We start from the raw sequence: 143129 nt of genomic DNA, 5'->3' as shown, positions 1-143129 counted from the left end.
CTGACAGCTCCATGTCCTTGGCATATGTATGAATCCCTAATGATGAGCCTTGTTCTATATGCTCAGTAGATCTCTGCTGGTGTGTGATGGAGGGTGAGGGAGACTGAGCAGGTATTGATGCCAGGCCAGAGGAGACATGAATCAGGAAGGAGGGCAATTGGAAGAGCTGAGTTACTGCTAGCTTAGACCCAGATCCTCAAAGGTGCTTAGACTCCTAACTTCTGTCTAGGTCTGGAGCTTGGCTGAGCTCAAAGCCATGAGCAAGGGGAAATGCATAAGCAGCATCACCCCAGGAGTAGCGCCAGGAGAGATTGTGCTTCAGCGACAAGGCACATCCCTTCTATCCTTCCTCCTTGCTGGGCAAGGGGATTGTAATGTGATGCTGGCCATGGGAGCAGAGCCAAAGCTCTCCCCTATCTTTGCTCCCCCATGCCCAACTCTTCAAGGTACAGTAGTGGTTACGAACCTGCACCCACTCCCAAAGTCTTGGTATCTCCCTCAGGGGCTAAGAGTGGGGGCACCCTTTACTCCTGTGCCCGGCATATAGTCCAGGTCCCAATCTATAGCTGGTTTAAATTTTTGAATGAAAAGCTCATTCAAGGCAAAATGGCTTTTTAAAAAATGGATTATTTTGCAAAAAATTGTCAAAAACGTGATTTTTATGTGTGAGTGTGAAAAATGTTGTACTCTTTTGGGGGATATTTTTTTCAAAAAAAAAAAAAAAAAAAGTCAATGACCATTTCCATAACATCTTGTATACTGTTTTTGATACAAACTTTGATTATTTTTTTTTAAATTCATTAATAATTTGTGGAAAACTATACAGGCCTGCTTCTCTGAAAACTCAGATTTTTTCACCAAAAAGAATAATTTCTTATTTTTTGACCAGCTCTGTCATAATCTAATTTATAGAAGGGAAGCCTGGTTTATTGGCTCACAAGAGCCTGGATACAACAAAATTGAAGAGGGTGCAGAGAAAAGCCACAAAAACTATTCAGGACCTGTAGATAATGCCTTACAGTGAGACATTTAAGGCCTTTGATTTGTTTAGTTTATCAACAAAAAGATCAAGAGTGTACAAGTACCTTCATGGGGAGGAAATACTAGGTGGTAAAGGCCTGTTTAATTTATCCGAGAAAGGCAGAAAAAGATCCAGTGGTTGGAAGTTAAAGCCAGACAAAGTCAAATTAGAAATAAGACATTTTTAACAGTGTGGGTGATTAACCACTGGAGCAAACTGCCAGGAGAAGAGGTGGATTCTCTATCACTTGGCATCTTCAAGTCAAGGCCAGAGGCCTTTCTGGAAGATCTGCTTCAGTCAAACATAAACAGTTGGCCTTAATACATGGGTAACTGGGTGAAATTCCATGGTCTGTTATGCAGGAGGTCACATTAGATCACCCAATGGTCCCTTCTGGACTTAAAAATCTATCAATCTATGAATTTAGAAGCCCGGGGCATTAACTTTGTGTGACCTCAGACAAGTCACTTCCCATCTCTATGCCTCAGCTTCCCCTTCAGTAAAATGAGCTTAATGTAGTTCTCTTTAGAGTCATGGTCTTGAGGAAGCCAGCAGCTTCTCACCCCCTGCTCCCCTCTTTTGTCTTTTAGGCAGCTATGTGCCAAGGGCTGTGTCCCATACAAACAGGATTTGGCCTCCGTCTGATAGTCAACTTATACTAATCAGTTTACTTTAGGATCTGTGAAAAGAGAGAATTCCATTTCTTGACAGCACTCTAAGGCTCCAGCACTTTTGTCTTCAAAGTCCTAGGACTTACCACATGCCTTGCAGCGGCACCCTTGACCTAGATGTGAGGAGGATTGTTACTGATGGAATCAGTTGATTTCATACAGGCCTTGTGCCATCTGTCAGGTGTACCATGCGACTGGAGTGATATGAGAAGGATCACAGGAGAGTTGGATGTGTTAGGAACATTCAGAAACTGGGTGATTTTAAATGTACCAGTTGTGAGGAGAACTATCCAGTTATCCGAAGGGGAATGAGTATGAAGCTGGAGATGCTCGGGAGGCCAGCACTTTGGAACAGTCAAAGAGACCACGGGTAAAATTTTCAAAATCGCATAAGTGTCTTTCATAGAGGCCAGAAGGAACCACTGTGATAATCTACTCTGATGTCCTTTAAAACACAGGCCAGAGAACTTCCCCAAAATAATTCCCAGAGCAGATCTTTTACAAAAATACCCAGTCTTGATTTTAAAATTGTCTGCGATGGAGACTCTATTATGAACCTCAGTAAGTTGTTTCAATGGTTAATTACTCTGACACTTTAAAATTTACACCCTATTTCCAGTCTGAATTTGTCTAGATTCGATTTCCAGCCATTGTTTGTGTTAGACCAGGGGTCGGCAACGTTTGGCACGCGGCTTGCCAGGGTAAGCACCCTGGCGGGCCGGGCCAGTTTATTTACCTGCTGACACGGCAGGTTCGGCCGAACACGGCCCCCAGCGGCCGCGGTTCGCCGTCCCGGGCCAATGGGAGTGGCGGGAAGCCGCGGTCAGCACATCGCTCGCCCGCGCCGCTTCTCGCCACCCCCATTGGCACGGGACAGCGAACCGCGGCAAGTGGGGGCTGCGATCGGCCGAACCTGCCGCGTCAGCAAGTAAATAAACTGGCCCGGCCCGCCAGGGTGCTTACCCTGGCAAGCCGTGTGCCAAACGTTGCCGACCCCTGTGTTAGACCTTTCATTATTGGATTGAAGAGCTCATTATTAAATATTATTCCCCAAGTAGATATTTATAGACTGTAATCCAGTCATCCCTTACCCTTCTCTTTGTTAAGCTAAACAGATTGCGCTCTTTGAGTCTATCCCTATAAGGGATGTTTTCTAATCCTCTAATCGTTGTTGTAGTTCTTCTCTGAACCAGTTTATCAACATTCTCTTCAAATGATGGGCACCCGCACTGGACACAGGATTCCAGCAGGGGTCACACCAGCACCAAGCCTAAATCCTATTTTCAAAAATGGCTTAAGCACTTAGGAGCCTAAGGTGCTTTTGAAAATGTTGAGCTATATTCCAAAGAATCCGTCCCAGCCTTTACATCAGGCCCAGTCCATGCTGGGCAGAACTTTGGGAGTTTAGTTCATGCTATGTAAATACCCATGTTGTGCAGATGTGATCAGTAAAGCTGAGAAATTACTGTACTTGAACACTGAGTCTGCCAAGTCTTGGGGTATTAATTCAGGCAGCTCCCACTAATTTGGGGCTGTAAACAACACTGCTGACTGATATCCCCATGGTCCTGGAAATCCATGAAAAGTGAAGAAACAAACTATGCTGATACGGACCAATGCAACCCCAATCTGCTAGCCAATTTTACTGCTAATGCTGTCTCATTCTGTGGGTTCTCCCCACCTAGCAACATTGTGTTTGCTATTCAGTGCCAGAGGCATTGCTTCTGAGAGCCTTTGATTTGTGATGGCAAGGCTGACACTATTAATATTGCTATGGACTGATTTCTTAGAAACAGCCAGAGACCCCATTAATGGCATTGCTCATCCATTGGACACATGCACACAGCACAGCTACTGGCACTGGAGTGTATCTTCCCAGGGGAAAATTACATATGGTGGAGAAAGTTCCTGCACATCTGACCAAAATTACTGCCTGGAAATGGGCAAAACCAGAAGTGGAGAACTGACCTGCCCAATTCAGAGCTTTGGTGCTTTAGAGAAAGTAGAAACTGAATCTCAAGCTGTTTCAAAATCTGATGGACAAGCCTTTGCCAAACCAAAAGCCTAACCTAGGCTCTCTGCTCTGTGTCCAGTTATTATTATGTGGCTGGATTGATGTGATCTGTGTTTACGGAAAATGAGAAGTACAAATACGAGAGCTGGTTTGGCATTTTTCAAATTTTAAAAGATTTTTTTTTTAATCAGGACATTTTTAATGTCTTTCTCATGATTCCCTCCTCCCCCCCCCCCCGTCTTTTGACAAAAACCTTGAAAATTCAACTAAAAAGTATATTTATTCTTTGCAAGTCACCCCCACATTATTGTACCAGCTCTAACAAATATGCCACTATAATAACTACAGGCCTAATTCTTTCACACCAGGATTGGTATTAGATGCCTGTGAGAAATAGACTTTAACTGCAGCACCAAAAATTTTCTCTTGTGGAATTCAATAAAGACAATACACATCAGTAGCTGAATTGCAGTGTTTATTTAATTGGCATGGGCTGAGGTGATTTGAACAGGGATAGAGAGTCAAAAGACTTTGCTTCTGCCTCTGTGTCTCTGTCTAACATTTCATCAATGTGTCTAGGTTTCTCTATCAGTGTAATGGGGACAGTGATATCTACTGCACAAAGTAGCTTGAGTTTAGGGTGCTCAGCCATTCTCATGGTTGAGCCAACATTTTCTGGGCCTCGGTTTCCTCATCTGGGCAAGGGGCAAAATAATACCCATCTTTGTAAGGGGCTTTGAAATCCTCAGATGCTAGGCCCTGTATAGGTGCCGAACATCCTGCAGAGTGGCCCAGATCTTAGCCTGGAACAATTTAAATGCAGCTAACTCCACAGCCTGAAGCTATGTGCAATATAATAGGGTTGGGTGTTTTCAGCCAGGCTGGGAAGCTGATTGGCTGTGCGTCTCTGAGTGCTCTCAGAAACTGGGCCAGTGCATTCTATTCCCATGTCCCGCAGACACGCCGTATGTGCGCAAAATATTTTAATACAACATGACATGTAAATGGAAATCTTCCACCTGGAGAGAGTTACTGCCAGAAACACCCCTCCTTTCCCTTTCTTCTCTTGCCAACAGCACGTCCCCTGGGACAGATGTGGGGTGCCTGAAAAACCTCATCTGCCCTGAATGGGGACTGTATTCCCCTGGGTTGCCTGGTGAGGGCTAGATTGTAACCACTGAAGCTCGGCTGTCCTATTGTGTATTGTCCTGCTACACGAAATTGCTCGGTAATAGAAAATCCTGCATCCTAAAGGGTCTGCTGGAATCCAGTGGCCCTGCACTGTCCAAGCGTCAAGAGTTTGTCCATTCCAATTCCTGCGGGAAATAAAAGTAGCGAAGAGAGCGAATAACACTGCACGTGCTGCCCTTCCTCCCCCTCTCTCTAGCTGTACAGGATGCAGCTCTTGCAATATGCTGGCAGGGAGTGAAGCGAGTGTGTCGTAAAAGGGGAGGAGGAGGGTTCGCTCAGCTTCCTAGCAATAAAAAGGTAAGCAGTGTGAGAGAGAGAGAGCAGGACAGGGAGGAAGAGAGGCTTGGAGCAGGGGAGGGCAGCCACAATACAGAGGCGCTAGGAGGGCATACTGCACTGGTTACAGTGAAAGATTAAAAGGTAACTGATCTCCTAATCTCTCTGCCTTCCCTTTTGAGTGCATTGCTTCCCTAATGCTAAGTAGCTGCTGCAGTCAGAGAGGAAGGCGCTCGCTGGTTTCATTTCCAGGACAGCTTGCCAGTGGATGTTGATGTACAGCACCCTCAGGGGCTAGCGTTTTGAAGGCGGCAGGTTGCCCTTTCCCCGGCACGTCGGTTTTGTGTGCGCGTGGGTGTCTTTCCTCTTGTCTCTCTCGCCTGGGAATGGATGGTTGTTTTTTGGAGGGCAGACCAAGGCTGCCGTGCTAGGCTCGCTTGAGGGACCCGCTGGCGAGGAGGGATTGTCTGTCCCCGGAGGAATGAAAGACACGTAACAGGAGAAATACTAAAGAGCCCGAAGACATTGTCATTGCTTCTGCCCTTTGCCAGCTTTGGCTGGGTCCTTGGCCACTGTCGCTTTGAAAGGGAGCAGCTGGAAAGGTGGGGATCAAGTTCTGTGTTGTCATTTGTAATGCATGAGTGTCTCGCTATCCCGAGCTTAATTTGTAATGAAAGAGGTGCCGGGGCTCAAGCAATTTTTTTACTTTCATAACTGACGCAGCAAGCCCAGGGCTGCTGGGGCCCTGAACTGCCAAGCCCAGAGGTGCCGGAGTTCAGCTCTGGCAAGCCCCAGCACAAGCAAAGCACGTTATCTATCCATCTATCTATCTATCCTACAAACAAAGGGAGAGTGTTGCTTTAGCAGGGAATCGCTCCCCCGTTAGCTTAATTGGTCATTTGTAAGCCGCCTGATCGCCTTAAAAATACTTATTAAATAATTGAAAGCCCTGGCAGCCAGCCGCTTTATAAAAAGACCCCGAGCTGGGACCGCATGTCCTCGCTAATCAGGGTCTTTCACGCTCCACAGCACCGAAGTTACTTTGCATCTGTGTAAAGGGAAACGTTCCGCCACTGAACAGAGCCTGGTTGTCAAAGCAGCGTTGTCCCTTCTTCTTCGGGGCGCCACCTCTCCCTGCTGCCATTGTGGCAGGTGAGCATGGGGCTCAGGACAGGGTGGCCTGGACTTGGCTGGAGTCGCAGCCAGCCTCACTGGAGCAGAGCTAAGGAAGGTGTATTGCTGCTGGCGGGCCTGATCCTACTCAGAAGATTTTGCTGTTGAGTTCAGTGGGAGCAGAATAGGGGGCCCAGGGCAAGAGTGTTTTGAAGTGTTCTTATGGGGGAAGGGAAAGATTCCATAGATTCCAGCGGTGCATGCGTTCCTCTCCAGACATGTATGTATTGCACAAACTAGTAAAGGCATTAACTAATGCTCTCCTCTCTCCCTGGCAAAAAGAGGAACTGGAGTGACCTGGCCAGGGCTAGAAGCCTGCGGGTCAAGTTTCTGATTAGGCTGGAAAGCAGCTATTAAAGGGATTTCTCACTTGTGATTAAAGGAGCTTTTTTTTTTTTTTTTTTTTTTTCTTCCCCCTTCCCCTGTTTTCCAAACATCTCGATCCTGGAGTGGGGCTGGGATGCTCTGGATTTTGTACTTGTCTGACCGCTTCTAATTGAAAAGCATCTTCTTAAGGCTTGCTCCTAAGCCGATTGAAGTCAGTGGGGGCCAAACCCTCAGGTGGTGTAAATCAGTGTAGTTCCATTGACTTCAGGGAGCTTGGGATCAAACTGTTACAGTGTGGTTGCAATCAGCAAAGTGACTGTAAAAAGGGCCAAACTCTGCTTTCTACCACAGCCGTGTTAATGCAGAGGAGCTCCATTGCCTCACAGGATTTACATTGGTCTGAGAGCAGGATTTGGCCCCTAAAGTCTCTGTAACTTCCATAGCAAATGTGCTCACTTTACAAATCAAAAGTGTATTATTTTGGCATGCCATCGCTGCAAGCTCCAGCTGTGCAGTAGGAATCCAGCTGTGCTCCTTCTGCCGCTGCTGCCATCGCCTGTAATAAAGAGTCTTTAATTGGCACTCCGCTGGCAGGGTTTGTTTTTGTTGCTGAATGAAATGCGAGGCAGACTCCTGCTTACTCTCTCGTAGCTCCATTGGCTGTGCGAGGCTAAGAGGAGTAACTTTTGGTGGGTGTTAGTAAAGTCAGCAGCTGTCACTCAAAGTCACGAGGGGCACAGATCTGGAAAGTAAAAGGGGGCCGGTTGTTTTTACCTGGTCACCTTTCTCACCGTAGCTAGGTGTTATTGCAGAGGTCCCCTTGCCCGTCGGAGAGCAGGCTAAGAGCTGTGGCTCTGGGCTCCGCACTATGGAGGAGCCAAAGGAACTTTAAACAATTTTTTGGCATAATTTTATTAGAAAACAATTAGAGACTGGAGCACGCTGCCAATCTCAGAGCTTGATTTGGATTCCCAAAGTGAGGGGGCCCACAGAGCGAGGGGTTTTCTTTGGCCCATTTCAGAGAGGGGAGGATCCAACTGTCTATTGCATTATAATCCTTTTGCAGCATTCTTGGAGCCATTCAGACAGCAGAAGTAGCCACTGGGAATTATACCCAACACAGGGTAATTCCAGGGGTAGCATAAGACCAGAGTGACAGCTGTCTGTCACACCCCCTTGCAGCCCCTGTAGTTGGGGGGTGTGAGTAAGGGCAAGGCACTGCTAGAGTGCTGCTGAGCTATGTCTATTCTTGACTGCCACAATGGCTCTTTCGGACTCATGAATCGGCTGCTATTGGTTAGAGCATCCCTCTTAATTTACCCCAGGGCCTGGGCAGAGCCTAAGGCCAGTCCCAGAATATAGAGAGGCACAAAGGTTGTGCTCTCCACAAGCTCATGTAATGAGTATAGTTCAGCCAGAGCTGATCATCAGATCTCTAAGGTCTGCTGGTAAATTTCGGTCTAGACTTAGATTTCACCACCCCCACCCCCACCCCGCAACATTCCAGGGTATTTGGATGCTGCGTTTTGGTGCCAGGACTTTTAAAAAAAAGTCATCCAGTTTGATATGGAAATCCACTTAAATCTTTACAGCTTTAGCGGCTGGCCGGAGTGCCGCGGGGAGGGCAGCAAGCCCGGCTGGGGCCCCGCTCTCCCCGACCGGCTGGAGCGCCGGGAGGAGGGCAGAGAGCCTGGCCGCGGCCCTGCTCTCCCTGACCAGCCGGAGTGCCGGGAGGAGGGCAGCTCTGCTCTCCCCGGCCGGCCAGAGCGCCGGGGGGAGGGCGGCAAGCCCACCGCGGCTCTACTCTCCCCGGCAGCCGGAGTGCCGTGGGGAGGGTGGCGAGCCCAGCCAGGGCCCTGCTCTCCCCGACCGGCTGGAGCGCCGGGAGGAAGGCGGAGAGCCCAGCCGCGGCCCTGCTCTCCCCGACCGGCCGGAGCGCCGGGAGGAGGGCGGAGAGCCCGGCCGCGGCCCCGCTCTCCCCGACCAGCCGGAGCACCGGGAGCAGGGCCGGCCTTAGCAAGAGCGGGGCCCGATTCCTGGGGGCGGGGCTTGCCGATCGGGCTGGGGTCGCGGGGCTTGGGTCCAGGCCGGAGCCGCTGGGGCCGGGGCCTGGCCGGAGTCGCCGGGGCCTGGCCAGAGTCGCTCAGCCCGGGCCCGAGCCAGAGCCGCCGGGGCCCGAGGGGCTCGGGCCGGGGCCGCTCGGGCCAGCGCCCCAGGGCCCGAGCTGGGCCGGGGCTGCTCGGCCGGGGCCGGAGCCGTGGGAGCCGGGCCGGGGGTGCTCGGCCGGCACCGCTCGGCTGGGGCCGGGGCCGGCGCCCCGGGACCTGAGCCAGAGCCGCCGGGGACGGGGCCTGAGGTGTTCGGGCCGGGGCCGGGCCGGCGCCCCGGGGCCCAAGCCAGGGCCGGGGGTGCTCGGCCGGGGCCAGAGCCATGGGGTTGTGCTGGGGGTGCTCGGCCGGAACTGGGGCCGCTGCCCCGGGGCCCGAGCTGGGCCAGAGCCAGAGCCGCTCGGGCCGGGGCCGGGGGTGCTCGGTCAGCGCCGGGGCCGGGCCGGCGCGCTCGGCCGGGGCCGGTGCCCCGGGGCCCGTGCCGGGCTGGAGCCAGAGCCGCCGGGGCCGGGGCCACTCGGCCAGGGCCGGACAGGGCCACGCCGCGCCTCCCAGGAGCCCTCCTCGCGTCCCCCCTTACCTGTTGCTGCCGCCACCTGCCCCTTTTCAGACTTCCCGCGAACATCTGATTCGCGGGAAGCGGGGGAGAGGGAGGAACAGGGGGCGGAGCATTCAGGGGATGGGAGGAGGAGGAAGTGAGCTGGGGGTGGAGTGGACAGCTGCAGGGCCCTCTTAGGCGCGGGGCCCAATTCAGCCGAATCGGCTGAATTGGCTTAAAGCCGGCCCTGGCCGGGAGGAGGGCGGAGAGCCCAGCCGCGGCCCTGCTCTCCCCGAAAAAAACCCTGAGCGCCGCCCCACTCCAGGTGCTGCCCCAAGCACATGCTTGGTAGGCTGGTGCCTGGAGCCGGCCCTGGCAGGAACTTCAGTGGAGTTGTGCTATCTTCCACCCAGTCTGAATTTGGTCATCATGTCTCCATCATATCCTCTTTGGGCCCAGAGCAGAATGAGGAGTCCAAAAGGACTGGCTATTTCTACGAGCCCAAGGCACATCAGCAGCAGTTACACTGCTTGGGATAAATATCTATAAGGAACACCACCAGCCCTCCTGCATTAGGGCACAAACCAACCACTCATTGCCTGATGCTGTGGGGAACCCTACCCCGTGGGTATATTATTGCACCCTTATAGGTGTTTCACGGCTTCCTCTGAAGCAGCTGGCATTTTCCACTGCCTGGTGCTGGGCCAAATGGGCCATAGATCAGATGCAGCGTGTGGCAACTCCTATTGTTCCTGTTATTTAAACAATACAGAATTTAATTCACTAATGTTAGCAAAAATGCTAAACTCCCTGCCCATGGAGTAAACCGCAATAACCCCTGGAGCTGGAGGAACTAGACGGACTTAGAATATGTCTTGAAGGTCAACAGGTTGGGCCCCCTAACCTGTCAGACCATGGAAGGGAAGCCAAGATGTCCCACCTATCGTGCCCCAGATGCTGTGATCCAGGGACTGTAGTAAATTGCCCAGCTGACCTCAGGGTCCCAGAGGCAAAGGGAAAAGAGGTGGAGTTCAGGCAGCCAGGACCTTAAGCATGTTCCTGATCCTGCAGTGCTTAATCACCTGAGCTACCCCATTGAAGTAGCTCAGCTGGGTGAGGACTGCAGGCCTTGGTGTTGATAAGAGAACTGTGTTGCGTTGCCTGGTGAGTTTAACATCACTGTGGACTGTTGCTTGCTTTTGCAGGTGGGAAGGAGGAGGTGGCTCACCATGGCCTTGGCGGACAATGCGAGCTGTGCCAAACCCAGTGATGACTTCCTTTTCCCAGAGATCATTGAGCTCAATGTGGGTGGGCAGGTCTACATCACACGCCATCCCACCTTGGTCAGTGTGCCCGGCTCACTGCTCTGGGAAATGTTCACTCAGAAGAACATCCGCTCCTTGGCCCGGGACAGCAAGGGCCGCTTCTTCGTGGACCGAGATGGTTTCCTCTTCCGCTACATCTTGGATTACATGAGGGACCAGCAGCTGGTGCTACCCGAGCACTTCCCGGAGAGGAACCGCCTGCAGCGGGAAGCCGAGTACTTCAAGCTACCGGAGCTGGTCAAGATGCTGTCTCCAAAGCTCAGCAAGCAGAACTCCATCGGGGATGACCCATGCCAAAGTGACCCAGAGGAGCTGTCTCCCAATGCGGACACGGCCCGCAACCTTGCCTCTGCCAGTGCTGCCCTGACTAATGCCCCCGCGGGCTCCTTTGCCTCCAGCGGGGGCGGCGCTGGCCCAGACATTCGAAGGTCAGGTTTCATCACCATCGGCTATCGGGGCACCTACACCCTGGGCAGGGACAGCCAGACGGATGCCAAGTTCCGCAGGGTAGCGCGGATCATGGTGTGCGGCAAGACCTCGCTGGCCAAAGAAGTCTTTGGGGACACCTTGAACGAGAGCAGGGACCCTGACCGGCCTCCGGAGAGGTACACCTCCAGGTACTACCTCAAATTCACCTTCCTGGAGCAAGCTTTTGACAAACTGGCCGACGCCGGCTTCCACATGGTGGCGTGCAACTCCACGGGCACCTGCGCCTTTGCCCATGACCAGACAGACGACAAGATCTGGACCTCTTACACCGAATATGTTTTCTACCGTGAGTGACAGTTACCAAAAAACAAACACCAAATGCCAACTCTCCCTCCCCACCTGCTGTGCTGGCTGTTTTCTGTAGAACTTAGACATCAGACCCTTGAACCTTGGTATTTTTCCTCCTTCCTTTACATTTGTTTTTCCAAGTCGAACCTTCTCTGGCTCCCTCTTGTACTGGTTATTGAATAACACCAACCCTCTTCTCCAACTTCCAACAGTAGCTCCCAACCCTCTCCGGATCCTGGACTTGGCTGTTCTTGTACAGGGGAAGGCGGGGGGGAAATATCTTTGTGTTGGGGGAGAACTGCTTGGGGATTTTTGCTGCTGGATAAGCTCACCAGAATTAACAAGTGAAGAGACGCTGAGCAGAGCTCCAGCCAGGTTGTAATCGGAACCAATTCCCAGCCTCACAATGTGTATACCCGGGAATGTGCTGTGTATGCTATACCAGATTTGCTGGGTAACTCATGCAAGGGGAATCTCGGTTCCATGTTATGGCTGGTGGAGGGAGCAAAGGGGAAAGAGATCCTGATACTGTAGATATATTGCCAATAGCCTATGTAAGCAGCTTAGCATTTAGACTGCCAGTGCTTGGAAAGGTTAGAGAGATAGAGACGTGCCGCACATGTTTGCAGCTCTGGATTCAAAACATTTTCGCTATCCTAACTGAGATGCTTCTTGATTCTTTGATATGGGCTAATAGAGAGAGACACACACACCCCTGTGTATATACCTGGGGTAGGACGGGGTGGGGGGGAAGGCCTATCTGGTATTTTCACACAATGGGGTGTATAATAGACCTTTAGGACTGTTTGATGTCAGTGTCAAATTTACCTTCATCATTCTGTCACTTAGAGTAGGAAGAAGGTAATCAGACTCCAGGAGGACCGGCTTTGATTGCTACAGTGAATGACATTCTGGTTTGCCCACAGCTACGAGTATATATTTATAGATTAAAGAGAATCTTAACTAAAAAGGAGCGGGGGGGGGGGGAATCTTTGCCACTTCATTGGTAACCTCTCGCTAGGTCTCTTTCTAATTGTGGCACTCCGTTCTCTGTTCGCGGGCCTGAGGCTGGCTGGCTGCTGCTTTACCATGCCTGGGCCACATGTAATAAAGGAACAAAAAAGACCTGCTTTTGTGTTAATGGGCTGAGGTGAAAGGCAGAAAAGCCAGTGCCCCTTTTTGACTGAAAGCACATGGAGCTGGGAACGATTCTTGTCTAGAGTGCAGGGATTTTAGAGTAAAAGAATCAGCCACGCAAAAGGCATTTGATGGAGGTCTGTTTTCTGGGGCATTTTTTTTTCTCCTTTGAATGCAGATATTGAAGATCTCTGCAATTAGAGAGTTCCCTTCCTACCTGGCCTCTTCCCTTAAGTTTTGCTCCAACCCCATTCTCCTCCTCTTTGAACCTCCCCCTCTCTGCAACTGCACTTGTTAAACTATTACCAGGAATGAGTGTTACTGCTCTTGTTAAACTATTACCAGGAATGAGTGTTACTGCTCATGAGAGAGATACCAATGGCTCTGGACTGAGGCATTCAGTCAATGGAAATTCTCCCACTGACTGCCAGAAAACAGGCTATGGATCCAACCTTGTGCAGGCAGGCACTGTGCAAGCTTCTGCTAATGTGCTTAATGCCTGAAGCACCCGTTGTGATTGCAGTCCTCACGCGGCTCTGCCAGAGCACCTCAGTCCTGAAGTTCAGTCCTGGCTTTCCCCAGGCAGCTCTACCACTGCCCTTCAATCCTGATCCACAGTCCCTGTTCCTTGCTAGTCCAGTCCTGGGCTCCCACACAACTCTGCCAAGACACCAGACCTGCAGTCCACCCTGCTATTCAGGGCAGCTGCTGCTAGTTGAATTTATGTGGTGTATGGGTCAGATAATCACACTACATGGATACTGGTGTGGGTGCAGATCTTGGGGGACTACTAGTACTTTCTTAAGAGTCGGGGGGCGGGGGGACGACTGAGAAATGTTCTAGAAAGAAGAAAAAGAGTAGGGATTTGGGGCAAAAATAACAACAAAATCTTCTCCCTCCTGAAAACTCATTGAAGAAGGGGAGCTATGAGAATTGTTTTTAAAATGGTGAGCGCTTCATGATTCCAGAATTGTGCTTAGGGGAACACAGTCATCTACTTTTAAGCTCTGTTTGTTTAGAAAAAAATCTCAGAATCAAAAGGGTTTGTGTGCGGTGTGGGGAAGGGAGGGATGGGGCCATGTGCAGGGGTGGGGGCACAAGATCAAAATTAATAGAGATATGTCATGTTTGTTTGCTTTTGTAATATTTTAACATTCTTCTAGAGCACTGGTGACGGGAGCTGATCAGAAAATGGAATTTCCATCCCGTGGGAAATACCAACATAGTTGGTGTTTGTTTTTGTCCCCCAAAAGTCAAAATCTCCAATTTTTTCATGGAAAGAATATTCCATAATATTTCAGCCTGGAAGCATTGAAATGACTGCATTAAAATGAAACATTTCAACAATGGTGAAACATTATTCTATAATGAAATATTGAATGTGTCATATTAAAATTAATATTACAACATACTAGACCAAGTGAGAATGTCAAAACAAAATAAAAGACTCCATTTGGAATCATTTTGCAACTTTTATGTCAAAAATTTCCTCAGAATTGACAAGTTCCCATGAAACATTTTGATTTCAACAAAGTAGCATTTTCCAATGGAAAAACTGCGCCACTGAAAATATTTCAATTCAAACAGTAGAATCTTACTAGTGCAGAGAACCGTAAGGTGGAACTGGCTAATCTAACCCTTATGTAGACTTCCCACAGAATTTCATGGGGATGAAGAGTGAGACTTTCAACAGGAGATGGGCATGTTTGAAAACCCATAAGGTTGATAAAAATGGCTCTACATACAAGCCTATAGGATGTAACACAGAATGGGATCCTTCTATAGGCTTTTTGAATGATACTACAGAAAGTAAGTAGCTCTCTGTTAAATTCCAGAGCAGAATTCAGAAAATCCATTGCAACATTCTCATCTTTCATTAAATTCTTAGTGAGCAAATTCAGTTGGCTAAGCTCAGCAAAGTGCAAAGACTTAACAGCAAAGTAAAAGATGAAAGTAAGATGTGAAGATGCGTTCAGTATTCATCAGCTAAGGAGAAAAGACATAGAGGCAAGAGGTAATTAAAAAAAAACACACAGAATGAATGTTTTATTGACAATTCTGCTTTAACAGGGTTTGTGCCTGCATTTCGGTGCAGTGTTTTAAATATTTAGTGGATGGCCTGGCAAAGCCAGCTGTTTCAGAGGAACCTGGAAAAACTCATCTAGACATGTTTGCTTATTTTTTTCATGTGCTTTCCCCTCCCCTGCCCAATAAGGTCTTTTGGAGCCAAAGCAAAATGAATTCTGGTCTCCTGATAGTTCCACCAACCAGGAAGTGAAATACCAGGAGAAGGACATAGCTTCATAGGAAGGCAGCATGTTAACAGAGCCTTGGAGACCTGGGTTCATAGAGTATACGGACAGAAGGGACCATGTCTGTGATCATATAGACTGACTTGTTGCCTAGCACAGGCCATGGGCCTTCTTTATATTAATTCCTGTTTGAACTAGAGCAGATATTTTAGAAAAACCTCCAATCTTGATTTTAAAACAGCCAGTGATGGAGAATCCACCACTCGAGCTAGCTGGGAAACAGCAGTTCCATTTTGTGTAAAATTATGACATTTGTTGACATTTGTTTTCATGCACACCAAAACTGAGACCTTTTGAAATGTTTTGCCAAAAATGAGAGTGAAAGCGAGCTCTATCCTCCAATAGCCTAGTGATTAGGGTATTCAGCTTGGATGTGGGACACCCAAGTTCAAGTTCTTGGGTCTCCCACATCCCAGGTGAGAGCCCTAAGCACCAGGTTATTCTGGAGTGGGTCTTTCTCTCTTGTTTTGACCTGTAATTCCAACCTGAACCTGAGATATCTTCCCGACTAAATATTTGTTGACACTGATATGTTTCTGTGAAAGACTTCAGTGTCAATGGAAAAAAGTTTTCTGACCAGCTCTGTTCGCCCTTGGTATGTTGTTCCATTGGTTCATTATTCTTGCTGTTAAAAATGTGTGCCTTTATTGGTTCAAACTGGATTCTATTTCTGGCTTTGCCATTGTTTTGCTGGGTGGCCTTCGGAAAGTCACGTCACCACTCTGTGCCTCGGTTTCCCCCCCCCCGTGTAAAATGAGGTCAATGATACTGACCTCCTTTATAAAGTACTTTGAGATCTACCGAGGACAAGATCGAGGTAGTATTATTATCTCTTGTCATTTTGAACCCCATCTCTCTCAATGACTCCCTGAGCCATTAATGCAGCATGTAAAGAACTCAGATACAAATACCCATGCTCACCCCTTGTTAGTACTGTTGTCTCATTGGCTTATGGGAACATAATGAGTGCAAGAAGCTTTAATAATTGCAAGGTGAGCCTTTCCCCATTAGAGCGTGACCTGTGCAAGGTGGAAAGTGGCCTGGTGATAAAGACTAATGCACACTTGATGCAGACAGACCCAGAATGATGCTTTCCTAGCCTACGAGTGGAGGGGAGAGTGTGGACATAGAGCTCAGATATTTTGCTGAGAAGGCTCCTGCGATGACAGACAGGGGAGGTGTTCGGTGCCTGAGGACTAAGGGCAGCTAGAGATCCAACTTCCGCAGGAGGGGCCAGTCATTTTAATTGGGTGACAATGAAAAAAATAACAATCAAAGGGTTATTTTCCTAAACCAGCACCTCCCTTCCCCCTCCCTTCCGGGGCACCCCCCCGTGGTGCTAGTCTCCAGAGAGAGCTCTGCTCATGGCAGCAGGATCCCCTTCTGAACTTGGTCATGAGATTTGAAACATAGAGACACACCTGGGAAGTGGGCGATGTCCTGAATTTTAGGGCAGCCAGAGGGGGCACTGTGGTAGGAGGTCTCTGAGCATAGTAAGGCAGGGTTGGGTTTCAATCCCAGGCACACCCTGCTTGGCCTCTCCTAACCTCCCCTGCCTCCCCCGCCAGTTCCTGACTCCTCCCTCAGCTCAGAAGCCAGTGAGAGGAGACAGGTCAAGGCCAGGGGAGGGGAGGATCAAGCAGGGAGATCGAGCTTTTGGCAGAGAGCTTGCAGACAGGGAGTAGGAGGCTAGAGATGGGTTTGGGCTGTGAGAGGGGAGGTGGCAGTAGGTCTGGTACAGCTTGAAGGAGGTAGAAGTAGGAGCTGCGGGGGAGGAGGTGCTAAACAGTCATACTTGTTCTCAGTCTTCTAACGCTTGCATGCCTCTCTGTCTACTTGCTGGGTGTTATCATAGTAATTGCTGCAGCACCTCACATCCCAAAGGATCTGTAGGGCTTTGCAATCCCTCTACATACCAGGCAGGCACCTCCGGGTGGGAAGTGGTGCCCTATCTCCCTTCCCACAGTGACAGACTGGATTGAAGCTTGCCCAAGACCACAAGGATCTATCATCCTACCATCCTCCTCCTAGATGCTCAGTAGCAGTTCCTCCCCTGCGTATCTTAGGTGTCTGCAGGAGAGAAATGTTCCTCCGTTGCACCTGGATATGTACATGTGGGGAGCTCCTCAGTGTGAGTTTCTAGGAGCCTGGTACCATAGAAAATGCTATGTGACCAGGCCATAAAGCTCTTCTACAGACTCCTGGCATTTTGGCACTATAGAAAACCTTATGCGTTAAGGGCCTGATACAAAGCCCATTGATTTAAATGGAATGACTATGAGAACATAAGAATGGCCATACAGGGTCAGACCAAAAGTCCATCTAGCCCAGTATCCTGTCGTCTGACAGTGGCCCGGGCACAATGCTTCAGAGGGAATGAACAGAACAGGGCAATTATCGAGTGATAAATCCCCGTCATCCAGTCCCAGCTTCTGGCAGTGACAGGTTTAGGGACACCCAGAGCATGGTGTGGTGTCCCTGAACATCTTAGCTATTGATGAACCTATCTTCCATGAACTCTATTCACTGCAATGGGCTTTCAATCAAGTACCTATAGATGTATAAATATTTTAGTGATAAAGACATACACATAAAACTTCTAATGCTCCGCTCTCTCTTTTCAGCATATAAACCTCTACCGGCATATATGTGGATGTAGGAGATTGACATTATTAATGCAGTGCATGAGATTTATCATTTCTTACAACAACAAAAAAAGTTTGGACATTCCTGACAAAATCTTTGTTGATTTAAAATTAAGGTTGCTGCATGACAAAATGGAGCCATTTACAAAGCCAACAACCCCCTCTAAGTATAGTAATGGTCATATTTATGTACATTATCATAACTAGTTCTTTCCGTGTGTTCTAGTGCTTAGATTTTTATCAATTGTTTTTCTATAAGGGTTACATCGTTCGCTACAGTTATAGTCATTATGCTGGAAATGCAGCTCCAGGGCAATGATGTCTGACCTTCCCACCTCAGGGATGAACGTATTATCTCAGAAATGTCAAGGGGCCACAATCAACGCTTTCACTGTTTCCCTAGCTGCAGGCACAGCCAGTCGAGCTCCAACCCATACCCTACCTGGGGCTCCCACAGCCAGCCAGTGAAACAGGCAATGGACCAACCAGAGCAGCTTTCTCCTCCCTCTGCCGTGAGACAGCAGGCAGCCAGCGGGGGCGCTGCTGAGTAGCTGCAGGAGGGAAGTCACAGCAACTGCTCAGCACAAAAAGGCCTAATGAGATCCTTGGATGTATAAACAGGAGGAGGGAGGTTCAAAAGGATGTTGAAAAATTGGAGAGGGCACAGAGAAGAGCCACAGAAATTATTCAAGGGCTGGAGAAAATGTCTTGCAGTGAGAAACTAAACTTCAATCTGGTTAGCTTATCAAAACGAAGGTCAAGAGAGGCCTTGATTACAGTGTATAAGTTCCTTAATGGGGGAAAAATTTGCAGAACCAAAAACACTTTAGTGGGGCCAGAAGAGAAAGGCAGAACAAGAACCAATGGCTGGAAGCTGACTCCAGCCAAATTCAAATGAGAAATATGGCACAAATTTGTAACGGTGAGGGTGACTGACTGCCCATTGGGATAAACTACCCAGGGGAGTGCTGGATTCTCCATCTCTTGATGTCTTCAGATCAAGCCAGATGTGGTTTTGGAAGATGCTTTAGCCAAACATGAGTCACCGAGCTCAGTGCAGAAGTAACTGGGTGAAATGGACAGGTCAGTGCTATACAGGAGGTCAGCCTCAATGATCTAATGGTCCTGTCTGGCCTTAAAGTCTATGGATCTGGGACTCTATGAACACTCCTTACTCCCAGGAGAGCTGCTCTTGGGGGTGCAGGGGAAGCAGGGGGGCAGTTGGGGAAGTGGTGCCCCATCTCCCTTCCCATGGTGACAGACCGGATTGAAACATGCCAGTTTAAAACCCCCGGAAAGGGGGGGTGGGGAAGGAGGGCAGTTCAAGGACACAGTTTCAGTTCATCATCAAACACACTTTGTGTTCCTCACAGTCACCTTCAAGGGCCACAGTTTAGAACCTTAGTGGCCACAGGTGGCCTCCTGGGCACCCCTGTGATAGCGCGTGTGTGTTTCTAGGCACTGCACATGCAGCCTGTAGGGCCGTAATGATTGTAAGAGTGAACTCGGGTGATTAGATAACCGGAGAAGAAGAAATAGGCCTCTCAGAAGCCCTGATCACCACCGAGTGCCTTACAGGCTGCATGTGCAGTGCCTAGAAACACACACGCGCTATTGTCCAGGAAATATGATGCATTCTCCCCAGGGCTGTGCAGCAGAGGTATCTTCTGAGCAACGGAATGGACAAATGGACATTAATAATAGGCAGAAATGTGTTATAAACTGTGAGGGCCATTTTCAAAGGGAGCTCGAGGGTTTCCAAAGCGACTAGTGAGTCTGAATGTCTCCATTTTCAGGTGCCCAACTTGAGAGATGCCTTAAAGGAGCCGGGACAGGTGCCGAGAAGGGTCCTAAGATGAGGAGGGGCATGGAGGGCCTGTCTTACAAGAGAAGAGTGAAAGAGCTGGGCTTGTTTACCCTAGCCAAATGAAGGCTCAGAGGGCATGTGATTGCGCTCCATAAATACGTCAGGGGGGGGAGAAGAGCTGTGGAGGCTAAAGGACAATGTTGACACGAGAACAAGTGGGGATCAACTGGCCAGGAATAAATGTAGGCAGCAGATGAGAAGGTTTCTAGCCATCAGAGGAGGGAGTTTCTGCAACAGCTGCCCAGCAGAAGGAGTGGGGCAAACAACCTAACTAGTGTTAAGATGGAGCTTGATAAGCTCCTGGCCAGGAGTCTGTCTGCTGGAGCTGGGGGTGATGACTCAGGAAGGCCCTTTCAGTCTCACAGACACATAGACTGTAAGGCCAGAAGGGGCCATCATGATCATCTAGTCTGACCTCCTGCACCTTGCAGGCTACAGAACTTCACCCAGCCACTCCTGTAATAGACCCCATAACCTCAGGCTGAGTTACCGAAGTCCTCACATCATGGTTTAAAGACTTCAAATTACAGGTGTTGGGTATGTGATAGGAGAGCGACATCATCTACGAAGTCCAGGTCTTTAAGGGATGAGAAGAGTATCCATTTAATGTCTCTTGGCATGTCTTCTGTTGTACGCCGCATTACCCAGTCAATGACAATGTTGAAGATGATTGCAGACATGACACACCCCTAACGTACTCCTGTACTGAGCTCACTGTGATCAACACTGTATGTAAAGTTGAAATAGAAGCTTTTGATGACGTTGATTATACAGAAAGGAATTCCATATGCCCACAGAATGCGCCATAGGCTCGTCCTGTGAATGCTATCTAAAGCCTTCTCAAAGTCTATGAAATTTAGAATGGCAATGGCAACTCTACATAAACACTGTTCTATTATGTTTCATAGAGTCTGGTCTGTCCATCCACGCCCTTTCCGAAAACCAGCTTGCTCTTTTCTGAGAACACTATCAACTGCCTCTGATATACGCTGGACTATGATCTTACACAATGCTTTGCTTGGCACAGATAAAAGTGTGATACCACGCCAGTTATTACTATCACTGAGAGTTCCTTTCTTTGATATCTTCACTATAACCCCATTGGTCCACTCATGTGACACTTTTTCCCTTTCCCCAACTGATGTGAATAGAGGGGCCAGGATAGACGCTGCTAATTTAGGATTTACTTTGAACAATTCTGCATTCAAGTTATGCTTCCCAGAAGCTTTCCCATTTTTTAAGCAGTTGATGGCTTGAATGATCTCTTCCTTAGTTGGGATGTCTGTGTTGATATCAAGATCTTCTTCTGCTTCCTGGATGTTTGCTTCCTCTTTAGGTGGAATCCCTGTTCAACAATTCTTTTAAATGCTCTGTCCAGCGCATTTCTTGTTCTTTTTCCTGGTGAGAGTGTTTGTTGGTGTCTGCCGTTTACCACTGATAAACCATCTACAACAGGGGTCGGCAACCTTTCAGAAGTGGTGTGCCGAGTCTTCATTTATTCACTCTGATTTAAGGTTTCGCATGCCAGTAATACATTTTAACGTTTTTAGAAGGTCTCTTTTTATAAGTCTGTAATATATAACTAAACTATTGTTGTATGTAAAGTAAATAAGGTTTTTAAAATGTTTAAGAAGCTTCATTTAAAATTAAATTAAAATGCAGAGCCCCCCGGACCAGTGGCCAGGACCCAGGCAGTGTGAGTGCCACTGAAAATCAGCTCGCATGCCACCTTCGGCACATGGGCCATAGGTTGCCTACCTCTGGTCTACAAAATGATGCTTAATATAAGAGGGGCAATAAATGACCTAGGAAGAGAGGAAGGCTGCAGCATGGAATTGTGCAGTTTGAAGAGGTAGGTTGGCTGCCTGTACTGCGCATTCCATTGTTATTTTTCTCTTTGTAGTTTTAGTGGCTCTGCCTTTCCTAAAGATCTGGGGTGGAGGGTTGCATCTGGGGTTCTGGATCAGACCCATTTCTGGGTGCACACTGTCACATTATCTGGGCTAGCTGCACCTTGCACCCCTTCTCACTTAGCATGGAAACAAAGCATAGTCTAAGAGGGAAAGGATTTTAAAATACCTACATGCCTGTCTTTTACATAGTCTAACCATCCTCCTGAGGGGGCCCTGGTAGGTTGTTTCCCCAGCCCCTGGCCCCCAGCAGGCTCTGGGGTCTCCTTAGCTCAAAACCTTGTCTTCTAAATCTTCCTGACTCCTTTGATTTCCCCTCCCTACAATCCCTCCTTGTCAGGTCCAGCAGGTAGCTCTTGCATTGTATCTCAAGTGTTTGCTGAGATGGGTAGATCTGGCTCCACCTCCTCCTTCCTTGGTGCCTTTCCTGACAATCCTGCCATTGGATTAACTCAGTGCACGCGCACACTAAATATCACAATGACCCAGGGCCATACAGGTGGTGTGTATATGTTGTGTGGATGTGGTCCACATAACACACAGACAGTCACATATGCTGCCCACAATGGTAAATAGGTTGAGAACAACTGGCCTAGTGAATGCAGCCCACCCAGCAAGCCAATCATGGGTCTCAGTGAGGCCCTAGGCTCTAACTTGCACAGCACGACTGACTGAAGAAAAGAAACTGGAGCAGATAGAAGTAACACAGTTCCTCTTTTCATATCTGTGTCCAGCAGGGCTAGTGACTCTGCCACTGACTCACTGTGTGACCTTGGGCAAGTTCCTGCCCATCTCTGTGCCTCCACTCCCCCCTCTGTTCACCAGCTTTGGGGAAGGTAGGAATTTTCCCCTGGGTTACATTGGCAGGGGCCTTGGGAGTTCTTCCACTTTCTTCTGCAGCACAGGACTGCAGGGTATGGATCGCCAGCAGGATCATATTTCAATGTGGGCATTGGTGGTACCACAGTCTCTCCTGTTTGCCAGTATCACACATCAGTTTAGTCTCCTGAGGACTGAAATGTTTAACTGCAGTTGCTGAGCTCAGCACAGGTGTATTTGGTGAAATTCTGTGGTGCCGGAGGTCAGAGTAGATTATCTAATTGTCCTCTCTGGCCTTAAATGCTATGAAACTGAGATCTGTGGCATAGGGATAATGATTCTTTCCCACTGTGCAGGGCTGCCCTGAACCCTAATTAATGAGTATTTATAAAAGTGCTTTGACATCTGTGGATGGCTCTGCAGCCAATCGGGGCCAAGTGCTGCTGGTTAAGATGAAACAGGAAAAAAGAAAAAAAGAGGGGAGGGGGGCAGGGAACCTGTAGCCTTTAACCAAATGCCAGACCCAGCATGGGCAGGCCTGTGACCTATTTGTGACTTTCTCTTCTCCTGGAAGAGCGATGAGGTGAGCATGGAAATGTGCTAGAAATGCCACCTACCTTAAAATAGGCTAGATCCTCAGCAGCTATCAACCCACGGACTTCCACCAAACTATACAATTTTACACCATCCGAGGATCTGACCCTGTAAGGCACTCACTCACCCTTAAACATACAATTACACAATCTCTTAATCCTTCCTTTTGCATCTGAACAATGGATTACAGCTCATTAGTAAAGTATGGCTTTCCGTGCATTTATTGTCTGTGTGTCTATTAGATCCCCATTACATTCAGGGGCTCTGATATACTGTATTAATCAACTCAAAGGGATTAAAATCCTTTAACGGCCCCCTAGACTGCAACAGCCTCCTCCCCTTACCTCAAACTGGGAGAGAGATTCATAGATCCTAAGGTCAGAAGGGACAACCGGGAGCTAGTCTGACCTGCTGTATCACACAAGCTACAGGACTTCTTGAAATGATCAGGGGGCTGTAAAGGCAAGCCCATGTGTCATCCACCTGTGGGTAGATCTTGTGTTGGGAGGGGGTGTTCTCTGAGTTTTTGCAAACAGTTTCCCAAAGCGTCCTCTGTAAAAGGAGCATTTTGCTGCCCAGAGTTCTTCATTAACAGAGGAAGAATTGCATGTCAACAGGAAATTCTTTCACAACCCTCCTCTCACAGGGCTGCCTGCCCTACGCCACGCTCAGCTGACTTTTTATTGCCATTTGTGCTCTGATCAAACCCATGCACTATTCTTGCAAACAAGGGCTTGATCCCAAGGCCATTAAAGTCATGGGAGTTTTTGTAATGACCTCGCTTGGCCCAAAGTGCACTAGTTTGTATAGTCTGAGAAGGTGCTGCACAGGGTTACCCTGAAGAGAGCTCTGCAGACTAGAGCTCCCAGATGAGAGCAGGCACCCACCATGCCAGGCCCTGTACAAACAGTAGGAGGCAGCCTTTTCCCCAAAGATCTTACTATCTGAATAGACAACAAAGGCACTGGGTAGGAGGGGAAGCAGCAAGACAGAGAAGGCCCAAAAACTAGGGTTACCATATTTCAACAATCAAAAAAGAGGACGGGAGGAGCCCTGCCCTAGCCCCGCCCCTGTCCTGCCCTAGCCCCGCCCCTGCCCCTTCCACTCCCTCCCACTTCCCGCCCCCTCAGAACCCCCAACCCTCCCCCCCACTCCTTGTCCCCTGACTGCCCCCTCCTGGGACCCCTGCCCCTAACTGCCCCCCAGGACTCCACCCCCTACCTAAGCCTCCCTGCTCCTTGTCCCCTGACTGCCCCCTCCTGAGACCTTCCCCCCATCCTAACTGGCCCCCTAGGACCCTACCCCCTACCTGTCCCCTGACTGCCCCAACCCTTATCCACACCCCCACACCCAGACAGACACCAGGGACTCCCACGCCCCATCCAACCACTCCCCACCCCCTGACAGCCCCCCCCCAGAACTCCTGACCCATCTAAACCCCTCTGCTCCCTGTCCCCTGACTGCCCCCTCCTGGGACCCCTGCTCCTAACTGCCCTCCAGAACCCCACCCCCTACCTAAGCCTCCCTGTGCCTTGTCCCCTAACTGTCCCCTCCTGAGACCCCCCCACGTGTACTCTGACTGCCCAAAACCTTACACCCCCAGACAGCCCCCCCCAAACTCCTGACCCATCCAACCCTCCCCCTGCTCCCTTTCTCTTGACTACCTCCTCCAGAACCTCCCTGCCGCTTCTCTGACCCCCTGGCCCCCTTACCGTGCCGCTCAGAACAGAGTGCTGCAGAGCAGCACGCTCGGCAGCAGGGGGAGGGGAGCAGGGGGCAGAGCTCCAGACTGCTGGAGGCCCGAGGCGAATGGCCGGCCGGCAATCTGCGAATGCAGGGAGGGAGAGAGAGGAGGGGAGTGATCTCAAGTTGCAGGGGAGAGGAGGGGGAAGTGGAGGAGGGGCTCTGGCTGCCGGAGCCCCGTGCGAGTGGCATGATCCGGCCGGCTGCCCTGTCAGCCGCGCGCGCTCTGTATGGGGGGGAAATCCGGACATTTACAAATTCCCCCCGGACGCTATTTTTAACTCAAAAAAGCCAGACATGTCCGGACGAATAGTAACCCTACAAAAACACACCACTGGGCTCTCTGTTACTTCTGTGACCCTCCCCACCCCTCCCCCACACACACCCATTGCCGAGATATCTACATGCATCACAACTCTGCTACAGCACCTTAACTCTGCCTAGCAGTAACCCCTCAGTCCTCAGCTCTCTTCTTACAGCTCTGCTCATGCACCTCAACCCTACCCTGCACTGCATCTCTTCATCCACTCCCCAAAGCCACCAGCTACCCCACTGAAAATACACTACCACCCACTCAGTTTCCTCCTGGAACCTCTTACACACATGGAATGGGGGGATTTTCCTTCCACCCTAAGATCATGAGAACTATTAGTTGCCTATCTCCGCTTTCCTTGCTCCTGGGATTCCCAGCCTTTTACCGAGAGCTGTGTTTCAAAAGTAACGTACCAGGACAAACCATCTGTTGTGTAAACCATGTATCTGGGATGTAATCTAGCTGCCTTTGGCTCAGGAGCAAAGGAAATTTTAATTAATTTACAGTCCCTGATCCTGTGCCCAGTCAGGGACTAGGCCAAGCCCCAGAATCATTTAGAATAGCCTCAGGGCTGTCCTAGCTTGTGCTGGCCTGGCCACAGCCCCAGAGAGCTGTTGTGAAAGCCAGGGATATCTTGCCTTTGCTTCGGAGGCACCTGCCCCTTTTGATTCAGACACCCCCACCCCACCCCTTGCACTAGGGACCAGGCCACAGGTTGGCATTGCATGAACCACATTACAGCTCTGTCCCACCTGAGGAATCTTCTGCATAGCAAGAGAAGCTGGCTTTCCAGTTATTCTGGGCAGGGAGAACAGGAACGGGCTGTAAGTTTGTAATTGTCTTGCAAAACCCTGTTATGTTTCTAGCTCTTCAAACAACATAGTTCTGATTTTAGCCTTAAGGGATCAAACTCAGCTGCTGTAAATGGATGTTGGTCTGACTCTAGTTACATCAGTTTAGCCTCTCCAATTTGCACCAACTGAGCATCTGGCCTTATATTTTTCTTAATGGCTTTTCCACAATATTCCTGCTGCTCTCCCTTAAATTCCTGGATTTGACTTAACGCAGAATTGCAAAGGAATGGAAAACAACAAGAAGACTCCAAGCTGCAACTCTTGAAATATATGCTTTTTTCCCCTTCAGTGGAACTAAAGTATTCCCCAAGTCCTAATTTGGAAGAATTCCCAGCCTTGTAGAGAAGTCACAGCAAAACCATTCTCAAAATGGCAGAAAACTGAAGACATACCAACCCAATGCATCAGCATTACAATCAGCATTTGTTTGTTTTTATGTCAAATACCTCCAGCCCCACTTAACCAGAGTCTCTGGAATCGTTCTTACCCTGTATTTAGTATTGTTGCTACTGCCACATTCCATCAAAATATGGCTTTTACAGACATTGGAAAGCAGAGTTTTCCTTATGGAGGAGAACATTATAGTAGCTGACTTACAAAAACGGTGAGCTCCTGGCAATGGAGAAATGCTCAAGCATACACGTCTTTCTCCATCTTTCTTACCGCTTCTCTGCTTGCATGAGTCTAGTTCATATTTTAGTTTATACACATGACTGATACATAACTCTGTCCTGAGTCGGACTGAGGGTGGCAAAAGTTGAGAAAGCTTCAACCTCTACCACCTCTGCAAATGTAACTCGCTCCTAGCATGCATATTACAGTCCTGGCACTCATAACCAAGCTCTGCTTATGCACGTTGGTCTTGGCTTGCTCCATTTACTTGCAATATCTGTCTTAGTCTCTGCACAGTGCCCCTCATTCCTGATCAAAATCATCCCCTGCTTTTCCAGTCCTGGACACTTAGAGTTCTGTTGATGCTCCTCACTCTACACTGCAGCACCATTCCCCTTCCTGTTTCAGTCCTGGCCATCTTGTGAGCGGGAATCACTGATTGTGATTGACAGATAATGCCAAATTACCTGATCCTTTAAGGATGCAGCACACCTGCACAGAAGACTCCTCCAATTTGTTTCATGCAACATACTGAAACAAGCTCTAAAACTCCATTGTGTAGGAGAAAGAGAGCTGGGAGTCCCTCTTCTTCTTCTCCGCCCTCTCCGCCAATGAATTGTTAGAGCATAACCCTTCCCGGAGCCCCAAGTAAAGCCTACAAATGAAAGTTGCAGGGCAGGAAATTAGATCATTGCCTCCCATGCTCATCCCCTTACAGTGCTGGCATTGAATTCAGGAAATGGGAGAAACATGCATTAGATAAGAGAATGCACTGCACACAGGAGGTCCCCACAAGGAGTAGGGTGGGGTCTCCAAGAACTGCCCAGTGCTTCAGCCATATGCTGAAGTACATTTGCAATAGGGGGGCAATTCAGGGGTAGATCTACAGTAAGGTAGCTGTCTTCCAGTCTTTGTCTCCTCTGCCCTACATCCCTTCTGGCCTAGTCTACCAGTCCCACAGAGTGGGAAAAACTTGCTGAGGACTAGAACTTGTTGGAAAATGCTAATTTTTCACAGGACTTTTTTTAATTTCCAAAATTTCTATGAAACTTTTTTAATGGAAAACCAAAATGGAGAACTTTCCAAAAACTGCTTTCAATAAAAATGGCTTTTTTTTAAGAGGGGAAAAAATGGAATATTTCACTCTAAACTGAAAATTTGTAGGTCGCAAAATTCGTTTTGTTTTTTTGCGATGTCTGGCTCATCATCAAAACTCCAGAAAACTTCAACCAAAAAGAAAGTATTATGGAAGAAATGTCCTTTTGGTCAGAAAAAATTCCAGCCAGCTCTACTGGTGACTTCAAGGGGTCTCACAGCACTCTCGGGGCAACGAGGTAACAGAGATTATAGCATTAAAGTCAGGTGTTTCAAGAGACAACAGATGGACACAGTCAAAGGGAACACAATGAGACAATGTTGGGCAGCATGCTGGGCTGTGATCTCGGCACACCAGCAGACTAACGACTGGCAAGTTTTTTGAAAGCCTCTCGGCGAAGGGGAGTTTTGAGGAGGGACTTGATGGGATAACGAGGTAGTTTTGCCGAGGTTTATGGGGAGCAGCTCTCCTGGGTGAGGGGCAGCGGGGAGACAGCAGGAAGGTGCTTGTTTGAAGATGTAAGAAGTGGGCAATGGAGGTTGGCATAATGGCCAATCAGAATCTCTTGAGCCCCAGCTGAAGCCCTCCTCAGTGGACTGTGCTGCCTCCCAACCTAAATCAAAGAGATGCAAAGGGATAGCGCCACTGGATGTCATGGGATCTACAGCAGAGAGTCCCACAGGAGTCAGTCAAGGCATTATCCCCCATGCTGCATCCCCAACATGGGAACCATTAAACCACAGGTACAGTTTCTGCTCAGGGCCTCCTGAATTACACCCCCCTCCATCTGCTCTTCCGAAGGCCTGGCAAAGGAACAGCTGTTTCCATATACACCCCTCCTTTCTGGGTGCTTGCAATGGGCCAGGTGTAGAGGAGAGAAAGAGACTCACAGCTGGGGAGCCTCCCATATCCTCATCCAGCCCTGGCCACAGTGTGATCCCTGACAGCCCACCATGACTTGGCAACCCTAGGCAGGCTCATCCCACAGGCTGCAGAGGAAAGGGACCCGTCCTAGCACAGTCTGGTGTATTCCAGTCCCCCCTGCACTACATACACAGCTCAGACTGGAGCTTTGTCCAAAATCCCCTGGGTTCTTCTCTGCCTGGTGAAAGAAAACAGAAGCATTCCAAGGGAGCCACGTTCCTGCCTACCGGAGGCTCTGAGTTAATTACTACCCCCCTCACTCCTCTTCCGTTGTTTCCAAGCAGAGAGTGAGACGGGCTGTGCAGTGCCATGTGGTAGTGGAGGATGAGACACTGGAATTGTACAAGATCCACTATGGTCACTCATTGACCGGTTGCTCTCCATTTGCTCTGCCTGCCTGGTTCCCTCATGTCCCCCTGTTTTAGGGGATCTTGGTTGCTGCTCATCCGTCATAGGAAAGTGGCCTGTTGGGAGCCCAGGGACATCCCAGAATGCTTTGAGCTAACAGACACCACTGTGGCCAATGCAAAGGATGCTGGGAATTACCTTCCCACTGCTGAAAACTAAGCGACTCGGAGAGCCTTTTTGGAGGAGGAGATGAGACAGGTTGGGGAGGACTGCTGGGAGGCAGGGGTCAGCTGTGAGAGATTCGGAGCCAAAGACCCCACCTTGGGGGACCTGCCTTTAACATTTTAATATAGCCATACAGCTGTGCATGGTGCAGTACAGAGGTTAAAGACATGATCCTGGCATGAGGAACTTGTGTACCCCATGGGAACCTGTGTGGCTATATGTCCCCCACTAGTGGCAGGCCTACATATAGATATTTGAGTCAGCTAGTTTCCCCTTGCTAAAGCATCTGATCTTTTCACTCAAGCGGTAAAGATCCATGTATTTGGGTTCCAAGGACCCCAGTTTGATCCCTGCCCAGGCCGCCAATGGCAGCTCATATGGGGATTTGAACAGTTGCTGGTGAGTTTGCACCCACGAGCAAGACCGTGCAACATGGCAGTAAATGATATTGGGAGGGAAATTGATGCAAACGGAGGGGAGGGGGAAGCAGGAGACGCAAAACACACATTAAGTTTGCTCTTTTTTGTGAGAAGGAGGGGGGTGAAGATGGCTGCTGGCAGGGTTGGGAGTTTGTAGGAGTCAGGCATGGGATGAGGGAGGTAATTTATATCTAATCACCTCACCTTGCCACTGACTGTCCTGCATCAACTCAATGCCTCCAATGCGCCACACCCTAAATACCACCAGGCTTCTAAATGGCCCACGGGACGTGAGCCAACCCCACCAAACCACCTCATGTGGCCAAACTGCCATAGCCTTCAGGAAGCAAGTCTCCAGTGGGACTAATAGGCTTTAATTGAACTGTTATATCAATAGCCCGAGGGGTGGGACCAGATTCAACGTCTCATTCAGAGAGGGCCTCAAGCGCATCTCTCCAGCCTCCGCACTTCCTCTGAAACATGTACTGTGTATGGCACCATGCCACTCAGGAACCAACCCATGCAACAAACCTCGATGGCAACTCTGCCCACATATCTACACCAGCAACACCATCACAGGACCTAACCAGATCAGCTACAACATCACCGGCTCATTCACCTGCATGTCCACCAATGTTATATATGCCATCATGTGCCAGCAAAGCCCCTCTGCTATGTACATTGGCCAAACTGGACAGTCACTACACAAGAGGATAAATGGACACAAGTCAGATATCAGGAATGGCAATATACAAAAACCTGGAGGAGAACACTTCAACCTCCCTGACCACACAATAGCAGATGTAAAGGTAGCCATCTTACAGCAAAAAAACTTCAGGACCAGACTCCAAAGAGAAACTGCTGAGCTCCAGTTCATTTGCAAATTTGACACCATCAGATCAGGATTAAACAAAAACTGTGAATGGCTATCCAACTACAGAAGCAGTTTCTCCTCCCTTGGTGTTCACACCTCAACTGCTAGCAGAGCACCTCAGCCTTCCTAATTAAACTAACCTCGTTATCTCCATACTGATTTATACCTGCCTCTGGAAATTTCCATTACTTGCATCTGAAGAAGTGAGGTTCTTATCCACAAAAGCTTATGCTCCCAATACTTCTGTTAGTCTTAAAGGTGCCACAGGACCCTCTGTTGCTTTTTACAATCATTATGGGATGCAACTAAGCAAGGGGCAACATAGGCTGGAGATCAGGAGACAGCTCTGAGCAGTGAGAGCGGTTGGATCATGGGACAGTCTCCCCAGGGAAATGATAGTGATCTTATTGCTCCAGTCACTTCAAAGCAGCCAGGAGAAAGTCATGTAGAACTTACTCATGGGACCAAGCCTACCTCAGCCCCAGTGGATAGACTGGATCACCTAGGAGGACGTTTCCATCTCTAACTTCTAGGTCACTATCAATCCTTTTAATGAAGGATGCGACCTCCTCATCCTCTGAGTCCCTCCTCGAGACCTGCTAGAGGAATAGCCTGCCATGCTAGCAGAAGAACTCTTCCCTTTTGTCCCCTGGAGCCAAACTTGCTCAAGGGAGATTGAAATAGAAATATGTCCTGTTCGTGGAGGCTGCAATTTTCCAACTCCGTGGTCTAGGAGGATGGGCCTGGGATCTCATTATGGTTCTACCACTGATTTCTTGTGTGATGTTGGATAAGCCACTCATTGGCTCTAAGCCTCAGTTTCCCCACTTCTTTCATGAGAATAATCATACATTTCTACCCACACAGCCATGAGGAGATAGTCAATGAGCATCTGCAAAGTGCAGCTGGAGGGTGCTGTAGCAACACAAAGTGGTCTCAGCTTTAGTGCCACACCAGGGGAGATACAAAGAGAACCATTAAATTAACAAAAATTTTCGGTGCCAGACCAGAATAGCAGAGCGCTCTGAGAAGAGCCCTGATCGGAAGGATAAAATATTGGTGCATCATAGCAAGCTGTTCATAGGGTTTCCCTTGTAATTATAACTGATTGTCTTTCTTTTAACAAAACTGATCAGAAAATCGGGGTTAATGATCCATTTTGTGAACTCATCAGTCGCAGAATGAGATGATGCAGAGGACAGAGCTCCAACACAGCTCACATATAGCTGCTGAATTATTGCATACAATGATGACTGCACCTGACAAGTTTTATTTGACTATCATGGTTTAGATGCTCAAAACACTGAATAGTTGAAGGTTTAACACAATTTTTTTTGTTTCAGTCCATTTCCCAGTGGTCATCACAAGACCCACCACCATTGGCCGTAACAGGTCCATTATTAGCAATCTCAGCATGGAGGGCAAGTATTGACTGGGCATTGGAGACGGCACTCCCTCTGCTCTCTTGAGGTGGCCTGTTCCACAGCAGGGTTGTGTCATACTCATGGTTTGGAAGAAGTTGGCATGGCTGCTGCCTGTGCTGACAACTTTGCATGTGGCAGACTGAAGCAGCGACCACCAGAACTTCCTAGAGCAATCCAGGTTGATGCTCAAACAGAGAAGAGCTTGCAGCTGTCCCCTTCGTGGATGCTGACAGCTCATTCTGAATGGGAGGGGTCTTAGCTGAAAGCTCCCCACAACAGCTGAAACTCAGCTATGCTACCAGTGTAGACAGCCAGGTCTCGCAAAGCATCCACCACCAAGAACAGGTCCACCTCCCCTTGGGACTACATGGAAACAAACTGACCTTTCTTTGCTTCCTGCACAATCATGGTATAAGATTTAAACCCGCTTTCTGCTGCAGGGGTTTGGACTCAGCGTGGGTCTTTCACCACTTGTACTCCAACTGTCTTTCCTCTGTCTCGGGTGGCTGTGTGTATACCAAGAGGACCTGTCAGGACGAAGCCAGAGAAGTGGGAACTTGAGGGCCTCTGTGTTGGCAGTTATGAGCAAATCATAGTGAGCAACCAGGCTACCTAGCTAACCTCTCCCACTCACCGGGATCCGTCTATCTAATTGCCATCAGTGTACTCCCTTTAGCTCAGCTACCCCAGCTCAACGTCTTCTACATCCACTTTCCCTTCCTAAGGCTACAGAAATCACTCCTGTGTCATGGCCCAAGCTGCCTGTCAGCAGCAGAGCACGCAGCTATTTGACAGAGCCTCCTTTTTAAAGGAAGTGGGAGGCCCTGAGTTGTTTGCCTCCCGGCTGGGGGGCTTGGGCCAAGCAGAGAGCATCTCTGTTTTTTGTCTCCCTTAGCTACATGCAGCATGGGCTTCTTACCAGACTGCCCTGAGATAGGAGTTAAGCTGCGTGGACCCTAGCAGAGATGTTAACCAGAGCTCTGCTGACAGGAGTGCAGGCTGCCCTGCAGAGGCATTAAACTGTGTTGCATTCTCCACTCAACCAATCCCTGCTTTTTTCAAACTAGTGTGATGGGCGTGCATGTCACTCCATACGCTAGTGCAAGGCCTTGAGAAATGCAGTTCCTCAGCTGTAACCTCTAAGGCCCTGTTCTAGCCTCAAGAGGCGCTCCCTGCGATGTACCGTAATGCTTGTGCTTGCGCTTGCACCCTCTGAGAGCAATCGGGGAAGGATAGATGCCTCCTTTCCAAGTTACAAACGTCCCAAAGTGAATGAATGCCCCTAGTCAAGGCTGGGGCATGGGGGTAAAACGGTGTCAACATCTAGAACATTCTCCGTCCCGAAAAGCATCACAAATTAGAAACTAGGCAACTATTGCTGTTCTAATGACCATGTCCAAAGTTGGAAAGGGGGGCAAACCAAGGTCTGGGATGGGGGGCAACTGTAAATGATGCCTCTTGTCAAGACCCTATGTTCACTGTGCAATGTTGCCCCAAAATACTGTGGCGAAGGCCCTCCTGGGGCAACAGACTGGGACATCTAAGGCAGCTGCATTTAATGGAATAAATGAAGGGTTTAATTGAAAGATTGAGCTGACTAATACTGCCTAGCACTTACATAGGGTCCTTCATCAGTGGATCTCAAAGGGCTTCCCAATGGAAGGCAGGAGCGTTATCCCTGTTTTACACATAGGGAAACTGAGGCGCAAATGGACTTGCAGAATAGAACCCACCTCCCCTGAGCCCCAGTCCCGGGCTTTCTCCACTAGGTCACATTGCTTTTCCTAGTCCTAATGCTCAGAACAGCAGCCCCTGTAATATTTCATTTGCTGTTTTATGCTAATTCAGCATTGCCAGCTCTCTCTCTCTGTATTTCCTGCTCAAAGTCCCAGGTCCTGGAGTCATCAGAATCTCAGATTTTGTTTAAAAAGAGGGGGAAAAAAGAGGGGTGGGGAGAGTTTCTGATGCTTGCTGTTGCAGAGCGAAACTTGAAAATACGAATCCTAAAGATTCAGCTACCAGAATGCAAATAAAAGAATCCCAAACTTCTCATTCTTCAAAATCTCATGGTTTTGGCGGGGAGGGGGAGCAAGCTAGTGGTTGAATGCTGGGCGTTGGCAGTTATGGGCTAGTCACATTTGTAGTTTTGCATGTGTCGCTTCCTTTTTGCAACGACTGTGTAAAACTGCGGAATCTAAGTTGTGTTGGGTGGGGGGAGGGAAGGTGGTCGAAGGCTTTGGTGGATAGCTTTTTGGCACCTGGGGTGGGGGGTGAGGTGGCAGTTTGGGATGGAGATATTTCTACTACAACAATAAGCAGTGAAATAGTTGGCAGCATGCCCATTTCAGTCTTCCTACCCCACTGAGATGCATGGAGCTGTTAAGCCGCTTTCAGAGCTGTTGTTTCAGGCTGGCTGCAGGCTGAGGTAGGTATCATTGCATCAGTTATGCTGCTGCCACATTTGAAGGCATTCTTTGCTGCCAGCATTTGAACACTGTTTTAAAGGTAGGTTTAGGTTCTAAAGCAAAGTTCTGTGACAAGGGGGGAATAATGTGGCAATGTCCATAGTGCAGAAGCACCAAATATCCAGAGCTCTGTCACATTCCCCTGTGATATTATAATTATTATAGTATTGCCTAGTGCAGTGGTTCTCAATCTGTGGTCCACGGACAATGTCTAAGGTGTCTGCAATAGATTAGTCTGCAAACTGACTGAACAGAATGCAATTATATACACAGACAATAGATTTCCAAAGGGGTCTGCACCTGCATTTGAAATTTTGTAGAGGTCCACAAATGAAAAAAGGTTGAGAACTAGGGGCCTGAGTTAGGGATAGTGTGATCCATAGCGCTAGGTGCTGTACAAACATATAAACAAAAGGATGGTCACTAGAACTGGGTGACATTTTTCATCCAATTTTTTTTTTTGCATCAAAAATGTAGATTTGAGGCAACAAAGACTATTCATGAATTCAGGTCCATTATGGTGAATAGTTTCAGTAAATTAAAAATATACACTTTTCAGAAACATTGAAGTAGTTTGACTTTTCAGAAAGATGTTTCATTTCAGAATTTCCCTAATGGTTTTTTTTTTCCAGTAAACCCCCCTGCAACTGCAATGAAACATTTCAATGTGGGTTAAACTAAACACTTAATTCCACCCAAAACTATTTTTTTTTTTACTTCTTTGCTTTACCAAGAAATTTAGAAAAAATAATAATTTTGGTTTGATCCAGAACACTTCTTCCCCCACCCCCCCAACCCACTTTTTATCAGAGCGGTGGCCAAATTGAAAAATCAGCTATTCACCTACCTCTAATAGTCACTACTCTAAAGCATTTACAACCTGCGTCTATCATGAGAAACGCAGCAGAGGTGGATATACCACAGAGATGAGGGAACACAAGGTGCCCATGAGCCATAAAATGTGGCTGCTGCTTATTACAGGCATTAGCTGCTAAGCCATTGTCAGGATATCACTGCAGGAGTTCACCCTGCACCACAATGCATCTTAGAAGGACAAAAGCATCAAGTCCTACGTGTGCACAACGCTATTGCACATTCAGAGAGTACTCACAAGTAAAGAGGTGTAGAATCCTGATTAAGCCTGACAATGTTCCATGCTCATAGGCAAAAGGAACTGAAGGCTTGGCTTGACCACAACCAGTCATGAGTGTGTTAGATTGCAAGACAGAGGGACACATGTGACAAGTGGGTCCATACTTGGCTGGATTTTTTTGCAAGGTTGTTAAATGAACTGGCCAGGAAGCTCTTCAGAATGTGAGCCAGGGTGCAGATCACGGATTGCCATGAGAAAGTGAAGAGGCCTGTTTGAAACCCCACAGTGCTAGGAGGCCCTTTTTGCCTGGGTCCTGTTGCCAGAGGGCATTCACTATGGCTAGATTTCTTGCCTTCTTGCTTTATTTATTGAGTAAGCCATATTGGTTTGAGAAGCTGAAATCTCTGGATTCCAGAAGATTGTTGGTGCACAGCTCAAATCCGAGTCTCTAGGCAGACTGCTGCGCTGTGTGTAGTTCATACAGTGCACAGGTGCCATGTGTGAGTATGTGCCTGTGTCTGTGTCACATCAGTTTGTGTGTGAGAGAGAAGGAGAGCATGTTTCTGTGTGCCATTTACCATGTTTCAATAGCTGAGCATGCCTTTGCCTCACAGGCCGCATGGTCTAGGACTGGGACTCCAGAAGCTGTGGCTCTACTGTAACAGAAATGCTTTGTACAAGTTACAGAAGGGGGAGATAGATCTACAGCCTCATCCTGCACACAGGCTGTGGGGGCTAGCCTCCCCATCACCCCCAAGCTCTGTGTTGTGGATTCAAGCTCTCACCTGGCACTCGGAAGCTAGGGGACATCTCATGGAATTTTGCCCCAAAGTCACCATATCCCTCACTCCACACCCTCCCCTAAGAGCAATCCATTCACCAGCCCCTCCTCCCCCACCAGCTCACCTCCTGAAACTGCCCACCACCCAACCCCCCTCTCCTCTCCCCACCCTGGTGTGTGGCTCTCTCTAGCATCCAGAGGCCCCAGCTGAGATCAGGGCTTCATTGCACTAGGCCCTGCCCCAGGGAGCTCACAAGCCACCCAGACAAAGGAAGGGTTAGTGTCCCCTTGTGCCGGTGTAGAACTGAGGCCCAGAGAGATTAAATCACGGGAAGGCTGAAGCAGAGCCAGGATTCATAGAGGTGGATATAAGGCAGAAGGGACCAGTAGATCATGCAGCGGGACCTCTTCTATAGTTGAGGAGGCCACCACCACAACCCAGCACCGGCCCCTGAAATCAAACCACAGAAAGGAGACCAGCCCCAGGAGACCAGACTGTTCTGTGCCACAGGCAGAGCAAAGGAGGGACTGAGAGATACCAGTGCCTGAGACCCCTGCAAGGCATGGAAAAAATTAAGTGAGAGAGACCCAGATAATCCTGGCAAGTTACTCACACCCCACACTGCAGAGGAAGGTGAAAACTCCCAAGGTTACTGCCAATCTGCCCTGGGGGGAAACTCCTTCTGGGCCCCCCACATGGCATGTGAGCAAGAACGAGGCAACCAAGCACCTGAGACAATAGTAGGTGCAATGCAGAGGACTGGCCTGCCTCGTCCAATAACCCATCTCCAGCTGTAGTTATCCCTGGTGCTTCAAATGAAGGAGATTTTTCCAAAAGACCCTCTCAGAATACATTGGGGGTAGGCAAAATCCCTTCCTGACCCCCTGCAGGTGGCTGGCTGAAGCCCTGAAGCATGAACTTTAGGAACATAACACTTAAATGGGAAGTAAGCCCACCATCACAAGCAGCCCCCTCATACAATTGACTCCGTGTTCTGGGTCTCAGTCCAAAGGCGTCCTTCATGATGAAGGGACCTAGCATGGGTGGAGGGGCATAGGGACTCTAAGATACATGCCCTGGTCCATAACAGAGTCTATCACTCTAGATACTTCTGCGGCTCTCATTAGGGTAGTATCTGGGCACCTCACAGTCAGTCCTGGACGTTCTCACAACTGCCTGATGAGGGAGGGAAGGATGGTCCTATTTACAGATGTGGGAACTGAAGCCCATAGTCAATTCAATGACCCGGCCAAGGTCACGTGTGACATTTGGGGCTGAGATGGGAATTGAACCCAGCTTCCCTGCATCCTAGCCCAATGGATGGGCCTCGTTATAATGCAGAGGGCTGGAGTCAAGCCTGCCAGGGAGTGGATGGCAGCACTGGCAGCTTCAGCAGAAGTTTGTGCCATGTGACAGCTCCTCTCTGCTCTGCTGAGGGACCACCCAGCCTAGCTTCTACCCTTCAGCTTCCCCCTCCAGGCAGCTGCAGGCCTTGGTTCCTATGCTGGTTATGCTGGGACAGCGCTGGGCGCCTGCGGCTGATTTATTCCTTTGCAAAGTCGGTTCATTCCTCCTCCTCGCCAGGTATTTGTCTGCGTCTGTTCCAAGGTAAACCTTGGGAACTGGCGGTCTGTTCTGCATCAACAAAACTTGGCCACGGCGGGGTCAGAGAGAGTTCAGCTGCAGCCTGACTTGCTTTCCCAACCGTATTTCCCAGACAATGTTGCGCACCAGGAAATAAATCTACACGAGCAGAGTTATTGCCAGCAGTAGGGCCGGGGAGCTCTGGGTCCAGTCCAGAGCAATACTGCGCCCCCTGCAAAACAGCCTCTCTGTCTCTGCCCCCAGCACAGTGACATTATCGCGGGAGGAGACATTCTTATCAATGGTGGCACTGAACCTGGTCTGAGATTGGAGGGAGGGACATATCCATTTATCAGAAGGATTTAAAGGGCTCAGACAGCCACTAAGATAACATCTGTACCCTGTGTTTTAACCTTTGGAAAACACAATGAGCCCTGTTGTCTCTGGCTTCTGCGTTCCAGACAGCAATCATGAAATTGCAGGCTGTCATTCTTGTTGGCCAGGAAGGTTTATTTTGAGAGAAGCCAAGTGTTCCAAGAAGGCACAATCCAAGAAAGCTGCTTTTCCTAGCAGGTTTCAGTGCTAGCTGAGCCCTTTGTAATCTAATGGCCTGAGTGCAAAGGTTGTCACAGATGGAATGGATTTTGTGGGTCTGCATATAATCCCCAGGAGTCTGGTCACGCATTGCAATGCTGACTGCTGACCTCCATGCCATTGGGAGTCTCTGTTTAGAGACAGAGTCCTGCGGGGTGGGTGGTTGCAGGTGAGGACTAAGGGGTATCAGCAGAGCCTGGTAGTGGAAAAGCAGAGGGCTGCACATCAGGACAAGGTGTACTGGCAGAGCTTTGGGGGCCCAGCACAGGAGAGCAGGGAGGAGATGCTGCAGAAGCGGCCCTAGCCATTTTGCTGGCCAGGGCAGAAAATGTTTCTCCCATCCCACCCATCCCAAGTGGCCAAGGAGCAGGGGAGCCAAGTGGCACAGCAGGTTGGCACCCAGGGTGACCACCCTGCTTGCCTGTCCCCTAGAACGAGCCCCCGGGTGCTGTGACTGAGGACTGAGCAGTGCCAGGTTTACAATGGCACCAGTGGCTCCATGGAGCTGAGCCCATGCTCAGAAGGGGCCCTGGCCTGCTCCGCTTGCACTGTGCCCCAAGACTCCGCTGGCTCCCACCACTTGCTCCTCTCGGCCTGCCCACCAGCTGGCCGAGGGCTCCTCTCCACCCCTGGCCCCACCCCCTGCTACTCTCAACCCCCTGGCCGGACCCCAATGCACCTCCACCTCCGCCTCTGGGCAGTCTCTACTTCCCACCACCTGTGGGGCCCCACCTGTCTCCCCGGAGCTGTGCCACCTGGGATTGGTGCAGAAGCCTGGCCAGTCTCAGCCAGGTGTGTGGGTGGGGCAACAATGTGGAGGGCTTGGCTGGGCCCCTCTAGGCAAGTGCGTCTTGAGGGACCCCAGCCAGGGCATGTCCTGGCCTGGCTAATCACGCCACTCCCAAGGGACTGGAGCGATTCCTGGCCCTGGGACCAGCCATGGCTGCGTGTCCGGCTCAGCCCGGCTCAGCCCGGCAGACACAGTCACCTCCCAGGTGAGTGCGGCTGGGAAGCAGGGCTTAGGAGAGTATGGGGCGGGGGGTGCTGGGCTGTGAGGGGGCAGGGAAGATCAGTGTGTGTTGGGGCACTAGGGAGTGGGGGTTCTGTGTGGGGTGCTGGGCAGTTGTGGTGGGGCTTTGGGTAGGGGTGGTGGTGTGTAGGGTACTGTGCATTTGTGGGTGGGTCTGGGGGGACACTGGGAATAGTGGGTCCAGGGGGCCTTTGGGTGTTGGGCAGGGGGGGCTGTGTGGTGTGGCATGGACCTGCCCCTAAGGGGAAGGGGCATGCTGGCAGAACAGGGCCGGGCAGGCCACTGTGTGTCTGGCAACTGCCAGTTTGTAAATAGTGCCCTCGCACTGGGTGGAGCGATGCTTCCCTTGCTATGCCATGCCCTGTTGCCTCTGGCTGGCCCCTCGGTCCGGGGACTGACCTGCCTGCACCATGCTCCATTGCCTACATGGGGGCCCACAAATATGTTTGCTGCCAGGCCCACAAAAGGTTAATCTGGCCCTGGGACTGAGGGGTATGGGCAGAGCTGTATTGGAAGCCTGGTAGTGGAGTAGTAGTGCGGGCTGACCTCAGGATGAGGAGCATTGTGGAACACCAGGCAATGTTGTAGGTTAGTACTGAAGTGCATTGGCAGAGCTGTCTGAGGTCCTAGGAGCGAAATGATAGATGTTGGAGGATGCAGATAAGACCTGAGGTGCATTCACAGTTCTGCCAACCCTGAGTGTTCAAAATCGCAAGTCAGCTCCCCCAAAATACAAGATTGGCTTAAAAATCATGAGCTTTCAAAAGATATATTGGGTATGTTTTCTTTGCCTTCCGATTCTGAGCTTTGAAATTTACTGGGGTCATATTTTCATGCCTTTCTCTGAAACCTTGAGAGCTAGAAACTTCCTTATTTTTCAGAAGGAAAGCTGAGATTCCCTATCTATTCCCATGACTCCAGCAGCTGGGGATTTAAACACCAATTATTGCAAGATTCACAATAAAATCATGAGAGCGGGGGTTGTATGTGGCTGCTGATACTGGCTTCTCAGGGTATGCTGAAAGCCGGGACTATCATGAATTGGCAGAGCTGTGTGGGGGAGGCTGCTTGCATCCTTTGGCCCTGGCCCCTGCTGCTTGTCTGCATCACCTCGCTGGTTTGTGGCTCAGATCTAGATAAGGAGGTTAAAGGAGAGAAGTGCCTGCCAAAGTGATGTTTCAGTTTCTGGAATACACTCATCATGTGTGAGAATGGGAGTAACAAAGGAAAGCTGTTGGTTGGGACCCAATCTGGGAGGTGGAAGGTTTTTCTCTGGATCAGTGCTAGATAAATGTATATTTTTGGAAGGGAAATGTCAAAGGGAAGTGAGTTCTGATGGCAGCTAGACACGAATCAGAAAAGGGGAAGAGGACAAGGTTACGTCAGTGGTGAAAGGATACAGCGATCAGAGGGGCTGGGTGCTCAGAAGTTTCTCTATCCTGCTCAGCCTACTTCTTATGAAAAGCTCCGCTGTTTCTTTCTCACCCCTGAAATTCCTGTTGCTCCTAACACAACAGCCTTTTGTCCTGTGCCCTGTACGACTCCCCGTCTTGTCTGATCAGTCCATGAGGGGGCTTAGCTTGGAAATCCTAGGAGAGAACGCTCAACCAAACCATACCTGCAACTGCGCACAGATGGAGAAATCTGAAGGCAGATCTGATTTGATAACTCTTCTGTGGGCCTCAGAAGGATACAGTGGTGTTAAATTGCACACAGCTGGTGATGGATATCTATGTAGGGTCTGTTTAACTGGACAAGAATTGTGCCCCCTTAAAACAGGCAGGGGTTAAACAGGGACCACCCCCTCTTGCTCGGTTAACTTTGCTTCATCTCTTTCCCTTGGGGTGGCACTTATATCTCAGCAGGAGGGAGTTAGTTTGCAGAGCTCCAAGGTGCTCCAGGCCCTGGAACTGGGGAGCCCTGCTGGTGTCCGTATTGATATTGCCAGCATTACTGAATAAATGTAGGGTTACCATTCGTCCGGATTTACCCGGACATGTCCTCCTTTTTGTGTTAAAAATAGCGTCCGGGGGGGAATTTGTAAATCACTCAAAATGTCCGGGATTTCCCCCCCCAGGCAGAGCAGAGCGAGCGGCTGGGAGGGCTGCAGGAAAGTCAGACGCTCACATGGGGCTCTGGCAGCTAGAGCCCTTCCCCCTGCAGCTTGCCGGGCTGGACTCCGGAGCAGCTGTAGAGCTCCTCCTCCCCGCCCCCCTCCCTGCATTCTGAGCCGGCCGGGCCGTTTGCATCGGCCTCGGCAGCTCCTCCTCCTCTGCAGCCCAGCGCCCCGCTCCGGCAGCACTGTGCAGGGGCAGGGACCCGGTTGTGTGTTGCGCTGGGGAGCGCAGCCACGTGTCCAGCTCCGCACAGAGCCCAACACCCTGTTTTGAGCGGCGGGGTAAGGGGGCCAGCGGGCAGGAGAAGGGGCAGGGAGATTTTGGAGGGGGCAGTCAAGAGACGGGGGGGCTTTTGGGGGCGGATGGAGAAGGTTTTGAGCAGTCAGGCTACAGGTAGGGGGTAGGGTCCTGGGGGGCAGTTTGGGGGGGGTCTTAGGAGGGGGCAGTCAGGGGACAAGGAACAGGGAGGCTTAGGTAGGGGGTGGGGTTCTGGAGGGCAGTTAGGAGCAGGGGTCCCAGGAGGGGGCAGTCAGGGGGACAAGGAGCGGGGGGGGGGTTGGGAGTTCTGGGGGGGCTGTCAGGGGGCAGGGGTGGGGAGAGGGATTGGAGCAGTCAGGGGACAGGGAGCAGAGGGGTTTAGATGGGTTGGTAGTTCTGGGGTGGGGCTGTCAGGGGACAAGGAGCGGGGGAGAGGGTTGGGAGTTTTGGGGGGGGCTGTCAGGGGGTGGGGAGTGGTTGGATGGGGCGTGGAGTCCCCGGGGTCTGTCTGGGGGTGGGGGTGTGGATAAGCGTTGGGGCAATCAGGCTACAGGTAGGAGTAGGCTCCTAGGGGGCCAGTTAGGATGTGGGGAGGGTCTCAGGAGGGGGCAGTCAAGGGACAAGAGGCAGGGAGGCTTAGGTAGGGGGTGGAGTCCTGGGAGGCAGTTAGGGGCAGGGGTCCCAGGAGGGGGCAGTCAGGGGACAAGGAACGGGGGAGGGTTGGGGGTTCTGAGGGGGGTGGGAAGTGGGAGGGACAGGGGCGGGGCTAGGGCAGTACGGGGGCGGGGCTCCTGCCGTCCTCTTTTTTGCTTGCTGAAATATGGTAACCCTAAATAAATGGTGCTGCACGGCCCACGGCCCCCTCTTTCTGCAATGCATCACGCCAGGGTTTTTTTTGCTTAGGGTGATGTTTTCCATTCATCTTTCCTCTTTGTCAGACAGTCTGCGGTTTTCATGGCAGTGGGTCGGGAGGGAGGGAGGAAAGGGGAGAGAGAACTGCTGAAGTTGGCAGGGAGCCCTCCTGTTCTGCGGCGCTATGTGAAAAATGCCCTTTTGGCTCAGCAAGGCCTGGCTGGGCCTTTCCTGTCTCCGAGGAAACGGACGTGGCTGACTGTGGGTGCTCCGTCCCTAAGCGGGCGGGGAGGAGGGGGACAATAGGAATCGTAGTAGTTACCTCCCTTTCTAAAGCACTTTCAGATCTGCTGCTGAAAAGCACAATATGAGAGCTAGGTTTTATTACAGAGTCCTTTCCAAAATGTCCCAAGGAAAAGCTTTCATATGGAGGCAACTTTCCCCCTCCATTTGTATTTCCAGTGCTGCTAACTCTCATGACTTAATGATGAGACTGGTACTATCTGTTGTATTTCTGAAAGTCCCAGCTCCTGGAGTCATGTGAATTCATGCAAAACTTAGCTTTTTTTTTTTTTTTTTTTTCTAATGTATGTTTCTAGCCCTCGTGGTCCTGGATAAAAGCTTAGAAATGTGACTCCAGTGTGACCTAAAAGGTAAAAAAAAAAAAAAAAAAAAAAAAAAAAAAAATGACAGCAATTAAATAAAAGGAACCCAAATGGGGTGTGTATTTAAATCTCAAGATTCTTAAGCCAGTCCTGTGACTTTTGAATTCTTGGGGTTGGCAATACTTTATTTTTAAAAACTTACGCTTATTTAGCTCTGGATTTGCCATCCTGAGCTTTCCCCTTTTTATTCCCAGAACGGAGCCCAGGGAGCGTGCAAGGTATAGGAATTGGGAAGTATCCCTTTAAATAGTTTGGGAGCCCTTTAGTGGGCCTCACTGTGTGTTCTATTGCAGAAGTCTCCAGAGCCAAACAGAGCAACAGTGTGCATATGGGGCTAGGCCACATGTGTTTGTCTGCTGCTAAACACAGGCTGTTTAGGGCATGGGATTCTCCAGAGCTTGGAGCCCACCAGGCGTGTAGATCAACAGCCCTTCCCAGGCTGCTTCAGCCAGGCGAGGCAATAAGGCTCCCTGAGTGATGAGCTAACCCAGTGGTGAGTGTGTTACAGGTCCCCCTCTGTGCTGATCCACAGAGGGTATGAGTTGTTGCAGTGCCAGTTCTGGCACTAATTCACACTGTAGCAGTTCATGTGGAGGTGCCCACTCCAATCCCACAGTCCCAGCCCAAAGGGTGGCAGCAGCGGCTGTATGAATCTATCAGGGGGCGAGAGAGAACCTCAAAGTTATTTTGTGTCCAGCAGCCTCCTTAAAGAATTCCTTTTATATTCATTGCAGCCAATCCCCATCCCATGTCCACCATGAGGGACACTGCAACACCAGCAGGGTAGCAGGGCCTGGAGAGTCTATGGGGCAAGTGGGGGCGGGAGGGCAGGAGAAGGGCCTAAAGAATTCTCTGCACCTCCCTCGACTGCCCCATGTCTGTCTCTTGCTAGCTTGGTGTCACTAGCCCTTCCTGTAACTAACTGATGCTGATCAGTGCAAACCGTCTCAGTTTCCTGTAACGTGCCTGTGACAGGTCCCCCCGAGGTGCAGCCTGGAACTGGGGTACCACTGAGCCCTCTGACCCACCAGCCTGGGCTCCTTCTCACACGTGCTGCTGTGACAAGTTGCAAAGCCCTCCAACCTTACACTTTCACCAGCATTCACACAGGTAGGGACACACCCAGCTGCAGTCACATGCAGGCTTTCTAACCGCCAGCCTCTCAGCCTAGGACCCCAGAGTAGTACTGTCCTGCCTGGTGAAAATTTGGCCAGTATATGGGTTTAACACCTGGTCCGCCTCTCCCTCAATGTGAAGAGGACTATGTACACTTGTGGTAACCAAGCTGAGATTTTCCCCAGGGACCATAGGCAAATGCACACTGTTTTGGATTAAAACATAAAATAAGTTTATTAACTAGAAAGGGATAGATTTTGAGTAATAGCAAACAGCGCAAAGTAGATTACCTTTTAAAAAACAAAACCACAAACTGAGTTTAACATACTAGATAGGCAGGATATGAATTAGCAAATTCTCACCCTGAGTGATAAACAGGCTGGCAGATTCTTAAGGCACAAGCTGCCTTGGCTTTGCAGCTTGGATTTCTCAGATTTTCATACACAGGCTAGAAATCTCTTTGGCCTGGGACCATCACTTTCCCCCAGTTCAGTCCTTGTTCCTCAGGTGTCTCCAGGTGTGTTGTTGTAGGGAGAATGAGGTACCCACATGATGTCATTTTCCCCCTTTTATATCTTCTTCCCACTTGCTGGAAAGCTCTTTTGCTGTGACCTGGGTCAAACAGTTCCCATTGTGTAGTGCTATCTCTGAAAGGTTTCTGTTGTACACAGTTCCTGGGGTAATCCTTGTGCTTGTCTGCAGTTCCTCAATAAGCCACTAACATTGTTTGGCCTTTTTACTGTTGTATCTGAAAGGCTGCTTGTGGGTGTTTTTCAGCCTCATAACATGTTTCAATAACACATACATAGCCAAACTTCATAACTTCACATACAATGAAAGCATATACAATCCAACCAGATATTAATGTCTAGCAGATCAAGACTTTTAAAATGATATCTCACAAGGCATACTTTGTACAAAACATATCCTAATTACATGACAGTGGTGAATATTGGAGTGCCAGGGTGTCACAGTGCCCACCCATGTTTGCTTGCCCACAATGAGGTTTTACACATTCCACGTAGCCTGACTGGTGAAGGAGATTCCCAATGAGGTGTGGGGCTATCCCTGCTAGGACTTCAGCCCTACCCCAGCATAGCAATCAGAAGTTGCTCCCACCCAGCACCAGGTGGGAAGGTGAGTCAGAAGCCTCCGTCCAGCACTCAGGAAGTCGCTACTCCGAAAAAAGGCCATGGATGGAGGCTCTCGAGGAAGCAGCAGGCACAGATTCTAAATGGGGAAAACAGATTCGTAAACTGTCTACCTCTCCTGGTGTGGAGCAGAATGACCCTGACCCAGCACAATAAAGGGCCAGGGAGCAGGACAAGGGAGGGGCAGGATGGTACGGGAGCTTGCAAGGCGCCCCCAGCTAGCATCTCCCTGCTTCTCTCCATGCTGATGGGTTATGTGGCACAGGGGTGTGGAGCCAGGGGGCAGAGCTGTGTGGGGAGCTGCTGTCTGGCGCGTTCTCCTCTCAGGGCTGTGGAACTAATAACTCCTGCTGCCCTGAGCAGCAATAACTCCCGCTTGCTTGGCTGTGGGAAACCAAGAGGTGTGTGCTGGGGAGGACTGCTTAGCAAGCTCTCAGTGAGCGGCAGCACGGCACCTCTGCTGGGCAGTGCAGAGGCTGAGGGAGGACCTTGCAGACAGCCACCATGGCCTTCCCTGTGTGTCCCCACCCATCTCAGTCCAGTGCCTCGAAGCCTGGTCTCTGCACAGCTGTTAGTGCAGAGGGACAGTGGTTCCCTGTGTGGCCTATTTGGAGCACACAGGGGAACAGGATGCCCTGCCTGGGCACAGAGGCTGAATTACCTCCTTAAGGCAGAGTCCCGCCAGGGCATGGCTCATGTTCACTGGCAGGGCAGCTTGTGCTGTATGTGTCTCCTGAGTCCGTCAGCCTGGCACCTTATCCAGCACCCAGAGTTAACTCCCCTTAAAAAGTGATTCAGTTCCTTCCTCCCCACAAATAACCTCAGTCTGGCTCCAGGCAGCTCCAGGATGGGAGCAGGCTCCAGCCTGCTGCCTGGGGAAGGTGTTTCTTGTAGCTTGATGTGCTATTCCCCGGGTGGTTCCACAAGGCCTGGGCTCCCTGCCAGTCTGCTGACAGCCAAATTGAATTACACCGGGTAGGATGTAAAGCAGGGCTAAATTTATACATTAAATGCTGAAGTTACACAAAGGCCCTGTCGGAAAGGTTCAGCTCCCCAGGGCAAGTCATGCAGAAGGATCTGCAGCATCCCTCCTCCCTGCCCCTGAAGGCTTGGAGCCTTCCCTATATGATACTTAAAACTGAAAGCCAGCCGGGCCTGTGGTTTGGAGCTATTCAGACACCTGCCGCATCATTTTGCAGGGATATTTTAAAAACTGAGGTCAGGAACTAACCACACCAGGCCCCACCCAGTTTGAGTGCATGAGCCACCCCCATGACTGTTCTGGATGCTCCCTAGCACAATATGTGGAATTGCTGATCTTATTGAACAGGAGGCATTTGTTAAACAAAACAACCTCGGCTACAGACTCAGGGCACGTCTCCACTGCAGCAGCTGTGCTGGTATAGCTCAGGCGCTTCCCACCTTGTCAGTAGGAGGTTTTTCCATCAATGTAGTTAATCTATCTCGCTGAGAGGCAGTAACTAGGTTGATCTAATTGTGAAGTGCAGACCAGGCATTATAGAAGTTTCCACATCATTTGGGTCCCCCCTTTGTCTCTCTTGTTGACCAGAGACCATACCATGCATGGAATGCTACGCTGAACAGGGAGACAGCTAGGACTAGATCTGCAAAGCGACACCCTTTCTCTGTCCTTGCCTCAGCACTGCTCCTCGCCATGGCTTTCTCGGCACCCAGTCCTCAGTCCAGTCCCCTTTAAAGCCTTGCTTCTTTGTGGTGCCCACTGGAAGTGAATTAATAGTGCTACAAAAAATAATGCCAAGCTCCTCCCTCCTCAGGGTCTTGCACTGTGTCCTGCCTTTTTAGACTCCTTGGGGCTGGGCCAGGTCTGCGTTGTATTTTGTCAAGCCCTGGTCTGCATATAATAATTCTTACTCCTGCTCACATGGAAAGTCAGCCCTTGTGCTGGGCTTCTGTGAGAACAAGTCAAGGTCAAAACTGCATTCAGTCTTAGGACAACCTTTCCTGCAGACATGGTTGCAGGCTGAGAGCAGATCTGGACTGATCAGGGGTTCTGCCCCATGCTGTATTTTTTTCAAGGCTGTTTTTAATTTTCTCTGTCTATTTTCCTTTGGAGCAGCATATAGATTCCAAAGACTGGGGCAAATTCTGCTGTAAGATAGACAGAGGATCTGCCTGTCCCCATGTCCCTCTATCTGTCCAACATCATCTATCCAGAATTTGGGCCCTTTGAGTCAAAGGAACAAATTCAGCAATGGCACTAGAGAGTGTGATTACAACTCCTCTCAAATGAAGGTGTGCCAGTCTACACCTGGGTTGAATTTGAGCCACACTAAAAAACATAAAGTACCTCTGGGAAGTGAAGCTTTGCTTCAAGGGAAGGCGAAGAGTCAGTCCTGTGTAGGGTATTTGTAGGGGACAAACACATAGAGGCAGAAAAGTGACCCAGTGGGGTATTGGGAGCAATGGGAAAAGCCCTCCATTCTGACCTTCAGCAGCTCCCTGACCCACCAGCTGGAATGTTATAGTGGATTAGGCTGAGATCACCATGCTCATTTCACATGTGGTCTAGTCCTAATATTAAATCAGGTCTGCACAAGTGAAAGGTGACAGCAATATCCCTCCCGGCACTATTCCAGACATCAGTCCCAGGCTGTTATTTCATCACAGGTTGGGCCATGGACATGAACCCGTCAGCCTGCCCCTCTTCCACCTTCCAGAGGCTTGGGAAATCCAGCAGAGCCATGTTTGGATGATTAATATAATTTTATATCTGATTTGATACAAAATCCTGGGACGCTTTTAAAAAATAGAATAAAATCAAAACGGAGCCATTATTTAAATAATCCGTGGCTGAGAGCTCGGTGGCGGGGGATAGACGATTTAAAGGGATTGGACTCCTGCGCTGAAGCCTGCCGGACTGCAATTTTCTGATTAATTCTTCCACAAATAATGGGAAAACATCCTGCCCCTGATCCTGCTGTCCCTGATGCTGGCTCCATGTGGGTGGAACGCCACTGACTGCAGTGGAGTTGCTGCCCATCTACACCAGGGTGGAGGAGAATCAGACCCTTGGGGTTTAACCAAATTGAGATTATCCTTCCATTGTAATTAAGGAGAAGCATATACTCAGCAGACAGAGTTCAGGCTGATGGGACAGCTCTTTAATTCCCAAGGGCTTTTGGGCAGGGGAGAGTTTCCCTTGAAGCTTACCACCACATCAAAGGCTTCTATGCCAGGTTTTCCTATTCTCTGGCTAAGCCGTGCTAGGTGTGGCCCCTTCCAGCCAGTAGGGGGCATTAGAGAGTGAAGTGAGCATTGTCAGCACTTTCCCTGCCTGCTCATGCACAGAGTATGTTGTGTTGCCACCAAACTTGTGATCAGCCTGTGACTTTCGGAAAATGTATATCAAATGCAAATTTTCTGCCTTTCATAAACAGCTCTTAGAGCATGAGGAGCACAAGAACAAACTTACTGGTGAGCAGTGGCAGATTAGCCACTGGGCCAATGGGGGTCCGTGCCCAGGTGCCCCAGCCAATTGAGGGGCCCTGGAAAAATGGGCACCTCCATGCACTGACCCCATTTCCCCACTTGCTCTGGCCCAGGGACCAACAAAATCGTAATCCCGCCACTGCTGGTGAGGACTGTGTGCAATAGAAACTGTTGCTCTGTTTCACCCCATCACTCCCTTGCAAGTATTGGAAATAGGCTCTTTATTACATCCCCACCACCCTGTCTGTTCTGTGTACCTAGTACAACAAAATTCATGGCCATCTACAACTTCCCATTTGTCACCATTCTGCATACCACAGTCACTAAGAACATCACAGCAACAATGTGTGTGTGTGGGAGGGGGGGACACTGATCTTCCTGCTCCAAAACACACATGCCTACCTTCTGAGCTAAAGGAGAATCTCCATTCACACTCATTATAGGCCCTAGGACATACAGTCAAACGCTTGATCCTCCAGCAGGGAATGGGATTGGTCAGTTCCATTCTTGTGGAATGTCCCACTGAGTCCTTGGAGGGATGTCCATAAACCCTCATCAAATAAAATAGGCTTTTTAAAAATCGATCTTGCAGTGAATGTTTGATAGTGAAATTCTGCTATGTGAAGTCATCAATCTGTGTGAGAAATTCCTACTGAAGAGGTGGGGATAATAATAATTTAATCACTGCTCAGATGACATAACACACACTCTCGCAATGTATCTCCCACTTCTTCCTCCACCCCCCTAGACTGCTCATGATCTAATTAATGGTCCTCTTTGATAAGATGAACTCACCACTGAACATCCCTTGTAATTAAATTACATGTGAGTTATGTTAAAGGTGAACTGAAAAGCTTTCCAGCAAAATGAATAAACAAATAGAGATTAAGAGTCGCAGCCTATCCAGAAATAATACACAGGGAGACCTAAAACTGCAAATAATGACATTAGCAAACAAAATAGGAAGGAACATAGGATTTGTGAAACAGGAACAGACAAATGGCCCGTCTAGTCTAGTATCCTGTCTCTGACAGTGGCCAATACCAGATGCTTTGGAGAAAGATGCGAGAAAGCCCTACAAAATAACTGACAATTTTGCAATAAGGGGCCTGTGGGGAGAGTTCTATCTACTCCCAGGCAGTTAGTGATTGGCTAGTGTCCCAAAGCACCCTTAGAAAATGTTATCCTATCTAATGTAATTCTAGGTATTGGGCCAGATGCTCAGCTGGTGTGAATCAGTGAAGCTCCATGGAGCTAGACGGAATTACACAAGTGGCAGAGCTGGCCCGCTCTTAGTACTAGTTATACAAATGTCTACTCTTTTGTTGAATTCTACTGGGTTTAGTGCCTTGTGTCAGTGAGTTCCACAGGTTAACTGTGCCTTGTATATGGGATTTCCTTTAGCCATTTGAAATGTGTTGCCTTTCAGTTTCACTGAATATCCCCTTGCTTGTGTATTAAGAAAGAAGGTAAATAGGAGCCCCCACATTTTTTAACTACTGCTGAAAAGTTAGATGAGGCTGTCCAGGCCTCTTTAAGAGGAAGCAGGCCCAGCCCAGCTGTGCCTAGTTGATTTTCTGCAAGGGGGACTGAAGAGAAGACACCTGGCCTACCTAAAGGGTCAGGCAGTGGTTGGGAAAGAGAGGTGGGAAGGGGCGGCTGGGATTTGGGGGAAGATCTTGAGAGACAGTGATCTAGCTGTTGGAGTTTTCCCAGGGAGCAGTAGTGGAGAGCTGCTGGGGGAAGAGAGCTGGGAAAGCTCCAGGCCAGGAGGGCAGTGCGGGGAAGTTTGCACACTGGTTTCTCTGAGCCCAGAAAGAAGGAAGGTTTGAGGGAATAGTCATGAGCTGGGGGCAGAACCCAGGAGGGACTAAGAGCTTAAGCCCCAAGTGGGTGGGCCTTGGTTATTTTGCATCTTCATTAAGCCAGCGGCGTGGGTGGATGATGTTTATTCTGTGCTTTTTGTTTGGGCTTTGAGGTCAGCTGGGGGCCACCAGAGAGTAATCTGCAAACCTGCCCGCTCTGATTGAAGAGGGAGTCTGAAGAAGAGCCTGGTTTTGATATTATGGTGATGGGCAACACCTGGTGACTTTGGGAGCATTTATGATAATAAATTAGCTGGCAGCAATGGCATTATTGACCTAAAAATTCAAGGGACCATGCTGAGGCTGGGATGCCTGCGAGGTCACCTCTAGTCATGAGGGGCACTACAATTTTAAAATCAAGATGGGATGTTTTGGTAAAAGATCTGCTCTAGGAATTATTGTGGGGAAGTTCTCTGGCTGCACAGGAGGTCAGACTAGTTGATTACAATGGTCCCCTCTGGCCTTGAAATCTACGAATATATAAAGAGATAGGTATTATTAGATGTCTTTTAACTCTCTCTTTAATTATTGTTTCAATTAACGTACTAGACACAGTATAAGGCTTAGTGATTTCCCAAATCACCCCTAGCAAAGAGATACATGACACTTTTTGCTCTCAAGTACTCTCCGTATAGAGCCTAATTTTCATTGCATATTTTTGTTAGCAGTTCAGCCTCTTCTTTGGGACTCATCTCAGAAGGGACTTACAGTGACCTTCAACCCCTCCCAAAGCTGAAGTTACCTGTCCCAGCTCTGACTAGCCCTGAACTGCATGGGCTAGTTCACCGCAGAAACAACGTATACTCCAAATGCATAGCTTTGTATGTAATCAAAGGATCAAAGACCTTCTCAGCTGCAGTGTGGCAGCCATGATGGGCCTAGTGAGAAAGGTGGAAGAACCCGATGGAGTATTTGGTGATATTGGACTTTTGAAAGGAGATCCAGTACAAATAACCTTAAGAATCAACGCGGAACCATACTGTGTATGTACATCTCTCAGGATTCCTGTCCCATTACTTCATAGAGTGGAAACTGAGTTAAAGAAAATGAAGTGGATTGGCATAATTGAGAAAATCTCTGAGCCAGCAGCATGGTGGGCCTCAATGGTACCAGTTATAAAGAAAAATGGAAAAATATGAATCTCTGTGGATCTTAAGATTTAATGAAGCAGTCGCAAGATAAAAATATATCCTCCCAACAATGGATGACTTCCTCCCCAAAGTAGGAGGAGCTACAGTATTCTCCAAGCTGGATGCTTTGAGCAGATTCTGGAAAAAATTCCTTTAGTCAAAGAAAGTGGTAAACTGAATATATTTATCACACTCTTTGGGAGATTTTGCTTTCAAAGATCATCTTTTGGGGTTCCCAGTGCCCCTGAAAGTTTCCAAAGAAAGATGGCAAATCTGCTAACAAACACAAATGGAGTTGTAGGTTTTCATGGATGATATCGATCTTTGATGGATATTGATCTTTGGAACACAACAAAACCCTCAGTGAAGTCCTAAGCCTAATCAGTCGGTCTGGACTGAAGCGAAACAAGGAAAAATGCATTTTCCGTCTACCCCAAATTGAGTTTCTGAGACAGACAATAAACAAAGATGGAATCCATCCTAGCTCTGAGAAAGTAAAAGCAATTAGAGAATTGAATGCACCAACTAATGTACCAGAACTGAGACATATACTAGGGATGGTAAATTACCTTAGTTGATATCTACAAGGCCTTTCTACAGTGACAAAACCACTGAAGGAACTGTTAAAGTCCAACACATAGTCACACACACAGACACAGAAAAACAACATGCACAGATTGAAAAGGAGTGCCCGGTGAGCATATAGGCGTTTGAGAACTTTTATAGATATCTTTGTGAACTGGATTCATTTACACGGATAAAAGACCATAAACTGCTTGTAACCTTCATCAACAGAAAAGACTTGGATCCAACACCACTGAGATGCCAACGTCTATTGCAAAGGTTAATGCAATTTAACCTAATTGCTAAGTATGTTCCTGGGAAAAAATCAGTTAGAAGCTGTCGCTCTGTCATGGAGCACAGCATCGCACTCAACTTCCCATGAGCCTGAAGATGATGTAAAGGCATATGTGGATGCTGTGGACACATACAGAAAAAAGACTGCTCCAGCTACAAAAAGCAACCTCAACAGACACGGAACTTCAGGAGGTTCTAAGTTACATTGGCCCAAGTATCTAAAGGACACTAAGGAAGTGACAAGAGACTACTTTGCAGTGCATGGACAATTAAGCAAGTCAAATGGATTAAAGTCATTGCATCATAATTCCAAATGAAATGAGAGAAGAAACCCTAAACCACAACCATGAAGGGCATCAAGGAGTAACTAAATGCTGTGAAAAGCAACAGAGAGTCCTGTGGCACCTTTAAGACTAAGACTAACAGATGTATTGGAGCATAAACTTTCGTGGGTGAATATCCACTTTGTCAGGCGCATGTAATGGAAATTTCCAGAGGCAGGTATAAATATGCAGGCAAGAATCAATGGGTCAACCAGTCAGTGTGGTGGCCGGACATCAGCAAGGTCATAAAGTATCTGCATGTGAATATTGCAGAACTAACAGACCAACACAACATAAAGTACCTTTAATAACAACACCTCTACCAGGCAGACCTTGGACGAGACTAGCTGCAGATTTGATGCAAATTCAGAGGACATCATTATCTGGTGGTTGTGGACTATTTTTCCAGGTATATAGAAATAGTGATCTTGAAAGATGTCACTTATGCAGTGTTACTGAAAAGCTGAAGTGCATTTTTGCTTACTTTGGTATTCCAAAACAACTGTTAATGGTCAATGGACCACAATTCACTGCATCAGAATTTAAGTCCTTCCAAATGAAATATGATTTTGATTTTATTACTAGCAGCCTACATTACCCACAAACGAATGGAGAGGCTGAGAGAGCTCTATGGACACCCAAGAAAATCCTACAGCAAGAAGATCAATTCCTTGCTCTTCTGAGTTACAGATCAACACCAATAGCAGCTAGGATATAGTCCAGCACAACTCCTGAGGAGGAGACAACTCAGAAGTACTGATCCAACTTTGGAAAAGAACCTATGTCCAAGTGTCCAGACATGAAGAGAGTAGCCAAAATGGATAAAAGGGCAAAAAAAGCTTATGAAAATTTTTGCAACAGATGTCAATCAGAGAATTAACCGGTCTCAAACCTGATCATCGTATTCATGTCAACTTGGCTAGAGAAAATGGATGGACAAGTCCAGTGGTCATAAAGAAAAATAATTTTATGCCCAGATCATATGTGATTGAGACCGACAATGAAGAGCTCAACAGAAACTGTCGACATCTACAGTTTGTTCCTCAGAAAGAACAATCAACAGAGCAAATTCCAGAGTTGGTGAATGAAGAACAAGAAGACTCAAGAATTCCAACCCAACTACAGCCAGTTGATACAACTAATGGAGAGCCAGATGACCAAGTTGTTATACGTTCGGGTCGTGTAATTAGAAAATCAGTACGATTCAGAGACACTTGGCAGACTGATCTGTACTGAACTTCAAAGACCCTGTGATAGTGTAACTATTGTAAATGGCAGGAATGTAGAACTTAAAGGGGCAGTGTAATGGAATGTTAAACTGTAATATACTGATGGCACTGTGTGTAAAATACCTGCTTTAAACAAACCTCAGCCATGCCTGGCAGAGCCTTGAAGGATCTTATGATGAATACATCAGGTGGTGTAAGCAAGCTCTGTTGCCAGTACAGATCTGGTACAGGAACAGGACCCTTTCTTCTGGGGTGGAATTCTGCAATTCACCCACTCTCAGACCAGGACCTGGGTCACAGCCCCCTGGATACCAACCCTGACTAATTCACCAGGTCCATGTGGGTTTCCCTTTGGGAGTTTGTGACAGCAGCTGATTAAAATGATTCAAAACCAACTACTTCCGAACAAAGCAGCATTTATTCTTTCATCCAATGGTACAAAGCATGCAGGGCCAAAGTATAAAACAAAAAATCCTACGTGCATATTTGCTTATTTAACCTTAACCTCTGTGTTCATAGCTCAGGCAGGCCTGGATTGTTATTTTCCATCTCTGAATTGGGCAAACTGCTGCCTGCAGCCTGATCCCTCTCTAGGAGTATGGTTTACAGGCTGTCAGCTTTTCCACTGCCGCGTCCTCTGTAGCCTCTCCTAGTTCACCCAAACCCTTTCCCTCTTGTATGGGCTTTTATCCTAGGCTTAGCACTGGGACAGGTAACCCATCCTAACCCGGATGGAGCCATATTGGTAGTTTCTCCCCTCACTGCTATCTGAACTCCTCTGAAGCTTTGTTTAGTCTGCAGAAGAGAAGAATGAGGGGGGATCTGATAGCTGCTTTCAACTACCTGAAGGGGGGTTTCAAAAAGGATGGATCTAGACTGTTCTCAGTGGTAGCAGATGACAGAACAAGGAGTAATGGTCTCAAGTTGCAGTTGGGGTGGTTTAGGTTGGATATTAGAAAAAACTTTTTCACTAGGAGGGTGGTGAAGCACTGGAATGGTTTACCTAGGGAGGTGGTGGAATCTCCTTCCTTAGAGGTTTTTAAGGTCAGGATTGACAAAGCCCTGGCTGGGATGATTTAGTTGGAAATTGGTCCTGCTTTGAGCAGGGGATTGGACTAGATGACCTTCTGAGGTCCCTTCCAACCCTGATATTCTATGATTCTATGATTTGTCCTTGAGGATGTCACTGTCCTTTCCTGCCTCTTTCTATAACAACCCCTTCTTGTCCTCCCCCCCTTGATTTAATTCTATGCATTCAGATAGGCGGGGAAACTGAGTCACACAGACTATTCATAAAAAAATAGACATTGTCCCACTTTGTCACGACCATGTTGTGCACTTGTGGGACCCTGACTTCAGTGGAGACTCCATCAACCTCAGTGAAGATGCACTGACAGAAAACTGTTAAAACCTAGCAGAGAATGAGGCCCGTAGACTCTTCCAACACATATGGCCGGATCCTTGGCTGGTGTAGTTTGAAGGAGACCCGCTCAGTTCAGTGGAGACATGCTGGTTTACCCCAGCTGGGAATCTGGTCCATGCTATCTAAATAGTTGTGAAAACATGGATTATGTTTCAGAGGTTTTGTTTGAAACATGGATTAGTGACCAGATGGGTTGTAGCAGCCAGGGCCCGTTGTATAAATACATATGAAGGGAGGGCTTTGAAAGGACTAATATTTAGCTTTTCGGCTAAGACAGATTGGCTGCTCTGGGAATATCTATGTAGGGAAGTTTGTCCAACATTATATTTGAAGGAAATTATTGCTAGTGCAAGGCACTAAATTAACAGCCCTGGAGACAGAGTTCATCCAACAAACGGATAGTGCCAGTAGCAGGCCAGGCTTCCCTCAGAGTGTCCTTGCCAATGTCCTCAGCCCTGCCCTGGAGGCTCTGAGAGGAGGTCAACTTCTGGGGCCTAATCACCTCTCAGCCTCTCTGCTGACACCGGCACAAGGGGCCCAGCTGTGCCAACAGCTTTTGTGGCACTGATACTAGTCCACTAGACAAGGTGCAGGAAACACGCTGCAGCTTCGGTGCGGTCTCATTTGGTAGAGGGGCACACCTGTAATTGGTCAATTCAATCTGGAGTTCAGGAGTGCTCCTAAATTTGTTGTTGATGCTGAACGCTCTCATAGCCTTACACACAGAGGTGGCTATCTACCGCCTCCAGTTGGCTAGGAGATTCTCCTCCTGGTGAATGATGGTCTGGCCTTGGTTACACACATCTCTCGAGTGGATTACAGCAACGCTTTCTACCTGGGCATGAAGCTACGAGCCTTTAGGGACCTTCATCTAGTTGAGAATGCTGCAGCGCACCTTAGCCACGCTGGCTAATGCAGGCCCATCAGCCATGTCCTCAGTGCTCTACACTGGCTTCCCAGAGAATGCTGGGTCAAGGCCTCAGTCCTTATCTTTAAGGCACTTTGTGGCCTGAACCAAACTTGGTTCGCGGCTTCTTCAGGGTAAGCCCCTGGCAGGCCACGAGACTCTTTGTTTACTATAGTGTCCAAAGGTACGGCTGCTTGCAGATTAGCCTGCACTGCTTCACGTAGCCCCCATTGGCTGGGAACGGCGAACTGCGACCACTGGGAGCTGCGAGCAGCTCTACCTGCGGACACGCGGGTAAACAAAGTGTCTTGCGGCCCACCAGGGGCTTACCCTGAACAAGCCACGAACCAAGTTTGGGAACCCCTGGCCTAGGGTACCTAGAAGATTGCTTGCAGCTCTGGGATGAGGATTGCGGTCAATGGCTCCCCACCTCAGGTGCAATAGAACTCTACCACAAGGGTAAAGTTCACCTGTGCAGGAGATGGAGCTTTCCCAAGGCCCGTCTGACACCTTGGAATGAACTCCTCCAGGAACTAAGGGCTACCATAAATCTTACCACCTTCAGTTCCAAGGGCAAGGTATGCATCTTTGACCTGCCTAGGCTAACAAACACAGAACAGAGTGGATATTTAAAACACAAATCGAGAAAAACACCTTTCAAAACAAACCATTCCACTGAACACACAATTCTTCCCCCTGGGGTGAGGATGTGAGAGAATGAACCACTCATGAGTGGGGTTAGCAACATCACTTAATGTATGACCAGAAGGCACTGAGATACAGCAGTGATGGTGGCAGGATAAGAGCTTCTATAGAATAGAAATGTTCTGAGTCCCCACAGCCCTTTCTGTGGGCCATTATATGGCAGGGGTACTGGAACAATTTGTATAGTGGGGGTGAGCCATTGAACCAAACAGTAAATTCTGTATATAATGGAAACCACTGGAGTACCCCTAGCTCCAGCCCCTATGTCAGATGGTGACTTCAGACACCACCAACCCAAGCCAGATCTGAACAGGTGAAAGGCCCCCAATTTCCTCACCAGTCTTCGAAGGTATCTAGTCCCCCTGTTCACCAAGGGCACTTTGTGGATGAATTCTCCTGGTGATACATGGTGCTGCTGCTGGCGAAGTTACTCTTCAACTGTCATTATATCATGACAGATATAATTGGTTGGGGTTTTTTTCATTGAGTCCCTCACCCATCATGGATTGGAGTCACCTGTCAGGTCTCATTACCACTTGTGAGTGTTAAACTTGGAATGAGAGAGAACCGGGGTCTGCAGAGGAGGTCATAGGTCATTCTGGCTCTGTCTGGTTCTTGAGTGAGGTGAGCCCAAGCAAAACCCTACAGACAAACATTCAAAGCTGGACTCAAACAGGGTGGTCTAGTTCTATCTCCACGGCTAGACAAATTTCACCCCCTCCTGAACCATACCAAAGTGTCTCAGTTATGAAGTTACAGACATGACATCATGGGAACAAACTCTAATTGGCTGATCATACAGCCAAATGTATTTGTTATAAATAATTCCGCCAGCTCTGCCTCACAGATAACATGTTTACAGTAACAGCAGGTAGCTGGAGCTTGCCATGTTTCTCCATCCCTAACAGTGGAAAAAAAATCCTCTCCTAATGCTCTTAGAACTACAGGAGACTAAGACTGCTGTGCAAAGGGCCATTCATGTGGATACACTGAAACAGTAGCACCTTCTCTGGGCTCTCCCTGTTAGAAGTGCTGCTTGTGAAGGAGGTAACTGCAGGAGTAGATGAGTCAGAAGAAAGTGGTAGGCTTTGTAATTTAGATACCTGAGCTACTCACAGATATCTACTCAATGGGCTTACTGGGCCTCAAGGTGTCACTGAGTCTAGTTGGTCCTGGTGATGTATTTAAGCTATGGAACCATTGCTTTTGTTTTCTCTGTACTGCACTGTTAAATTTCTAAGACCTTTGCTTGTGTGCATGGCTGTAGCCATTTTATCTTGGGAGTGGCTGCAGACGGTTAGAGGGGAGACACAGACAGTATGTGCATGCGCTCTCTCTCTCTCATGGAGACTTTGCTTTTGTTCTTTCTTGTTGTCCTCTTCCTTAACCTATAATGAAAGCCATTTCAGATGGGAAGTGAAGGGTTTCTCTGGGTGTATGGGAAGAACATAACAGGGTTGGTGAAGCTGTGGCACAAGGGAACAGTCAAGGGCACCCATGTGACACTGCTTTCCCAGGAGAATTGAGCCTTGCAAAAGAACTTACCTTTGGCTCGTGCATAAAGGCATTTCCCTGTAGGGCAATAACACTTTTAGTCGATACGAACTATAACCTTCCTCATTACCGTCCTCCTTCTCAGTTCATTTGCATACTGCAATCCCATTGGTTACAATTAAGTCAGCTACAAATTAAGTTAGATCTGTGGCACACAGTCAAGCAAAGCCATTATCTAAAGACACCAACTAAAAGTCCATTAACTCAAGCCTTGAAAATCAGTGTTTGGAAGGGGTCCATGGACATCACTTTAACTACAGTGCTGAGATAGGTCTGAGCTGCAGAATTCCAATCTGTATCCATGGGAGTCCTTGGTTTGTGCTTCCCTACTGAAACGGCCTGAATACTCCTGGAGGTGAGCATAGTCCAGAGAGATTATCAGAGATGTTTCAAAAGAAGGCCATGGCTCTTGAAACATAAAACATGGCTGACTCTGCTGCAAGTTCATGGGAAAATATTGTCTCTGAAAATGATTTTTAATGGGATGGGATCATTGTGGAATTGTTGGGGTTTTACCTAATCTGAGCCAAATTTGGGAGCCTGTACAAAGAGATGTTACAACCAGAGCTGTAGAGTGATGCTGGTGGCAACTCAGAGCAACACATTCTTTTTGCTTCTTCCTCTAGGTCCTGGAGCCCGAGGACAAGGCTCCAGGCAGGTTTCTGGACACTTCAGCTTCCCAGGTAAGGTGCAACATAAAGGACTGGTATTGTTCTGGGGGGAAGATATTGGAGGGGGGTGAAGGGTTAGCTATGGTATGGAGAGGGCTTGGGATGTAGGTTTGGGTTTTTGTTGTTAATTTCATGTAGATGAAAGGCTATGGCTGGAGACCAAGTTCCTCTGGGTCTCTACATGGCAGGTACAGTGTGAGTGGCAGCAGTGTAAGCTTCCCTAGCCATGTTCCTCATTGTCATATTCTGATGAGGGGGCTGGAAAAAGAGGGTCAGGTTCCAAGCAGGACCTAGTTTGGTGTGACACCTGGACCTGGAGCTCAGGAATGCAAGCTCCTGGACAAACATAGGCCTCTGAGCATGGAACCCTGGCCTCTCAGTATGTGGAATAAAGATCTCTCTCCTGCAACTCTACCTGCCACATCCCTTATTGCTAACTAAGCAAACCTGGACTGCACTTGGCAAGACCTTCTCTGGGAGTATGAGAGGGATTCTCCGTCTCACTCACTGAGGATCATTCATTCCTTGGCCTCTTTGCTTAGACTGTCAACAAGAGAGTAACTTGGTTGCAGTTGTGCTGGTGATGTTTGTTCAGCTGTCTTCTGTGGCCTGGGTGTGAGAGTGTAATCCTGGCTCCATTGAAGTCAAGGAGAGTCTTACCATGGACTCCAGAGAGGTCAGAATTTCACCCAGAGAGTTTATGGGCATGCAGGGGTGTGTGGACGTGAGGGCAGGGATTCCTGATGCTTCTATCACCTGCTAGACAGTCTGAGGTGTCTCCTCCAGTCGGGACAAGTGGGGTTGGTAGTTTTGATGTGTAGAAACATAAGCCATGGGCTACGCCAGGGATGGGCAAACTATGGCCAACGGGCCGAATTGGGCCCGCGAGCCGATTTAAGCCAGCCCGCAAGCCACATGATGTAGCTCGGCCCTGCTCTGGCGCTCCTGCCGGGGTGCTAGGTCGGGGGCCGTACCAGCGGCTCGGCCCCACTCCGTTGCTCTGGCTGGGGCTCTGGGTTGGGGGCCGCACCAGCAGCTCGGCCCCGCTCCGGCTGGGGCACTGGGGTCAGGACTGCACCACGCAGCTCAGCCCTGTTCCGGCACTCCACCATGCAGCTCGGTCCCACTCCAGCCAGGGCACTGGATCAGGACTGCACCATGCAGCTCAGCCCCGCTCCGGCGCTCCAGCTGGGGCACAGGGTCGGGGCCGCACCACACTTGAGTTAAGTGCTGCTTGGCACCTTGCACCCCTGAGCCTCTCCCCACGCCCCAGCTCTAGCCCTGCTCCCCCTCCTGCTCCCCAAACCCCTTGATCCCAGCCCAGAGCACCCTCCTGCACCCGAAACCTCTCATCCCTAGCCCCACCCCAGAGCCCACACCCCCAGCCAGAACCTGCACTCCTTCCCCCAGCCCTTCTCCAGCCCTGATCCCCCTCTCACCCTCCAAACCCCTCGGTCCCAGCCCAGAGCACCTTCTTGCACCCCAAACTCCTCATCCCCAGCCCTACCCCAGAGCCCACACCCCTCCCGCACCCCAACCCCAACCCCAATTTTGTGAATATTCATGGCCCGCCATACAATTTCTATTTCCCGATGTAGCCTTCAGGCCAAAAAGTTTGCCCACCCCTGGGCTAGCCTGAGACCATCTCACTTGTTCTACCTGTAAAACGGACTGGGTATGAGCTCCACTCTCCAGATAGGAAAGTTGAAAGATTTAACCAGAGATGGGTCAGAGCTGCAAAACTGCTATGTGGCTCCAGTCATTGAACTCACTTCCCCACTAAAGTTTGGAAGTTGGGTTTTGTCTCAGCCCTGAAGCTTGTCTGAGAGGGACTCAGGGTACAGGCAGGTGGCACTGGGGTGACAGGCTGACATGGTACACTGGAGACTGTTTTGATTGCTTCTTGATTAGCATAGTTAGGAAAGGAAGGTTAGCTACCGTATGGTAGCATGCAAGAGCTCTTACCTCTCAGATGGGTACTCTAGCGATGCTCAGAGTACTGTATGTTATGGATAGGTGGTAGATTTCCCCAGTAGGAATTGCCAACATCTCTGCTAAGGAGGGTCCCAGGTGCTCTGTGATCTCCAGGAAGGGTGGGGATCTCAGTTACATGGGGGTGCCCAGATTAGTCTCATTTCAGCACTCCCAGGTGAAGTGAACACAGCCAAAGGATTTTGATTGCAGTGATTTTACCTGCATTTGAGCCTGGAAGAGAATGCAATGCAGATTTGTCCTCTCTGGGTCTGGGTTTGTGGTGAACACAGCATCCTGGAGCCATGAGGATGATGACTGTGTCATGGCAAGAGGGGTTTCGGTCAGACCAGTTACTGTGCTGGAGATGTCTTGAAAAAATTCCATGACTCCAAAACTTAGGTGGGGCTTGCTGGCTGCTAGCCAGGCCAGCTAGAGAATTAGAGACAGCTGAAGAGCAGCATTCTTGCTTGGTCTTTAAAAGATGAGAGGGGAACACAAAGAGCATATGCATGATTATATCTATGACTGGAAGCACTGGCTAATGGCCTGGAATCTGTTTTGAATTAGCTTGTCTCCCACTTGGCAGCATCCCAGCACCCTGGCATGACTCGCCCCCCAGGGCTGGGCTCAGGCAGTGCTTGGCTCCCGTTACAAAGAGCAGTCTCTGTCAAGCCCTTCACTGCAAGATCTCTACCACTTCAGGGGTGACCAACCCCAAGTTCCCAGGCACTCACAGCAGATGCTGGGTTCCAAGAACTGAAAAAAGATGGAAAAAAGATACATCCATTGTCTGGAAGGGAGGCTGTCCGGCGCTGGACCTGATGTGGTCAGGCTTTACCTGGTCCAAAATCTACTGTCAATCTGCAGTCCAGTTTCAGACACTGAATAAGAATGGGGAGAAAGACAGAGAAAATGAGTGGGAGGATGGTCTGATGGTGAAGGCCGTGCCCTAGGACTCAGGATATCTGCCTTCAGTTCTTGGCTATGCTACAGCCGTTCCACGTGACCTTGGGCAAGTCCTTTCATCTCTCAGAACCCAATGCCCAAATGGGATAATAATGCTTCCTTTATGTGTTTCGACTGAGCTAGGGCCTGTCTCCTCCTCTGTACAGTGTTAGCACAATGGGGCCCTGATCTCGATTTGGGGCCTCGAGGCACTGCTGAAATAAAAATGAAGTGTTCTATTTGTCCAGACGGAGCAAATATTTAAGAGCCAGATCCTCGGCTGGTGTAAACTGACAGAGCTCTGGTGACTCCAGTGATTTCAACAGAGTGCTGCCAATTTACATCAGTGGAGAATCTGGACCTTGAATTTTTAATGAAGAAGAGGCCAGCTGAAAACGTGGCTCATTGTAATAGAACATCTGAAGAGGGGGATGGCTTGTACTAAACAATACCCGAGCACAAGGGAGAACTAGCTATAAAGTGTCACCCATGCACCATCCAGGCCCTACAGCAAAAGGTACATTTTTCTAACTACCTCTTTGAAAATGAGACAAGAAGCACCAGTCAACTCAGAGGGGGTGCAGAGGAGACAACTAGAGAAACACTGTCCAGTGGACGGGGAATGATATTACAAATAAAAAAAGCTGGGTTCTGTCCCTGACTCCGGCCTGCTGTATGATAAATGGCCCCTCCTTGCCTCAGTTACCCCTTCTGCAAAGTGGGGATCATATTACTGACCTGCCTTTGTTGAGTGCTGTAAGATATATGTAGGAAAGGGCCATTATGAGAGCTAAGTATAATTATCTTGCTTACACTGCTTTACCAGACTTGCTCCTCATTTACACTGGTACCGGTCAGACCAGAATTGGGTCCATTGAAATTTTAAGTAAGCACAATTGTTTGGTACCCAGGGACACAGCATCTGGGAGTCCTACCTAAACACAAACAGATTGGTTACAAATTGTTAGCATCCTTGTTTCCCATTACAGATCCCTGGCCAAACCCACACACTGAGCCCTGGATCTCATCAAACCCACTGGCATTTGATGGGCCCTCCACTGAAAATGCTGTCAGGGAGGTCTAATTCCCATAGCTAGAAGCAGGAGTGACCCAGAAGCTCTTAACATCCTGAGCACAGGAGGCAAAAGGGCAGCCCATGAATTATGAAGACACTAACTAGCATTTTACAGTTCCAAGGCCATCACTCCCAATCAAGTAGTAAATTGGATTTGATCTACAGTCCACGTGTAGGTTGCACACAAGGCATTGATTAAAGAGGGAAAGCTGGGCTGCAGAGCCTCTGCGAGGCTCCCTAATGGCGCTGAAATCGCTGTCATTAATGCACAAAATCGCTTACGTGTCTATAGTACCTTTCATCCCAAGACACGAGCGAGCAGGGGTGGTCTTGTGGTTGAGGTCCCTTGCCTGGGACACAGGAGATGTGGCTTGAATTCCTGACTCTACCATGACTCGCTCTGTGACATGGGCAAGCTGCAGTGGCCCAGATCCTGAAACCACTGGTAGTTAGGTGCCTGAATACCATTGAGGACCTGAGCCTAGGAGCTGGATTTTCCAGAAGATCTCCATACCCAGAAAGTCCCCTTTAGAACAATGAGTAAATCAGCACAGCTGCATTAACAGAGGTGTCCTCTGTGCACCAGTGAGTTTCGCTCCACTGTGTATGTTAGAATTGTGCTCAGGTGTACATTACAGTGACTGCAGATTTGTGCACACAGCCATGGTAACTCTGAGCAAGCTAAGGTGTAGGGAGTAACACAGAAAGTGCAGCATACCGTGGGTGGCAAGAGAAACACGCAGAGAGCACTGGGACTTCAGTGGAGCAAAGGGAGGGCAGTTCCAACAAAGCAAGGCAGATGGTATGCCAGTCTCCTCCATAGATGTGGGAACTAGGAGTGTGGGGGGTGCTGCAGCACCCCCAGTTTTTGTGCAGGGTCCCAGCCCTGCACCCTGGGGTCCACTACGGCCCCACATATGGAGTCCTGGCTGCCACCGGACCCATGCCCAGGGCTCCGCTCTCGGGATCTGAGCTGTCAGAGTGCCTCCGTTTCCTACCACCATACTAGCAAGGAACCCGTGAAAGTTACAACATGTGTCACAGTTCAGTCGCTTGCATATTTTGTTTCCCCTCAGAGTTAGCAAGATATGCTATTCTGGTCAGGTAAGAAATACTATGAGAATAGTAGCTTCTCTTGCAAGGCAAATCTGAACAAATCTGGCCAGTGAGCTCCCCACTTCCAAACTTTCTCCTACCCCCCTGCAATGCAGGCTGGGGCATTCAGGCTGACTAATTGGATGGCACAAAGAATGTGCCAAGAACTGCCCTGTGCAATGTGGTGGTAGGGAACTTTGGGGGGTAGGCACTAGTGCATAAAGGTTTCCTGTTAAATTCAGAGATAGTGGAACCTACAAGATGACTTATACAGGGTTTAGACGAGGGGCCTCGATTATTCTCTCTCTATTTGTTGTGCTTTAAGAGCTTTCTTTTCAACATATATGGAAAGTGGAAGTGTCTTACAGCTATAAACCTGCTCCCCATAACATGCAAGTTGTCTGGTGATTTTGGAAAGAGGACTTTTCCTCTCAAAAGCTGAAGCGGCAGCTCAGTCCTGGACCTGCATGCGGGGACTTGGCTTCCACCGGAACCGTGCCCAGGGCTCTGTTCCTGGCCCCGCGCACGGGGTCCCAGCTGCAAGACCCGCACCTGAGGCACTGCTCCCGCCCTCAGCTGTGGTCTCAGCCTCAGCCCCCTTACTGCTGTCTGCATCCCCCTTGCTCCCAGATCTAGCTCTGGGGAGACGGAGCACAGACAGGGGTAAAGGGGGTGTGAGGTAAAAAGTTTGGGGTCCACTGGCTTTCAGCAGCCCCACTATAAAAATTGTTCCAGCACCAGCATCTCCTCTGAACCTGGCCTTGCAAAGGGAGGAACATTTTCCAGAGGTGAAACCTGTATGAGGAGCCGGTTTGGAGTTGCCCATCAAGCCATTTCCTCCAGGTTGATTTCTAATGGCAATTAAGCCCAACTTTCTCTCTCTCTCTCTCCGTTTATATGGCCCTTTGTCGTCCAGATATCTGATCGCCTCCCAGCCATTAGCAACTTTACCCACACAGTCCCCTCAGGGAAGTGGGCAAGCATGAGCCTCATTTTACAGATAGGAAACTGAGGCCGGGATCTATTAAGTAGAGCTGATCAAAGAAGGTTCAGCAAAGCAGTATTCTGTGGGAATTCTGACAATGCTGAAATAGCTCATTAAGATTATTATATATCATGTACTACAAAATAAAAGACACCGACCCGAAAAGGAAATTTGGGGGGGATTTTCAGAGAATTAAGAAGTGTTTGGTTTTTGTTCCAATCCAAAACTCAGAATCCTTTGACAACCGGAACTTCCACCCTCCACTCAGCTCTGATATGAAGAGAATTCCCTGAGGTCACACAGGGAATCTGGAGCAGAGCAAGAAACTGAACTCAGATTTCCTGCCTCCCATTCCGGTGTCTTAGCTACAAGACCACCCATGTCACAACCGTGGTAGCCTCTCCCATGAATGCATTTGGTCAGGGAAGCAAGTTCAGCCAGCTGGATTTGGGAGGAGGGTCACCGCGTTTCGTCCTCTTCCGTGTTGGTCAAGATCCAGTATCACAATGTGACACCGGAATCACAGTGGACTTGTACTATCGCAATGTTCCTTCACGGTCATTGTCACGTTAGGACGGCATGTCCCAGTTTCAGTCATTTGGTAGGATCATCTAAACATCCCCTGGCACGGCTGAGATGGCAGGACGCAGTGAACTGACCTTATCGACTAAATTCTGCTGTGGCTCTCAGACAGGGCTGCCTCTCAATCCCGGTTACCTGCAGCAGACACTGAATTATTAACCTGACATCTCTGCTGAAATTGGGGGGAGGGAGGAAGAGAGAGGGAGCTGTAGGAAAGATCTCCTGTAAGGCCGTGTCTCCTCCCTTTTCCCCAAAGTGTGCAAAGCCTCTATTACAGATTCAGTAATAGCAAGGCCCCTGCCTAGCACTCAGTAGGTCAGTACAGCCTCGGCAGGGACCTCTCCTTTCCTTCCCTCTCCAATCCTATTAGTATTAGAGAGTGGATAGAGCTATAACAGGAAAAAAGCCTATCTCGGAGCAGCACAGCTGACGGCTTGCCTTTTAAATCTTTAATAAGCATTAGCTTTAGCAGCAGCTCCGATATGCTGAGGAATGGCATAGGAGTGGAAGCCTAACTGGTGTGCCTCGCTGTTTAGCTGCTGAGAATGGATCGGGGCCAGGTAGCTGGATGGGTGAACAGTAGATGGGAAAGCTCAGTTACTCTCACAGGTGTTTAGGGGGGCTGAGCACAGTATTTCTGCATGGCTGGCAGCTACAATTCCATTTAAACCCTTCCCTTCACGTATCAGCCATGATCTGAATTCATGGGCCGCGTTTCCCTTCCAGAGCTGACATCACTGCTGTTGCTTTCCGCTGCGCCCCTTGCATGCCTTCTGAGATCATTGCCATCCACCCAGGAAACACAATGACATGACCTCAGGGCAACAAAAAGGGGAACCGATTTGCAAAGCTGTTGTTTGGAGATTAATTTTCTAGGGGGTAACCACCCCATTCAATTCCTGTAAGAGTTAGCTGGGGTGCAGTGATATTACCTAGCCATTTAATGTTTCATTCTAGTCTGGATTTGGGACCTCAAACAGTTTAGTTTGCATGCTTGAAATTTATAATGAACCTTTTCATTTGAAACGGAGATTGAGGAACAGATGGTGGCTATGCAAACATTACCAGCCTGCATGGGTGATCAGTGACGTGGGAGGCATAAGAGCCATGTTTATGGTTTAGGGAGGAGTTCGTAGACAGAGCAAATTAGATTAATTAAAATAGACTCTAAAAGCGTTGCTCTTTGCACCCAGTGTCACTGGCAATAGCTGCTGAGCAAACTTGTACTCTGCTGCCCTCTAATGGATGGATTATTTTATTCCTGCCCATGTCTATACTGGCTCCTACAGGTTGAGCTGGTTGTGGGCATGGCTTAGTCGTCTGCACGCCATACTTGTGATATCCATGCTTCTTACATCTAGAAGTCCTAACTGACTCAGTCCTTTGCCTTTTGGAGACAGAGCATTCAGTCCCATCCCATCTGTTCTGTTTGCATTTGTGTCTAGCTGGTGCAGATGAGTGTGGAGGATTCCTTGATGTGTCTCCTAAGAGATTTCTGACATTCTTGACCAAACCCATCCCTTCCTCTCCTAGAGCAGGGCTGGCTACAGTTCAAGGCACGTTCTTAAAGCGCTTTTCCATAAAAGGGGCAAGATTCTAATATAGGGCCATTTCCCAATAACATGCAACTCCCATTGACTTCCATTAGAGAGGGCAAGTGCTCAGGACTGCTCATAGCTGCTAATTAGCTGCTATGTTAGCTCACCAAGTGGAAGTCTGTTGGACTGGAACTCAAGATCATCATGAGTCCTATTCTCGATGGACCATATACAGGTGGCATTGAGTGACAGTGAAGTCTGTGTGTGGATGTGGCCATAGGTCATTACAGGATGAGGGTCAGCAGCTGGTTTGAACTCTTGTGGACCCCAGGTATCTGTACTGAGGATGAGCAGTATGCATGTGTGGGGGGGGGCGGTGTATGCGCTAGAGCCCTCAGATGGCTGGAATATTTCAGGATCACTCATGTGGTCAAGAGTTCCCTCTATTGGCTGAGTTAAAGGGACCACTTACTTCCTTCAAGATGTTTTGAAGCCAAAGATCATGATCATTGTCCTCCCCCTGAGGCTGCATGTGTATGGGTCAACTGATGGCTTTTGGAATCTGTATATAGGCAGCCGTGGATTGCTCACACAGCATGCCTCTCTGGGGAGGAAACAGGTCAGAGGTGGGGGGGAAGTGGTGGTTCAGTTCCAAGCTCTACCCACAAAATTTGCTCTGCCCAAAGTGCGCATCACCAGAGTGAAACACCCACTCACAGTAGATTGTGCAGATGTTCTAAACATGATTGTGCTGCTCCCTGAGCTCCAATGAGTTCTTGAGCTTGACTCCCCTCAGTAGGGTTTGAATATGCCCATGGGCTTGGCTAGGTGCTTGGGGGGGGGGAAATTAGTGGCAGCATCCTCCAGTCATCACCGAAATGAGCCGTCACTTGCATTCATTGTGCTGATTGGTGACCTCCATCTCATGAGCAGTGACACAGTTAACAGTGCTGACATCTGCGCTGTCGTCACTGGGCACACGGGTTAACACTAGAGGGGATTGGAAATCAGAATTTTTCAACCATCTCTAATCACAGCTCAAGTGACTCCTTTAGTCCGAAGAGCAGTGTAATGCTTTTGGTGCTGAATAGTCCAGATTCCATCCCTGCTGACACCCAGGATGTCCTTATCTATGCAGCCCTTATTCCTTCCCCTTAGCCCTTGCTTGGGCAAATCTTCTGTTTAGAGCAGATCAAAGGTTTGTTGTCAAGACCTTTCTTATGATGGATTTTTGTTCAAAAGGAAATTTTTTCTGGAAATTTTCACTTTGGCCAGAATTTTCTATTTTTCATTTTAAAAAATGGAAACCAAAACTGGGAAATGTTTAGTTCAAATTTTCATTTTGGTGTAAAATTTGTCATTTTTCACCCTTGATTTTCAGTACTGTGTTCCACTGTGTACTACATTAACTTGCGTCGGAGTAGAAAGGTTATTTTACCTCTGTATTTGGCACTTGTGTGACCGCTGCTGGAATCCCGTGTCCAGTTCTGATGCCCACAAGTCAAGGGGGATGTTGATAAATTAAAGAGGTGTCAGAGAAGAGCCACAAGTATGATTAAAGGATTAGAAAACATGTCTTATAGTGATAGACGCAAGGAGCTCCATCTATTTAGCTTAACAAAGAGAAGGTTAAGGGGGGACTTGATCATAGTCTAGACTCTATAGATACCAACATGGGGAGCAAATATTTAATAATGGGCTCTTCAGTCTTGCAGAGAAAGGTATAACATGATCCAAAGGCTGGAAGTTGAAGCTAGATAAATTCAGGCTGGAAATAAGGCATATATTTTTAACAGTGAGAGTAGTTAATCATTGGAACAATTCACCAAGAGTCGTGGTGGCTTCTCCATCAGTGACAAGTTTTACATCAAGATGGGATGTTTTTCTAAAAGCTCTGCCCTAGGAATTACTGTGGGGCAGTTCTCTGGCCTGTGTTATACAGGAGGTCACACTAGATGATCACAATGCTCCTTCTGGCTTTAAAATCTGTGAATCATGCACTAGGGAGATTCTAGTGTGCAGCACATTGGTACACGTTAGAATTCACACCCCTCCAATGTGCATTGCCGCACCATGTAGACCAGCCCTTAATGACCTGTCCAAGGTCTTCTCTGGCAAAGCCAACAACTCCGATCTCCTGAGTTACAGTCTGACTTCTTAACCATCAGATCATTTTTTCATCTGTCTACCCACTAACTCACTAGGCTGCTGACTCTGGGTGGGGAAGTGGGGAGCACTTTGGGTGAAAGAGAGATGTTATGGAAAACTACATCCCATTCTGTCCTACAATGTGTACGCAGCACGGATCACTTCTTCCCATGGCAACTTACTGAGTACTGGCTGCGCAGAATGCTCTCTTCAACACCACTTCACCTCATCAGCAAACAGCCAGAGCCTGAGACTCCAGATTTCTTCAGTAATTGAGTCTTAATTTGCTGTTGACAGAAGTCTTTTTTTTTTTGGCCAATTATCTGGAAAGGGGAAGTGAAGGGAGCTCCGAAAAGACCTGATGAATGGTGTTGGCACTCACAGGACATTTCTGCTGCAGACGATGGGGTGGGGAGGTGTCATTCAGAGCCCAAGCTGTGTACATTGAGCAGCAAAGTGATCTGTTTCACACCTGATGGCTTATATTCCAAGCATATCATTTCCTTTGCTACCCTCATAGCCCAGGTCTTGTGAACATGCCCCACACCAAAAAAGGGCTATATAACCCTCTGTGTTACAAAGAAGCAGGCATTAGGAGGGCTGCCCATAGGGGTTCTTTTCAGAAAGCTGGGTTGAGATTTTTAAGCAGCGTTCCCTTAATTACATTACTTGAGCCGGTACTGTGCAGGCCTCTGAAAGGTTTCAATATTCTTTTTTGATAGTGGTGGGGAGATAGTTCAGCTGTTGATGGTGTATTGAGTGGAGCTGGTTGGAAATTTTCCAATTAAGTGTTTTTCTATCAGAAAATGCCATTTTGTGGAAATCAAAACTTTCTGCGGGAACATGTTGATTTTGGTAAAACATCATTTAGGAAAACAAATCAAAACCAAGCATGTCAGTGAGGTCATTTCAACCTCATCAGGAGGGGAATGTTTTTATTATTTTGTTTGTTTGTTTCAAAACTGCATTGGGGTTCAAAGTTTATTTCATATTATAAATATATTTAATACAAGATAAAATCAACAAAACCAAATCCAGAATGGATCGTTTCCATTTTATCAAAACAAAAAGTTTTGGTAGACACAAAATAATTTTTTGTGTGGGAAATTATGGAATTTTGGGTTTTCATTTTGATTTGGAATAAAAATAAAGGTCAATGAGCCCGGAATTTCCCACAAAATGGAAATTCTGGTTCCTGCCTGGCTCAGTCTCACAGGTTTGAATAGATATCCAGAGACTATGGACAAAGAAGGTTGGCAAGCTGTCTAATGTTGGGTATGATAGCAAACCAATGCCATCAAAATGTATCTCATGGGGGAAGAGTGATTTTGGAATTGGGGTAGCCAGGAGGTAGCTCCCCCTTGTAAAGAGGTCACGTTCTACGAGCAAGGGAAAGATGGAGAACAGGACTATAGAGCGTTGCCCCCAAAATTCAGGAAAAGTGTGACAGACCTGACTCATGCTCCATCAGCAGATCAGTAGCATCATGGGAGGGGAGTGGATTCCCCAGGGAAGCTTAGGCAGGAAGGGGGAGGAACTCCAGCCAGGAGAGATCAAAGGGGTGGAAAGGTCCAGCGGCTCCCATAGACCTCACATCTCCCGCTCTGCAGGCAGCAGGCACCAATGGCCCAGAGAGAGTCTCCTTTCCCGAGGGGAGTTTGTTTGTGGAGTTATAAGAAGGTGCTGCTTAGCGTTGTTCAGGCCGCTAGTAATCTTCTGAGTGCTCCACAGCTGACAATGGCATCAATTGTCTCTCCAGTTCTGTCAGCCCCCTTGACGACAGGCTGCCTAGAGCCTGACAGTGACATATGACACCTGCAATGACTTTGCCAACTGACAGCTGCAGCAGTGCCCCCGGGGAATGCGTCCCCTTTAGACCTTGATGGGGGGGCGGGGCATCAGCAGTGAAGGGGGATGTCCCTCTGCAGGGCTGGTGCAAGGATATTTTGCGCCCTAGGTGAAACTTCCACCTTGCGCCCCCCCCCTCCCCTCACCCCAGAGCTTCGCTTATTATAAACTTTCAAAAATGAATACTGCATAATGTGGCATTGTTCATTAGAATTAATACATGTTCGGCTTGAAAATTTATTAATTTCATTATTTAGTCTACATATTTAATGAAAATAAATGGCCTTGGGTCCCCTGCACATGGCTAGAGCCCCTCCTGCCCCCCGCCTCCCATGGATCTGGAAAGGGCTGTTTTGGGGATCAGAGCACAGAGCTGGGAGGTGCCACCCTGGCACCAACTCACTGGATGACTTCAGGCAAGTTACTTCCCCGTTTTGGACTTTCCATCAATAACAATACAAACAATCAGGAGAATGATGAGAGGCAGTTGGCCCAATTCTGGGAGTGGGGAGGATATGGCCCTTATTTGGTCACTCAGCTTCTACCTAGTAATGTTACTGGTGCATCTGGTGTCATTCAGTAGGAGAACAAAAATCTCTTGGGTGCTGCAGCCTGCCCAGGGTTCAGCTGCACTTAACCTGAGTTGCTGGCACACTTGCAGTGGTTGTGCACCACACAACTGGTCACTCATGTTACATGAAAATCTGGCTCTGACAGTGTTGTAATTAGACTTAACAGTTACTGCCGCATTTCCAAGAGCTGTTGTCCCAGGCTGGCTGCAGACTCAGGCAGACAGAACTGTGTCGGCTAGACACCCATCTCCTTTGGAAGATTTTCCTTGTAGTCATAAGGGCTAGAGACAGCCGTGTTTCTTCACTGAAAACTTACAGTGTGCTGCCCCTGAATCCCAGATTAATGCTTTTTGTGGGCAGCTGCAGAGCTCAGGGCTTGAAGGCCTCTGGTCTAATGGTCTGAGCCAGCGCAGAACTAGGAGCCTTAATCTCCTGTGTTCAAAGCAGGACTCCGACAATGATTCCCTGGGTGACCTTGGGCAAGTCACATCCCTGTTCTCTGCCTCAGTTTTCCAAAAAATGGTGCTCTATTTACGTGCTCCACAGGGCTGCAGGGATGGGTGGAGATGAAGCCTTGGAAGGTGGCACATACTGAGGCTGGTTACACTTTTGCAGCTTTTTAGCCCTGTATCCTCTGGCACGGCCATGATCCACCCCCGCAGGTGGACTGGTGGCCACGGTCTCCTCTTCCTTTCTCCCACCCCCGCCCCTCCTTCCACCGCTGCATTGCTGTCAGTAGGGCCAGCTGCAGGTGGGCTGATGTCACCTGCTCTGATCTGCAGCCAGCAGCCCTTCGGCAGCCGCTGCTGTGGCAGGGGGTCCGGGACTGTCAGAGTCGGAGGGAGCAGGCTAGGGAGCGATGCGGCAGCCTGGGGGCTGGGGAGGAGGCAACTCCGGGCTGGCAGGGGGGTGCGGGCAGGCAGTGATGTGGGGCCTGGCAGCAGGGCTGCGGTTGCAGAGGACGCCCACAGAGGTAGGTGCTAACGTGGCTGTGAGAGGACCATCCTCCCGCCGGGAGCAATAGTGTAAAAAAAAATTTGGGGCACTGCTTTTTGGTGCCCCCAAATCTTGGCGCCCTAGGCGGCCACCTAGTTTGCCTAGTGGGTACACCAGCCCTGTCCCTGTGCCCAATCCACTCCAGCATGTCTTTGTGCTCCCAACACTTTTCCCTCAGATGTCAGCTTTATCATATTCACATCCCCTTGTTTTTCTGGAGGGCTCTTTTCTGCTGCAGGGCAGCCCTCCCTAAAGCATCCTCTCTCATCCTCCCCAGTGCATTCTGGGTAATCCCTCTGCCAGCTTTGAAGTTCTAGATAGCGGTATTTGGTATTTATCACTCTCTGTTAAGGTTCCCCTGACCTCACCGTGAACCAGCTGGACGGGGCAATGGGACATTCATGGGCTCTACTTTGATGTGGGGAAAGAAGCCTCTCTAAAATGTAACTTTTCCAGAGGAAATAATATTCTCTTCTGCCCATGACATAGTTCTGATAGGGCCAAGAATGACACCCTTTATGCTGTCTGTGGGCTATGGCTGTGGTCAGTGATTTCCTAAACAGAATAATCTCTGGCTGTGTTCTAATCCAGTGGCTCTCAACCTTATTTGATAGGGCCCCCCTTCTTTGTGTCTGTAGTCATTTACGCTCCCCCCCAAGTATAGATACCGCCACCCAGCTCTGAAGGCAGAGCAGAGAGCAGCAGCTGCTAGCCGGGTGCCCAGCTCTGAAGGCAGAGCAGAGAGCAGCAGCTGCTAGCCAGGTGCCCAGCTCTGAAGGCAGCGCCGCTACCAGCAGCAGCACAGAAGTAAAGGTGGCAATGTGAAAAGTGATATTCATCAATATCACTTTTCACAGCAGACTTAGCGCCCCATTGCCACTCTTACTTCTGCACTGCTGCTGCTGGGGGAGGGAGGAGAGCCTGAGCCTCGGCAGCCTCCCAGCAAGGGAATGAGGGCGTGGGGGGAAGGAAAGCCCAGGTGGCGGGGCTTCAGCTGTCCCCTTCAGCCCTGCCTCCCGGGTGTGCACGGCCCTTCTATACGAGCCCCAGCCACCCTGGGCTGACAGCCAGAGGTCTTCAAAAAAAAAGAAAAAAGCAAACAGCTCATGCCTCCCTTGACAGATTCCCGTGCCCAGGGCCGGCTCTAGGTTTTTTGCTGCCCCAAGCAAAAAAAATGTGGCTGCCCCCCCCTCTCCCATTGCACCCTCCTGCCGCCCCAGCCCTGGGTCACTGGTAACTCGCTCCCAGGGCGGGTCATTCAGCAGGAATTTTGGATGTGCACAGAACACAGTCAGGATTGGTTCCCATATGGTTACAGAACTACATTAAAGTGGAACAATTTTCAACTTGTGTGACTGGAGGATATCTGGATGCATATTATAAGACTGTACTACATAAATGAGGAAAAGTTGAGGTGCCTTTATTATTCTTTTGTTCCATTCTTTGTTTCTATGGGGAATTTGCCAATGCAATAACACTGTCTTCCTTTTAAACAAATAAAACAAAAATTAAAATAATAATAATAATAAAAAAAAAGCAATGGCTGTTGAAAATAGCAATTCCAGTCCTAATAACCACTGGGAAGCATTTCTTGCTCAATTTATTCTACTTTTTCTACAGCAAGTTACAGTGGATCAGTATATTTGATTTGGGAGAAATGAAGTAACAGCTGCCCAAATTGAGCTTGATTACTCCTGAATTTTGAGGGTGTTCAAATCTGGAAGGCAGGTGCTGGATTCCCTTTCTGAATATTAGCTAAATCTGGAAAAGAAAAGTCAATTTCTGCTTCCATGGCTCAGAAGTGTAAATCCTCCTACATGCCTGGTATTGTATCTAAAACTGCTCAGTCTAGTAGAGCCTCCCCTCCCTTACTTTTCATTTTAAATTCTAGTGGGATCCACGTACCTGCCTTGCTAGGCTGGGGCGGCAGGAGATGCGGGAGGGGGGAGAGCCCAGGGCTGGGGCGGCAGGACGTGCGGGTGGGGGCCAGAGCTGGGGCGGCAGGGGGTGCGGGTGGGGGCCAGGGCTGGGGTGGCAGGAGATTTGGGTGGGAGGAGAGCCCAGGGCTGGGGTGGCAGGAGATTTGGGTGGGAGGAGAGCCCAGCGCTGGGGCGGCAGGAGGTGCAGGTGGGGGCCAGAGCTGGGGCAGCAGGGGGTGTGGGCGGGGGAGAGTCCAGCGCTGGGGCAACACAGGGGTGTGGGGGGAGCCCAGGGCCGGGGTGGGGGGCGGCAAAAAACCTAGAGGTGGCTCTGTCCCTACCATTTACAACAAGCTGCAGCATGAGGTTTCAGTTCCACACTTCTTGCCCCTCCCTTTCCTGTTAATTGCGGCCAAGGGAATGCTGGGAAATGTAGTTCTTTCCCTGCTCCAGGGCTGGCTCTATTGGCAGGGAGCTAACCAAGGAACTACAGTTCCCAGGGCTAAGGTTACCATATTCAAACATTTAAAAAAGAGGACACTCCAGGGGGCCCCGGTCCCACCCCCGGCCCTGCCCCAACTCCGCCCCTTCCCCGCCCCAACCCCACCCCCATTCCAACCCTTTCCCCAAAGTCCCTGCCCCAACTCTGCCCCCTCCTCTGAGCACCCCGCATTCCCCCTCCTCCCTCCCGCTCTGATCTTGGTTGGGGGTTGCTAAGTGCTTCCTTGCTCCCCACTTGCCCTGCAGCCTCTATGCCATTGCCTGCCCTGCTCCTCCTCACCCTGCAGCCTCTGCACCCCCGCCCCCGCAGCCTCTGTGCCCCCTGCTCCCCACTCGCCCTGCAGCCTCTGCACCCCCCCACAGCCTCTGTGCCCCCTGCTCCCCACTCACCCTGCAGCCTCTGCACCCCCCCTGCAGCCTCTGTGCCTCCTGCTCCCCTCTCGCCCTGCAGCCTCTGCACCCCCCCGCCCCCGCAGCCTCTGTGCCCCCTGCTCCCCACTCGCCCTGCAGCCTCTGCACCCCCCCACAGCCTCTGTGCCCCCTGCTCTCCACTCGCCCTGCAGCCTCTGCACCCCCCCCGCAGCCTCTGTGCCCCCTGCTCCCCACTCGCCCTGCAGCCTCTGCACCCCCCCTGCAGCCTCTGTGCCCCCTGCTCCCCACTTGCCCTGCAGCCTCTGCACACCCCCCCCACAGCCTCTGTGCCCTCTGCTCCCCACTCGCCCTGCAGCCTCTGCACCCCCCCCACAGCCTCTGTGCCCCCTGCTCCCCACTCGCCCTGCAGCCTCTGCACACACCCCCTGCAGCCTCTACACACACACACCCCTCACCCGGCAGAGGGAGAGCTGCAGGCTCCACGTTGACTCAAACACTTCCTCGCTGCTCTGTGGGGGAGGAGGGAGCGGGGGAGGGACTCTGGCTGCTAGAGGCCCTAGTGGCTGCGAGCGGCTTTCAATCAGGCCAGGCATCCAATCAGCCACACCGCACTCCGCAGGAGGGGAAATCCCGGACATTTCTACTTCATTAGAAATCCCCCCCGGACGGCCATTTAAGGCTGAAAAAGCCGGACATGTCCGGGGAAACCTGGACGGATGGTAACCCTACCCAGGGCTCCCTGTTGGTTCTCGGCTCCCATGCTGGAGTCTTGCGCCCCTGCAAATTTGCCGCCCCAAGCAGCTGCTTGCTTTGCTGGTGCCTAGAGCCGGCCCTGCCCGTGCCTCCCTTGGGAGGCCTGCCCCATCATTTGAGAACTGCTGCTCTAGTCACAAAGGCCCAGCTTGTGTCACCTTAACTCACATGGGACCAGATTTGACCTCAGTTAAACTGGTGTAAATCAAGAGCGACTTCACTGCAGTTGTTCTTGATTGTCCCCAGTGTAACAGGTAAGGATCTGGGCCATAGAGTAGTACCTTATTGCTCAAGTAGTCATATTGGGCCTGATTCTCCTCTGTTTTTACACTGGCATCATGCCAATGATTCCAGTAGAGTTATTCATGATTTACCTCCATGTGAGAAGATAATCAGGGCTACAGATGTCAACGAGTTACCCAGGTGTGAGGTGCTACTCAAGGCAAATAAGGGTGCCGCTCGCTGGCCCCAAAGGAAAAGGCTATAGGACCCAGTTCCCCACTATCTTGCCCTTTGTGATGCGCTGTGCAGAGTGCATTTGTGGGAACATTTTACACTCTCTCCTAGCACAAAGGGCCTGGCATTGGGCATTGGTCTCATGTGGCTGGAAAAGTGAAAAGCCACATTTTAAGTATATATAAAGATTAAGGTGCTTTTCTTGGCTAGATGTTAGCCAGAGAGGAAAAGAATTCTCTTTTGGCCAACAAACTTAACGCCACGGTGTTGAAAGTGAGAGACCGGAGACATTAGCACCCTTTGTTGTCTAATTTGTAAATAGTCATGTTGGTCTGTTGTTCGCGCCCAATATTGTAAAGCTTGACCCTTGGGGTCGTATGTGTAACTTGTTAACCCTGGAAATGGAAGGGGAAGAAGAAAAGGGAAAGATAAGGAGCAAAATGGTATTTGCAGTGCATTGCCTCACTTGTTTAGCGTGCTGAGCAATAATGTAAGAGAGTTGACAAAGAGCTTAAACCTAAAACAAGATCAAAATGGGAAATTAAAACAGCAAGTGGGCAACTGGAATAGCCCTCTTGCCTACAGTGTGCAAGAAACTAAGGGAAGACTAGGAGATTGTCAGGAGAGATGCAGCCAGCAAGAGGGAGGAAAATTAGGCTAGCAAAGACAGGCTAAATAGCTTAGAAAATGAGTTGCCCAAAACCAGTGCAGAAAAAAATAACAATTGCTGAGTAATTTGCATGTGTGTGTGTGTGTGAGAGAGAGAGAGAGAGAGAGAGAGAATATGCAAAGATGAGCATGTAGGAGAAAAAATGTGTGCGTATGTCTGTCTGTCTGTCTGTTCATCACCCCTCTTAATTGATACCAAGCCGCACTCTCCACACCACATACCCCGCCTCTATACCAGAGTAGCCCAGAGGTGGAACTCAGTAGTCCATTCTCCAGTGAGAGTGTGTCAGTGTCACACCCCTGGGAGCGCATGCTGCTGGGGAGCAGCCCTCAAAGGGTGAAACAATCTCACATAAAGCACAAAGCAATCAATGGAAATAAAACAGCCTGGACTTAGTTCAGTCCTAAGATCCAGAGGGGGCATTTACTGTTACTGTTGGTTTACGTATCTTGTTACAAATACCACAGTGTGGAAAATGAACTGTCTGAATGGTTTTACTGGTCCTGTATGGGTAGGGGAGTGGTTAGAGTTTGGCCATTATGTTATATCGATCCTGTTAAAAAGGAAGTATCTATTTAGCTACCTCTTTACAGTATGCAAAGTGGTTTCTAGAAGGGAGAGAAGTGGGTGGAGTGGAGAAAGACTGATTTGCTACTTGTATTCTATGATACACAATTGCACAGAGATTCTCTGCTTGTGCCAGTATATTTTGGGGCCAGACCAAATCTTGAGACTGGAGATAGGAAGGGAAAGAGAGCAGACAAATAGGGCTGGTTGGAAAATTTTTGTAGAAAGAATTTTCTGTCAGAAAATGCCCATTTCAACAAAACTGAAATGTTTTGTGAAATTGCATCAATTCTGATGAAATTTCATTTAAAAAAACCCAGAAAATAGTTTGAACATGTCCCATTTTGAAATTTTCTGATGAAAAATTTAAATTTTTCATTTTGAAATTACTTTTTATTTGGACATTTACTTTATTTGATGTGTTTTAGAGGGTTGGAATCAAAAAGTGTTTTGAATTCATTGAAATGAAATGTTTGGATTGACTCAAAGTGACTTTTTTTTCATTCTTTCATTTTATGAAAAATTTCAAAATTTTGGCTCTTTGTCCCAAATCAGGATAAAAGGATTTTGAAATCTTGACATTTTTCACAGGATGGGAGAGTCTGTTTCTGGACCAGCTCTATGGACAAAGGAAAAGCGGGAAACAGAAAGAAAGAGACAGATCTCTTTAAACTGAAAGAAAATTGTAATGCTCTCCCTGACTGTAGAGTGTATGCTGGGAAATCCTGTGGTGTGATCTTTATGTACTGCCCAGCGGAAGGTACCTTCATATGGGGAAGATGCAGATTAGCAGGCTTGGAATGTATTGGAGGAGAAGCAGCATCTGATGTTGTCTGTATCCAGATGGGCAGCATGACCCTTAGAATGAGAGAGGTTTCATAAGACGGTCCCTGCACTCCTGCTACATATGGCCCTTGCCGTCTCTTCAAGTTTTCTGGTCAGGAGTCTCACCTTAATCACTGTCTTTGGGTTGGGGCTTTTTAGGTAGCTCCTGCCTCAGCATGGCTGCTCCCCCACCTGCAGAACTCGAGCAGAGCCTTAACGACCATCTCTCCTCTTCTTTTGAGCCCACGCTGGACCTCAAGGCAGACGAAGCTACATTACTTCCAGGTGAGAACATTTGCCAGTTGGGTCCCACATGCCATGCGGGGTGGGCAAATGGGGTCAAATGCAGGCTCTTTGCAGCATCTCAGGGTCTTGTTGCCACAAGCAGAACAATTAATTCACTTGGCATCACATTGGCAGTCTTGCTTAGCAGCACCTCTAACACGGACCTGGGTTTTATACATCATGCAATTAGCAGGTAGGAATATGATTATTCCTGTTGTGACAGTACTTAAAAGCCTTAACCAGAGTCAGGGCTCTGCTGTGCTAGATGCTGTACAAATCTATAGCTCTTGCCTCCGAGCTCAAAGCCTATTGAGCTGAGGCGGAGAGAGGAAGTAGAACTGTTTCCATTTTATAGGTGAGGAGCTGCAGCACGGAGCGATTAAAGGGCAAGTTTTTAAAGGGATTTAGGTGCCTAAATTCCCAGCCCTAAGTCACAGGGCGTCTGGTGCGCTGGGAATTGAACCCAGCTATTGTAAGTTCTAGTCCAGACTCTTAACCAAGAGATAATCCTTCTGTCCCATGATGGTCTAAGATTCCAGAGGACTCTTACTGGGCTAAGAGTGTCACTTCATCAGGTCCAAATCCCAACATTGTTACTCAGCAAAACTCCCACGGACCTTCTAGTGAGAGCTTTGCTCGAATAAAGGATGACTAAGAGGTGAGTCAGTCAGACTCTGTGGTCTTTTACCTCTATCACCCCACAGGCGGTAACAGCGAGAAAGCCACAAAGCCCTTCTGGCTCCAGCACTCCAATGAGAGGAAAACTTTTACCATAAAAGGTTCCCTTTCCCACTGCCAACAGCATGGATTCATGTACAATACACTCTGTTAAGCCTTTCACTAGTGCTGGCTGATGCACCCTTTGAGTGATGGTGGATTTTAGCTGTGGTATATGAAGCACTTATGTTGCACTTCAGGGAAGATGTAACTGACCAAAGTTCAGCTCGGGAGTTGTAGTTTTCCAGTCCATGTCTGACGTGTTGTACAGCACTCAAGTGATTAATAGAACATCTTCGAAGTCCCTTGGCTCCAGAGTTTTCCAAACAGCATAAAAAATTTTTTTAGGGAGGCTCTGGACACATCAATAGCTGAGGAGTTGTCTACACAGGGGAGTTAGTAAGAAATAAGCTAGGCTGTGAATTTAAACACACTAACTACTCTGCACTAACTCCCCATGTGGACACTCCTGCTGCTCACTAAAAGCACCCTCTGGTGGTTTAGCTTAATGCACTTCTAAAGTGCATAGTAAGTGTCCACCTGGGGAGGTAATGAAGCGTAGCTAATGCATACTAGCTACTCCGGGCTACTTCCCCATGTAGACAAACCCTGAAAGAACCCTGATCCAGATTCTCAGCTGATGTAAATTGGCATAAAAGCTGTTGACTTCAATGGAGCTACCCTGATTTATACCACTTGATGTCCTACCCTTGTGCCCAGTAGGTCAGGTCAGTTACGTGACCTAGTTTAGTTGCCCACAGATACCATACAGTGACCACACTTATTTCCTGTTCTATGTGTAGGGGAGCTATGAGGTCTCTCACATGGTCATTACATATTAACTAATGCTAAATACTGATCTTGTAATGGCAACCACTGTATTTTAAAATTGATAACTGTAGATGGAGAATAACATCTGGATTCTAAGGGTGAAAGCCTGACTCCATTGAAGTCAATGGAAGAACTTCTATGTACTATATATGGACCAGGATTTCACTCTAAATATCTAATTCTATATCTAATATCTGTATGTATATAATTGTTGTAATATAGCTCTCTCTAGAATATATCTAGATCTCTATCTAGATTCTCTCCCTCTAATCTCCTTCTCTCTATCTATTGAAATATATCTATATCTATTCGTAGATATTTAAAATATATCAATACCCCTCTATATGTTTAAATTTAATCATACTATTCCTGATTTAAAATGGCAAATCTGAAACCAAGTTTAGATTTTTGTAAAAACCAAGCATTTAAAAACTATAAGAACAACCCAAATACTTGTATTTTAGCTCATTCCAATGTAAGAAGTTTATCTTTTTAAAAAACAAACATTGCTGTCTACTGTTTGCACTCTCCATTTTGCAGCATTGTGCTAGTACAGCACTTGAAAGTGAAATTGACTTGAAACTGGCTATAATAAAACATGAAACTGACCAGTCTTATTTTCAGTATTCAGACTGAGAGAGAAGAGGGAGGGGGAAAGAGGCAGGCAGCAAAACTGGATAAAGGTAAATGAGTTAAAAAAAATCTTTTTAAGTAATCTAAGGCATTATTTGTAACAGAGAGAAGGATTTTTTAGAAAAATGTGTGATTTTTAACCTGTCAGTTAAAATAGACAGTATTTATATAGAACCTACACCAAACCAACACGTATTTCTATTAAGTAGTTCCATGCCTGGTAGCCTCCAGTATAATTTTCTCTATTAGAAGCTGAATCTTTTCTTTATGATTGTGGTTCAGGCCCTATTCAGTTTCCTCTGAGTGTGATGACGTGTGATCTTCTCTTTTCACACTTATGAACACATCTAATACCATCTGGACAGAAACAACAATCCCACTTAAACCTGTGGTCCTCTTTCCAGAACTCCTGTGTCCATCACTGCTCAGGGTGAGGCGATTCCCCCGTCCTGATGACTCGCTACCACTATAGAATTTTTGGTGTATTGTTTTGTTTCATGGAAGGATTCTGGGCCTGTTATAATGGGGATGTGAGGGAGAAACAGAGACACGACCCAAATATAATTGGCAGAGGTGAGATATGAACTCACAAGAGACATATGGAAAAACTGGAGACAGAGGGGTCTAGCTTATGTCTCACCTGTTTCTTTTGGGGAGTGAGCAATAAAATGGAGCTAAATGAAGAATTCTCTATGCCCTACAGTTGTGGATTCATGTACACACACCTACATTGCATCGTAGACAATTTCTGGCTGCCAACTCACACATCCTATTTATTAGGCAATATCTGACTATGCATGCATATGCACACACAATGGGTTAGGCCATCTCAGCCGGTACCTGCACACACACAAAATGGTTTAGGTAACTTCTGTCTATACCCACACGCGCACACACTCTCAGTGCATTAATCTCTCTTTTTCTCTCTCTCTCTCTTTCACTCTTATATATATTCAGATTTATAGACCCACCAGAAAAGAACACTTATTACACTGTAGGTGTCTTTGACATAACTTAGAAAATACAGCTAAATGAATACCCATACATAACTAATCTGTTGTATACACACTGTATATTTATGTATGTCATTGATACACACAATACATTGGATGTTGCCACTGCAGGCTCTCCACATGCACAACGAATTGGCTGCGCTCAGGTATATCAAGAAATCAATTTGCCAGGATGCACGTCATTGGCAACGACCCGAGCAGACTAAGATGAAATGGTGCATGTAGACATGGTTAGGTTTCTTCTCTCTGATTGGATGGCAATCCTCTTAGAAAGGAAAATAGAAAATGATAAAAAATCCTCTTGGTCATACACCAACAACCTTTACCTCCTGAAGAATTAACAGCTGTTCACCTATGTTTTGTGTGAACAAAATCTATTTGTTGGAAGCTTCAGAAAGGGGGACGAACATGGAGCCCATGCAAACCTGCTAGAAATCTGAATGAATATTTGTGCACTGTGTTTAGCAGGATTCACCCAGCTCTTCTCAGCTCCTTTGAGGAGAAACAGAAATCCAGTTGGTAAGAATTTGTCCCCAGTGCTTGTAACCCTAGAAGGCATGTTGTCCTTACACCGTATTGCATCCAGCACTCAAGAGAGACTGTGAATCCCCCTTTTCCAAAATTCCAAACTATTTCCTGATTAGTGAGACTACCATGGGGATTGGGCTGTCCTTTCTCTCTCTCTCTCTCTCTCTCTCTCTCTCTCTCTCACACACACACACACACAACTCTAGATGCGCTGGGCCAAATTCTGCCTGAATGGCAGGATGAGGGGATTATTGATGAGGAGAAAGGCAAAGAGACCTACAATAATCACCCCTTAAAATCTGCCAGTGGCTTCAGCTAGCTAAACAGCATTTCCTCAGTATTTGCATCATTCCTTACCCATTCCCAGAGCGAGATTAGGAAATAGTGCAAATATTGATGTAACCTTTATCTAAGGAAGAACTGGCAATGCTTTAAGGACAACAACAGCTGTGAAGTTATTGACATTATTAGAGTGCAATATATGCATTTCGAAGGCATCCATCCCATCCATGAGCTAGGTGCCATTACATCCATGTATAAGTGTGCCAGAGGCCCTTCAGAGAGTTAACCACTTCTCATCATCTCCCCTGAACTTCTGAGTTGTCAGATACAGATGGTTTCCTCCAGGGATACATTTTTCCACAGCCTAGAGAAACCCACACACAAAGGGGTGAGTCTCATTCAGCACCAATGACTTGACCGCTGTTGTGTCCAACTTGTATCTAAGCAGTACTATGCTGGATCTATCGTACACTGTAGATTCTGACCCAGGGAAGATACTAAGTGGTTATAGAAGTGGATTGACTTTGAAATTGTCATGTGGTAGGACACATTTTCCTGGAAAATATTTGTCATGTGCTGCCCTGCCACCTTGTTGTGCCTGATGTCTCATAAGGGAGCTGAGTAAAGATTTCTGCCTCAGAGACATCTATGGTCTGTCACTGTAGTCATGTCATTTGCACGCCAGTGTCATAGACAGAGACACATACACGCTGTGGGCCAGATCCTCAGCTGGTGTAAATCAGCACAGCTCCACTGACATCTATGGAGTTACACTGATTTATGCCAGCTGAGGATAGGGCCCTGTGATGTGAGTGGATACATAAGGGCTGTGTTCAAGTCCTGAAAAAAGAAATCCTGGGACACACTCCTGGTACTTGCGGGACTATCCACCAGAAGTGCTAGAGCACTGTTACGGCGCCCCAAAAACTGTGCTGGATCAGCATTCTGGAATGTCCTGGCACACCTCAAACCTGGCATTTGTGATGATTTTGACCCATGTCTTCAATGAAGCTGAACAACTAGAGCAATGACCAAACTTCTCCTTCAACACCCTGGCCATGTCATTCCACCCTAGTCATTTGACTCCGACACTGTGACCTGATTGTTAAAGTTCTTGATTAGGCAAACTACTGGGGACTCCTGCTGCCATTTTGTTGGAAATTTACCTCCACTAGGCTGGGCATGTTGTTTGATGCACCCTGAAAGTCCCTCCAAAGGAAAGCTTCTTTAGCTGATTGTGTGCACACCATTTCTACTCCCTGAAAATGGCTGCTCGGGCTCCTATCAAGCCTGGGGAATCCCAGCCTCTCGGGAAATCAAAGCACCTGGAGAACAGCGATTATTAAAACTGGTCGCCCTTGAGGGAACCTCAAAGTGGGTTGGCTGCTTGTTCTGGGTCTGCCTGCACTGGTTCCCCTTTCCATCTCCTTGATGTTATGATAACAAGGGAAGCTGCTGATGCTGCTAATCACTAATTACTGGAATTATCGTGCCGGGTATAATCTGCCATCCACCAGTAGGAACTGTCTAAGATAGGTGAAGACTTCTGAACTGCATAGAATGGTATTGAACAAGGAGAGTGTTCTTGAATGGGGAAATGATAAATACAAGCGAACAGAATAGGGACCGTCCTTCCTGAGCAGAGATGGTTTGTATATGTGAGTGATTACACAGAAGCAGGATTTGAGTGGCAGTGATGGGCTGTGTTACTATGGTGAAGAAGGAGAATAAGACCTTTCTCCTCCCAACAAACACATGCATTAATCTCTTCCCTAGCCTAGATAGTTGCCAATGATTGACTCTACTTGCCCCACTAAACATCAGAGACACTACAAGTGCAGCACCGGTGTCTCCCATCCACACCTGAAGCCCTGGAGAGAAGATAAAAGGAGGAGGAAGTTAGGGATTAAAAAGTACCTGGGGATGAACTTGAACTGCACTTAGCCTGGTGCTGAACATCAGCAACAGTGTTCCATGGAACCTCGTGAATAATGAGTTCTGATTTATAGTGATCACTGAACCTGCCGAGAGTTTGACTGCAGCCATACATATTTCATGGAACCAAGCAGTTTCTGTAAATGAATAAAGCTCAGGGGAGAACATAATCCTAACTATCTCGAATGGCAATTTGGGTCATATATTATTCTCTTGCTTAAGAAAGATCCTGTGAGGGATTTGGGGGGAGGGGGACGGGGGGAATCACAGGCACAAATTCCAGCTAACTCTTGTTTTTATTCTCCTGGAAGTTCTCAAGAGAATTTCACTACCTCTAATCACATACCCTTGTTCTGGAAGCCTGCAAGCTAAGCAGGGTTTGGCTAAGTGAATCTTTGAAGAACACTAACCAGTGCGTGGTACAAGGTGTGGTGTGTGAATCCATTTCTGTCTTTACCGATTGGCTGAACACCTCACAATCTCTTTACCCTCATGACATCTCTGGGCGGTAAGGAAGTACCACTATCCGCATTTTACACCTGGAGAACCGAGGCACAGAGAGATCCAGTGACTTTATTAGAAGTTTGTGGCAGGGGAGGAGCCCGAAGCCTAATCCCCAGAGTCCCATGATGTATTCTAACCACTGGCCCATCCTTCCTCTCTTGGTAGATCTTTGTAGGTTTCTGTCTCAGTTGGTGGCATTCTTCACTGAGCCACTAACACGGTGTTGAGTGGCAATGGGTGTCTGGAGAGGTCTTTCAGATGACACTTACAACAAATGTCATAACCACTTGGAACTCAGTAGAAGTAGAGGTGTTAGATTTGATGGCCTGGACAAATCATAGATTGGGTGCTTATGGTGTTCCTACCTATGCTTCCTTTGTAGATTCATCAGGAAAAGGGTCTTTTCTGTTTCCTCCTCAAACACCTCTTCGGTGCTGCTGCTCACTTTTACAGAGTTGTTGTGGCTAAACACTAGTTGCTGAAGTTATCATTGGCTTGACTCTACCAATCTCCGCAGCACTGAGCCCCATGCATAGTTGATATACCAGGTCTCACAATGTTGTGTAATCCTTTGGGCCATTGTTGAGATCTGACCTATGGAGTATGGGTCGTTTGCATATGCAGTTATGACAGTTGCATGCATGATCACATGTGAGAAGTGCAGGGATTTTTTTATAGATATACCTTAATAATCCTAAACATGTAGGGACAGATCCAGTTCCCACTAAAGTCAATTGGGAGTCCCTTTGGCTGATTTTCATATGTGCCAGATTGGGCTCCGACAGAACATTGCAAGTATAAGGACCGCCATCTTGCGCAAAGCTAGGGATGGCACTGCAGACCTCTAGAGCTAAGAGCGTGAGTGTCCATAGCTTGATCCAGGCTCTGTAACAGAATCACACCCTCTTTGGATCAAACAAACAGACCATGGGTTATGTATTGAAGAAGCTTGTCCCAAGCATCTGAGGCCTGCAGGAATTTGAACCCAGACAAGCCGCCACTGGCTGTAACCCAAGAACCTACAGGCCTCAAGCCTGTGTGACAATTAGCTTAGCATAACTAAGACCGAGCTTGACATGAATAGTTTGTAATAAGGAACTAACTGATAAAAAGACCCTAAGTCACAACCTTAGTATGATAGTAACAAAAAGTATTACAAGTTGGGAAAAGGTGACATATGGAACCACGAGAATATACTTTTGGAAATGTAGGGCAAATTTAAAGGATGTTGAGCTTATTCAAAACTTACATGTACTAGTCTCATGTTTCATACTAGATATACCATAGCAACTAATTGACATAAATGCTAATGAGTATGTCATAAATGACCAAGTGACCTATTGAAGCAAGGGACCCCAATGTTACTGAGGGGTGGAATTACGTTTCAGGAAAGGAGGTTGAACCCATCATTAAATATGTATAAGGCCTGGTGGGTGTCAGCCTAACCCCGTGTGAAAGGTGGTACCCAGCCTGTGGGCAGTGGGACCCATCGGAACACATTGGCCTGATGATCACATTGGGATCACTGCATCTACTTCAGGGTTCCCACAAGGGATAATGTGAGTAACACAGCGCAAGTATTGGACATGCTGAATTGGCGGTCTCCTTTGCTGTATTACGGTGTTTGCAATTCTATTTTGCTAATCATAGAATCATAGAATAAAATTAGGGTTGGAAGAGACCTCAGGAGGTCATCTAGGCCAATCTCCTGCTCAAAGCAGGACCAACACCAACTAAACCATCCCAGCCAGGGCTTTGTCAATCCAGGCCTTAAAAACTTCTAAGGATGGAGATTCCACCATATCCCTAGGTAACCCATTCCAGTGCTTCACCACCCTCCTAGTGAAATTGTGTTTCCTAATATCCAATCTAGACCTCCCCCACTGCAACTTGAGACCATTGCTTCTTGTTCTGTCATTTGCCACCATTGAGAACAGCTGAGCTCCATCCTCTTTGGAACCCCCCTTCAGGTAGTTGAAGACTGCTATCAAATCCCCCCTCACTCTTCTCTTCTGCAGACTAAATAACCCCAGTTCCCTCAGCCTCTCCTCGTAAGTCATGTGCTCCAGCCCCCTAATCATTTTTGTTGCCCTCCGCTGGACTCTCTCTAATTTGTCCACAACCCTTCTGTAGTGGGGGAACCAAAACTGGACACAATACTCCAGGTGTGGCCTCACCAGTGCCGAATAGAGGGGAATAATCACTTCCCTTGATCTGCTGGCAATGCTCCTACTAATACAGTTGATAACATTACTATTAGAGACCACACAGAGGACTGCTTCTTGTGTGCTCCTCAAGGGCCTCATGCTAATGACAATCTCACCACTGCAGCCGATTTGGAGGCAGAATCCTCTCAGATTAATGCATGATAGATGAGGTTAAATCTTTCTTTATAATTGGGGCTGCAGCAGGGATTTCTAGAGCTGAAAGGCTGAACTCTCTACAGGTTGAATTACAGAGACATGGCCATAGCTGGGACACCTATGCCGGACTGATATCCTCTGTGGATCGGTCCCAGTGGGGGCCAGCTGTGGTCACTCAATTAGGGTGAACTGCAAAGAACAGGGAAGACAAACCCCCAAAAGCTGGTGGATATTCCAATACTTAGATTTACCAAACCAGCATAAAACAGCTTCTTTATTACCTTACTGGTTACTCAGAAATCCAAACAACACAGTTCCCTTAATGTGATCCAGCCTCAGGCCTCCATCCAGATACCCACGTCAAATATGATGAAAATTTCTGTAAACCTTATTTCATCATATAAAAGAAAAGGTTCTATCAATCCCAAAGGATTGGACACATCACCTCCCAGGTTATTGAATATTCCAGATCTTACCCAAATACATGCTACAGCCAATTCTTATTAACTAAATTAAACTTTATTAAAAAACAAAAGAGAGAGTATGGTTAAAAGATCAATATACATACAGACATGAGTTCAATTCATTGAGGTGCAGATTCATAGCAGAGATGGTGAGCTTTGTAGTTGCAAAGAGTTCCTTTAGAAATAGTTCATAGGTTATAGTTCAATGTCTAAATATCACATTCAGGGTGTACCAGCATAACTGGGACCTCTTGCGACTCAAACTTCCCCTGATGACGCCTAAGCAGATCTGAGATGACAAAATCAGGACCCAAGGATCTTTTATACAATTTCATGTCTTTTGATAAGTTGGAGTTCAACAGGTAATTAGCATGACTTTGAAGGAGGTCCCTCACCGGTACTTAGCTGTAGAATTAACATAAGGCCATTTGCTTGTTCCTCCACCATTCACAGATTATTTGCTATACATTTCAAAGAGAGATGAATACTGAGATATCCCGCATTTACAATTCATTTAAATGCTAGGATGTTCTTTTGACCTCTGAATTATCAGAATACAGCATAGACAGGGGCTGTTGATTACATTGTCCACCCTACTCATACATATGTAAATACACAAAAACACAAACATTATCTCCCCACCTGTCTTTTGAGAGTTACTTATTTTGCAGGATGTTTAACCCTTTCCGGCTATGCATCACAATCGGGCACAGAGGGACTGTATAACACACTGAGCAGGGGATTACACAAGCATTATGAACAGACTCAATCAATGGCACCGTCGTTCTTTACAGAGCATGGCGTATACACCAATGAGTTCATTGATGGCTGCTGAGTCGGATGTGTGAGTGACAATCCCATCCACAGTAGGGCACACCCATGCACTAGCAATGCTATTAATCCAAGCAGCAGATTCTTTCCTCCTCTAATGCCAGTCATCGCAAAGCTTGATCCAGTCTACCTCACTCCATCTACAAGCTGGCTCTGCCAGCCACAGTGGCATTCCGCACTCCTTTAATCATCCAGAGATTCCAAAGGATACTAAGTCCTCTTTACAAGCATCCTGAATTCTGCGCAGTGGTCTGCCTTTCGTTCTAGGCCTTTGCAAGCTTCAGAGTACAGCACAGTCTTTGGGATCCTGTAATCCAGCATTCACGTGACCTGTCCAAGCCGCCTGAGTCTTTTCTTACTAACGTTTACCCATGAATGACATGCCAGCATGATTTAACACATCCGTATTTGTCACCCTGTCTTGCCATCTTATTCGAAGAACTTTATGCAAACATCTGATATGAAAGATCTTTAGTCTTTTGGTACATTTGGCATAAATCATCCACGTTTCTCAGCCATATAGAAGAGTGGGCAAAACACATGTCTCATAAAGACGGCTTTTCACTTTAATTGACAATTTGTTATTCTTCCAGGCTCTGTCTTGCAATTCAGCTAGTGAGCTCAGTATCAAGATCTCTATTGCAGGTAACATTAGAGTCAACATAGCAAAACTGTTCAACAACATCCATCTAAGGTGCTGTCTGGAGCAGGTTCTGAACAGCCTTGGTGCATTAACAGACTATGCAAAGACTAAACCAGGATCAGAGAGGCCTCATTAGCAAGGATGTTTCCATCTAATTCTTCCCCCACTATAATTCCTCCCCTTCCCCATCCCAGGTATTTTGAAGGCGCTCAGACCTAGCCATGGAAGCAACCATTGAGCCATGTGTCCTCCCTCCGCTTCTAGAACTCAAAGTCCTGAGGGGTGAGTCCAGTGGGGAGGCCAGCAGCCCAGGTCCCAGATAGCTAATTAAAATGTGCCTGCTCTCCCCCTCAGCTTCTCTTTGATTTTCATTTCACCTGACGCTGCACAGCCCCAGCCTCTCGCTTTGCCATTCCCAAGCACTGAGTCCACGTTGCATCCCCCTGACAGCAAAGGACAAGCTGAGTGGCAGAGGGAAGTCAGAACTATGATTTAAACTCAGCAAGGTTAGTTCTTTCAAGGGCTCAGGCTTCTCTCTCCACCCCCACCCGCCACTTTGGTGCAGCAGCTGCAGGAATTGATCATGAAAAGCTGCATTAGGAAAAAAGGGACTCAGAGCAGTCCGGGAGTTCCTGACTTTCAGCTCTGGAGGCCTATTCGGAGCCTGTCTTGGGTCACAGGTGAAACGAGTTTTGTCTGAAGCTGGTCTCTGTTTGTGTACATCACAAACACCCACATGGTGTAGCATCTCATCTCAAGATTAGCAGCCTATGCTCCTCAGGGTATGTCTACACTTCATGCAAAATTGGGGTTCTGACACAGGTTTGAGCCCAAGCCCTCCTGATCACAGTCTGACTCAGGTCAGCAAGCACTCAGGACCCTGCTAGAGGGGTGGGTTAGAGCCCAAGTCCTGCTGGGACTCGGGTCCAAGCCCTGTCGTTTTGGAGTGTGGATGGAGTTCAAGCCACAGTCCTGAGTCAGAAGGTTTGGGTAGCGTAGCATGGACGCATTAGCACAGCTGTGAGACCTGGGTCCAGCCATTGAAAGCCTGGATTTACCATGCAGCATGGATTCTCAAGCATAGGGTTGGAAACACCAAGTTCACAAACCCAGGTCCCACAAACTTGGGTTTACAATGCAGTGTAAGACATTCCATGTGAGGGTAGGGTCTACACTGTGATAAAAATCATGCTACACTGAGTCTCAGAGCCCGGGTCAGCTGACTTGGGCTCGAGCTGCAGGGCTATAAAATTGCAGTATGGAGGTCTGGAGCCCGGTCTCTGATCCTCTCCCCTTGCGGGGTCTCAAAGCCCAGCTCCAGCCCTAATCCAAACATGTACACTGCAATTTTATAGCCCCATGAGCCTGAGTCAGCTGACCCGGGCCAGCCACAGTCATGCTGCAGGTCTTTCATTTGCAATGTAGACCCAACCTGAGGGACCCAGGGACTGGACTAGCAAGGGCTGTTGCAGGTCAGGACTCACTGACATTGGCAGAACTGTTTGGGAGGAACCAAGTACTGGAATAGCAAGGGGACTGTAAGTCAGGAGGGAGGCGCATTGACAGAGCTGTGTGAGTGCCTGGGATCGGAACAGCACTGGGTCCTGCAAGTCAGGAGTGAGGTGCATTGGCACAGCTGCAAACTTGAGTAGTAATTGCTAGCTGTAAACTGGTTCAAAACTACAGGCTCTCTGTTGTTTGATTAACCTGGTGCAGGCACTCTGGTGGCACAGATGGGTTGCCATGGCAGTTAATCCAGCTGCAGTGTTGACTAGATTGCAGATTTAAGAAACAGCCTTCGCTGGCGCAGCCAGCCTTAGTGAGCAGGGAGCTGCTCAGAGGCTGTGGGACAGAGATGCACATTTACATAAAGTCTTGCTCGTCTCTGATAGTGTATCAGAGACCAAAGCCATGCAGAAGCAGTAGCACAGGTTGAATTTCCCATATGCAGTCTGGACAAGTGCAGGAGTTGAGATTCGTGTGACACAATCATTCTGCATCAGCCCCATTTGTCACCTGGAATAAACATATGGGCTGTGACCAGAGTAGCCTCTCAGATTACATTAACAACCTTGAGTTCACTGGCAATCAGCTCACATGAGGTAAAACCCCTCTGTCGATGTAGCCTGAGTGATCCTGGTGGAAAGCTTTGCCAGTGACACGCGGTGGTGGTAACCATCGCAAGGTCAACGCATAGCATCGTCCATCCCAGCACACCTATTGCTGCTCTCACTCTCCATTCAGGCTCCCTCCTGACTGTGGGCACGGGAGTCCCTCTAGCCATGAGCCTGTGACTAGAGCCCTGGCCTGGGCCGCCTTCAGAGAATGGTTTTGGTTGAGATGAAGGAGAGGACACCCTTGGAGAGCATGGTTGAGATGGAGATCCCTGGCCTGGTCTCCTTTGGCTGAGATGAAGGAGAAGACACCTTGCCCCCCGATTTGTGGGAAGTTTTGCTCTCTCTGAGCTAAAGGAGGGAAAGGGGGCAGCAATGTAAACAAACCATGCTTGGAGGCTGGCAGAGTCCCTGAGCCTCCAACAGCGTAAAGGTCCCCAGGCTGGTTATGAAGGTGGAACCTGAATTAGCTGCTTCTTCCCCATCCCACAAAAACTCCTGGGTCTCTTTATGGTCGTTTTTTCGGGAGCTGCATTATTGCTCCTGCTAACACAGTGCTGCGTTCAGTGTCCTCTTTGCTTTTCTGACATCTCTGAAGGCCTTGCTCTGGCATAATCAACCCTGAGACATGTGCCTGTCATGACACGGCATCACCACATGGTGGCAGCCCCCTTAGCGTTTCCGGACACTGCCAATGCCCTCTAAACACGGGAGAGTCAAACCAGTTTCCTCATCCCTTGGCAATGAGCAGAGGTCACTGCCCACCAGGGCTGGGTCTCCACTCGGGGGCAATTAAAGCAGGATGCTTCATTTTAGGCAGCCCTTGACTTGGAGAGGATCCAGATGCATCAGGGAGTCAGAATCTGCAGGAAAGCCTAGGGCTGATTTCAGCCAGCTGGGGTGGAATGGAGTTGGCTCAGCTATCTTGCTTGGGAGGAAGATCGTGGACTCTGGAGTGGAGGAAAGACAGAGATCCACCTGGGGGACCTACCTCGGCCTGCCATGGGGCTGGCTTCGCTACACTCTACTCATTGCTGTGCATTGCTCAGCTTCATTCCTAGGTGCTGGGACCCTGCAGAGAGAGCAGCGAGGCCATTGCTGGCCTCCTCCCAATAGGAACATTCCCCCGCCTTCCTCTTCTATTCCAAAATGTTTGCGGAGTGCACTGACAGCCCGAGGACATGTCAGAGACTTTGTGTTCCTTCCTGGATCTTGGATGCTGTGAAAGACCTGGAGCTGGAGGCATCAGACAAAGGAGTGCACTGAATATTCTAACGATGCCAGGGAGGCCCGGGGCTCCCAACCCATGTTAAATTAATCTTGGGAGTAAATGCTGACTGACGAGATCCAAGGGCTGTGACAGACCCAGACCAGTGGGGTACAGGAGTCTGGTAGAGGGCAAATATACTGGTCACTGGATGAGTAGTTTTCTGTTCCCTGAGTGACCAGAGCAGGGGCTGCACTAGAGTAATCAGGAACCTGCTAGAACCAGTTAAGGCAGGCAGGCTAATTAGGACACCTGGAGCCAATTAAGAAGAAGCTTCTAGAATCAATTAAGGCAGGCTAATCAGGGCACCTGGGTTTTAAAAAAGAGCTCACCCCAGTTTGTGGTGGGAATGTGAGGAGCTGGGAGCAAGAGGTGCAAGGAGCTGAGAGGGCGAGGGTGAGCTGCTGGAGGACTGAGGAGCACAAGTGTTATCAGACACCAGGAGGAAGGTTCTGTGGTGAGAATAAGGAAGGTGTTTGGAGGAGGCCATGGGGAAGTAGCCCAGGGAGTTGTAGCTGTCATGCAGCTTTACAGGAAGCACTATAGACAGCTGCAGTCCACAGGGCCCTGGGCTGGAACCTGGAGTAGAGGGTGGGCCTGGGTTCCCCCCAAACCTCCCAATTGACTGGGACTGTGGGTTCTCCCAGAGGGGAAGCTCTCTGGGCTGTTCTCCAACCCACATGGTGAATCTCTGAGGCAAGAAAATCCGCCAATAAGCGCAGGACCCACCAAGATAGAGGAGGAACTTTGTCACAGGGCATACTCATGCATGGCTCCCGCTTCAAATTCTGAACATAACAGAAGCAGGGAGCACATTAATAGCACCCAGCAGGATTCTGACAAACAGAATGGCACAGAAGAACTACTTGGTAAACGTCACTTCCGCGCTCTACTTTACTCACTGAAACGGACAGACGAGCAAGGCAAGAAACAAAGGCTTAAGAAAAATGAGGGATGAAAAATTCAGGCCAAACACCTGGGATTTTTTCCTGATGGAGCAGCTGGCCCAGGAGGTGTGTCTAGGGAGCATGTTAGCTAGTGATATTTATTGTTTGTACTGCAATAATGGCTTGAGCTCCCAGCTGAGATCAAGGCCCCGTGGTGCTGGGTGCTGCACAAACACATAATAAGAGATGACCTCTGCCCCAAAGAACTTACAGCCTACATAGCCAACACAGACACAGAGCGAGGACGTGACTTGCTCAAGGTCACCCAGCAGGTCAGGGGCCCAGATAGGTCGTGGAAGGAATAAGAGCTGAGATGGAACCTGTCCCAAAATCAGGACAGGGGGTTGATCTCAGGATTTAGTCCAGGCTAAGCTCTGTGTTCCAGGACTCACTGAAATGCAGAAGGGATCTGAACTCTCATCCTTCACTGCAAGCACCAAGCTCTAACTGATGGGGTTAAGGAGTTGATTATCCCACAATTGCCCACTTCTGGGTTTTTAGCACCTTTCATGGAAGCATCTGGCCACTGATGGAGACAGAATATTGGGCTGGATGGGCCACGGGTTCAACATGTCTGGTAATTCCTATGTTCTGTGATAGAAAGAGTCTGTAAAGCACAGCGACACCACCCTTGATGGCTCAAATGATCTCCCCTGGTCTGCATAGCTAGGAGTCCATTTCCTTTAGAATCAGTTCTGGATAGAACAGCCTCTGTGCCCCATGGCCTTACTGGATGTTAGAGAAAACACACGTGGACCGTGTTTGCAGGGGAGGCGGGCATGCGGACAGCAGTGACTGGGGACAGCAAAGATCTGCTGAGAGCTGCACTGCTAGCAGAGTGCATATAATTACAGCCATTAGCATAAGGGCCCTGCTGGATGGTCTAAGCGAGGACATGCCCTCAGTAAAGGGATAAAAACAGGCTAAGCTGATATCTATGTGCTATTACTGAGCTAAGGCATTTCCAAGGGCCAGTGATTAGCATCTGCCTGCTTCTAAATGCAAAGCCACTCAGGCACCCAGAGATGGCGTCATTCCCCTCACGCTGAGGACGTCCTTACGCGCAGCCTGTGCTGTGCAAGCCGAGAGGCAGCTCCTCTGTGGAGCATAAATCACCCAGGTCAGTGGAGTGGTGGTGATTTACACCAGCTGAGGATCCAGAGCCGGCTCTAGGTTTTTTGCCGCCCCAAGCAAAAAAAATTTTGGCTGCCCCCATCCCAGCCCTTGGCTCCTTGCCGCACCCCCCTGCTGCCCCAGCCTTGGGCTCCCCCCCACCTTCACCCCCCTGCCGCCCCAGCCCTGGGCTCTCCCCCCCACACACACACCCTGCCACCCCAGGTCTGGGCTCCCCCCAACCCCCTCACCATTGCCCACACACACACACCTCCTGCTGCCCCAGCCCTGGGCTCCCCTCCCCTGCACCCTCCTTCCACCGCAGCCCTGGGTCACTGGTAACTTGCTCCCAGGGCGGGTCATTCAGCAGGAATTTTAGATGTGCACAGAACACAGACAAGATTGGTTCCCATATGGTTACAGAACTGCAGTAAAGTGGAACAATTTTCAGCCTGTGTGATTGGAGGATATCTGGATGCATATTATAAGACTGTCCTACATAAATGAGGAAAAGTTGAGGTGCCTTTATTATTCTTTTGTTCCATTTCTTTCTATGGGGAATTTGCCAATGCAATATCACTGTCTTCCTTTTAAACAAACAAACAAACAAAAGGCAATGGCTGTTGAAAATAGCAATTCCAGTCCTAATAACCACTGGGAAGCATTTTGTGCTCAATTTTATCCTACTTTTTCTACAGCAAGTTACAGTGGATTTGGGAGAAATGAAGTAACAGCTGCCCAAACTGAGCTTGAGCACTCCTGAATTTTGAGGTGTTCAAATCTGGAAGGCAGGTGCTGGGGGGAGGAGGGGTTGTGGCTCCGCAGGGGAGCATGACAGCATGTATGCACCAGCGTGTCTGGCGCTGCGCGAAGCCAGACAGACTGGTATGAGTGGCACGGAAAGGGGGCTGGGGGGTTGGAGAAGGGGTAGGAGGTTCCAGGGGGGCAATCAAGGGACAGGGAGCAGGGGGGGTTGGATGGGGTGGAGGTTTGGGGGGGCAGTCAGGGGCAGGGAGAAGGGGAGGTTAGATGGGTCAGGGGTTCAGGGGGGGCAGTCAGGGGACAGGCAGCAGTTGGATAGGCATGGGAGTCCCAGGGGTTTGTCAGGGGACAGGTAGGGGGCGAGGTCCTAGGGGGGAGGTTGGGGGGGGTCTCAGGAGGGGGCAGTTGGAGACAAGGAGAAGGGAGGCTTAGATAGGGGGTGGGGGCCCAGGAGGGGGCAATCAGGGGACAAGGATCAGTGGGGCTTAGATAGGGGGTGGGGTCCTGGGGGGGACAGTTGGGGCAGGGGTCCTGGGAGGGGGTGATCAGGGGATAGGGGGGTCGGATGGGTTGGGGTTTCTGTGGGGGGTAGTTGGAGGGAGTGGATGGTGGCAGGGTGGGGCTACCCTCCTTCCCCGTGAAGTGTCCTATTTTTTGAATGTTAAAATATGGTATCCCTATCCTTCCCAGTGCAGCTCTCCATTCACAGCAGGCTGCAGCATGAGGTCTCAGCTTCCTCACTCCCTCCCCCTCTTTCCTGTTGGTAGTGGCCAAGGGAATGCTGGGAAATGTAGTTCTTTCCCTGCTCCAGGGATGACTCTATAGAGCCAGGGCCCCCTGTTGGTTCTTAGCTCCCATGCTGGATCCCTGCCGCCCCTGAAAATGGGCTGCCCCAAGCACCTGCTTGCTTTGCTGGTGCCTAGAGCCGCCCCTGTGAGGATCTAGCCCTGAGCATGCGCATGTGTATGTGCATATACAGTTATGTAGAGGAGACTTGTGCAGCAGGGCTGGTTACTGCACTGTGGCATTTGCTGCAGTATGTTGCAGAGCGCCTTCCCAGTCATTTTAACACTGAGATGCACCCTCTGATCAGGAAATATAGCTCTGGTGAGGGCTTTTCAAAAGCATCTTTGGGATTTAGGAACACAAGTCCTATTGAAAGTTAATGGGACTTGCTCTCCTAACTCCTTTAGGTACTTTAGAAGATCTCCCCTCACTGCACAGCAGGGCAACAGCATTCACCAGGATCAGTGTATGTTCGTCTCATTCCAAACGCATCCCCTGTGGAGACATGCTCCTTAACCTCCTAATTTCCCTCTGGGCTTTCTAGAAGTAGGGTTATTCTGCATCCAGTCCGATCCAAAAGGACAAAGCAAAGCCGGAGACAGAGAGAGCTACAGGAGCAATGGTCAGTATTGCAGAGAGTTCAGTTTGCCTGCTATTGATGCCTCTGACTCAGGATTGAGGTGCGTTGGCAGAGCTGTGTGTGGGTCCAGAGCTGGCCTGCATTATACCTCGCTTTGCTCAGGGATACCCTGCACTTTAATGACCCTCCCATCTTTTACGTGCACAATCACCTGTTCTGATTGCTGATGTTCTGTTTGTTGTGGATTGTTCTCCCCAGGCTCTGGAGTCAGTGACATACCCCCAGATGGGCATGGATGTGAGGAGGAGCTCGGCACAGGAGCAGGCGGTTCCAGACACGATGGGGTTTGCAAACCTGAAGGCTGGTATCTAATGTGCCTTTATTTGCAGCTCACCCATCCCACAACATGCAGGCAGTGTTGCCTAGTGGATAGAGCATGGAACTGGGACTCTGGGTTCTAGTCCTGGCTTAGCCACGGCCCTGCTGGGTCACCTTGAGCAAGTCATGGCCTTGCTCTGAGCCTCAGTTTTCCCATATTTAAAATGGGGATAATGATACTGACCTTTGTAAATTGCTTTGAGATCCGTCGGTGTTATTCAAAAAATTCCACATTGGGGAACAAAAATTCCCTCCATGTGACTCAACTGATCTAAAATTGGCAATGCAGAATGACAACAGAAATGGAAAAACAAACAAAAATATTTAACAGGCGTCTTTTTTTCCCCCTTAAAAACTTCTGCTGAAAATATTTGGAATAAGGGATTTGAAAAAGAAAAAAAGTTTTTTGCAAAAAATTCTCATTTTGAGAAATGGCCAAATTTCCACCAAAAAAAAAAAAGGGGGGGTGTGTGTTTGAAAGTTATAAACCAGCTGAGGTTGTTTGCACTTCAGCTATAACTCAGAATCAGATTAGGGAATCGTGATCTATATCAGTGGTTTTCAACCTTTTTTCATTTGCAGACCCCTCAAAAATTTTGAATGGAGATGCAGACTCCTTTGGAAATCTTAGACATAGTCTGCAGCCCCAGGTTGAAAAACACTGGTCTAGATGAAATTACTATATGTGGATGTATAACTCATTGAAAAATACCATACTCAAAGGCCTTGTCTACACTACGAGAGTAGTTCGATTTTACTTAAATCGAATTTTTGGAATCGATATTGCAAAGTCGAACGTGTGTGTCCACACTAAGGACAGTAATTCGACTTTGTGAGTCCACACTAACGGGGAAAGCGTCGACATTGGAAGTGGTGCACTGTGGTCAGCTATCCCACAGTTCCCGGAGTCCCCGCTGCCCATTGGAATTCTGGGTGGAGCCGCAAATGCCTTCTGGGTAAAAAAAATGTGTCCAGGGTGCTTTTGGGTAACTGTCGTCATCCGTCCATCACTCCCGCCCTCCCTCCCTGAAAGCGCCGGCGGGAAATCAGTTCGCGCACTTTTCTAGTCAGTGACAGCGCGGACGCCACAGCACTGCGAGCATGGAGCCTGCTGCAACCATCACTGCAGTTGTGGCCGCTCTCAACGCCTCGCAACTTATCATACACCTTTCCCTGAGGCAGATGCAGAAAAGTCAGGCGAGGAGGCTACGTCAACGCGGTGATGGCCTGAAGTCTGAGAGTAGCACAGACCTCTCAGAAAGCAGGGGACCCACCGCCGAGAACATCACGGTGGCAATGGGTCATGTTGATGCCGTGGAACGGCGATTCTGGGCACGGGAAACAAGCACTGAGTGGTGGGACCGCATAGTGCTGCAGGTCTGGGATGAATCCCAGTGGCTGCGAAACTTTCGCATGCGGAAGGGAACTTTCCTGGAACTTTGTGAGTTGCTGTCCCCTGCCCTGAAGCGCAATGACACCCGGATGCGAGCAGCCCTGACTGTCCAGAAGCGAGTGGCCATAGCCCTGTGGAAGCTTGCAACGCCAGACAGCTACCGGTCAGTCGCGAACCAGTTTGGGGTGGGCAAATCTACCGTGGGGGTTGTTGTGATGCAAGTAGCCAAGGCAATCGTTGATGTACTGCTGCCAAAGGTAGTGACCCTGGGAAACGTGGAGGCGATCATAGATGGCTTCGCAGCGATGGGATTCCCAAACTGCGGTGGGGCCATAGATGGAACTCACATCCCTATCATGGCACCGGAACACCAGGCCAGCCAGTACATTAACAGAAAGGGCTACTTTTCCATGGTGCTGCAAGCACTGGTGGACCACAGGGGACGTTTTACCAACATCTACGTGGGATGGCCGGGCAAGGTTCATGACGCTCGTGTTTTCAGGAACTCTGGTCTGTTTAGACGGCTGCAGCAAGGTATTTACTTCCCGGACCACAAAATAACTCTTGGGGATGTGGAGATGCCTATAGTCATCCTCGGGGACCCAGCCTACCCGCTAATGCCCTGGCTCATGAAGCCCTATACTGGCGCCCTGGACACTGAAAAAGAACTCTTCAACTACCGGCTGAGCAAGTGCAGAATGGTGGTGGAGTGTGCTTTTGGCCGTCTCAAGGGGAGATGGAGAAGCTTACTGACTCGCTGTGATCTCAGCGAAACCAATATCCCCATTGTTATTGCAGCTTGCTGTGTGCTCCACAATCTCTGTGAGAGCAAGGGGGAGACCTTTATGGCGGGGTGGGAGGTTGAGGAAAATAGCCTGGCTGCTGATTACTCACAGCCAGACAGCCGGGCGATTAGAAGAGACCAGTGGGAAGCGCTGTGCATCCAGAAGGCTTTGAAAGCAAAGTTCCTGAGTGAGCAGGGTAACCTGTGACTTTAAAGTTTGTGTATTGAGAAGCTAAACCTGCCCCCGTTTCTTTGCCCAGTTAATGTTGACTATCCTATCCAGTTACATACCCCCTTCACCCCACTTCCAACACACGTTTCAAAATAAAAATAGTTCTACTTTGTTAAAGCACACCGTTTTCTTTAATACTGTATTCGCGGGAATTTTTTAAAACTGGGACGCAGACTGTGGTGCGGAGCGGGTGTACTGTAGTGGCGCGAATGCAGCTTCTAAACTCAAGGATTGACAGGCTCCGCTGCGGTGGGATGGTTGTTTCAACGGAGCCTGTCACCCCTCCTGATAGGGACTGTGTGTATGGGGGGGTCTATGTGACTTTGTGGCAGGGGGAGGACGGTTACAGATCCCCTGCTGTGTGGCTCTGTGATCCTGCCTAAGGACCGCCGCTTAAGATCTGTAACTGCCCTCCCCTGCCACAAAGTCACAGAGCAACCCACCCCCCACCACATAACATGAAAACAACCTCCCAGACTAATCAGGGTAACTAGTCACTGCATCACTGCACTATGTATGTGCCCTGCTGCTGTGCCTGCCCCCGACTATATACCCTGCCAAAGGTGACTGTCCTGTCGAATTACCAACCCCCTATCCCCCCCTCCTCCAAAAGAACATGATGGAAACAGTAGTTAACAGAAACGTATTTTTTTATTATCAACCAAACATGGAACTGGGAAAGTGAAACTTGGACGGGGGCTTGTGTCAGGCGGGAAGGAAAGAACTTTTCAAATTTTGGGGAATGAGAGCCTTCTGCTGCTCGAGCTCTCTGCAGGGGTGGAGTAAGAGTTAGCAGGGACTCTGCCGCCTCTCCTTCTGTGCACTTTGGGTGAGGGGAGTATGGGACTTGGTGGCGGGGGAGGGCGGTTAGAGATGGACTGCAGCGGGGCTCTGTCCTCCTGCCTCCATTCCTGCAGAACATCCACAAGGCGCCGGAGCGTGTCCGTTTGCTCCCTCATTAGTCCAAGCAGGGTTTGAGTCGCCTGCTGGTCTTCCTGACGCCACCTCTCCTCCCGATCCATGTTGGCTTGGTGCATTCGGGTCAAGTTCTCCCGCCACTGGGTCTGCTGTGCTGCCTGGGCTCTGGAGCAGGCTATAAGCTCCGAGAACATGTCCTCCCGTGTCCTCTTCTTCTTATGCCTAATCCGCGCTAGCCTCTGGGAGTGTGATGACAGGCTAGGTTGTGAGACAGTCGCAGATGGGGCTGTGGGAATGGGAAAAAGGGAGTGAATTCCTCAGAAAGATAAATGTAGTTGTGAACAAAGAACATAGTCTTTCTCTGTGAACAAGACCATGCACAGCACCTATCACATGCGCACTCAGCACAAGGTCGAATTCTCGGCCTTCGCATTCAGTGCCTGGGGTCTTCTACAGCACATTTGAGAAGCCTCTCAGGAGAACGGAATTTCTGTTGCAGGCAGACATGGTAAGCCGTAGACTTGTGGCAGCTTAAAACTTTAATATTAGCAATGGCCTCATTTCACATTGAAATCAATGTCAGTCCCTGCTGCCAGCAATTCGGCAAGCAGGAAGTCTGCTCCTGTCCCACACCCTCGCGGCTGTCCCCGGGAACGATCCCTTTCGGCTGCCCCTCTCCCGCCTCCACCGCGTGGCTGCAAACCAGCGGTTACAGTTCTGTAAAGGAACGGCAAAGCAGTCCCAACACTAACATTCCCCTACCTCATTCAAAGCAGGTCATCATGAGCGACATCACCCTCATGAGGATCTCTGACAGCGAGAAAGAGAGAATGCTCCGGGAAAGCCTGCAAAGACCAGGGCCGTATGCCGCCATGCTGTGCAGAGCAATGATTCCAGAGTACTTGATAGTCTCGTGGCGTGGCAACGTGTCCTACTACGGAAGACCCAATAAGGCCGCTCTCCCCAAGAACCTAATGCAGCGGATTTCCAATTACCTCCAGGAGAGCTTCCTCGAGATGTCACAGGAGGATTTCTGCTCCATCCCCGGACATATAGACCGCATTTTACTGTAGCTGCTGTAGCAGTGACTAACCAGTAGAGCGGCTTGGGCAGGACAATCATGCAAAACCGGACATTGCTAGATTTTTTTTCAATAGTTGCACTGCCCATGACTGAACCGTTAAGCTAATCAAACTAATCATGAGAAACCCATTTTTTAAATTGTTAATATTCCTGTTCTGTTACAAATAAATGTTTAGATTTTTACAACACTTACTGGCTGATCCTTCCCCAGATTCTGTGTCCGGGGTAACGGCTGGGGAGGGTTGGTAGGGGATCTCTGTAAGGGTGATGAAGAGATCCTGGCTGTCGGGGAAATCAGCGTTGTGAGCGCTGTCGACTGCCTCGTCCTCCTCATCTCCTTCCTCATCTTCCCCGTCCGCTAACATGTCCGAGGATCCAGCCGTGGACACTATCCCATCCTCAGAGTCCACGGTCAGTGGTGGGGTAGTGGTGGCGGCCGCACCGAGGATGGAATGCAGTGCCTCGTAGAAACGGGATGTCTGGGGATGGGATCCGGAGCGTCCGTTTGCCTCTTTGGTCTTCTGGTAGCCTTGTCTCAGCTCCTTGATTTTCACGCGGCACTGCGTTACATCCCGGCTGTATCCTCTCTCTGCCATGTCTTTAGAGATCTTCTCGTAGATCTTTGCATTCCGTCTTTTGGATCGCAGCTCGGAAAGCACGGACTCATCGTCCCACACAGCGATGAGATCCAAGACTTCCCGATCAGTCCATGCTGGGGCCCTCTTTCTATTCTGAGATTGCACTGCCATCACTGCTGGAGAGCTCTGCATCGTTGCCAGTGCTGCTGAGCTCGCCACGATGTCCAGACAGGAAATGAGATTCAAACTGGCCAGACAGGAAAAGGAATTCAAATTCAAATTTTCCCGGGGCTTTTCCTGTGTGGCAGTTCAGAGCATCCGAGCTCGTACTGCTGTCCAGAGCGTCAACAGAGTGGTGCACTGTGGGATAGCTCCCGGAGCTATTAGCGTCGATTTCCATCCACACCTAGCCTAATTCGACATGGCCATGTCGAATTTAGCGCTACTCCCCTCGTCGGGGAGGAGTACAGAAGTCGAATTAAAGAGACCTCTATGTCGAACTAAATACCTTCGCGGTGTGGACGGGTGCAGGGTTAATTCGATGTAACGGCGCTAACTTCGACATAAACGCCTAGTGTAGACCAGGCCAAAGAGTAGTTATCAATGGTTTGATAGTAGGACATATCTAGTGTGGTCCCACAGGGGTCAGTCCTAGGTCAAGTACTAGTCAATAATTTCATTAATGACTTAGATAATGGGGTGGAAAGTACGCTTATAAAATTTGAGGATGATACCAAGCTTGTTGCGGTTGCAAGCACTTTGGAGGACAGGATTAGAATTGACACCAACCTAGACAGACTGGAAAATTGGTCTGAAATCAACAAGATGAAATTTGGTAAAGATAAGTGTGAAGTACTATACTTAGAAGGGAAACTCATTGCACAACTACAAAATGGGGAATAGCTGGGTAGGTGGTAGTACAGAAGAAAAAGATGTGGGGGTTATAGTGGATCACAAATTGAATAGGAGTCCACAACATGATGCTGTTGCAAAAAAGGCCATGTAATTCTGGCATGTATTAACAGGAGTGTCGTATGTAGGACATGGGAGGTATTTATCCCACTCTACTTGGCACTGGTGGGGCCTCAGCTGGAGTACTATGTCCAGTGTTGGGCACTGCACTTTAAGAAAGATGTGGACAAATTGGAGAGAGTCACAATAAAACAATAAAAATGACACTGGTTAGAAAATGTTGCCTCTGAGGAAAGATTGAAAGACATCTTTAGTCTAGAGAATAAAAGAAGATGGGGGAAGGGGGGCCTGATCACAGTCTTCAAATATGTTAAGGGCTGTTATAAAGATGACAGTGATCAATTGTTCTCCATGTCTACTGATGGTAGGACAGGAAGTGATTGATTTAGTTTGAAGCAAGGGGGAGACAGGTTAGATATTAAGAAAAAGTTTCTAACATAAACATTGGAACAGGTGACCCAGGGAGATTGTGGAATCCCCATCATTGGAGGCTTTTAAGAACAGGGGTAAACAAACACCTGTCGGAGATGGTCTAGATAATACTTAATCCCACCGTAGAGTGAGGGGATGGGCTAGCGCTAGATGATCTCTTGAAGTCCCTTCCAGCTCTATATTGCTACTATAATAATATGTGGTTAGAGAGAGACGTCGCCCTGCATACAATGTTCAGCTCACTGGTAAGAGGTCTCAATAATTCCCTGTTTTATCATTTGAGATGATCACATGGTAGCAGCTTCTCGTGGACTAGACGCATGCTGGGAAAATGTTTCCTTATGCAAAGTGAGTTACCCATGGGGTTTTTTCTACCCATAAGAGAACCTCAGGGATGGCACTGCCATGATAACCTGCAGTCTGCAGCCGTTAGATGCATTTAGGGAATTAGCCATGTAATCTCTTTGCATTGCTGGGCACAGGGATCAGTAAAAGACCCACTCCCTTGGGTTTTGCTGTGGTTGCATATGCTGCTTTTCACTAACTGAGGGCAAGGGGACGGGGCTGACCTTGCTAAATGGTTTAGTATCAGTTTCCATTAAAGTTCCTTTGCATGATTTGTTCCTGTGGCTAGAAATTGAAACATAATGGCTGTTTCCAATACAGAGTCACTGCTTGTTTTCCACTAATGCTAGCAAACAGAGATGCACCGTGACTGTTTCAGACCAACGCAGAAGCTAGAGATGTAGGAAGCTGTGCAACTTATTTTTCATTTTCCAGTTTCCATTCATCTTGGTTTCATGATTGAATCACCCCAAAGCTCAATTCCTGAAATCCTTTGAAACCAGTGAGATTTGCACAATTTCTATCCCAACCCATAGATCAGCCCCCAAGGCTTGGCCAAAGTTTAGCCCTAGGCTTGCTGAAAGATTCACGAACACAGCCCAGTGTGTAACAAAAAACCTGTTTCAAAGCAAGAGCTGAGCTCTGCGCATCATGCTGAATATTGTTATCACTTTTCGACCCAAGCAGCTAGTTGAAGTTTGGGGCCCTGGGGACATTCCAGTTGGAAATAGAAGTTGATGGCAGCTGCTATTTTCTTTGATGCAGTCTTGTTTGTTTACAAAGAGTGTACAAAGTCCTGTGTCTCTGAATGCAGAAGGAACCAAGAACAAAGGAGCTTGGCTTACAGCCCCCAGGCCTTGTTAGTTAACACCAAACCCAAAGCTCTCGCTCTAGCTTTTTCCAGAGTCACACTGTGCTTACAGGGTCTTGCTTGGCTTTATTAACTCGCCTCAGTCCCTCTCTCTCTCTGTTCTTGCCTGATCTCAGTTTCTGTGCGACCCAAAAGAATATTCAGCCAAAGGCTCCTGGGTGGGTTCACCCACATCTTTTGTCTTAAGTGGGGGTTTATGCTTACAGTTATGTTAATTGAAGGGTGAGTACTCCCCTATCCATCTCAATGGCGTTTTAACTCAACCCATAACAAGTTTCACTCAGCTCCTAACAACGGCAGTGTTCAGTGTCCCAAATCCTTTGAAATCAGTGAGCTTTACAACATTTCCACCCTAACCCATAGATCAGCCTCCAGGTTTGCCCAATATTTAGCCCCAGGCTTGCTGAATGATTAGAATATCAGGGTTGGAAGGGACCTCAGGAGGTCATCTAGTCCAACCCCCTCCTCAAAGCAGGACCTAATCCCAACTAAATCATCCCAGCCAGGGCTTTGTCAAGCCTGACCTTTAAAACCTCTAAGGAAGGAAATTCCACCACCTCCCTAGGTAACCCATTCTAGTGCTTCACCACCCTCCTAGTGAAAAAGTTTTTCCTACTATCCAACCTAAACCTCCCCCACTGCAACTTGAGACCATTACTCCTTGTTCTGTCATCTGGTACCACTGAGAACAGTCTAGATCCATCCTCTTTGGAACCCCCTTTCAGGTAGTTGAAAGCAGCTATCAAATCCCCCCTCATTCTTCTCTTCTGCAGACTAAACAATCCCAGTTCCCTCAGTCTCTCCTCATAACTCATGTGCTCCAGCCCCTTAATCATTTTTGTTGCCCTCCGATGGACTCTTTCCAATTTTTCCACATCCTCCTTGTAGCGTGGGGCCCAAAACTGGACACAGTACTCCAGGTGAGGCCTCACCAATGTCTAATAGAGGGGAATGATCACGTCCCTCGATCTGCTGGCAATGCCCCTACTTATACAGCCCAAAATGCCGTTAGCTTCTTGGCAACAGGGGCACACTGTTGACTCATATCCAGCTTCTCGTCCACTGTAACCCCTAGGTCCTTTTCTGCAGAACTGCTGCCTAGCCACTCGGTCCCTAGTCTGTAACAGTAAATGGGATTCTTCCGTCCTAAGTGCAGGACTCTGCACTTGTCCTTGTTGAACCTCATCAGGTTTCTTTTGGCCCAATCCTCTAATTTGTCTAGGTCCCTCTGTATCCTATCCCTACCCTCCAGCATATCTACCACTCCTCCCAGTTTAGTGTCATCTGCAAACTTGCTGAGAGTGCAGTCCACGCCATCCTCCAGATCATTAATGAAGATATTGAACAAAACTGGCCCCAGGACTGACCCTTGGGGCACGCCGCTTGAAACCGGCTGCCAACTAGACATGGAGCCTTTGATCACTACCCGTTGAGCCCGACAATCTAGCCAACTTTCTAGCCACCTTATAGTCCATTCATCCAGCCCATACTTCTTTAACTTGCTGGCAAGAATACTGTGGGAGGCTGTATCAAAAGCTTTGCTAAAGTCAAGGAATAACACATCCACTGCTTTCCCCTCATCCACAGAGCCAGTTATCTCCTCATAGAAGGCAATTAGGTTAGTCAGGCATGACTTGCCCTTGGTGAATCCATGCTGACTGTTCCTGATCACTTTCCTCTCCTCTAAGTGCTTCAGAATTGATTCCTTGAGGACCTGCTCCATGATTTTTCCAGGGATTGAGGTGAGGGATTGTAGTTCCCCAGATCCTCCTTCTTCCCTTTTTTAAAGATGAGCACTACATTAGCCTTTTTCCAGACATCCGGGACCTCCTCCGATCGCCATGAGTTTTCAAAGATAATGTCCAATGGCTCTGCAATCACCTCCGCCAACTCCTTTAGCACCCTCGGATGCAGCGCATCCGGCCCCGTGGACTTGTGCTCATCCAGTTTTTCTAAATAGTCCCGAACCACTTCTTTCTCCACAGAGGGCTGGTCACCTCCTCCCCATACTGTGCTGCCCAGTGCAGCAGTCTGGGAGCTGACCTTGTTCGTGAAGACAGGCAAAAAAATCATTGAGTACATTAGCTTTTTCCACATCCTCTGTCACTAGGTTGCCTCCCTTATTCAGTAAGGGGCCCACACTTTCCTTGACTTTCTTCTTCTTGCTAACATACCTGAAGAAACTCTTCTTGTTACTCTTAACATCTCTTGCTAGCTGCAACTCCAAGTGTGATTTGGCCTTCCTGATTTCACTCCTGCATGCCTGAGCAATATTTTTATACTCCTCCCTGGTCATTTGTCCAATCTTACTTCTTGTAAGCTTTTTTTTTGCTTTTAAGATCAGCAAGGATTTCACTGTTTAGCCAAGTTGGTCGCCTGCCATATTTACTATTCTTTCTACACAAGAAACCAAATTCCTGTTTCAAAGCAAGAACTGAGCCCAGCTCTACACAACATGCTGAATATGTCCCGTCTTGTGGGGTTTGACCAGGGGTATAGAAAATGAAAAACAGCCAAGCACTTGTATGGGGCTCTATTACCAACTGAATCTCCTCTCCCAGCAAGGATTGTGGGTGAAACCCTGTCCCCACTGAGGTAAATGAGAGTTGTCAGTTGGGTCTGGATTTCATGCTAGGGCCCCTATTTGGTTGTGTTTGGACTACAGCAGGGTTCCCTAGCTGTGATCCACGGAGCACGAGGGGCATGTGGATTGGTTTCTTTCTGTGTGCAGTTGAGAGAAATGGCGGAGGTGGGATGAACTGAGAAGCCAAAGGAAATGGTTAAAAAAAGGATAAAACACCGTACATTGAAAACAGCTAGCCATACGTCAGCACTTTCCTTGCGCTCTCTTCCCCTCGGAGCAGTAACTGAAGGAATGGCAGCAAAGAGCTAAATTCTGCGCTGGCTTCTGGGGCTTCAACTGAGCTCAGTGTGGTTGTGTGGCATGTCGGGGCACCAAATTTGCCCCATAATGTTGAATGTGCCCTTATGGGAGCCACCTATCCCTAACGTCGGTCTCTGATTTTTCCCCTCCAGTGCCAGCAGCAGACACTGCCCCAGCGGTGACAGAAGAACCAAACCCAACCGTGGAGGCACACAAGGACTCGGCTGGCATGGACAGCAGCTACGACTTTTCGACCTCCAGCTTGGACAGCCGTTGTGAACCTGACATGGTTCTGGTCACTGGAGACTCTCTCCCTGACAAAGGTCCCCAGTCGGAGGCTGGTGACCCCGGCTCCACAGCCTCCTTGCCCTGGCCAGAGTTGCCGGATGAATGTCCGCCTCGGCCTAACACCCTGGATTTCTCCAACTCTCTCAAATTCTTGGAGGAGGTGAAGCAGATGGGGCAGAGGAGGAACAGTGACCACTTGAACATCCAGGAGAATGGGATGGAGAGCTGCCCTGAGGCACCTCCCGTCAGCGAGGAGAGGAGGGTGCTGGAGTCGGAGCTGGGGAAGTGCATCGAAGACTTCAGGAAGATCAAGATCCCCGTCTCCTTCCCCAACAAGAAGCGGCAGTGGCAAAGCGAACTACTGAAAAAATACCACGTCTGAGGGGAGGGGCTGGGACTGATGCCTCCCACCACCCAGGACTGACTGGCTTCCACAGCCACAGGCACCTTCCCCTGCATCCTGTCCATGATGGGCCAGCCTGCCAGGTGCTGAGTGTCCTTGGCCCCCATTGATGGCCAGGAGCAGCTCAGCATCTTGTAGGCTTGAGCCCTCTTTGAAGAGGGACTTGTGAGAGCCTCTTACTTTAAACCAATTATTTGGCGACACTGGGACTAACTGATTTGCATTCTGTCTGACCTCGTGGACTTTACCTAGGTCACTCAGGGGTAATCCACAACAGGTTTTGGTCCATGTATTCAAAACTAAGAGCAGTGGTTTCTTGGTCAGTGCATCATTCCAGGAATTGGTGCTCCACAGGCAGAGATTATAGGCTACAGCTTGCTTGTTCCCAGGGGAGTCAAGGGTGAAATGTGCATGAAAGGAGCTGTACAAATCCTAGAAGTGAAAATATTTGAAGGAGTCAGGATGGGAAGGAGGAAACTGATGTTGGTTCAGGTTGTCTGTAGGGACAAACCTACACCCAAGCAATATGGACATTCCTGCCTTTATGACAGCATGACTGTGATTGGAGCTCCCGGGGTTAATAAATGTAAACAATGATGAAACCTAATTCCAGTCCCTTCCCAGCTCTTTTTTTTCAAAATGATTGGGTATTAGAGCCGAGCTATTCAAAGCTGAACAGGGCATTTAGACACATAGTTCCTGTTGAAGTGAATGGCAACTGTGTATCTAAATCCCCTAAATTCAGCTGGACTGTTCAAAAATTTTCCATCTAAAATTATTTTCAACAGAAAATTGCATTATTGACTAAACGGTTTTGCAAAAAGCCTCTGCTTTCCATGGAGTTTATTTATATGTTTTCGGTCAAAGAACTAAATGCTTGAAAACTGAACAGATTTTGCTTTTTTGGCTAAAAACTGAAATTCTTTGATTTGGAAATTCCACTTGGTGCTTCATGGGAGTTGTAGTTGGGGTTGCCTCATGTTCTTGTTCCCTGCTATGGGCTGGGCTCCCTTGCCAGACTACTTCTCCCATGATACACCATGGCCATAGAAATCCCACAATATACCACTTCCTTTCACCAGGAGGGAAGACCATGGTGCAACATTGCAGGTGTCGTCCAACAAAGGCCCCAGCCTATAGAGGAGCATGAAGCACCTGGACTACAACTCTCATGAGACACCATAGCATCAATCCAAACTGAAATATTTCAGATTTAGGCCTAAATATTTTGGTTTTGAATTTTTTGATAAGTTTAAATTTTCCATGCCTAAAAAAACCCAAAGTTCTGACCAGTTCTAGATTCGGCTTTGAGAACCTCAGATCTATAAATAAGACGAGAGTGAATGGAAAACTAAAATTGGCCCCCAAATGGTATGTGTATCTGGTATAAATCCACAGCGCACAAAGAGCTCATCATATTACGGAGTATTTTCATTGGGTTGCATTGGAGTATTTAACGCTGTGACATTGCCCAGGTAAATCATCACTTCCTGTGTGGTTGAAGCTGTGGCTTACATCACTGTGACTTCCCAACATGCCACAAACATGCAGGTATCCAGTATAACCACATGGCCTTTCAGCAACGATCAAGTGCAGTACCAGTGAAGTACCAGATACACCCTTGAGTAATGAGAAGGCAGGCAGGCTATATTCTGCACTGATTCCATTTCATCATAAGAATGCCATACTGGGTCAGACCAAAGATCCGTCTAACCCAGTATCCTGTCTTCTCACAGTGACCAATGCCAGGTGCCCCAGAGGAAATGATCAGAACAGATAATCATCAAGTGATCCATTTCCTGTCACCCATTCCCAGCTTCTGGCAAACAGAGGTTAGGGACACCATCCCTGCCCATCCTGGCTAATAGGCATGGATGGACCTATCCTCCATGAATTTATCTAGTTCCTTTTTGAACCCTGTTATAGTCTTAGCCTTCACAACATCCTCTGGCAAAGAGTTCCACAGGTTGACTGTGCATTGTGTGAAGAAATAGTTCCTTTGGTTTGTTTTAAACCTGCTGCTATTATTTCAGTTGGTGACCCCTAGTTCTTGTGTTATGAGAAGGAGTAAATAACACTTCCTTATTTACTTTCTTCAAACCAGTCATGATTTTATAGACCTCGATCATATCCCCCCTTAGTCGTCTCTTTTCCAAGCTGAAAAGTCCCAGTCTTATTAATTTCTCCTCATATGGAAGCTGTTCCATACCCCTCATAATTTGTAAAAAGAACAGGAGTACTTGTGGCACCTTAGAGACTAACAAATTTATTTATTATATGCATATGCATCCGAAGAAGTGGGCTGTAGTCCACGAAAGCTTATGCTCTAATAAATTTGTTAGTCTCTAAGGTACCACAAGTACTCCTGTTCTTTTTGCGGATACAGACTAACACGGCTGCTACTCTGAAACCTCTCATAATTTGTGTTGCCCTTTTCTGAACCTTTTCCAATTCCAATATATCCTTTTTTTTTTAATGGGGTGACCAGATTTGCACGCAATATTCAAGGTGTGGGTGTACCATGGATTTATACAGAGGCAATAATGATTCCCAACATTCTGTTTGCTTTTTTGACTGCCATTGTACGTTGAGTGGATGTTTTCAGAGAAATATCCACATTGACTCCAAAATCTCTTTCTTGAGTGGTAACAGCTAATTTAGACCCCATCATTTTATATGTATACTTGGGATTATATTTTACAATGTGCATTACTTTACATTTATCAGCATTGAATTTCATCTGCCATTTTGTTGCTCAGGGTACATCTACACTACAGGGAGGAGTCGATTTAAGATACGCAAATTCAGCTACGTGAATAGCGTAGCTGAATTCGACAAATCGCAGCCGACTTACCCCGCTGTGAGGACGGCGGCAAAATCGACTTCTGCGGCTTTCTGTCGACGGCGCTTACTCCCACCTCCGCTGGTGGAGTAAGAGCGTCGATTCGGGGATCGAATGTCGTGTCCCGATGGGACGCGATAAATCGATCCCCGAGAGGTCGATTTCTACCCGCCGATTCAGGCGGGTAGTGTAGACCTAGCCTTAGTCACCCAGTTTTGTGAGATCCCTTTGTACCTCTTCACAGTCTGCCTGGGACTTAACTATCTTGAATAGTTTTGTATCATCTAAAAATTTTGCCACCTCACTGTTTACCCTTTTTTCCATTTATGAGTATGTTGAACAGCACAGGTCCCAATTCAGACCCCTGGGGGACACCACTATTTACTTCTCTCCATTCTAAAAACTGTTTTCCCTGTGTTGCTATGTAGAGGTCCCATCTGGACCGTGGGACTGTGGGGATGCTGTCACGCCATCTGGAGTGGCTCACAGCTGTGAGTGCCAAGCTCCGGTCATACTATCAGAAAACAGGCACCCAAGCTGGTGGTATGTTCTATAATTAGATTTCACCAAGCCAGCAACACACATGAACTGGATCACTATACCAGTCTTACCATGGAGTCACAGACAGTCTCCTTTGGCTTTCCAGCCTGTCTTGCCACCCAGACAAACTGCATTTGATGATAAAAGGTCATATAAACCAAAAATTACACCACATCAGGTTCCTCCCCATCTCAAAGGATCAGTCACTTACCCCAGATCAATTTGGTACTCTGGATCTCACACCAAATCAACGCTGGCAGCCAATTCTTAGTAAACTAAAAATTTATTAGCCAAGAAAATAAATGAGGGTTATTGAGAGGTTAAAGCAGGTAAAATATATTAACAGCTGAGTCAAAGTTTGTAAATCCAAAATGGTAGCAGAGATGTAGTAATCTGCTAGTTTCCCCAAAGTCTTTCAGGGTTATCCAGAATAACTCTGGGGATCTCCGTCTTCTTGTCCAGCTATTCCGCCCTGTTAGAATCCAAACAGTCCTTTGGATCAGTATTTATAGTTTCTGTTCACAGAAGAAAAAAAAAAAAATTTTGTGGAAAAATTGGAAAGAGTCCAGCAGAGGGCAACAAAAATGACTAGGGGGCTGGAGCACATGAGTTATGAGGAGAGGCTGAGGGAACTGGGATTGTTTAGTCTGCAGAAGAGAAGAATGAGGTGGGATTTGATAGCTGCTTTCAACTACCTGAAAGGGAGTTCCAAAGAGGATGGATCTAGACTGTTCTCAGTGGTACCAGATGACAGAACAAGGAGTAATGGTCTCAAGTTGCAGTGGGGGAGGTTTAGATTGGATATTAGGAAAAACTTTTTCACTAGGAGGGTGGTGAAGCACTGGAATGGGTTACCTAGGGAGGTGGTGGAATCTCCTTCCTTAGCGGTTTTTAAGGTCAGGCTTGACAAAGCCCTGGCTGGAATGATTTAGTTGGGATTAGGTCCTGCTTTGAGCAGGGGGTTGGACTAGATGACCTCCTGAGGTCTCTTCCAACCCTGATATTCTATGATTCTAAGACAATCTGACAGTCTTCACACATGTGGGCCGGTGAATTGTCAAACACGATGGCCCTTGCTTTGAAGTTAGCCCTCTTCTTCCTTTACGTTTCCAAGGCTCTAATCACATTTGATGGGTAAGTTAATTACAGGGGTAGACACAATGTAAAAGGTAATAGCAAACAACAATCCTTCATTAGTTTTCGTGAAGTTTACACATCACACACATTCTCATTGTAACACTAGCACACACTTTTGATCTAGGGTTAACTAGTTACAGGAGTCTACATAATGTAATGTGACTGCAATCAACAGGTTATAGATAACTGAAGAGAATACCCTTAACATTTCCTTTGAACTAAACTAACACACGATTGAATTGGCCAGACACTATACTATCTCTTGACACTCCTTTGATTTCTATTAGCATATGAGTGAATTAGCCTGCAGCCCTATGCTGAGCTGGCACCTGGGTACACAGCATCACAGATGCTACTTCAGCTGAAGAACTTTTATAGTCAGAAATATACCCTCAGTAGATCATGAAAGTGAGACCCCTTTTTCCTCCAAGAATATGAGGTGTCTGAGGAAATATGGTGATCTCCACAGGATTTCAGACGGGTGGGTTAGGGTTGGGAACTGGGGTGTTAGACAGTCTCTGGTTATAATCTGAGAAGAGCCAAGAATAACACCAGGTATAAACTATCAAACACATTCCAGCCTCTTGGCAATGACTTGAGAGTGTTTCTCATTTTAATGTAGAAGTTTCAGCATTCTGTCTAGGAGAGTTTTATCATCTAATTTCCCTGATGCACATCTAAGTTCTTATAGGATCAAGAGAAGACCTGTGTAGCATCTCCTGTCTGGTATACCAACAGGCTGGCATTGTCCGCCTGTTGTGTCGTACCCTGCAGTACAATGGTACTATCACAAAGCATTGCATAGGGACCCAGGGGCAATCTAAGGAAAATGCTGATGAGACACTGAAAGAAAGGAAGTGGATCGGAGGGGGGGATTGTGATAATGGGAGCAGCTGCACTGGAACTCCATGCAGCTGGAGGCAGCTTTGCCTCTCGCCTTGTAACTCAGCAAAGTTATTTGATGAACAGCTACAACTCAGTGCTGTCAGCTTTTGCGATAGTTATTGTTCAAGCCCCAGCTCATGGAGTCACATGATTAGTTGAGACTGTTTTCATTTACTTTATCAAAGTATGTTTCTAGGCCTGATGGTTATGGAGAAGAGCTTAGAAATCTGGTTCAGGTTCAGCCTAAAGATGCAGAAACCAGAAGGTAAAGGGAAAAAAATTTTCATTTAAAAAAAAAAAATCTCAGGATTTTTCATGGCCTGATTCAGGATTTACACATTCTTGGGGCCGACAATACTGATGACCTTACACCTTGCCATGAATTTTATTGCTTACATATTTAAAATCCCTTTTGATCAAGTGAGGGTCATAGCTTATATAAGGGAGGGTGGTGTATTTGCAGGGTCTGTGTCATGTCTGAAACTTTTTTGGGGAGGGGGGTTATCTGACAAATAAAGCAGAGTGTGGGGGAGGTAGAAAATAAATACCCACTTCTCCCCATGGGAGAGGTCTCTGAAGTAACACACATCTCATCTGTGCCCCCTTGCAGTCATGCTGCCTTGCATGCTTCCCACATAGAAAGCACAGTTTTGCTCCCTCCCCCCTCCCACCCCCAACGGCTTGTACTTGCAACTCCTTGTGGGGAAGCAGTGGGTGGGGAGATCACAGCAAGCCAGAAAGGAATTGCCCCAAATTTTGCCAGCAGTTCCAGCCTCATTCCAAACAATTTACCCAGGCTGCACTCTTCAGTCTAAAGGATCAAGCATGTCCACCCCAGAGCTGCTCCCTGGCCTGGCTGACATGCACAGAGAAATAGTGGTTCCCTTTTTATAGGGTTTCCATACGTCCAGTTTTTCCCGGACATGTCCGGCTTTTCGGCACTCAAACCCCGGTCCGGGGGGAATTGCCAAAAAGCCGAACATGTCCGGGAAAATGCCGGCCAGGCACTTCCCCTCCCACGGTGGCTCTGCTCCTCCCCTGACTCTTCGGCTCTGTTTAAGAGCCGAGCTGCCTGAGCGCTATGGGCTTCAGGCAGCCCCCGTGCCTCCAGACCCCAGCCGCCGGCCGGGCACTTCCCCTCCCAGGCTCCGGTGGCGCAGGGTCCAGAGGAATGGGGGCTGCGGCGGGGAAGGGGTGGAGTTGGGGCGGGGCTGGGGGTGGGAAATGGCTGGGGCCAGGACCCCGTGGAGGGTCCTCTTTTTTTATTTGTTAAGTATGGTAACCCTGCTTTTTAAATTTAAAAAAAACAACCCAACTCTTGGCTTTGCTGAGGCATTGTTGGGAGTGAGGAATTTCTTGGCTTGTCAGGAAACTGTGGCGGGGGTGTGTGTTTAGCTGCATTCTTCTTCCTTTTATAAGCAGCCGCCTTGGGTGGGAGGAGCGTGTTTACAAGAACCCAGGCGGGCAGAGGAATGCAGGATGAGCCTGTGGCTATGGGCTCATTGTAGTGAAGCTGGAAGACAGCAAAAGCCTCAGTGCAGGGGAAATCATGCCACCCTGAATCCCAGTGCAGGCTGTTCAGCTGCAGGGAGGAGCCAGACCCAGGCACAAGAGCATAGGAATTGCCAGAGGGGATCAGATCAAGTGCATCTAGTTCAGCCCCCTGTCTCCAAAAATGGACAGCACCAGCTGCTACAGAGGAAGCTGCAAGAAACCCCCCTAGTGGATAATTATGGTATAATCTTCCTATGGGGTGAAGTGGCTTCCTCACCCCAGTTGGGTGATGTCCTGAAGCAGGCGGGTTTAAATACCTTATAATTTACTTCTGTCCCATTTATTGTAATGGGATGTTCTCATTATCCATGTACCTGCCTAAGCCTTTTAAAAGTCCTACTTAGCACTTTGATTCAATTATATCAAGTGGCAGGGAGTTCCCCAGGTCACTTATGCATGTGTAAAAAAAAATCCCTTGTCTCAAATTTGAAATGTGTTGCCTTTCAGTGCTGTTGAATGCCCCTTGCTCTTGCATGCTGAATAAGGGTGGCTAGACATGTCAGGCTGAGCACAACTTCTTGTGAAACTTTCCCCAGTGATGCTCAGATCTTTATCTTGAATGATTTCTGTTCATTTAGGTAAAATCACAGAATGAAGGCAATGTAGGGCTGGTCATCAAGTCCAGACCCCTGTGCTGAGGCAGAACCAAGTAAACCTAGACCAGCCCTGACAGGTGTTTGTCCAACCTGTTCTTAAAAAGCTCCAGTGATAGGGTTTTCCACAACCTCCCTTGGAAGCCTGTTCCGGAGCTTAACTGCCCTTAGGGCTAGAAAGTTTTTCCTAATATGTAAATCTCCCTTTCTGCAGATTAAACCCATTGCTTCTTGTCCTACCTTCAGTGGACATGGAGAACAATTGATCACCATCCTCAACAGTCCTTAACATGTTTGAAAACTATTATCAGCTCCCCTTCCCGCCTCCCCCCCACCCCCGAGTCTCTTCTTGAGACTAAACATGCCCAGTTTTTTTAACCTTTCCTCATAGGTCAGGTTTTCTGAACTTTTGATCATTTTTGTTGCTCCCCTCTGGACTCTCTTCAATTTGTCCACATCTTTCCTAAAGTGCGGCATCCAGACCTGGCTGCAGTACTCCAGCTGAGGCCTCGCTAGTGCCGAGTAGAGCAGGACATTTACCACCCGTGTCTTACACTTGACATTCCTGTTGATACTCCCCAGAGTGATATTCACCTTTTTTGCAGCTGCATCACACTGTTGACTCATGTTCAGTCTGTGATCTGCTATAACCCCAAGATCCTTTTCAGCAGATTACCACTTAGCCACTTATTTTGTAGTGGTGCATTTGATTTTTCCTTCTTAAATGTATTATTTTGCACTTGTCTCTATTGAATGTAATTGTATTGATTTCAGACCAGTTCTCTAATTTGTCAAGATCTGTTTTTCACTAAGTGTTTCAGTTAGCGTAGATGATATTCTTTGGGTGTGGAGGCTCTGGAGCGGAGATCATGGCATCCTGTTACAATGCACTGACTCGAAACACATCATCCTCCCATGCTGAGAGCTTAACCCCAACCTGAAATGCTCCAGAAGCAATAGAGGGCTTCCATGACCACTTTGCAATCTATCCCCCCCAAAAGCATTACTCCTGCTCCCACACCACAGAGCTGCTTTCCCCCTGCAGGAGATCCCAAGTTACCAATGTACCAGGCTGTAGCATTTGCAGCAAGGGAGATTTTACAAGGCCGCCTTTGAAAAGTCAAAAGCAGCTTCTTTCATTGCAACTTTCCAACAGGAGGCCAAGCAGGGCAGAGGTGTGTGGGGCAGACTATTAGGGACCTTGCCCCCCCCCCCCCCATCAATGACACTTTCCCCACACATAACAGCAAGACAAGACTCATCTGCCTTATCCTACTGTAGTGGAGCATGACAGCTGAGCAATAATTCAGAACATAGTTAAACACAACTTGCTTTTAGCTCCAGATCTTGCAAAGCACTTAAGTATGTGGGTAACATTGATCACGTGAGTATCCCTATTGAAGTCAATGGAATTACACACAAGAGAAAGTATGGGACTACTCAAGCACATGCTAAAGTGCTTTGCAGGATAAGGGCCTTTCTGAACAATGACATTGTGGAATACACAAATGACATTATGGAAATATTTTATATATTTAAAAGCTTATTAGCATATAAACAATTAACAGCATCAGTGCTTAGCCCATAACTTCATAGTGTAATACTTCCTCCCTTTTCTTATATCCAGGAGTTTCCTTGCATCTTTTGTCCTGTTGCATAAGACCATTGGGAAAGAACTGAGGAAGCTGATGCATTATTCAACTCATCATGATCACCTCTTCCCTGTGAAAACTGCCACTCATTGATCTGCATTTGGAAGCGATGTGACATTTTTCAAGACAACAAAATGAGACCAAAAGTCTAGCATGGCAGGGCAATTAACAGCTTTCTGCATTTTGCTTGTCTTACAATTTCCAGCCAGGTAAAAGCTGAAGGAGCGGGGGAAAGGGAGGGTAATACAGGAGATACTCAAAATAGCTAAAATGCAATGTAATATATAAGCAAGAGTAAGGAACAATTAATTATTAATGGCATAATTAAACTCTTGGGCAAAACAATTAGAGCTAGCAAGCAATTCCTTCAGAGGAGGCACCAGACATCAAGCTATGAAAAGCCAATTTGCATTTTTTCTCAACTGATTTACATTTTTCAACTGGGCGCATCAATTTTGAGCAAAAATGGATTTGCACTTTCTGGAAAAATATGCAGCAAATTGCTATGAAACTAAACAAGCCACTGGTCATTTAGCCACAGCATTTAGAGCGTGTACCCTGTCCTTTACCCTGTCCTTGGCCAATTGTCTTCTGAAGATCTGGGCTGAGAATAAATTCATCCTTGTGTAGAGGGACAGCACAAAGCCTGGCATCTAGAAAGACTCATTTAAACCCACTGTGGGTATGTCTGAGATGTGATTGCAGCCCAGGTAGACATACGCACACTAACTCCACCCATGCTAGCATTGCTAAAATATAGCCATGTAGACGGGGTGGCACAGGCTTCAGTGCAGGCTGTACAAGTATGACGGAGACTGGGTATGTACTAGCCTTGCTAGCCCATGCTCCCTGCTAGTTTTGGCCATGCTAACATGGGTTAAGCTAGCATAGGTCTATCTACCTGTGATTCAATCACCCCTTGGACTGCAATGTAGACAGACCCTTAAACTCTTGATAGAGAGTATAACCCACACAACTCCTGGGTGTGGTGTTCTGTCCCATCTAGTGGCACAGAGACTCCCTCGCGAGTGAGAGAGATTAATGAGTTTGCTCTACAGCCTTAACTAATAGCCGGTTGGCTTTTAGCTCATGCGGTAGAGCAGGCCTGCACAACATGTGGCCCGGGGGCCACATGCGGCCCGCGTGGGCTCATTGTGCGGCCGCGGGGGTTGAGTAGATGGGCTCACTGTGCGGCCCGCGGGCGGAGGGGGGGGTGAGTAGACAAGCAGCGGGTGAGGGAGGGGGTCTGAGTAGGTGAGCGAGCGGGCAGTGGCAGGGAATGAGTAGGCGAGCCAGGAGGGTGGAGGGCTGAGGAGGCGAGTGGGCGGGCAGTGGCGGGGGGTGAGTAGGCGAGCCGGGGCAAGGGAGCTGAGGAGGCGAGTGGTGAGTCGGTTGCTGACCTGTTCTACTGATCTGGTCTTGCTTCCATCCCCTCTCCCAGGGCTGGCTCCAGACACCAGCAAAACAAGCAGGTGCTTGGGGCGGCACATTTCTAGGGGCGGCATTCTGGCGCCGGCCATCATAGGTGCCGACTCCGGGGCATGGGAAAAAAATGCCCTCGCTGCCCCAGCTCGCCTCTGCTGCGCCTCCACCTGCTCCCCTGAGCGCGCCGCCACCGCTCCGCTTCTTCTCCCTCCCTACCAGGCTTGCTGCGTGCGAAACAGCTGTTTTGTGTAGCAAGGCTGGGAGGGAGGAGAAGACCAAGCGGCGGGGCGCTCAGGGGAGGCGGCGGAGGTGAGCTGGAGCGGGGAGTGGTTCCTCTATCCCCCCTGTTACTTCCTGCACCCCCCCACCTTAGCTCACCTCTGCTCCGCCTACTCCCCTGAATGTGCCGCTGCTCCGCTTCTCCCCTCTCCCTCCCAGGCTTGCCACGTGCGAAACCGCTATTTCGCACAGCAAGGCTGGGAGGGAGGAGAAGCCGAGCGGCGGGCGCTCAGGGGAGGCGGTGGTGGTGGAGCGGAGGTGAGCTGGAGTGGGGACCGGTTCCTCTAACCCCCCCATTACTTCCTGCGCCCCCCCCACCCTAGCTCATCTCTGCTCCGCCTGCTCCCCTGAACGCGCTGCTGCTCCGCATCTCCGCTCTCCCTCGCCTGAGAGGAATGGGGGAGAAGCGGAGCGGCGGCATGCCCGGGGGAGCAGGCGGAGTGGAGGTGAGCTAAGGCGGGACGTCACGGGGGGCCCGTAGGAAGCAATGGGGGCGAGAAATGCGGCACGCCAGGGGAGGAGGCGGTGCTGGGGATTTGGGGAAGGGGTTCGGAAGGGGTGGAGTTGGGGTGGGGCTGGGGGCACGAAAAAGAAAGGGGAGGCGGCCAAAAATTTTTTTGCTTGGGGCGGCAAAAATCCTAGAGCTGGCCCTGCCCTCTCCGAACGTTGCAGCTGTCCAGAGGTGCCTGCCTTCCACGCGTTCCTCATTCACACCTCATTCATTCAACAGGGCAATCGATTACAAAGTGGGGGGGAAGATCTTATTCTACTTCTAGCAAAAAGACATTTTTCTTTTACCTTAATTATACTACCTTAGGGGCCGCTATAACACATTACCGAGGTTCAATACTGCTGTTTCGGTGGGGCGGCGCTGGGGAAGAGGGTTTAATTCCGTGGAGCAGATGGCGCGCGTGCGGGGGGGGTTGGGCAGCGCTGGGGAGGTTGTTTCCATGGGGTGGGCGGTGCTGGGGGTGGTGGTGCTGTGTTTCGTTGGGGCTGGGTGGCGCTGCGGGGGGGGGGGTTGGTGGCGCTTGGGGGGTTTCGGCCCTCAGTTGTTTTCTTTGGAGTAATATGGCCCTTGCCGCTTTACGAGTTGTGCAGGCCTGCGGTAGAGGCTCATACACTAAGCTCCAGAGATCCCAGGTTCGATCCCACCCGATGATGACCAGGGTCTGTCGGTATTACAAGTGGGGGCTCATCTGGGATTTCAACTGGGAAGTCTCTGAAGCTCAGGACGTGCTTTCTCAACTAGGGGAAGTATGTAACCCACACACCTCCTGGGTGTGGTGTTCTGCCCCATCTAATGGCACTGAGACCACTTAGAGAGAGAGATTAATGAGTTTGCTCTACAGGCTTAGTTAACAGCCAGTTGGCTTTTGGCTCATGCATTAAGCTCCAGAGGTCCCAGGTTCGATCCCGCCCGCTGATGAGCGGGGTCTGTCGGGGTTACAAGTAGGGGCTCATCCGGGATTTCAACTGGGAAGTCGCTGAAGCTTGGGATGTGCTTCCTCAGCTAGGGGAAGTATGTAACTGTTACCTGTCAGCTCTGTGTTCTTGGGGAAGCAGGGTGCAGTATCCAACCTGTCTGAGGTTACATCTACACTACAGGGGGGGGGTCGATTTAAGATACGCAAATTCAGCTACGCGAATAGCGTAGCTGAATTCGACGTATCACAGCTGACTTACCCCGCTGTAGGGACGGCGGCAAAATCGACCTCTGCGGCTTCCCGTCGACGGCGCTTACTCCCACCTCCGCTGGTGGAGTAAGAGCGTCGATTCGGGGATCGATTGTCGTGTCCCGATGGGACGCGATAAATCGATCCCCAAGAGGTCGATTTCTACCCGCCGATTCAGGCGGGTAGTGTAGACCCAGCCTGACTCACGAAGGACACTCCTCCCCAAGCCTTTTCTTGAACCAAAGCCGTTCAGAAAAAAGACTTACAAAAAGCAATGAAAAGGCAGTGGGAGACACACCTAAACCCCTGGACAAGGGTGACAGAATTCAGGAAACTTCCCTAGCCTCATTTGCATCGAAGATGGGACAAGGAGGCATCTCCATTAGCATACAGAATGGAGAACAGAGATTCCAAGGCAAGAACTGCACGGAACTCTGGGACCAGAAAAGCAGGGAAGCACTGCATGATGGGGGATCTCTGCTCCAGATGTTAATGAACCCACGCCTACACACACCCAGTTCAGTAGTTATCAGACCAATTCTAGTAATAAATCCTGTACTGGTATCTGAAATACTGAAGCTGCCTAACTGCATTGTGAGCTCCCTGGAAGGAATACCGCCCATAACCAGGAATGATCAGTTCCTGTTGTCTAGCCTGAACAAAATAACTTTGGTATACTCCATTGAACCATCAGTTTACACATAAACAAATCTAGTGTTCTCCCTTGAACCATTGTTCTTTTCCTACAAAAACCTCTGGATCCAACATCTGCATCATTTCCATTGGGACTTCATCTTCTCCTGACTGATCGTGCTGGGGGCTCTGCCAGTCTGCAGCACTCCAGACCCTCAGCTACTACCACCACCACCTGGGACTCCTGATCGAGTCAAGCTTCATGGAGTGGTGAGTACTCATCTCTCTCTCTCTCTCTCTCTCTCTCTCTAGGTATAGCCTTCTGACTGTGACTTGTGTGATCAATTATAGTTTTCTAAACCTGACTTTTATCATCAAATTTAAGTTAGATTTAATATTATAACTGTTTTGTTTGTTTGGCTCCCCTTGTATGGTTATTACCTGACAATAAATAACTTTCATGGTTAAGCTGATTGGTTCTCTCTCTCCCCCCATCGTGGGTGTTTTTTGGCTTCCTCATTCGCTCTCCAGCAACGCTCCTCATACCTAGGCTAAAGATCCCTGCAGCACCCAAAAATCCAGTGTGGTTTGCTCATCCAGTGGGTTCCTACCAGAACAATTGTAACGTGAAAGTGGGGATAGGGACGTGCTGAACCTGGGACATATGAAGGTGGCAGCTTGGAAGTGCTGCTTGACCCAGTCTGCTGAGTCCAGGGGCATATGAGGGTGACAGATTGAAAAAGTGTTGCTCGACCCAGCCTGCTCAGGCTTACTCTATTCCGGTGCGGTGCCCATGGCATATGAGGGTGACAGCTTGGAGGTGCTGCTTGACCCAACCTGCTGAGTCCAGGGACATATATATGGTCAGCTTGGGAGTGCTGATGAACCCAGTCCTCTCAGGTGTGTGTGTGTTCGTCTGATTGGAAGAACCCAGCCCTGGGGAACCTAGGTCCTGCAGGATAGCTCCATTGGGAGAGAACTTGTAGAAGGGAGAAGTAGAGCTCCGTATGAGAACACAAATGACACAAGCAGTACATTGATAGAATTATAGAACACCCTCCCAGAAGAGTAACCCTAATAAATAAGTGTACCTCAAAGTAACTGGCAAATCTAGTAACAGTAACCCACACAACTCCTGGGTGTGGTGTTCTCGCCCATCTAGTGGCACCGAGACCACTTAGAGAGTGAGAGATTAATGAGCTTGCTCTACAGCCTTAGCTAACAGCCAGTTGGTTTTAGCTCATTCACTAAACTCCAGAGGTCCCAGGTTCGACTCCACCCGCTGATGAGCGGGGTCTGTCGGCATTACAAGAGCACATGAGTGGATGCAAGCAAAATCAAGAGCAAGACGAGTGAGCTAGAGAGTGATGTACACAGATAGAGAGCACATGCGTAGATCTACTCAGCGTGATGGGCTCTTCCCCTCTAGTGGTGGCTGGGCTGCATACAGAGACTCATGAGCCTACTGTAGGTTGGCTCACAGAGGTGGGTGTTTAGCGCAGGCAGCAGAGGTTTGAAACCAGAGGTGCTAAGTTCATTCCCCCTTGCCGGTGACCAGGTGCAGTGTTACAGCAAGGTAGCTAGTTTGTTTTGAAGTCTACGCTTTTGGGTGAGATTCTGCATGGCCTTTCTTGGTGGTGCAGCACCTGGAGCAGTGCTAAGGTGGCTTCAAGTGACCTTTGCATCCTTCTGATTCTGCTCTGCTCTGTAGCCACTGCATAGAGAGATCCCAAGAGACATCTTAAATTATGGCAGCCTGTTCCTAGCACTTCCAGGATCTCTGCAGCACCACATGCTGTGGACCCACCCTCCCACCTCTGATGCCAGAACTGTTCCACAGTTCCTCCACTGGCTGGGAACATCCTCCCCTGGCTGGATCCAGTGCTTTTAAAGCCCCTTTATTCTGCTCTGGCCCTTTTACCCAGTGTAAAAGGGCTGGAGTGGGAGGGAGGATCTAACCCATAATTCTGATAATGATTTGGGGGCACAAGAAGTCTGAACAATATAAATATAGAGAAAGATTGAGATAAACATCAGCTCACTTTTAACTCCAATCTATTGAAATCCCCTGGACTCTAGCACAGCACATGGTGAGATCTAACTGTAACCCATGGCAAACAACTACAGATCCAAACAGCCTCTGGGTTCTTGTCCTGAGCTAACTGCGGCTGATATTTCATCTCCTCCTCTGGAGTGTGATGAACAGAAGTGGCTTGGCCACATCTTATTTGAGAAGGGGAAATGCAGAAGGTTAAAGCTCATTAGCATTTCTGCTCCTCCGTTAGGACTTGATCCAGCATGGCACTTAGGCCTGGCTCCTCAAAGGTATTTCAATTCCTCACTCCCCTGGAAATTGACATGAATTAGGTGGCTACATGCCTTTGCAGATCGGGGCCTTAAGCAGGTGCTTTGCTTTCACCGCGTTGAAGTCCCTTGATGTGGAAGTGCTTTGCCAAAGCGGGACAATCTTGAGGGCAAATAAACTCTGTGGAAGAAATAAGGTTTTAGGAGGGAGTGGAAGGAAGAGGGGTTGAGGTATGAGAACCCCAGGCAGGCATAGGAGATTCAGCTGAGAATGCAACTCCCTCTCCTGCTTTTAGGCTCCTATTTTAGTCAATGGCAAGACTCCCATCGCATCACTGGGCAGGATCCATCCCTTCCAGAACAGAATTTTCCAAAGTACTCCACAGGCTGAGTTCATGGGAGAAGCGGCGCCCTGTAGAAAACCTGCCGTGCGTGTGACTGTGCTGAGCGCTTGTCAATCTGGCTTGGTGCTTGTCAGAAAACCTGCCCCAAGAACCCCTCTTGCAGAGCAGCGCAGCCTCACTCCCAAGTGCCAGTCTGGAAATCACACCTGGGAACCCCCCTGGCTGTTTGAGGCTGGCAGCCTTTTCTTTCCTCCTCCTCCTCTCAATGGCCCAAAAGACCAAATCAAGAGCTGTTTGCTGGGCTTGCATATGCTATGGGGAGCTGTGACAAAGACTAGCATGTGGATGGGCTTGTTAACAAGCAAGTGCCATCTAGATCTCTCATATCATGCAGTGCTCCTTACCAAGTGTGCTGATGGTCTCCAGTCTGCAACCCAGATCTTTGCCTGTTCCTTTGGCTGCTCACCAAACTGTGTGTGTAGAGGAGCCCAGCACTGGAACAGCAGAGGAGCTGCAGTTCAGGAAGCATCAAGGTACATTGACAGATCTCTGTGGGTGTGGCCGGCCAGCCTAGGACTGGGGTAGCACCAGGGCTGGGGATCAGCATTCAGGTTCATTGGCAGAGCTGTGTGTTTGTGGGGGGAGCCTAGGACTGGAGTAGCGGGGGAGAGAGGGGGCAAGTCAGGATCAAGGTGCAGTGACCAAGCTGTTTGCATGTATGGAGAGCCTAAGACAAGCCTAGCAGGAGGGCTGTGGGTCGGGGCTGAGGCACATCAGCAGAATGATGTACTGCTGCCTTGATCAGTCAGCACCTGCTTACCCCACTGCCAGCTCTCGCCAGCCCTACCCGCCCCTTGCATTCGTTGAGCATCACATTCTCCAAGCCATGTGTTTAAAGAGTCACTCTGGGCCAAACAATTCGTAGCTGGGCTGCTGAGCCCTTCTGAGAGGAACACAGTGAGCCCAGGGAAAGAATTCAAGCCCTTGCCACAGTGAAGGGAAAGACAGCTGCTCCAAACCTTTCCTTTCTGGCCTGGGGACCTGCAAGGGCAGAAGCCACTTGTCTCTGGCCAAGAAGCTCCTCTTTGCAATGCTGATACCACCTCCTTGGATGGTATTTCTGGGGTAGGGAGGGGGAGGGGGTGAAGAGGCAGAGGCCAGTGACTGAGGCCTGGTCTACACTATGGGTTTAGGTCGACTTTAGCAGCGTTAAATCGAATTAAGCCTGGACACGTCCACACGACAAAGCCCTTTCTTTCGACTTAAAGGGTCCTTTAAACCGGTTTCTTTACACCACCTTCGACGAGGGGATTAGCGATAAAATCGGCCTTTGCGGGTCGGAATTGGGGTAGTGTGGACGGAATTCGACGTTATTGGCCTCCGGGAGCTATCCCACAATGCTTCATTGTGACCGCTCTGGACAGCACTCTCAACTCAGATGCACTGACCAGGTAGACAGGAAAAGACCCGCGAACGTTTGAATTTCATTTCCTGTTTGCTCAGCGTGGAGAGCACAGGTGACCACGCAGAGCTCATCAGCACAGGTAACCGTGATGGAGTCCCAGGATCGCAAAAGAGCTACAGCATGGACCGAACGGGAGGTACGGGATCTGCTCGCCATATGGGGAGATGAATCAGTGCTAGCTGAACTCCGTAGCAGTAAAAGAAATGGCAAAGTATTAGAAAAGGTCTCCAAGGCCATGAAGGACCGAGGCCATAACAGGGACACACAGCAGTGCCGCGTGAAAATTAAGGAGCTACGGCAAGCTTACCACAAAGCCAGAGAAGCAAACGGAAGGTCCGGGGCAGAGCCGCAAACTTGCCGCTTCTACGCGGAGCTGCATGCCATTCTAGGGGGTGCAGCCACCACTACCCCAACCATGTGCTATGACTCCGTCAATGGAGAAACACACAGGGAAGACAGTTCGGGGAACGAGGAAGATGAGGATGGAGGTACTGTAGGTAGCTCCCAGCAGCAAGGAAGCAGAGAAACTGGTTTCCCCAACAGCCAGGATATGTTTGTGACCCTGGACCTGGAACCAGTAACCCCCGAACTCACCCAAGACCCTCAGGGCACACAGGAGACCTCTGGTGAGTGTAACTTTGTAAATATTTGTAAACATTACACATGGTTTAAAAGCAAGCGTGTTTAATGATTAATTTGCCCTGGCAATCGCGGCCAGTACATCTACTGGAAAAGTCTGTTGACGTGTATGGGGATGGAGCGGAAATCCTCCAGGGACATCTCCAGAAAGCTCTCCTTTATGTACTCCCAAAGCCTTTGCAAAAGGTTTCTGGGGAGGGCTGCCTTATCCCGTCCGCCATGGTAGGACACTTTACCACGCCAGGCCAGTAGCACGTAATCTGGAATCATTGCATAACAAAGCATGGCAGCGTATGGTCCTGGTGTTTGCTGGCATGCAGACAATATCCATTCCTTATCTCTCTTTGTTATCCTCAGGAGAGTGATATCATTCACGGTCACCTGGTTGAAATGGGGTGATTTTATTAAGGGGACATTCAGAGGTGCCCGTTCCTGCTCTTCTGAACAGAAATGTTCCCCGCTGTTAACCATGCGGTGGGGGGAGGGGTGAAGTGATCATCCCAGAGAATCGTGTGTGTGTGTGGGGGGGTGGTTTACTTGGGTTTGTGCCGCATGTTAACCGGGAAACCGCAGCCCCTCCTTCTACATTGAAAACCCATTTTAAATGGCCAACCCAATTCATCCTTGATATGGGAAATGAGGGCACTGCTGTTTGAAACCATTCCCACATGTTAAGAAGGTTAAAAAAGCCAAAACACTGTGGCCTACCATGGCTGCCTGCAAGCCGAAATATGTTGCCTGGGGCACTGCGTGAGTGATCTCTCATACCAAACCGGCAGGCAGAGGAAAAATGCGACCTTGTAATGAAAGAGTGTACCCATTGTTCTCTAAAATGTGTCTTTTTTAACCACCTCTCCCTTCTCCTCCACCAGCTGCAAATGTTTCTCCTTCGCAGAGGCTAGTGAACATTAGAAAGAGAAAACGTAGGACGCGGGACGATATGTTCACGGAGCTGCAGATGTCCTCCCACGCTGATAGAGCACAGCAGAATGCGTGGAGGCAGTCAATGTCGGACATGAGAAAAGCACAATATGAACGAGAGGAGAGGTGGCGGGCTGAATGGCGGGATGAAAAGAGCAAGTGGCGGGCTGAAGACGATAGGTGGCGTCAGCTTGCAGACAGACGGCAAGAGTCAATGCTCCGTTTGCTGGAGCATCAAACTGATATGCTCGAGCATATGGTTGAGCTGCAGGAAAGGCAGCAGGAGCAGAGACCACCGCTACAGCCCCTGTTTAACCAACAGCCCTCCTCCCCAAGTTCCATAGCCTCCTCACCCAGACGCCCAAGAACACAGTGGGGGGGCCTCCGTCCACCCAGTCACTCCACCCCAGATGATCGCCCAAGCATCAGAAGGCTGGCCTTCAATAAGACTTAAAGTTTTAAAATGCAGTGTGTCCTTTTCCATCCCTCCTCCCCCACCCATCCCAGGCTACCTTGGCAATTATCCCCCTACTTCTGTGAGGAACTAATAAAGAATGCATGAATGTGAAAAAACAATGACTTTATTGCCTCTGCAAGTGGTGCTCGAATTGGGGAGGGGAAGGTGGGGTGGGGTCGTTGGTTTACAGGGAAGTAGAGTGAACTGGGTCGGGGGGGGGGGTTGGAGGGTTCATCAAGGAGAAAAAAACAGAAGTTTCACACAGTAGCCTGGCCAGTCACAAAACTCGTTTTCAAAGCTTCTCTGATGCTCACCGCGCCCTGCTGTGCTCCTCTAACCGCCCTGGTGTCTGGCTGCGCATAATCAGCGGCCAGGCGAGTTGCCTCAACCTCCCACCCCGCCATAAAGGTCTCCCCCTTACTCTCACAGATATTGTGGAGCGCACAGCAAGCAGCAATAACAATGGGGATATTCTTTTCGCTGAGGTCTGAGCGAATCAGTAAGCTGCGCCAGCGCGCTTTTAAACGTCCAAATGCACATTCCACCACCATTCGGCACTTGCTCAGCCTGTAGTTGAACAGGTCCTGACTACTGTCCAGGCTGCCTGTGTACGGCTTCATGAGCCATGGCATTAAGGGGTAGGCTGGGTCCCCAAGGATCACGATAGGCATTTCAACATCCCCAACGGTTACTTTCTGGTCTGGGAAGAAAGTCCCTTCCTCCAGCTTTCGAAACAGACCAGAGTTCCTGAAGACGCGAGCATCATGTACCTTTCCCGGCCATCCCACGTTGATGTTGGTGAAACGTCCCTTGTGATCCACCAGGGCTTGCAGCAGCATTGAAAAGTACCCCTTGCGGTTTACGTAGTCGGTGGCTTGGTGCTCCGGTGACAAGATAGGGATATGGGTTCCGTCTATGGCCCCGCCACAGTTTGGGAATCCCATTTCAGCAAAACCATCCACTATTGCCTGCACGTTGCCCAGAGTCACTACCCTTGATATCACCAGGTCTTTCATTGCCCTGGCAAATTGGATCACAGCAGCCCCCACCGTAGATTTGCCCACTCCAAATTGATTCCCGACTGACCGGTAGCTGTCTGGCGTTGCAAGCTTCCACAGGGCTATCGCCACTCGCTTCTCAACTGTGAGGGCTGCTCTCATCTTGGTATCCTGGCGTTTCAGGGCAGGGGAAAGCAAGTCACAAAGTTCCATGAAAGTGGCCTTACGCATGCGAAAGTTTCACAGCCACTGGGAATCGTCCCACACCTGCAGCACGATGCGGTCCCACCAGTCTGTGCTTGTTTCCCGGGCCCAGAATCGGCGTTCCACGGCATGAACCTGCCCCAGTGACACCATGATTTCCACATTGCTGGGGCCTGTGCCTTGTGAGAGGTCTATGTCCATGTCAATTTCCTTATCACTCTCTTCGCCGCGCTGCAATCGCCTCCTCGGCTGGTCCGGGTTTCGCCTTGGCATGTCCTGGCTCTGCATATACTCCAAGACAATGCACGTGGTGTTCATAGTGCTCATAATTGCCGCGGTGATCTGAGCGGGCTCCATGATCCCAGTGCTAGCTATGGCGCCTGGTCAGAAAAAAGGCGCAAAACTAGTATCTGATGGACCAGGAGAAGGAGGGAGGGCAGGAGGGCCGAGTGACGACATGGCGTACAGGTACAGGAGCAGGGAATTAAAATCAAGAAAGGTGGCTGTGCATCAGGGAGAAACACAAACAACTGTCACACAGAATGGTCCCCCCAAAGATTAAACTGAAAACCCTGGGCTTAGCAGGCCGTTGATTTCACGAAGGAAGGGGAAGCAAATGAATACAGAACAAATCTATTTTTTACATCTTAAGCTGGCAGTCCCACATCTGCCGGCACCCAGAGGACATATGGTGACGGTGAGCTCAGCTGAGCTGAGCGGGCTCCATGCTTGCCGTGGTATGTTGTCTGCACAGGTAACCCAGGTAAAAAGGTGCGAATCTATTGTCTGCCGTTGCTGTGACGGAGGGGGAGGGGCCTGACGACATGTACCCAGAACCTCCCGTGACACTGTTTTGCATCATCCGGGCATTGGGATCTCAACCCAGAATTCCAATGGGCGGCGGAGACTGCGGGAACTGTGGGGTAGCTACCCATAGTGCAATGCTCCGGAAGTCGACGCTAGCCTCGTACTGTGGACGCGGTCTGCCGACTAGAGCACTTAGAGCACTTTATGTGGGGACACACACAATCGGCTGTATACAACCGATTTCTATAAAACCGGCTTCTATAAATTCAAACTAATTTCGTAGTGTAGACATACCCTGAGATCAGTCCATTGCACTGAACAAGAAGCTCCCAACAGGATCTGTCTGTGCCCCTCCCTCCACCTCCATCCTCTGTATGTTCCTCCCTGCTCCTCCTCTCTGCCTCCCATAATTAGTTTGATTTCAGTACCTAGACAGAAATAACCCAGCAGGGGCTGATCTGCTTGGGTACCTCCAAGGGGGGAGTCCTGTTGGAAAAGTAGAGTATCTCCCTCCCCACTTCCTTCCCCTTACATTTATCCTCCCACCTCTGTATCCCAAGTTGTGGTCACGGTCTTCCAGCTATTGAAGGCAGGATCGGACTTCTTTCAAAGCCCATCTGCACGGCACTCCTCACAATGAGTCACGGAGCTACCCTGCGTGCTCCCCTCTGTCAGGACAAAGGGGCGTCTTGCAGCCAGGCCTCCCCCTAGGTTCTCTAGTGGCCTGATGTCCGAGCTTGGTCTAAGGTGCCCCGGGGACCTCCGAGCAGGTGGCGTCGAGGAGGAGAAGTGGGCAAACTGTGCTGGCTAGAATTAGAACCAGCTTGAACTTGCCCCCACTCTCAGAGGTTTGGGGGAACTTGGTGACAAGATAAGCAATGGATCACTGTGACGAGATCGGAGAGGGAGCTGGTTACACTAAGGGAAGGGATCCTGCAGCATTTTCAGTCTCCTGCATCACTGATTTTTTTCTGTGCCCCTCATTTGGCATCTTTGTCACACATTGCACCCCATGTGTGGATCTGGGCGGGTGGAGACCTATGCCAATTAGTGTCAAGTATCAGGGGGTAGCCGTGTTAGTCTGTATCTACAAAAACAACAAGGAGTCTGGTGGCACCTTAAAGACTAACAGATTTATTTGGGCATAAGCTTTCGTGAGTAAAAACCTCACTTCTCTATGCATCCGAAGAAGTGAAAGCTTATGCCCAAATAAATCTGTTAGTCTTTAAGGTGCCACCAGACTCTATGCCAATTAGTGCCATCTGGCCAGTAGCAGTGGGCTGAGATGGCTGGCTGACGGCCTGGGCCAACGAGCAGGCAGCAGGTAGACGAGACCTTTGATCACTGCGGCTGGAGTTGTCAAAAGAGTCTAAGGGTGTTAGGTGTCTGTGACTTCCACAGGCTTTGCATCAGGTACACTGACTGTCACTGGGAAGTGGGTCTCTACAAAGCCAGGCTGGGCACTGTGAGCTAGACACAAAAGGCTTTGTATCCTGTCATGAATTCCCAGAGCCGTCCATTTCCCTGCGAGATTTAAGGCCTGATCCAAAGCCCATAGAAGTCAATGGAAAGACTCACATGGGCTTTGAACTAGCATCTCATTGCTTTATCCATAATTCATTGGGCCCCAGAGCCCATGGGAATTAAGCGCCTAAATACCTTTGAGGATCTGGAACTCCAGGAGCTTGGCCCCAGATCTGACCTCTAGCAGCGTTCAGTGGTGCTCCGATCCAGAGCTTTGGGCAGGTCCATCTCTAATCACAAGGCTTCTGTGTTTGCAGTGTCCAACTCATCGCTTTAAATAAGTCAAATCCCCTGGCTGTAAAAGGAGTGGCAATGCCATGCTGCCCCCAGGGTGCTCAGCGGGATGGTGAGCATTCCTCCTGTTCCATCTGGTAGCATTTAAACAGCGGATTGGCAATTAAAAGCATATTCAAATATAGGCCACAGTGTCTGCAGGGAAATATGATTTATTTATGTTGGTGGGGAGGGGACCCATTCTGCATCTTTACAGTCTGGTGCTAGGCCTCCCCGGGGAGCGGCCCTTAAAGGGACGTCAACGCATGTGCTGCTTTGATGCAGGGGGAGGCAGGAGACTTTGAAGCATGTCTGTTCTTGGGAGTATTTTGGCTGCAGCTTTGGATAAGAGATCTGACCACCTACCCAGGAGCAGGAGGTCACATCCTCCACCCAGCATCCCCTGAAGCACTGGGGATGATCACTGATTTGCCCACTGGGGGCAAACCAGCTGTATTCACCAGCCCCCTTCTCCTTGTCCTGAGCTGGAGACAGGGAGAAGAGGACAGAGCACTCATGTCATCCAAGGGGATTCAGGTTTCTTGGGGGCAGGGACAGTGGTGTTGAGCTTTTCTGTGGGTTGGTGCAGAGGATGTTTAGAGAAAGGCTGGCAGCCCGAGAGCTTTCTCCTATGGTGTCTCCTTCCCAGGTACAGATCTGGCCTCATTCAGGAGTCCGGGCCCATCTGGCTTTATATTTCCTAAGCTGAAGCATAGGTGCAGCCAGGAGAAAACAAACTTCTCCATGGAAATTGCTCCCCATTAATTATCCCAGGCCAGGGAACGGAATGACACGCCCAGAATGTGCCAGGCAGGATTCAGATTCCCTCTGGGGTTTGGATGCTGGATGTTGAAACAGGGATGTATCCTGAGGGCTGGAGATGGCCAGGGTCTGCCAGAGGCCAGATACCCAGAGGAACCAGCTTGGGGGCCCAGTGCTCAGTACTAGAGCAACAAAAGACGCAAGGAATAGAGCCAAGAGGATGGGCTGAGGAGATGCCCCCAAAGGGCAGAAGAGTCTTTTTGTCTGTTGGGACTTGTTAGCTGGGCTTTTGCTAAGTTTGTGTGAGACTTGGCTGGAGGGCCAAGCCACATCTCCAGCACTGAACGCAGGCAGAGAGCTGAGGAGACCAACTACGGAGAAGGAAACTGAGGCAGAGAATGCTGGCATAATTCATGCCTGCTTGGAGTGGCACTCTGTCCCTCTCTAGTGAGCAGAAGAGGACACTAGAGGCTGACCACAGATGATGACAGCCAGCTCTTTGTCACTGGCATTGTGATCCTAACTCATGCTCTGTCTCCCCTACTGATTTGTGACACCCATAGACAGGTCCATTTGTAAGGGCTATGCATGTTATTAGAAACTATGCCCCTACCACATGGTACATCAATCAATGACTTTTTGATCTTGTAATATAAGGCTTCTCACAACTTTTACCCTGAGTATCATGATATTTGGCCCTTTTCTCCAAGCCCCGACTGCTGGAGTCATGTTATTTATTGAAAATCTCATGTTCCATTGTTTAAAAAAAGTTACTAGCCTTCATAGTTGCACACAAAATATAATCCTAGTGTGACCTAAAGGTTGAAAAATCAGCAGACAAAAGAACCCCTAATGTGTTATTAAAAATAAACCTCATTATTTTTAAGATAATCTCGTGATGGGGTTGGGGGGCTTATTCATGATTTTTTGAGCATTTGGGGTTTGTGACCCTATGCATTGCTTGACTGTGTCACCATTGCGACCTTGCTGGAGAACACAAGGTGTGGAAAACCTCCACACCCTTCCAGAGTTCAGCCGAGCTCTCATTCCCCTCCATTGCATCCTACGCAAATGATGGCTTTCATCTCCCATTCCCTAGAGACCACACCTTCCTCCACCCAATGTCTCTTCTTGCTGCCCATTGGTTTTATAAGGGCATTTAACCCATTCCTCCTAGCAGTAGTTCAGTTCCTAAATGAAGGAATGATGAGGCCAGAGGCTGGGTGGTAAGTTGCAAATTGTCTCTGAGAGATTCAGAAGGCTCTTACAGCTATTAGCAGGCAAGTTAATTATTAGTAGTATTATGAGAGTGCCTAGGTATGGACCAGGCCCCCACTGTGCTAGGCGGTGTACACACACAACAAAAAGATGGTCCTGTGGCACCTTTAAGACCCACAGGACCCTCTGTTGCTTTTTACAGATTCAGACCAACATGGCTACCCCTCTGATACTTAACAAAAAGATGGTCCCTTCCCCACAGATCTTACAAGCTTAATTCCTATCATGAAGGTGTCATAACTATAAAGGGAAGGGTAACAGCCCTCCTGTGTACCATACTATAAAATCCCTCCTGGCCAGAGACTCCAAAATCCTTTTACCTGTAAAGGATTAAGAAGCTCAGGTAACCTGGCTGACACCTGACCCAAAGGACCAATAAGGGGACAAGATACTTTCAAATCTTGGTGGGGGGAAGGCTTTTGTTTGTACTCTTTGTTTTGGGGGTTGTTTGCTCTTGGGACTGAGAGGGACCAGACATCAATCCAGGCTCTCCAAATCTTTCTGAACAAGTCTCTCATATTTCAAACTTGTAAGTAAACAGCCAGGCAAGGCGTGTTAGTTTTTATCTTTGTTTTCTCAACTTGTAAATGTACCTTTTTGCTAGAGTGTTTATCTCTGTTTGCTGTAACATTGAACCTAAGGCTAGAGGGGATTCCTCTGGGCTTTTTAAGTTTGATTACCCTGTAAAGTTATTTTCCCTCCTGATTTTACAGAGATGATTTTTACCTTTTTCTTTAATTAAAAGCCTTCTTTTTAAGAACCTGACTGATTTTTTTTCCTTGTTTTAAGATCCAAGGGGTTTGGATCTATATTCACCAGGAAATTGGTGAAGAATCTCTCAAGGCTACCCAGGGAAGGGAATTAGCCCATTGGGAGTGGTGGCAGCGGACCAGATCTAAGCTGGTAGTTAAGCTTAGAAGTTTTCATGCAGGCCCCCACATTTGTACCCTAAAGTTCAAAGTGGGGAAGCAGCCTTGACAGAAGGAAATGTTGCTCCTGGTTTTTCATTCATCATCATCACCATGGCAAATGCCAAAGGGACTTAGTGTCCTGCCTCAGGTGGATCTCTAGCTAAGTCCCTAATGGGGTCTGGCTGATTATTTCGTTTGTGTCCATCACTGGTGATCTTACTGCACCACCAAAGGTTTTTGGAGACCAGGTGATTGCCGGCATTCCTTGGAAAAAATGTTGCGTAATTCATTGGTCTTCCATCCATGTCTGTACCAAGAAAACCACCAAAACCAAACTAGTGTTGCTGAAGGAGGTTGCTGGGTTCAGCTATGAATATCCGCATTGCTGATCTTGTCTTTTCACTAAATTCTAGGAACAGAGAGACACTAAAACCTGAAATATGTATGCTCATTCCACATCCATTATACAGCTATGGGACAGCTAGACATAACTGGCCAAATTACTTGTTCTTTCGAATCTGTGTACTGGGGAAACACTTTCAGGCTTTGTCCTCCTCTCCGTAAAGTGATCGTTTGTTGTGGGTTTATTGGAGCAGTCCCTCTTTTCCTATAATGTCTCAGTATCCCAGGAATTCCTTTTGGGACATGTGAAATGTCCCAGTTTATCATTTTGTCAATCCAAATTTGGGCGTTTTGTAATGTATGTTCAAGGTTGTATGGCTACACCAAGTAGAACCTGTTCTGCATTTCCCAGGAGCAAGCAGCCCAGCGGATCAAGTGTTCAGAGTGATGAACAAGGAGTGCAAACTGTCAGAGTTGGGTTTTGTTGCTCAGAGTGGATGTTAATGACAATGTTAAGGATGGGAGGGATAGCTCAGTGGTTTGAGCATTAGCTTGCTAACCCCACGGTTGTGAGTTCAATCCTTGAGGGGGCCATTTAGGGATCTGGAGCAAAACATTGGTCTTGCTAGTGAAGGTAGGGGACTGGACTCCATGACCTTTCAAGGTCCCTTCCAGCTCTATGAGAGAGGTATATCTCCATATTTTAAAAAAAAATGTTTCATGATAAACTCCTTAAGTTCCACGGGGGAAATCCCCACAGCTGAGAGATCATATGTGTCACTGCTGAGAAAGAATCTGGCAGTGGTGACAACAAGACTTTTTAAACATATGCTTGTATCTTTTGAATGAGTTTTCCATGTCCCTAAAAATATGTTGCTTAGTGGTTAGAGCACTGGACTCTGGAGACCTGGCCTCTTACTCTGCCAATGGCCTGTTGTGTGATCTTGGGCAAGTCTTCAGAAATCCTAATATTTGGGCCTGTCAGAAAGATAATGTGTGGAATACAGTAAATGTAAAGGGTATAGGAGAAAAGAAGATTTGAGCTATATCTGTGAAGATCAAGCACTGGAGGAACATGGTGAACGTGCCTCAGTTTCCCTAGCTGTAAAACTGGGATGGTGAAAAGCACTTTGAGACCTACTGATGAAAAGGGCTGCGTGAGAGTTGGGTGTTACTGAAATGATCATGATCTCCCCTCTGATTTCTGCCTAGAGTCTGGGCAAATGAGGCCTATCAGGATCCTTAAAAGGATGGTGGGAGATAAATTAAGCAGCACCAGACATTCCCTGGACTGGATGAATGTTATAACTGCTGAGCTGAACAAACAATGCTTCCACCAGTCAGACGCTAGCTGTTCCCTGAGCCGATCTGAGTGCCACAGGGCAATAATGGTATAACTAGCAACAGTCCCGCTCCGGCACCAATGTCCAGCAGATACCACAACTACGTCAGTTGCATGGGGCAAGAGGAATAGAGGCCACTGGCACAGAACAGTGTCCTGCTGTGGAAATAAACATCTGTCTCTCCTCAGTATTTGTTTTCCATGAACGCCTCCCTTTTGAGTGGGTACTTGCATAGCAGCAGACAACCATTAATTACCCTGCCACACTGACATGGCTTAATTGAATGCCATTATCCCTTAATTAATTAAATGCCAATTAATTATTGAGACCATTGTATGACATGTAACAAATGCCATGAGCTACTTCAGACTGAATAATTGAACATCCAGTACACGCGTTCCTAATAACAATGCGCAGCAATCGTCTGCCAATTAGGTGAAATTCTCATCCTTGGAGAAGCAATCCAAACATGGGAGATGATGCGTGTGGCCTGGGAAATGATGGGTACAGCTAATTGGGAGCCAAGCTCTCTTACCTCCCTTATGCTCTAGGTTTCTTACTTCCCACTGTTTCATTCTCCAGAGTTCTCCTCTTTCATGGAGTTACCCCCTGTATGAATTTGGCCCCATGCGTATAAAGAAATCGCCTCTTCTGACAGCTCTTGAGAATGAACGGGCCGGCACCACAGATGCTCTCCATATCTGCCATGTTGGACCCACAGGGTATCCGATCATGGGCGATTCTTCCCCCTCCTTCCTGGATGCAGTCAGGATAGCTAGGAGGTACTCCCCCTATACAGTGTGTGTGCTTACCCCTACTGACCTGTAGAGGGCTCCAAAGAGCAGGGCAGCTGCTCCCTTACCCAAGTTGGTGGGAAGAACCAGCCAGTGCAACTGATTGCCCAGCCGGGAACAGTAAGCTGCACATCACATGGGAGTGGAGCAGCTGGCATGCTGACTGTGTGCCCATGCTGCATCTCCAAAGTACCTCTCCCTGTGGCGATGCAGGCGCTCTCCATCCCAGTGGGGGTGGGGGTATGCCTAAGCGGTTACTAGCTAACTCTGTGAGTGATGGCACCACCTAGGGTCTGGGGGATGCACTGGGCTCCCCAAAAGGAGCTCTCCATTGCCTGTGCATTGGCAGCTGAGAGAGCAGGGCTCTCATTCCAGCAATCTGTGTGTGCATGAGATTTACAGTGATGCTCTGTTGTCTGCAGCCGGAGGCAGCTAGGGATGCCTGGGGGCTTCTTGCAATGGTTCCCACTAGGTTGGGCTACACAATCTGGGCCCAGTTGCAGGTGCTGAACCTTTCTGAGAAACGTGGCCCTGCATCTCTCCATTAGCCCCCATCACACGCCCTGCCCAAAGCTAGAAACCCAAATTAGACCAGATGCCTCTTTTCTGTGGGTGTACAGTGCCTGGCACTAGGGCTCCTCAGTGCTACAGTAATACAAGTCATTAATAATAATGATGAAGATGTTATTTATTTGTCATGCTGTAGGACGTGAGAACACCCCTCCCCCCAGACTAGGACCACCTCATCCCAGGTGCTGCACAGACCAAATGTAACCCGCACACCCCACTCGCTTGGGAGAGCAAGTTCTCTACTGCTCAGTGCCCTCTTCTCTGCCCAGCCATGAAGGAGTTAAACCTTCTCGCTCCTCTGAACAATCTACCAGCCAAGCGTGAATAATAGCCTTTCTCAAAGTAGCATTTAATGGCCGTAAGGGGGGATTTTAAATGGATTATATGTTTATTTTAAACTAGCAGCACAACTAGAAGTGGATACAAAAGGAAGGCGGGGGGAAGTGGGGAGACCTATGTTAATGCAAAAGGAAGAGGCTGAAATAATTAGCCTTCCAGCCAGAGCCTCCTATATAAATATCTCTATTTTTAAAGGTTATGGTGAGCTGCTCCTAATCTCCCCGTCCATCAGCCCCCCTCCCACTCCTGCTCCATCTAGGAAGGATATCTCCGCTGCGGTACTGCTTATGAACTCGCTCTCCTCCTCTTTCCCCAGGCATCCATAAGCTGTTCCAGTGAAAGATGTTGCAGGCAAGGAGATCTGCCCATCTTAATCAAGAGCTGGTCGGGGAGGGGGAGCTATTTCTTACTCTTTGCATTTTAACCTTCTCAGAGAATTTTCCAGGGGGTTGAATCCAGCCTGCAGCAGCAAAGGGCTTGCAAAAGAGGGAAATGCAGGAGCCAGAGGCTAGTCTGTGTGAGCCCCTCGCAGGGGCAATGAGGCCTGGACCATGCTGCCTTCTCCTCCAGCTTGTTCCCTTTTAAAAAATGTCTGAATGAACCTGATTGCTCTGGAAAAGGGAGTGTCCAAGGCTGAGGTTTTCCAAGGTGCCTAAGGGATTTAGGAACAAAGCTCCTCTTCCCCCCCTTTCAGTGGGAGCTATGTGTTTAAATCAGCCAGCCAGCTTTGTAAATCTCAGCCGGAGAGAGCACAGATTGCAGCTGGGTCTGGTGCTCGAACGAGCTTCCCCCACACAGTTCTGCTAACATCCCCCAGGTGTGACCTGCCACAGCACCCCATGCTCTTCACGGCCACAGCGTAGTCCTGACCTGCACCCTCAACCTTCCCTGCTATTCCACACCTGAGCTCCCCCCGTGAATCTATGATCTGCAGCCACTCTCTTGTTCTTGGTCTGGGCTCCCTCCTTACCTCTTTGCCAATGCCCCTCAGTCCTGACTTGCAGTCCCGCCCCATGCCACTCCTGGGCTCTCCCCACAGAGTCCTGCCAATGCCTTTCAGTCCTGATCTGTACCTCCCCTACCTCCGCTTATCATCTTGTTTAAATAGGTACTCATGTAACACCAACAGACCCCGGTCATCAGCGGGCAGGATCAAATCTGGGACCTTAGGATCTGAGCCTCTACTGCATGAACTAAAAGCCGCACGGCCTTTAGCTAAGGCTGTAGAAGATTCATCAATCTCAAAATGGTCTCGGTGCCACTAGAGGGGACAGAGCACCACACCCAGGAGGTGTGTGGGTTACACTCACGCTCTTTGCTTAATCTCTTCCAGTGTATTAAAGATTGAATAGTCATTTTTTCTGGTCTGGCCAACTGTCCATGAAGTCCCTCACGCATTGGGAACATAGATCGGGCTCATTCATAGCAGAGATGAAAGTCATTACCAAAAACATGAGGGCATTCTACAGAAATAGCCTCAAATGCTGCCATCTCACTACTGTAAGCCACTATTGTATGGTGTATTCCTGCAGAATACTGCAGTATGGTTTTTAGAAGGGGGACACTACGGCACCAGTACCGTAAAGCCCATTTGTTTAAAGTTAAGAATGTGCTTAAGTGTTCTGCTGAATATGGACAGATTTAAGCAAATTAAGCATGTGTTTTAAGTGCTTTGTTGAGTCAAAGACTAAATCAGCAAGCCTCTCTGTTTTATCTCCCCTCCCAACTACCACGTCACACTCACTAATTATACATTATCCACCTGCAATGCATGACACAGGTCACTCAGTTCTAAGCAGACATATTTCAGGGAGATGCATTAAATGTTTAGGGATCAGGACCAGGCAGAACAGTTCATTATCGTTGCAAAAATGGAGTATCTGATCAAAATAGCTCATTGTACAGCAGACAAAGAAAAGAGAAAGCTGCACTCCCTGCTTGGCTGAATGGCAGACATTGATTTAATTGATATAATGATGTTCTGTTAAAGGAACACTACAGCTGGATTTATTTCAGAGAAATGCATTGTTTCCCCTATGCAATTAAAATGGATCTAGCTGTATTTTAAGCACTGGGAGAAGTAAAACTGGGAAGGGGGGAACTTCACATGAAATTTAAATAAGTCTGAAAACCAAGAAGATCCTCATGTTAAGAGGAGAAACAGATTTCTCTCAGTGAAGGGTTGAAAATGGGCAGTTTGAGAGGAAGCACTGACTGGCAAAGATATGCCCTGATCTGATATAACCAGGTTTCTGCTGCTTGTGCAAACCTATCTAACAGCTAGAATAAACTTAAGGCCTTTTGTTTTCAGTTTTTAACTGATGTTTACCAAAAAATTCCTGGGTTTTGCAAAACCCAATTGGGTTTTTAGTGATTTTTTTTTCACCCAAATTTTGGACCACTCAAGTATATGAAAATACTGATTATATTAAGAAAATCCAATACATTACATTAGGTAGCTATGTTTTTGTTAATAATGATAAGTGTAAATGCAAGGCTGTCTGTGAAAGTAGAAAGGCAACATAGTGGAAGAGACACACACATGTATATGTATATGTCCTCTTAATGTGCTGTTCATGAAATAAACCACAGCATTCAACTGCTTTTACTTTCAATACTCTTACTTTTCTCTATTTGTTCCTTTTTATCTGTCCTTCCATCCCTCAATATTAACCCCGATATTTACCCAGAACATTAATGTTGTTTGCACCAATTTTTACCCCTCTCCCCCTTTTTTTAATTGTTGTACTAAACATACTGATGAACTCCTGGGAAATGTTAAACAATCAAAACTGAAAATGAAGGCCCTCAAATAGAATTTACAAAGAGTAGGGGAGAGGAGTGTCATCGTGGTGTTGTTAGAGCATGTGTGCTGGGCTGTGAAAGCTGTTTAGGGGACTCAGGTACCCGATTCCCATCCATTTTAAGGGTCAGTTTAAACTGAACTGGATGATGGGGCAATCTTGAGTCTGTTTCCTAAATCCCAGGCTCTTCATAAGTGCCAAGTTTGTCAGGGTGGCCTAAACAGGCTAGTTAGCTCTTAAATAAATTGGTGTCCTTTCACCATATCTTTTTCAAATATCAGGGGAGTACCAGAACCTCAGTGTTGGGACAGGACCAGAGACATTTAGGGGATCCTGTATTTATTATCTGTAAATATTTGCAGGAAGTTTATGTGAACAAATAGTTTAAGATCTATTTACTTTGCCTGTGTGATTGGTCACCTAAGTTACATGGTACTGTTAATGCTCTTTGACTGGAGCTTGGCTTGTTTAGCCTACCCAAACAATGACTAAGAGGGGAGTAGAAATACAGCTGGGGGGGTAAACACCAGCAAGGGAGAAGAGCTATTGAAGCCAAGGGACAGAACAAATGGGGATAAACGGGCCACGAGTCAATTTAGGCTGGGACGTTAGAAGGTTTCTAACCATCAGAGGAGGGAAGTTCTGGAAGAGCTTCCAATGGGAGCAGTGGAGGCAAGAAACCGAACTGACTTCACGATGGAACTTGATAAATGTATGAAAGGGATTACATGTAACCCTTCTGTCAGGTGGAGCCAGCAACAACAAGGGCCAAGTTCTGTATCTAGGGGTTCCCTTTCAAAAATACAACACAAAACTGATGGTCCTGATGACATCTTGGTGAGTGGCCAGCGGGACAGCTGGCGGAGAGGTGCGGCCAGCAGGGTGGCTGATGAACAGGTGCAGCAAGTGGCCAGAAGGGAAGTTGGTGGAGAGGGCCCCGCAGAGAGGCATGGCAATCGGCCGTTGGGATGACGAGCGAGTCCACGAGCAGTAGAGCATGTAAGGTGCCTCCTTACAGCCCCCCCTCTCTCCCCCCACACACACACAGGGTGGGAGGTGAACTCTGTGGTTGAACCTCTGAACTCTGGGACTGCACTAACCAAGAACAGAAACTGAGTTGGGTGCAGAGAAGGGACGGGCACGTTAAAGTTTGAGTTTCTGGACTTAAGAAGCTGAGGGGAAAAGGACACTGCCCAACTTACTTAGGGGTGGGTCTTTTGATCATGGTTTATGTTTATGAACCCTAGTTGCGGGGTTTTCCCAAATTAATGCTGAGTTCCTTCCCTCCTTATATTAAAAGTTTTTGCTACACTCAGACTCCGTGCTTGTGAGAGGGAAAATATTGCCTCTTAGAGGCACACAGGGGGTGGTGTGTAATTGTCCCAGGTCACTGGGTGGGGGCTCGAGCCGGTTTTGTGTTGTATTGTTGAAAAGGAACCCCTAGATACAGAACTTGGCCCTTGCTGCTGCTAGC

At 48.6% G+C, this 143129-nt stretch overlaps 3 protein-coding genes across 5 annotated transcripts; 2 read left to right on the top strand and 1 right to left on the bottom strand.

Annotated features, from left to right (window-relative positions):
• Positions 1 to 5057: 5057 nt before the first annotated feature.
• Positions 5058 to 21007, top strand: LOC128842817 (BTB/POZ domain-containing protein KCTD12-like). 3 transcript variants are annotated; one of them, XM_054039015.1, is made up of 2 exons: positions 5058 to 5194; positions 10525 to 21007. In XM_054039015.1, exon 2 carries the CDS (start codon positions 10549 to 10551, stop codon positions 11425 to 11427), a length of 879 nt encoding a protein of 292 aa, XP_053894990.1. In that variant the 5' UTR covers positions 5058 to 5194; positions 10525 to 10548; the 3' UTR covers positions 11428 to 21007. The 3 variants fall into 3 exon arrangements, with proteins under 3 accessions (XP_053894990.1, XP_053894988.1, XP_053894989.1); XM_054039013.1 differs by lacking the exon at positions 5058 to 5194 and adding an exon at positions 5226 to 5317; XM_054039014.1 differs by lacking the exon at positions 5058 to 5194 and adding an exon at positions 5337 to 5775.
• Positions 21008 to 41333: 20326 nt separating this feature from the next.
• LOC128842820 (BTB/POZ domain-containing protein KCTD16-like) lies at positions 41334 to 109967 on the top strand. Its single transcript, XM_054039017.1, has 5 exons — positions 41334 to 41483; positions 59336 to 59392; positions 79361 to 79486; positions 98058 to 98159; positions 108822 to 109967. Exons 3-5 carry the CDS (start codon positions 79378 to 79380, stop codon positions 109337 to 109339), a joined length of 729 nt encoding a protein of 242 aa, XP_053894992.1. The 5' UTR covers positions 41334 to 41483; positions 59336 to 59392; positions 79361 to 79377; the 3' UTR covers positions 109340 to 109967.
• Positions 101219 to 103194, bottom strand: LOC128842819 (uncharacterized). The gene is made up of 2 exons (XM_054039016.1): positions 102781 to 103194; positions 101219 to 101790 (listed from the first exon to the last, which is right to left on the bottom strand). The coding sequence occupies exons 1-2, from the start codon at positions 103181 to 103183 to the stop codon at positions 101315 to 101317; spliced, it is 879 nt and encodes a 292-aa protein (XP_053894991.1). The 5' UTR covers positions 103184 to 103194; the 3' UTR covers positions 101219 to 101314.
• Positions 109968 to 143129: the final 33162 nt, after the last annotated feature.

This window comes from Malaclemys terrapin, chromosome 9, assembly GCF_027887155.1.
Source record: "Malaclemys terrapin pileata isolate rMalTer1 chromosome 9, rMalTer1.hap1, whole genome shotgun sequence".
NCBI classification, from domain to species: Eukaryota; Metazoa; Chordata; order Testudines; family Emydidae; genus Malaclemys; species Malaclemys terrapin.
The sequence above is the reverse complement of the archived record's forward strand: the minus strand, read 5'-3'. Positions and strand labels throughout refer to the sequence as shown.

What these genes read in the sequence shown, in the direction of transcription:
- LOC128842819 (XM_054039016.1), bottom strand. Translation starts at nt 103,183, where the DNA reads ATGGCAGAGAGAGGATACAGCCGGGATGTAACGCAGTGCCGCGTGAAA. An exon ending in ATCTGGGGAAGGATCAGCCA is followed by an intron (nt 101,791 to 102,780) that starts GTAAGTGTTGTA and finishes CCATTCCCACAG; the next exon opens with CCCCATCTGCGACTGTCTCA.
- LOC128842820 (XM_054039017.1), top strand. Translation starts at nt 79,378, where the DNA reads ATGGCTGCTCCCCCACCTGCAGAACTCGAGCAGAGCCTTAACGACCAT. An exon ending in CGAAGCTACATTACTTCCAG is followed by an intron (nt 79,487 to 98,057) that starts GTGAGAACATTT and finishes TGTTCTCCCCAG; the next exon opens with GCTCTGGAGTCAGTGACATA. An exon ending in TGGGGTTTGCAAACCTGAAG is followed by an intron (nt 98,160 to 108,821) that starts GCTGGTATCTAA and finishes TTTCCCCTCCAG; the next exon opens with TGCCAGCAGCAGACACTGCC.
- LOC128842817 (XM_054039015.1), top strand. Translation starts at nt 10,549, where the DNA reads ATGGCCTTGGCGGACAATGCGAGCTGTGCCAAACCCAGTGATGACTTC.